Genomic DNA, 144,179 nt, shown 5'->3' on the forward strand with positions numbered 1-144,179 from the left:
TCCTGAGACTTTGCTGAAGTTGCTTATCAGCTTAAGGAGATTTTGGGCTGAGACAATGGGGTTTTCTAGATATACAATCATGTCATCTGCAAACAGGGACAATTTAACTTCCTCTTTTCCTAATTGAATGCCCTTTATTTCCTTCTCCTGCCTAATTGCCCTGGCCAGAACTTCCAACACTATGTTGAATAGGAGTGGTGAGAGAGGGCATCCCTGTCTTGCGCCAGTTTTCAAAGGGAATGCTTCCAGTTTTTGCCCATTCAGTATGATATTGGCTGTGGGTTTGTCATAGATAGCTCTTATTATTTTGAAATACGTCCCATCAATACCTAATTTATTGAGAGTTTTTAGCATGAAGGGTTGTTGAATTTTGTCAAAGGCCTTTTCTGCATCTATTGAGATAATCATGTGGTTTTTGTCTTTGGCTCTGTTTATATGCTGGATTACATTTATTGATTTGCGTATATTGAACCAGCCTTGCATCCCAGGGATGAAGCCCACTTGATCATGGTGGATAAGCTTTTTGATGTGCTGCTGGATTCGTTTTGCCAGTATTTTATTGAGGGTTTTTGCATCAATGTTCATCAAGGATATTGATCTAAAATTCTCTTTTTTGGTTGTGTCTCTGCCCGGCTTTGGTATCAGAATGATGCTGGCCTCATAAAATGAGTTAGGGAGGATTCCCTCTTTTTCTATTGATTGGAATAGTTTCAGAAGGAATGGTACCAGTTCCTCCTTGTACCTCTGGTAGAATTCAGCTGTGACTCCATCTGGTCCTGGACTCTTTTTGGTTGGTAAACTATTGATTATTGCCACAATTTCAGCTCCTGTTATTGGTCTATTCAGAGATTCAACTTCTTCCTGGTTTAGTCTTGGGAGAGTGTATGTGTCCAGGAATTTATCCATTTCTTCTAGATTTTCTAGTTTATTTGCGTAGAGTTGTTTGTAGTATTCTCTGATGGTAGTTTGTATTTCTGTGGGATCAGTGGTGATATCCCCTTTATCATTTTTTATTCTGTCTATTTGATTCTTCTCTCTTTTTTTCTTTATTAGTCTTGCTAGTGGTCTATCAATTTTGTTGATCCTTTCAAAAAACCAGCTCCTGGATTCATTGATTTTTTGAAGGGTTTTTTGTGTCTCTATTTCCTTCAGTTCTGCTCTGATTTTAGTTATTTCTTGCCTTCTGCTAGCTTTTGAATGTGTTTGCTCTTGCTTTTCTAGTTCTTTTAATTGTGATGTTAGGGTGTCAATTTTGGATCTTTCCTGCTTTCTCTTGTGGGCATTTAGTGCTATAAATTTCCCTGTACACACTGCTTTGAATGCGTCCCAGAGATTCTGGTATGTTGTGTCTTTGTTCTCGTTGGTTTCAAAGAACATCTTTATTTCTGCCTTCATTTCGTTATGTACCCAGTAGTCATTCAGGAGCAGGTTGTTGAGTTCCATGTAGTTGAGCGGTTTTGAGTGAGATTCTTAATCCTGAGTTCTAGTTTGATTGCACTGTGGTCTGAGAGATAGTTTGTTATAATTTCTGTTCTTTTGCATTTGCTGAGGAGAGCTTTACTTCCAACTATGTGGTCAATTTTGGAATAGGTGTGGTGTGGTGCTGAAAAAAATGTATATTCTGTTGATTTGGGGTGAAGAGTTCTGTAGATGTCTATTAGGTCCACCTGGTGCAGAGCTGAGTTCAATTCCTGGGTATCCTTGTTGACTTTCTGTCTCGTTGATCTGTCTAATGTTGACAGTGGGGTGTTAAAGTCTCCCATTATTAATGTGTGGGAGTCTAAGTCTCTTTGTAGGTCACTCAGGACTTGCTTTATGAATCTGGGTGCTCCTGAGTTGGGTGCATATATATTTAGGATAGTTAGCTCTTCTTGTTGAATTGATCCCTTTACCATTATGTAATGGCCTTCTTTGTCTCTTTTGATCTTTGTTGGTTTAAAGTCTGTTTTATCAGAGACTAGGATTGCAACCCCTGCCTTTTTTTGTTTTCCATTGGCTTGGTAGATCTTCCTCCATCCTTTTATCTTGAGCCTATGTGTGTCTCTGCACGTGAGATGGGTTTCCTGAATACAGCACACTGATGGGTCTTGACTCTTTATCCAATTTGCCAGTCTGTGTCTTTTAATTGGAGAATTTAGTCCATTTACGTTTAAAGTTAATATTGTTATGTGTGAATTTGATCCTGTCATTATGATGTTAGCTGGTGATTTTGCTCGTTAGTTGCTGCAGTTTCTTCCTAGTCTCGATGGTCTTTACATTTTGGCATGATTTTGCAGCAGCTGGTACCGGTTGTTCCTTTCCATGTTTAGCGCTTCCTTCAGGAGCTCTTTTAGGGCAGGCCTGGTGGTGACAAAATCTCTCAGCATTTGCTTGTCTGTGAAGTATTTTATTTCTCCTTCACTTATGAAGCTTAGTTTGGCTGGATATGAAATTCTGGGTTGAAAATTCTTTTCTTTAAGAATGTTGAATATTGGCCCCCACTCTCTTCTGGCTTGTAGGGTTTCTGCCGAGAGATCCGCTGTTAGTCTGATGGGCTTCCCTTTGAGGGTAACCCGACCTTTCTCTCTGGCTGCCCTTAACATTTTTTCCTTCATTTCAACTTTGGTGAATCTGACAATTATGTGTCTTGCGGTTGCTCTCCTCGAGGAGTATCTTTGTGGCGTTCTCTGTATTTACTGAATCTGAACGTTGGCCTGCCTTGCTAGATTGGGGAAGTTCTCCTGGATAATATCCTGCAGAGTGTTTTCCAACTTGGTTCCATTCTCCCCATCACTTTCAGGTACACCAATCAGACATAGATTTGGTCTTTTCACATAGTCCCATATTTCTTGGAGGCTTTGCTCATTTCTTTTTATTCTTTTTTCTCTAAACTTCCCTTCTCGCTTCATTTCATTCATTTCATCTTCCATCGCTGATACCCTTTCTTCCAGTTGATCGCATGGGCTCCTGAGGCTTCTGCATTCTTCACGTAGTTTTCGAGCCTTGGTTTTCAGCTCCATCAGCTCCTTTAAGCACTTCTCTGTATTGGTTATTCTAGTTATACATTCTTCTAAATTTTTTTCAAAGTTTTCAACTTCTTTGCCTTTGGTTTGAATGTCCTCCCGTAGCTCAGAGTAATTTGATCTTCTGAAGCCTTCTTCTCTCAGCTCGTCAAAGTCATTCTCCATCCAGCTTTGTTCCGTTGCTGGTGAGGAGCTGCGTTCCTTTGGAGGAGGAGAGGCGCTCTGCGCTTTAGAGTTTCCAGTTTTTCTGTTCTGTTTTCTCCCCATCTTTGTGGTTTTATCTACTTTTGGTCTTTGATGATGGTGATGTACAGATGGGTTTTCGGTGTGGATGTCCTTTCTGTTTGTTAGCTTTCCTTCTAACAGACAGGACCCTCAGCTGCAGGTCTGTTGGAATACCCTGCCGTGTGAGGTGTCAGTGTGCCCCTGCTGGGGGGTGCCTCCCAGTTAGGCTGCTCGGGGGTCAGGGGTCAGGGACCCACTTGAGGAGGCAGTCTGCCCGTTCTCAGATCTCCAGCTGCGTGCTGGGAGAACCACTGCTCTCTTCAAAGCTGTCAGACAGGGACACTTAAGTCTGCAGAGGTTACTGCTGTCTTTTTGTTTGTTTGTGCCCTGCCCCCAGAGGTGGAGCCTACAGAGGCAGGCAGGCCTCCTTGAGCTGTGGTGGGCTCCACCCAGTTCGAGCTTCCTGGCTGCTTTGTTTACCTAAGCAAGCCTGGGCAATGGCGGGCGCCCCTCCCCCAGCCTCGCTGCCGCCTTGCAGTTTGATCTCAGACTGCTGTGGTAGCAATCAGCAAGACTCCGTGGGCGTAGGACCCTCCGAGCCAGGTGTGGGATATAATCTCGTGATTCACCGTTTTTTAAGCCGGTCTGAAAAGCGCAATATTCGGGTGGGAGTGACCTGATTTTCCAGGTGCGTCCGTCACCCCTTTCTTTGACTCGGAAAGGGAACTCCCTGACCCTTTGCGCTTCCCAGGTGAGGCAATGCCTCGCCCTGCTTCGGCTCCCGCACGGTGCGCGCACCCACTGGCCTGGGCCCACTGTCTGGCACTCGCTAGTGAGATAAACCCGGTACCTCAGATGGAAATGCAGAAATCACCCGTCTTCTGCGTCGCTCACGCTGGGAGCTGTAGACCGGAGCTGTTCCTATTCGGCCATCTTGGCTCCTCCCACGTCGCCTTTCTCTTTTTCTTTTTCTCCTAAACTATGAAAGAAACCCTGATAAATATAAAACTTTTAATATAAAAGTATTATACAGTTTAAACTTGTTTGTTTTAAATGTTTATACCTTTCCCAGGACACTTGTTGAGGAAGAAAGGGATTGCACATGAGAATTTGTAACATGCCCCATGTGACGGTTAATATTAAGTGTCAACTTGATTGGGTTAAAGGATTCAAAATATTGTTTCTGGATGTGTCTGTGAGGGTGTTGCCAAAGGAGTCAGTGGAATGGGAGAGACAGATCCACCTTCAATGTGGGTAGTCACCATCTAATCAGCTGCCAGCATGGCTAGAATAAAGCAAGCAGAAGAAGTTGGAAGGACCAGACTTTACGCATCTTCTGGTCTTCATTTTTCTCCTGTGCTGGATGCTTCCTGCCCTCGAACATTGGGCTCCAAGTTCTTCAGCTTTTGGACTCTTGGACTTAAACTAGTGGTTTGCCAGGGGCTCTCGGGCCCTTGTCCACCACTGAAGGCTGCACTGTTGGCTTCCCTACTTTTGAGGTTTTGGGAGTACTGGCTTCCTTGCTCCTTAACTTTCAGACAGCCTATCATGGGACTTCACTTTGTGATCGTGTGAGTCAATTCTCCTTAATAAATTCCCTTTCATATATTTGTATATCCTATTAGTTCTGTCCCTCTAGAGAACTTTCACTAATATACCCCATCAGTTAGATTACTTGAATTCCAATTCATTCTTCTCTCATTCCTAGAACATTCTCTTCCTCCAACCAGTGCCAAGGATGAGGGACAGAAAACATTGCTGAAATAGTTTAAAATACATCACAATATGCAATGATTCTCCTGCTCACTGATATAATTGCCATGGCTATTGTCAAGGTACTTACGTATATTTCCCTCCAAGACAAACTTTCCTCCAAGACAAATAATTCTTTCTGAATGCTTTATTCATCCTTCAGAAAAGGAAAACTCACTTTTCAGTGTATACTTTAGAAAATCTGGCACAAGTCACTCCCCCAAAATAACTCTTCTGGTAGAGATCAGTCTTTCCTAATCTTTACCGTAGGGCTGCAACTTTCTAGTTTGAGACATCATACTGTATTTCTTCAGAGAGATTTAGTATGAACCTCAGACAAACAAACATGAGCTCCAGGTAGCTTCTACTTCTTTCATCAGTTTTCCTAATTAATTATTTCTATCAAAACTTGCTGTATACCTATTCTGTTCCAGGCACTGTGCCTCAAATATTAAATATAAAGGTGAACCAAATCTTATGAAACTTAAGCCAATGGGACATAAACAATAATCAAATAAAGACACAAGTGTCAGGGCACTTCTTTTTTAGGAGGTTTTGTAAGTGCTCCTCATTTATGAAAATTTTGTAGCACTTGCAAATTTCTGATCAATCTTCCCAGCATTGGATAGGAGGCAGAGAACACAAAAACCCTAGTGACATCATTGATGTTATCTGGGATGTGGCATGCTTCCTCCCTTCGCTGTTCACACTATAGTGCCATCAATGTATTTAAAGTCCAGCTGAGGCCGGGCGCAGTGGCTCACGCCTGTAATCCTAGAACTTTGAAAGGCCGAGGCAGGCATATCACGAAGTCAGGAGATCGAGACCATCCTGGTTAACATGGTGAAACCCCGTCTCTACTAAAAATACAAAAAATTAGCCAGGCGTCATGGCAGGTGCCTGTAGTCCTAGCTACTTGGGAGGCTGAGGCAGGAGAATGGCGTGAACCCAGGAGGCGGAGCTTGCAGTAAGCCAAGATTGCGCCACTGCACTCCAGCCTGGGCGACAGAGCGAGACCCAGTCTCAAAAAAAAAAAAAAAAAAAAAAAAAAAAAAAAAATCCAGCTGAATCATTCAGGATGTTAATCCTCTGTGAAGTGGATATGGATTGGGTATAGATTTTGGTGTGTCGGCCAACTAGAACAATTCCCATAGTAGCAAATCCCCTCGATTCTTCTCATGACTTAGTGAATTCGGACTGGAAATTCACATAAGGAATCCTCTGCAGATACAGCCATTGTGCAAATGTATTTCTCTCAGAGTACACAAGTAACTATTGAGATCTTCTGGAAATGGCTAGTAAAATCGTATCTTGCCATGCACATGATATTGAGATATCTACTTTCTGAATTCAAAGGCAAAAATTCTTAGTCATTACTCTCAAAAGTGTCAGCACATTCAAGTGATTATGTGTTCTACGAAGTAACCAATACATAGGTTTTTAATATGTTTCACAGCTACTGTATGCAATCATAGACAAGCCACCTCAACAGTTTGTACTTTCATTTTCTCATTCATAAAACAAAGATAACATTTTGTAAAATAACATAATCGATGTAAAACATTGAAAGCACTGCCTGGCACATGATACATACATATGAAATTATGTTGTTTGGTTGATATTAACTATATATTAATTGATACATAACAAAAATGATGTATACCAGTTCTAGGATTTGGCTGCTGTGGATAGGTTTTATGTATGATACATGAATTGAAATTTATTTTTATAGAAACACAACTTTTAAAATCTCAGAAAGGCCTCTATATATGTCAGATATTTAACAAGCCACTTAAAAATATGTTTTTTACAATATTGACTGTATTATCACAATACATGTGGGGAGGATAACACATAAACCATTGCCTTTCACACATTCTCACTCACAGCTACCATTTCCAGGAAATTACTATCTTAAATTTTGAGCTCTATGTACTTCTTTTCATTTCCCTTACCTAGAATTTCCTAATGTAGTGCCTTAAACTTCTCAAAAAATCAGCGCCACCCTAGACTACCTTAGAGGCATTATGAAAAACATCATGGACATGATGAAAAACATTAAGAAAAACAACAGTGACATGTTCTCAGCATCTACACAGCCCCCTCACACAAGTTTCCTTAATATTTGTCACATGGCCACTATTTCCTGTCATATAACAGACATTAGCAATATAAAGATAAATACATCTCTCCCTTGCTGGACTCATCATCCACCAGGAAGATACATATGATAAAGCATCTATGATAAATAGAGGTAAGTCCTATTAGCATCGCAACAAGGGGTACAGAATGAAACATAAGTTCAACTGATTGAGTCAAGTCCCTTCATAATGAAATAACATTGGAGATGTGATCCAAAGGGGACACGTTGAAGGGAGAATATTTCAGGAAGAGAGACCAGCCCAGTAAAAGTAAAACTATGTAGGGTGTAGTTCCAGCTACTAAGAAGGCTGAGTCAATAAGATTATTTGAGACCAGGAATTCAGGACTTTATTGCATTATCTTCTTGCCTGTGCATGGCCACTGCACTCCAACCTGGGCAAAATAGAAAAACCTTGTATTTAAAAAAAACAAAAACCTACAAACAACAACATCAAAGATGTAAAAATGTGTGTTGTAATCGGGGGAACACTGAACAATTCATTTCGGCTCGGTGTAGAGCACCTGGCAGAAGGCACAGGCAATGAGATTGCAGGGAAAGTTCCAGTCAAGTGTTAATAAGGAAAGGGCAATATTTGCACACACACAAAAAAAACAGATCTTAGTAGAATTAATATACCATAGCAGAGCTAGCATGAGGTAAGGATGGACGTATAAAAATTAAAAAGAAAACAGTTCCGAAAATTACACATGGATAAACTAATGGTGGGCATTGACATGAAAAATGAATGGATTAATGAGAGAGAATTGGAGAATGATTTTACTAGATATGGTGACTGATTCCAACTTGGAAGAGAAAAAGAGAGATGAGCATAAGAAAAATTAGAAGTGTCACAGATTGAAATAATTTGGAATGAAAATTTAGTTCTACAAGTCGTACATAATAGGTAAAACCTGCATAGTCACAGCTCAGATAATGCACAATAACACTATTTAACTAATACCTCTGAATTTGTTTTATGTGGCCTATTTTCATTTTGCAGCAGAAAACAGCTCTCAGATATCCTAGTTCATTCTGACTAAAATAATAATATATTTTAGGTCAATAGTCTATTAAATTCTGGTACAATTAGCTCAGACAATGTCAGAACACCTTTCATCTTACTTCTTTATTCAAACATTTTTATCTCCCCTGTATATTAGTTCTGTGTCTATTTTTATGGGGTTTATATGTTTGTATCTCTAAGATATTAGGAAGTATAGGAAGAATGGATCAGCATACAGACGTATAGGTTTTTGGGAAATTTAAACACATAGTACTTCTGTTTGCACAACCAAAAGCTTAAAAATTGAATCTACATGAAAGTTGTCTCCAGAGGAAACCTGAAGTGAAAATTGTCACCAGTCACCAAGCCAGACTGGTGCAGGAGCCACTTACATGGGCTTATTGGGGCCAGTTATGTGAAATTCTTCACATTTCCCTGTTTATTGACTTCATATTCATAGCTTGAAATTAGCCATGGTGGGCATATTTACACTGAGAAAATTTTACCAAATGCTACAAGTAAGATTTCCCTCCCCTCCACCCCTAGAACAGGCTATTAAACATTTACTAGCTTCATCTAACTATTCTTCCTGGCCATTTCTCCATTTTTCTTCCTCCAGGACTCAACAGTGACAAGCATGTTTGTGGTGTTTGTACTCAGAAAACTCCCAGTGTTAAGTGGGTGTAAGTTTTCTCAATTCGTCAGTAATTTCCAAATCCCTGGAATGTTTTCTTATCATTCCAGTGTTCTCTTTCATCAGGAAATGATTAGTGAAAGGGGAGAAGATAAATTTTCCTTCAACATGTCCATCACAGAATGGGTCTCTTCATGAAAGCTTCACGGCAAAAGCCAGAGCAGTAGTTCTGAATCTGCCAAACCATGTTCTTTGATGATGCCCTGCCCTGCACTTGCCCTTAACTGTGCTGTCCATGAGAAAAAAAAAATCCATTCTTCTCTTTTGGCCTTAAATATAATTTATGTTTGATCTGATGACAAGAAATGTCATGGAAATCTAAGATTAAGTTCTGCATACAAAATTTATTGTATTTCTTAGTCTATCATACCTAACAGTATTACAACTTAAAATTTTATAAAAACACAGTAATAAAATCACAAAAATGTTTAGCACTTTGAGTATGTAAAAAAATGTTTTATATTTTATTTTTCAATGGCAGTTAATGAGTAGTGTATGTCAACTATGTGTTAGGTACTATGTTGTATGAGCAGTGACTTTAAGGGCCTCACTGTTCAGTGAGGAAGACAAAATTTAACTACTCGAAGTTTAGAAATAAAAAAAAATTATCAAAAGAAAAAATCATTGAGAAGTTGAATGGATTAAAATAGCTATTTGGAAAATAAAGGAAAGCAGATAGAATATGAATTATGATTCAGGGAAGCATAAGGAAGGGACTTTGTAAATATACGAGAGATAATGTGGACTGGTGATGGTCAAAACAAATGGGAGAATACAGGGAATTGGGGAAAAGGGTTACAAAGAGATAGAGGTCAAAGTTTACAAAGTTTCTTGAAATGCAGTGAATATAGGGCTTGATAGGAAGTATAAAAGCGATATAAATTATTAAGTGGCAGTGGCATCATGAAAGGAGCTGTTAGTAGAAATATTTCTTCCCCACTCCTGATGTTGTCTTCTATGCGGAAGGCCTCTTCTTGTCCCTCACTCTTTTTGTCCCAGGAGTCCCAGAGTTTAACTGATTGGTAAACTGAAAAATAATATTTAAGTTTACCGCCCACATTAATAAGCCTGCCTTTAACTTCCCCCTGGTCCTCCTGGATGAAGCCACTTCCCTGGGGTCTGGGCCAGTTTAGAACTTTCTCTGCTTTAGGTTGATAAGTTTGCCAAATTCTTGGGTTTGGGTATCAGTCATATTTAATTAGATTCCTCAACATTGTCTTTATTGGTATATTGATATTTTGTCATCCAATTTGCTTTATGTTTTTGTCTTATTTTTTAATTTGTTGAGAATTTGAGAAGAGAAGAAGGGTGCCTTTATCAGACCAGTTAACAGACCCTCACATGAGTATGTCAGGAAAAATAGTCTGGTAAATTGGTAAATTTAGCCAAGTATGGAATGGAGGGTAAAGATGCAGCTAAGCAGCTAATTAGAAAGAGATTTCAGTGTTCAGTCATATGTGAAATAGAACAAGTTGTGGCTTTAAAAATATAGATGAAAAGTACATTTCCCAGAAAAGAGAAAGAGAAATTCTAATGTGTAAAAAATAAAGAATATGTAGAATTTAGATAATCAAAGATATAGCTTTGTGCACTTGAAGAGTAGCAGTTCATTAAAGAACAGTTTGGTCTCAAAAGTTTTTTTTTTTCTTTTTTTTTTGTACATATGTCTTCACTTATTTAAAAATATGTTCTTGGTTGAGGCTTATGATTTTTAATCATGCATTAAAATTTATCATGTCCAACTATAATGAGATGTTTTCAAAACAAGTTAATCAACATTTGCATTTCCACCATTAGCTTACTTCTTAATTGTGGTTCTAATCAAAACTGAATAAACTTTACCAAAGAAGAAAATTTACAGTCTTTACATATACTGAAAGATAGAGGAGTCTGCTAATTAAGTTATAACAACTTTTCCCAAGTTTACATTTGTATCACAGAAAGAAATAGAGGGGAGGAAAGCAGGATAGAAAATCTAATAAAACTAGTTTCTCCCCAGTCAAAAAAAACCCAAAAAAAAATGCCTGGGCAAATTTGTAACTTGAGTTCCAGTTCATGAAATATGTTGCAGTAGGCCAGTCATATTTCATTTGGGAGGTCTAGAATTGCAGTTTCAAATAAGGTGTGGAGGTTTGTAAGTCAAGAGAGAAGAATGCCGTACTTCATAGTGGCTCACACTGGTAGTTATTTTATGAAACGAGGTTTATAACGTTAGCAATGAAAAGGTGAATTATCCAAATCACCTAGTTGTTTCCCTCTAGTATTACCTTCAATAAGTGTTTAAATCATTCAGATAGGCTTTACCGTGTCAACAGAATCATTAAGATCAATAAAAACAGTAATAATAAAAATGATATTCAAAATGACATTATTTAATTATAGATTACGTCAGATATTTTTTCTAAGCAGTATTGTTGATTTTAACTATATCTATTTTGAATCTCTTAAACAATAGGTATACATTGTGTGTTTGTGTGTGGGTATGCACAGGCATATGCAGTAAGTGTTTGAAAGTCTTTCTCCTCCAGTAAAACAATGATAAAATTTTTTGAATTTGATGAAGCTGCTATTAGCATAATAACTGGATGAAAATATAGATATAGTTATGTTAAGACATTTATGTATAACTCTCTTTTTCATGCTATTATACTTTTTAATAAATTCAGAAGAAATAGAGGTGTTTAGCTTTCATAAGAAGTACTCTATACCTTTTAAATTTGTAAAAACTGTCTATGGCCATGCCACCCTGAATGTGCCCACACTTATCTAAGTTTATAAAAACTTATATGACTGCAGTGGTTAGCTAATGACATGAGTAAGTAAATGAACTCTGTGAAGATTAGGAAGGGCCAAGATGAAATGGGAGAGATTGAATTACAAATTAACAAACTGAAAGAAAAACTCAAGTTGCAAAAAGATAGTCTCAGAGACAGCAGTAACACCTTCTGGCTATAGTCTATTTTCATCTTTCTCATCCTAGCGTTATCAAGAGAAAAACAGTCTTAGATGCAACATAAAAATTTCAGAGACAGAAGAAATCTTCCTTTGAGGGCAGGTAAGCCAATTAATATTCTGCTTTGTAACAGATTATATATCCCAGTCAAAATAGAAATCAATGACTTGTAATGTTTTATGTTTGTTTATTTTTTGTAAATATAGAAACATAAGTTATCATTATCCAAAAGTCCCATAGATGCAAGAAACCAAATCAAAATATACCAGAATTAAAAGGGTGTAAACAAAAAACTGACACTTCATAATATCGATTAGAGGTACAGACTCTGGAGCCAGACTAAAGATTAAATCATGTCTCTGAACTACTGGGCTGAATAACCTTAAGCAAGTTACTTAACCTCTCAGTTCCTCCATTTCATCATCTAGAAAATAGGAATAATCACAGTACATACTTTATAATGAGGGATATAGTGAGGGATAATGAGGATTAAACGTGTACCAATAATACTATCATTCTTTATGACCATGTTTACACTATGTAAATAAAACCTACCTATAACTTGAATAAAGAAAATTTTCAAGCATATTTAATTATATAATTCCTTATAATGCCTGAAAACCTCATAAAATCTAATTCATATCAATCATTGGGGTGAATTACAAACCATTTTCTATTTGTTAAACAGACATACATAAATATCCTCAATGGTGTTAAGGCTTGAGAAAACTACCATTTGTTTCCATAATACAAAGTAATTTGTAAAAATCAAATAATTCAATTATAGCCTATCTAGGATATTTTCTGAAAATATTACAAAGACTTTTCAAATTGTCAGGCTATTCTTATACATTCACATTTACATCATTTTTATGTGTAGTGCAGTACAATTCATACATTAACCTAATACTGAGATCTGCAATACAGAACTTTGTCAGAACTTGAAATCTGGCTATAGTATTAAATTAATAGAACACTAATGAAACTGAAATGCTGTTGGGATCAGTCCAAAATGATTTTATTTTCCCAATCACTTTGCTTTTTTGTTGCTTGAGATTTTCATTTGGACTCAGGGCACAGAAGATTCTTTCCTTTTTATATTTGCACAAGAGGAATAAAATGCTGCAATGACAAAACAGAAATTAAAATAATTAATTTGTACTAGAACTTGGGACACTTATAGACACTAAGAAAGGAAATAAATCATAAGGGCATCATTTTTATGAATATGTAGAGGGCTGTAGATATGAATGATATTAATATATATATACTCAGGCTTCTCATTTATTGTAGAGAATTGCGTCTTGAGATTTCAGTAGTTAATGATTAGTTAACACAGAGCACCTGGATTTAGTGTACAGATTATGCAACTCAAAAAATACTAGCAAAATTTAGAAATCAGATGGAGAAATGAAAATTCTCAATTATCTTTGTGATTCAAAAGGCAGACAAGGTTTGTTTTTAAAGTACGTTAAAAATAAGATATGTTTCTGTGCCGTATAAGAACAGAAAAAATAATGTTTTCTTTAATTTATACTTTATTGTTCATTGGCATATTTGGCAAATACAAAACTGGTGTTTACAACCGTAGTTATGAGATAAGCATATACACAGCCGACGCAATAAGCTAATTTTCAGATAAAAGGCACTATGAAAGGATTAGCAAAGCACGTGCTCTTATGTCTTTCTTGTTGAAACACATCTATTATATCATGTATCAACATATACTCTAAAGTTAAAACATACATCAGCAAACCTTATATGAAATATTTATGAAAGAACTGTGACTTTGCATGCATTGTATAGTGAATGCAAAGCTCAAGAATAGAACAGATTGATATTATAAACTTCTGTTGATAATATTGGCAGGAACACTCTGAAATACCTGTTACAAATGAAAAAAAAGAAGCCATCTCTTTGATTATTCAGAGAATGCATACTATCTCATGTGAAAGAGTAAATTGATGTAATTTTTGCTAGAATTTAAAAAATAAATTGTAAGAAAATACCTGCTCTTTTCTATTATTCTTTAACTGTGTCTTCAGTAGTACTTTGTGCTATAATTTAGCCAATTTGCCTATGTTTTATTGTTCTTCGTCTTCTGCTTCCAGTGCACTATTTCCCTTTGATTGAGGAGTTGCTATGACAGAAGATAATGGAGCTTATGGCACTCAGTGGGGAGCCTGTCACTGCTGACTCTGGCTGCTGCTTTTGTATTTCTTTGCATGTACTCCTCTGATTTTCTCAGGCACAGTGAGAAATAATTATAAAAGCCATGAGCCATTATAAAATGTTATACCACCAAATGGTTATTTTTAAGAGCCTTTCAATCTTCTAGGTCTCTTTGTTTATCCATAGAAGTGGTAAATTGTATCATTATTTTTCATTCAAGCTGCAGCACAGGGAGGAGAGATTGTTTTCTGCCTTTGGGGAGGCAATCTTATGTTGTGTACAGTTTATATTACTTTTTATTTTACCTCTCATCTCATCAATCAAAAATCTTATGCATCTTGTATCTTCTATGCAAAGTCTTCCTTTTCTGACCTTGCTGAGGTTGTCTGCTGTTAATTCCCATGTCAGGACCAAGACATTTTTTGAGGATGATCTGGTAGACATAACTAGTGTTCACCAATATCCAGTTCTCATTCCCTCTCTGCACAAGGAAGACAATCCTTTTTAGCCCACTTCTATATGAGATTGGTTCAGAAAACCAGTCTGACCAATGAAATATGAGGCACATGATATCCGTCACTTCCAGAATGTGGAAAATGTCATTGATGAATCCCTATACTTTCGCTCCTGGCATAGCAACCAAGGAGACCTGATGTCCTAATGATGCAGCTACAGAATTTGATATTTCCGTAAGTCTTTGTCTCCCAAACATACATACCATTGTTTAGACATATAGGACATGTAGTGGAAGTTAGCACTTGTCTTTTGTTTCCTAAGCCACAGAAATTTTAGCATAATCCTTTCTAATACAAACTAGCAAGATGTATGGTTATGGCAGGATTAAAACATGCTGTCACACCCATCTCTGTATAGCAGATTCCTAGAGAAAACCAAGGAGAGAAGGAACTAAAGAAGTGCAGAGAAAAATGTAACCTAGATAAAGAGGCAGTGGGACAATTTGGAAAGAGAATAAGCTTGGATTCTAACCCTACTAACTTAATACTGTGTGCCATTCAACAAGTTATTTAATATTTTGACTCTCATTTTCTTTAGCTTTAAAATAGAGGATAATATTATCTTGATAAACTTGTAATGAATTTCAATACAATATTAACTTATTAAAAAGCCAAATGATACATGTATGTGTGTATATATAGCTAATTCTATGTATAGATATAATACACATACACGTACGTCTATCCATCTACCTGTGTGTGTATGTGCATGTGGAAATGACTTATCTTTTCTACCATTTATTGTTTTACACTAGGCTCTCTAAGTCTTAACTTTGTCATTTGTAAAATGGATAGTTTGATAAAAATATCTGATATATAGATTTTTGTAACAAGTAAATGGTATATTGAATACAATACAAATTGCAAAGTCTATAAGATAGTGGATACTCAAATATATTAGCTATTATACTTATTATAGTCCCATAAATATGTTAAAATATATAGGCTAATTGGTAAAACAATAATACATAAAAACTTTTATCCTTTCAAAACGGTAAAGAGTTTTGTTTTTTTTTTTCTCACTAGCTTAAGATGTCTTTTAACATAAGTTTGAATACCTTCAGTTTTGCTGTTTATTTTAATGTTCTCTTTAAGGTTAGTCAGCATATTGTTGAGAAAAAAATTTGAGTTCACACTATCCTGTTGAACTCTTCAATACACTTTTATCTCTCAGAAGAAACCCAGTTAGTCTAGGGATTGTTGAAATTTAAACTGGTTGTCTTGCTGCTAGACCAAACTCAACCCTCCAATTTGTGCAAAAAGTAAAGTGAATATGAAGTAAAGTGAATGCCAGGTTAGAAACTACAAATTCAAAAGTAAAATCACGCGATGTATTTTTTGACAATTAAGACCGTACATTATTAATCTTTATCCCTTAGCATATAATATCGCCCACTCATTGTGATAAGTATTGTAAATAACTTTGTAAATGCAATGTATCACTTAAGGTACATTTTCAGGATTTGTAGGTTCTTTTTCAGTGTTCTTCATTTTCCTCCTTTAGATACTTTTTTCATTCCACAAAAGTAACGTTTATTAATTTCTATAAAGTGTTCTTGAGTTATTCTTTACATGACCAATGTTAAATAATGCCAGCAGACAAGTGAACATGATACCAAAATAAACCATATCATTTAGGTCCTGTTTTTTTAAAAAATGCAATAGACTTCCACTATTTAATCCGTTGTCTTTAACCTCATGTTTCATTGACCAATTTCCATCCTGAGGCCCTTACACGAAAATATATCAATGTTCTATAAAACACAAATAAGCATAAGGGAAGCAAAAAGTAAATATAATATTTTATTATATGTTTCCTATGAGCAGAAATGTTTTAGGTAAACTTTTTGGCAAGAAACAACAAATAATTATTTTGGAATTAAAAACCAATGGGAAAAAAATTAAATCTTCTAGATTCTTTGATCTAACTTAGTGGCAAGTAACAACTCTGAGAATCAATCATGTAGCAAAACATATACTGTATAATCAGTGGTTTAAAATTATTGTCATCCAGTATCTGAATTCTCTGAGAAATGTTAGCCAAAATAATTTTGCATCAAAGTGTCAAATCCAAAACAACTTCCCACAAAAAGTCATGTTTATTGACCTTATTTTGATCGTGTTAGCAAAAATTGATTGACTATATCTGTGTCCCTTTTCTCCTAATACAACTCTATATTTGAGAAACTATAGCAAATATTAAATCTGACAAATGCTTACAATAGAAAGACTTTGCCCATACTGTTAAGACGGATAATTTTTTTATAGTTTCAAATAAGAAAGTAGCTTGTTGAGTCACATGATATAATATTCATAGCTTACAAAAATGCAACTGAATTTGTGATAAATTAAGGCACTTTCAGATTTATATTTATTATACCAAAAGTTCACCTTGGAATCCTGGATTGACAATAATATTAATTTGATGAAAAAAGACTGTTTTCTCAAGTGGCTTTTTAAAAATTACTTAACAGATACACAGATAGATAAAGATAACAAATCCTATTTGTTTTTAAATTACTTGGGCTGGTTCAAGCATATTAACCATAAACTCATTACATTCTAAGGGTGAAAATTCAGAAGTATTGTTTGAATCCCAAGCCATTTTCTGGCTTGATTTAACATTATTTTATAAAATTTAATACTTATACCCCTTTGAGTTACGATATTTTCATGTCATAGCTTTTCTATTAAAGTGTGTGTGTGTGTGTGTGTGTGTGTGTGTGTGTATCTGTTGTGTTATTTTTTCTTTTTTTTTTTTTGGTGGGGGGATGTTCTTCATTAGGAGGCAGCATAATGTAGTTAAACAACTTTACTCCAGGATTTCACAGACTTGAATTTAATACTAGCTCAATAACTTAGTATTTACTGATTTTGTTTGACTTGTTTGGACTCTAAATGACTGAATATCTTCACCCACAAAATAGGGTTTGTGAAAGTCATTGATTCAAAGGGTGTTCATAAAAATGAAATCAGATTGTGAATCAAAATATTTAGCTCATTTTCTAGCACTTGCAAACAATAAACTACAGCTAGCACTGTGATCACAGTTCTATTTCTGAACCCACGATGTTAAATGCTTACTATTTTTCAAAGTGTGTACAGTTTTACAACGTATGAGTAGATGACTGTGTCATTTAAATGCTTATCCTACGTGATGTTTTGATTTTCTATTCCACAGTCTTCTATAATCATTCAGATAAATTCTGTACCTGTGTAATTTTGAAATTTTGAGTGACATTATTTTCTGGACCCTAAAAAATCATTTGTATACTTTATATATTTTATCACTACATTGTTTATCTTGATTTGTTTGGTCAATGTATATTTTAAACTATTATAAAGTTTAATAACTTATTTAAGTTAATCTATTGATACAATACCAATATTTATTCTTATATCAAAATATGTTGTTTTTTCCTCAATCTATTAATTTAATGAGTTTCATATAAGCTTAGCTGTTAGGGTTTCCTAGTGTGGTGGTTAATACTGAGTGTCAACTTGATTGGATTGAAAGACACTAAGTAATGATCCTGGATGTGTCTGTGAGGTGTTGCCAAAGGACATCAACATTTGAGTCAGTGGGCTGGGAAAGGCAGACCCACCCTTAATCTGGGTGGGCACAATCTAATCAGCTTCCAGAGAGGCTAGGATATAAGCAGGCAGAAAAATCTGAAAAAAGAGACTAGCCTAGCCTCCCAACCTACATCTTTCTCCCATGCTGGATGCCTCCTGCCCTTGAACACCAGACTCCAAGTTCTTCAGTTTTGGAACTCAGACTGGCTCTCCTTGCTCCTCAGCCCACAGATGGCCTATTGTGGGACCTTGTGATCGTGTGAGTTAATACTTAATAAACATAAATAAATATATATGGTATATATATATATTATATGTGTGTGTGTATATACACACACACATAATGTGTATATATTATACACATGTGTATACGTACACGTTTACACATACATGTATATCCCATTAGTTCTGTCCTTCTAGAGAACCCTAATACATCTACCAACTTACATCTAGGTTCTCACCACTCATCTCTATTTGGAAATTTTTTATAAATCTGCTCTATTGAAACCTTATCAATTTACTGACTCCTTCTACTAATAATATAGTCAGTTGCTTAATTTTTTGAAATTTGTTTTTATTGCATATTTTAAGGTGTACAACATATTCTAACATACATATACATGGTGAAATATTTACTATAGTAAAAGAAATTAACATATTCCTCACCTTCCCTAGATACTCTTTTGTGTGTGTGGTAAAAGCACCAAAAATTTACTCTCAGCAAGTGCTCAGTATAAAATACAATATTATTAACTAAAGTCCTGAAGTTCTTCTTTATTTGACTTTTTTTTTAAGATTGCACATATAAATGAGGCCATGCAATATTTTTACTGAGTCTGGCTTATTCCACTTAGCATAATGTCCTCTAGTTTCATTCATGTTGTCACAAATGGCAGTGTCTTTTTAATTATAGGTCTGAAGAGTATTATATTGTGAATATATGCCACAATTTCTTTATTAATTCATCCATCAGTGGACACTTAGAATGTTTCCACATCTTGGCTATTATAATAATGCTGCAATGAACATGGGAATGAAGATATCTCTATGAGGTATTAATTTCATTTTAACTTTTTCTTTGTTTCCTTTGCATTACTGTATTACCCATGCTTTTGGAAACAAATTGTTTACACTTATTATTGCTTATTTCTCACCTCCATTAAGTTCTTAGAATATTATAATCTAGTTTTCATATCTAATAAATAAGGTTTCCCTTACTAATTATAAGAAAACTTATTTATCTGCTTAAATTGATAGATAAAATTGTGCGTATTTATTGTGTACAACATGATATTTTGAAGATTATATACATTGTGGAATAATTAAAACTAGGTAACAAATGTAGTACTTCACATAGTTATTATTCATGTAATAAGAACCCTTATCTACTATCTTTGCATTTTTCAAGAATACAGTGTATGGTCATTAACTACAGTCATCATGCTGTGCAATAAATCTTTTGACCTTATTTCTCCTATCTAACTGTAATTACATATCCTTTGACCAACATCTTCCCATTCTCTTCCTTTCCCTAACCATCCAAGCCCTGTCATTTGTGAAAACATGAATGAACTTGTAAAACTTTATGTTATATGTAATAAGCCAGGCACAGAAAAACAAATACCACATGATTTCACTCATGTTCAGAATCTAAAAAAGTTGACCCCATAAAAGTAGAGAGTAGAATGCTGGCTACCAGAAGAAAAATTTCTATATTGCTTTACCTAATAGACATTTGAAATTTTAAGACTCTCTAGCTTTGGAAGTCCCCACTCTATTCTTCAATGGCTTCCCTTCCCTAGTGTTATGAAAATACTTACAGCAATTCCTGTTGATGTTTTCTCCTAAATATCATTCAGTACATCATATTTCTTCATCCCACCACTGTAGACTGATTGAATTGTTCAAAAGATAAAAAGATATAACCAAGAAAATGTTTAACAGAGTCTTTAGAAAAAAAAAAGCACCCAATATATGTTAATTTCTATTCTTTAGCTTTCTAAAATTTTCATACTGGCATTCTTGTGACAGTTCCTCAGAGCTCTATTACCCCATCCAATTTATCATTACTTTCTCCATAAGGCTGATCTTCTACAAGAGACATAAACTTATAAGTCATCTCTAATTTCAGTTCTTTATTTTTTACGTGTTCTTCAATGATTAGACACTGACATAAAAATCAGGCATACAATAATTTTTGCTTAATAAGCAGAATTATGCCTCCACTTCAAGATTTTCTTATCTAATTCCTGAACATGTTACTTTACATGAAAAAAGACTTTGCATAAATGATTATACTAGGGACCTTGAAATGAAGAGATTATACCAGATTGTCCACTGGGAACAATCTAATTACATAGGACTTTAAAATGGAAGATGTTTCCTGGTATGGTCAGAAAATGTGACTGTGGAATAATGGCCAGACATGTGCAGCGTTGCTGACTTTGAGGATGAACAATTATTTACTCTTCTTCATTGCAAGCAGTCAGTAGAAGTTTTTTTGTTTAAAAAATGGGAAAAGATTTTCCTCTAGAGCCTCCAGAAGAGATTGTAGCCAGCTGGTGCCTTGATTTTAATCCAGTAAGGCTCGTATTACATTTCAAACCTACAGAACTCTATGATAATATATTTATATCTATGTTGTATATATATTTATATTGTATATATATTGTACATATATATTTATATTGTTTTAAGCTGCTGCATTTCCGGCCATTTTTACATCAGCCACAGAAAGCCAATACAGTTTGCTCTGTGGATTTTGTCCAAGTTATAAGGGAATCACCCATCCCTCTGGTTGGAACTTGGGCTTAAGTGCTCTGAGGTTCTAAATAAACTTGAAAGGCAGTCTAGGCCACAAGGAAGGCAATTCCTAGGCATGTAGTGGTGCTGTGCCGAGCTCAAAGCCAGTGGACTTGGGGAGCATACAATCTAGTGAGACACCAGCCAGGGTGGCCAGGGGAGTGTTTGTACACTCCTCACCTAACCTCAGGCAGCATAGCTCAGAAGTCCAAACAAGACTCTTCCCTTCTGATTGAGAAGAGGATAGGGAAGAGTAAAAATGACTTTGTCTTGCAACTTGAATATCAGCTCAGCCACAGTAGAATAGGGCACCAGACAGGGTCATGAGGCCCCCATTCCAGGCTTTGGCTCCCAGATGACATTCCAGACACACCCAGGGCCAAAAAGGAACCTGCTAGCTAGAAGGGAAGGACCCAGTACTGACGGGAACGCCTGCTTACTAAAGAGCCCTTGGGCCCTGAATAATCAGCAGTAGTAACCAGTTATTACATGGTATGTGCCTTGGGCGAGACTTTGGGATGCGGTGGCTTCAGGTGTGACCCAGCACACCTGTGGAGGCTATGAGGTGAGACTCCTTGAGAAAAGCAGAGAGAAAAGTAAAGGGGACCTTGTCTTGCAGCTTAGGTACCAGCTTGGCCATAGTGCGGAAGAACAACAAGTAGGTACCAGGGCCTTGGATTTTGGATAGGATTTCTAGACTTACTCTGGGCCATAGGGAAGACCACTACCCTGAAGAGTGAGCCTGGAAGCATTCACCACAAGCTGACTGAAGAGCCCTTGGGTCTTCAGTGAACATCAGCAGTACGGGGGCAGTACACCCTATGGGCCTATGGTAGTGGAGCACAGGGGGAGAAACTCCTCCGCCTGGGGAAAGGAAAGGAAAATTAGGATAGACTTTGCTTGTGATTTCAGTGCCAGCTCAGCCACAGTAGAATAGAGCACCAAGTGGATTACTAAGTTTTCTGACTCCAGGAACAACATACCTGGAGCCACCTGGGGCCCGAGGAGACTCGCCACCCTGAAGGGAAGGAATCAAAACTGGCTGGGTTTACTATCTGCTGATTGTACATCCCTAGGGCCTTGGTCTGACCCAGCACAGCTCAGGTGGTGGTGGCCACAGGGGTGCTTGTGGACTCCACCTAGTTCCAGGCAGCTCAGCACAGAGAGAAAGAGAGAAATTCCATTTGTTTGGGAAAAAGTAAGTAATGAAAACAAAAGTCTCTGCCCAATAATCCAGATCATTCTTTGGGATCTGATTCAAGACCACTGAAGTGGTATCTCTATGAGTCTGCTAGAGTGACAGTGTTATTGGGCTTAGGATTTCCCATAATGCACATAAGGCTGGAATGACCAAAAACTTAGATTACAGCACCTGAATCCCTTAGAAAACATGGAAAACTTCCCCAGGAAAGACGGTTAAAAACAAGCTCAGGCTGCAACGATTACAATAAATACATAACTCTTCAATGCCCAGACACCAATGAATATCCAGAAGCATCAAGACCATCCAGAAAAACATGAGCTCACCAAATGATCTAAATAAGGTACCAGTGACCAACTCTGAAGAAACAGAGACATGTGACCTTTAGATAGATAATTCAAAATAGCTGTTTTGAGGAAACTCAAAGAAATTCAAGGTGACGTAGGGAAAGAATTCACATTTCTATGAGATAAATTTACCAAGGAAAATAGAAATTAAAAAGAATCAAGCAGAAATTCTGGAGTTGAAAACCACAAGTGGCATAATGAAGAATGCATCCAAGTCTCTTAATGTCAGAATTGATAAAGCAGAACAAAAAATTAGTGAGCCTGAAAACAGGCTATTCGAAAATACACATTCAGAAGAGACAAAAGAATAAAGAAGAAAAAAGAATAAAGCATGCCTACGAGATCTAGAAAATAGCCTCAAACGGGCAAATCTAAGAGTTGTTGGCCTTAAAGATAAGACAGAGGAAGACTAGAATAAAAGACAGAAGACCCAAAACAATAAAATCAGAGATGAGAAAGGAGACATCACAACCAATGGCACAGAAATTCAAAGGATCATTAGAGGCTACTATGAGAAAATATATGTCAATAAATTGACAAACTTAGAAGAAATAGACAAATTTCTAGACACATACAACCTACCAAGATTAAACTGGAAGGAATCTAAAACTTGAACAGACCGACAAATAATGGGATTGAAGCCATAATAAAATGCCTCCCTGCAAATAAAAGATCAGGGCCTGAGGGCTTTGCTGCTTAATTCTACCACATATAAATAAAAACTAATACCAAACCTACTAAAAGTGTTCTGAAAAATAGAGGAAGAGGGAGTACTTCCAAACTCATTCTACAAGGCCGGTGTTATGCTGATAGCAAAACCAGACAAAGACTTGTCAAAAAAAGAAAGCTACAAGGCAATATCTGATAAATATTTGTGCAAAAATTCCCAACAAAGTATTAGCAAACAGAATTCAACAACACATTAAAAATATTATTCATCACAACCAACTGGAATTTATCCCAGGGATGCAAGGATGGTTCAACATATGCAAATCAATCAATGTAATATATCAATAGAATGAAGGACATAAAACATATGATCATTTCAATTGATGCCGAAAAAGCAATTGATAAAATTCAACATCCCTTCATGATAAAATCCCTCAAAGAAACTGAGGATAGAAACAATATGCCTCAACATAATAAAAGTCATATTTGATAGACCCATAGCTAATATTATAGTGAATGTAGAAAAACTTAAAGCCTTTCCTCTAAGATCTGGAAGACAACAGGATGCCCACTTTTGCCATTCTTACTTAACATAGTACTGGAAGTGTTAGCAAAAGCAATCAGACAAAAGAAAGAAAAGGCATCCAAATTGAAAAGGAAGAAGTCAAATTATCCTTGTTTGCAGATAATATTATATTAAGAAAAAACTAAAGACTCCACCAAAACAACTGTTAGAACAGATAAATAAATTCAGGAAAGTTGCAGGATACAAAATCAACATACAAACATCTGCAGCATTTCTATATGCCAACAGTGAACCGTCTGAAAAAGAAATCAAGAAATAATCCCATTTTATGATAGCCACAAAAAAAATTAAATACCTATAGATGAACTTAACCAAGGAAGTGAAAGATCTTGACAATAAAAGCTATTTAAGATGTTCATGAAAGAAATTAAAGAGGACATACAAAAATAGAAATATAATTCATTTTCATGGTTTGAAAGATTTAATGTTGTTAAAATTTGCATTTTACCCAAAGGAACCTAAAGATTCATTTCAATCCCTATCATAAAATTCTTCAAACAAATAGAAAAAACCTTCCTAACATTTATATGGAACCACAAAAGACCCCTGACAGCTAAATATATTCTGAGCAAGAACAACAACAACTAAAAAAACTAGATAAATCACATTATCTGGCTTCAAATTCTATTACAGAGCTACAGCAAACAAAACAGCATGGTACTAGCATAAAAATAGACATATAGACCACTGGAACAGAATAGAGAATCCAGAGACGAATTCATACATCTATAGGTGTCTACAGGGAACTCATTTTGGACAAAGATGTCAAAAACATACACTGAGGAAAGGAGTCTCTTCAATAAATGTTGCCGGGAAAACTGGATATCCACATGCAGAAGAATGAAACTAGACCACTCTCTCTCACCATATACAAAAATCAAATCAAAATGAACTAAAGTCTTAATTCTAAGACCACAAACTGTTAAAATACTACAAGAAAACATTGAGAAAATTCCCCTAGGACATTGGTCTGGGCAAAAAAATTTCTTGAGTAATACCCGCAAGCACAGGAAACCAAAGCAAAAATGGGCACATGGAGTCACATCAAGTTAAAAAGCCTCTGCACAGCAAAGGAAACAATCAACACAGTGAAAAGACAATCCAAAGAATGGGAGTAAGTATTTACAATTATCTATCCAACAAAGAATTAATAACAAAGATATATAAGGAGCTCAAACAACTCTGTAAGAAAAAAATCTAATCATCTAATTTAAAAATGGGCAAAAGTTCTGATTAGATGTGTTCCAAAAGATGACGCACAAGTGGAAAACATATATAAAAATATGCTCAACACCACTGATCATCAGATAAATGCAAATCAAAACTACAATAAGATATAATCTCACCCCAGTTAAAATGACTTTTATCCAAATGACATACAATAAGAAATGCTAGAAGGATATGGAGAAAAGTCAACCCTCATACACTGTTGGGGGAAATGTATATTTGTGCAACTACTATGAAGAACAGTTTGGAAGTTCCTCAAAAATAGAACTACCTATTATCCAGCAATCCCACTGCTAGGTATATACCCAAAAGAAAGGAAACCAGTATATCAAAGAGATTCCTGCACTTCCACATTTTTTTGCAGCATTATGTACAATATTGAAGATTGGAAGCAACCCAAGTGCACATCAACAGATGAAAAGATAAAGAAGATGTACATATATGCAATGGAATCCTATTCAGTCATAAACAATGAGATCCTGTCATTTGCAACAACATGGATGGAACTGGAGGTAATTATGTTAACTTAAAAATGTCAGGCACAGAAAGATAAACCACATGTTCTCACTTATTTGTGGGAGCTAAAAATTAAGATAATCAAACTCATGAAGATAGAGAGTAAAATGATGATTACTAGAGGCTGTGAAGGGTAGGTAGGAGGTGGGAGGGAAGTGTGGATGGTTAATGGTAACAAAAAGAATGACTAAGATCTAGTATTTGATAGCATAAAAGGGTGACTATAGTCAATAATAATTTATTGTATACTTTTAAATAACTAAAAGTATATTGGATTGTTTGTAATACAAAGGATAAATTCTTGAGGTGATGGATACCCCATTTACCCTGGTACAATTATTACACATTGTATGCATATATCAAAATATCCTTTATATCCCATAAATATATACACCTATTATGTACCCAGAAAAAAAAATATGTTTTTTTTTAAAGGTGAAAAACAGCAGTTGTTCCTGAGGATTTGGAGAAAGGAGAACTTTTATACACTATTAAAAGGAATGTAAATGAGTACAGCCACTATGGAAAACAGTTTATAGAATTTTCCAAAAACTAAAATATAACTACCATGAGATCCAGCAATCCCGCTACTGGGTATTTATCCAAAGAAAAATAAATCAGTATATCAAAGGGATACCACTCCCATATTTATTGAAACTATTCACAATAGCAAAGATATGGAATCAACCAAAGTATCCAAAAATGAATAAAGAAAATGTACATTCCATTGTACATCACTTTCTGTGAATTCTTTCACAACACAGTTAAGCAATTATACATTCATTTATGTCCATATATGTACAAAAACATATGAAATAAATAATATTAATAAAGATATAGAAATAATAAACAAGGCCTAATTGAAATTCTAGGTTAAAAAGTACAATAACTGAATAGAAGGATTCACTAGAAGACCTTAAAAGTATATGGTAACAAGAAAAAAAATAAATCAATAAATTTGAGGCAAGATTGGTAGACATTATGTAATCTGAAGAACACAGAGAAAAAAGAATGAAGAAAAGTGAATAGACCCTCAAAGAAATGTGTAATATCATTAAGGGCAGCAAGATACACATATTGGAGTACAAGAAGAAAGGAAGGGGGGAAAAATAAGGAGAGAGAGCAAAAGACAGAGATGGAGAGTAGAAAAATATTTGAAGAACGAATGGGCTAAACTTTCCAAATATGATTTAAAAAATTAATCTACATGTACAAGAAGTTCAGTTAACATCAAGTAGAAAAAATGCAGATCAACACCCATACACATCCTAGTGAAATGTTGCCAGCTAGATATAGAGAATACATTGAAAGAAATTAAAGCAATCATTTATTTACAAGGTAATCACCATAAGTTAGCAGTTCACTTTTCACCTAAAATGATAAAAGCCATGAAGCAGTGCCTAAAGTTCATCAACAGATTAATGTATAAAGAAAATGTGATATATACCACAATAGTATTATACACAATGGAATACTATTTATTCATAAAACAATAAAATCCTGCCATTCATGGCGACATGAGTGACCCAGGAGGGCATTATGTTAAGTGAAATAAGTCAGGCACAGAAAAATAAATACCACAGATTCTCACTCATATGTGGGAGCTAAAAAACGTTGAACTCATAGAAGTAGAGAATATAATTGTGGTTCTTAGAGGCTAAGAAGGTTAGGGAGAAGGGAGGTTAGAAAGGGTTTGCTTAATGAAAACAAAATTATAGCTAGATAGGAGGAATAAATTCTAGTGTTCCGTAGTACTGTAATATTAATATAATTAACAATAATTTATTGTCTATTTTCAATAGCTAGAAGAGAGGACTTTGAATCTTACCAACACAAATAAATGATAACTATTTAAGGTGATAAATATACTAATCACTCTGATTTGATTATTACACATTGTATTTGTATATATCACAACATCACATGGATGTCATAAATATGTAAAATTATTAGATGTAAACCAAAAATGAAAGAAAAAATATGTAACATAAAAGGAAAAACACAAAATTATCAAATAGTGTTTATGTTATGAATTCACAAATAATAATCAGAGTAGATATGTGGTATTGCTTATGTTGACATATATGGATAAGACATGATCTTAAGCATTCATAGAAAAAAAACAATAATTATAAAACTACACATAAAATAAAATTTCTAATTTTAAATGAGAATAATAAAATAAAATTGCATAATGTGTCAACACTAAATTGTAAATTTTTTTTTAACACAGAGTGGGAGAAAATATTTGCAAATTACCCACCTGATAAGGGATTAATAACCAGAATATATAAAGTAAATATTTTTAAAATCTGGATATTAGTTTTCCAGAAAACAGATATAACAGGACATACCTCTCTCTCTCATTCCCTTTCTCTCTCTCTCCCGTATCTATATAATATATAAAAATATTATATATATATGTATTTTAAATGATTATTGAGCTTTCTTAAAATCTGTCATACATTAGAGAGAAGGAAATTATAGAAATTGGCTCATGCAATTATGGAGACTTAGCAAGATCAAAATCTTTAGGGTAAGCCAGCAGGCTGGATACCCAGGGCAGAGTTTCAATTCAAGTCCAAAAAAGCCTGCTGCCATAATACTGTCTTCTTCTAGGGAGATCAGTCTTTTTCTATTAAGCCCTTCAATTGTTTGGATAAGGCCTACCCACCATATGAAGGGTAATCTACTTTACTCAACTTCTACTGATTTAAATATTAATCTCATCTAAAAAATACTTTCTTAGAAGCATCTAGAATAACATTTGACCAAAACCTGGATACCACAGCCTAGCCACAGTGACACGTAAACAAATCATCAAAATCCAATATACATAATGAGTTGGTCCTTTCAAATTATTATTTGTTCTTTCAAGAATTTTTTTCAATTTCTGCAGTATTTTAAATTTTTATTTCAATATTATTTGGTAGATACTAAAATAGCTACAATTCTTTACCCCTTTCTTTTATCTCTGCACTTTACAAGAGTGTTGTTTTTCCCCTAACTACTGAATCTGGGCTGTCCTTGTGACCTGTTTGGTAATATATTGCTTTAGATGTGAGTTATGCCAGTTCTAAAAATAAGCCTTAAGGGACATTGTCTGCTTCCATTCTCTCACTTGTAACCTCTGCATTTGCCTTATGAACAGGCTGGTTTAACTTTCTGGAGCCTGTGAGACAATGTGGAACTGAACCTATTCAGCTCAGTTTCTACTAGCTCCAGTTCCAGAAATAATATCATACCTTACCAAGAACAGCAGAAATGCTTAGCCCACCTGAAGACAACCGTAGACGCAGGAAGGAACCTAGGAAATACCAGAGGACAACCCAGCAGATCCACATAGATTCATGAGCAACAAACTGTCTATTGTTTTGCCAGTAAATATGGCAGAATGTCTTGTTACACAGCAGAGTAACTGATAAATTTTATTTCTAAACCTTTATTTCTAAACCTTTCCACGTTCAAAATTGGATACATTTTGATATAATTTATACAACAGTTCAAGAACATCCATTCATTTTTCTCTCAAAACCTTGTGAATTGTTTTATTGTTCTCTAACATTTGATTTGCTGATAAAAAAAATCTTAACCTATTCTGAATCTCGTATTGGTAGATTATCAAATTTTACTTTGGAGCTATCTGATTTTAATGTTATCCCTTTATATGTAAATGTTACCAGGAATTGTCTTCTGTATATCTATATGTACATTTCAGCTTTAGTAATACATTTCAATCTTGAATAAGACATATTTCAGCATAGGAATTTTTTCTAATGGATTAATGATTATCCAGCTCGTTCTTTTAATATCCAAGTTCTAGTTCACATAAAAATTTCTAGAAATGTCTTCTATGTAGTATAATTTTCATTTAAACTTATTTATTTTGGGTCTTCTTACTATAAACATTCAAAGAGCAAAATTATAATTAATGTCTTTTTAAGTAATATTCCATCTACAATTTAGTGCCTCTAAATATGAGACAATATGCAATTCTGTGTGTGTATATGTGTGTGTGTGTATGTGTGTGTGTGTCTGTCTGTAGATGTTTTAATTTTACATAAATGGTTCTGAGATTTTTTTTTCTCTACCTCTATACCATGTTCTGGTTTCTTGAACTCAATTTCTCATTAATTATTTTCTTTTACATCTTGATAATTCTAATTAGGATATTTTAAATTGTATTCAATGTTTTGGGTCAACTGAGTTTTAAAGGGAAGCCTTTGCTTTATCTCAGCTTGGAATCTCTTCTTTATATATATGAATTTTTACTATATTCAGAGCTGAAAAAGGAAATTTCTCCAATTTACTAAGTGAACATTATGTGATAAATAAGATTGCTTCATGGTACATCTTTGTGCCATATTCTGCTGCTGTGAGATTAGACGTTGTCCTGGGTTTTAGCTGAAAAATTACCCAGTTCATTCTCAAAGTTTCCCTTCTTGTGTCTCTTTTGAATTATAGCTCTTCTTTCCTCATATTTTCCATATTGTCTTATATTTATCATCATCTACTATACTACACTTCTTTATTTATATACTTTAAGTTCTGGGGTACATGTGGAGAGTGTGCAGGTTTGTTACATAGGTATACATGTGCCATGGTGGTTTGCTGCACCCATCAACCTGTCATCTACATCAGGTATTTCTCCTAATGTTACCCTCCCCTTGTCCCCCACCCCCTGACAGGCCCTGGTGTGTGATGTTCCCCTCCCTATGTTCACGTGTCCTCATTGTTCAACTCCCACTTATGAGTGAGAACATGCAATGTTTGGTTTTCTGTTCTTGTGATAGTTTGCGGAGAATGATGTTTTCTAGCTTCATCCATGTCCCTGCAAGGGACATGAACTCATCCTTTTTTATGGCTGCATAGTATTCCATCATGTATATGCGCCACATTTTCTTTATCCAGTCTATTACTGATGGACATTTGGGTTGGTTCCAAATCTTTGCTATTGTGCTGCAGTAAACATACGTGTGCATGTGTCTTTATAGTAGAATGATTTATAATCCTTTGGGTATATGCCCAGTAATGGGATTGCTGGGTCAAATGTTATTTCTAGTTCTAGATCCTTGAGGAATCACCACACTGTCTTCCACAATGGTTGAACTAATTTACACCCCCACCAACAGTGTAAAAGTGTTCCTGTTTCTCCATATCCTCTCCAGCATCTATTGTTTCCTGACTTTTTAATGATCACCATTCTAACTGGTGTGAGATGGTATCTCATTGTGGTTTTGGTTTGCATTTCTTTAATGATTGGTGATGATGAGCATTTTTTCATATGTTTGTTGGCTGCATAAATGTCTTCTTTTGATAAATGTCTATTCATATCCTTTGCCCACTTTTTGATGGGGTTGTTTTTTTCTTGTAAATTTGTTTAAGTTCTTTGTAGAGTCTTAAGTAGATTCTGGATATTAGCCCTTTGTCAGGTGGATAGGTTGCAAAAATTTCTTCCATTCTGTAGGTTGCCTGTTCACGCTGATGATAGTTTCTTTTGCTGTGCAGAAGCTCTTTAGTTTAATTAGATCCCATTTGTAAATTTCGGCTTTTGTTGCCATTGCTTTTGGTGTTTTAGACATGAAGTCTTTGCCCATGCCTATACAGAGTTTCATTAGTATGCACCAGGTATCATGCTGTATTTTATTTTATTTTTGCTTCTATATCCTATGTAAAGTCTCAAGAGCCCAATGAGGAAGGTACTTTAATACTATATTTATAGTTTGGGAAACTTGGGCTACAGAAATTAGTCATCTTGTTCCAGATGGCATGGCTCTTATTTGGTAGAACTGGTATCCTAACATAGGTCTATCTGATTATAGTTATTTACCACCATATGGCTTATGGCAGGGCAGTAGAATTTGTTTTATCTATCTGTCTATCTCTCTCTCTCTCTCTCCATCCATTTATCTACCTATCTAACCATCTACAATGTGTATATATAAAAAGAACAATGTGTGTGTGTGTGTGTGTGTGTGTGTGTGTGTATTTTTTAATGAGCTATTAGCAAATAATAGGGTTAAATGCATGGGTTCAACTGATCATCTGGGAATCTGAAATTTTCCTGTTTCTCAATGGAAAACAGCTTATCTATAATTTAATGGAGAAATTTGTAAATGAAGATTAGCATAACATTTGCCACTATTTGTTAATGTAAATTTTTGTTCAAATTTAATTAAATTCAAACTTTGAATTTAGATCAGACACCTATATAGGCTGTTTTGAGGAGTTCTGAAAGAAATTTGCTGTGCAGGAAGAATGAATGAATAAATGAATGAATGAATACAAGTAGGATCAAATTAGGCCTGGTAACATTATGTGGAAATGAGGGTGACTCATATAAAGTTACTGGGTTAATTTTAATACAGTTTCACATAACATAGCCTTAAATTTATAGTAAAAAAATTTGTTGACATTGTTGCAACATTAAAGAATGACAGATCATTCTTTGTATAATTTAGTCAGCACAAATATTTTAACTTTAAATAAGTCTCTAAAGGCAAATCTCAACATTTTCCAGTTCGGAGAGAAAAAAAGGACTATTCTGCCAAATTGCATACACAAGGGTATAGAAAAAATTTTAAAATGTTTGATTGTTTTATTCTTTAAACCTTTAGCCACCTTTTTCTGAAAGACAATTACCTTGGCTAATGTAAAATTTAATTTATTTTAATGTCAGATTCTACTTCAGTAAGTACAGTGAATTTCTAAATTAGACACTATTTAAAAATATTTGTTTTTAAAATGTTTATGTATTACATTTCCAACTTTGTAATCATATAAGCATATGTTCCACATAATGACAGTCATCAAGATAATATTGATGTATAATTCATTTTGGAAGTTAGCCACATTCTTGCCTGCTCTGAACAGAGAAACCTGTCATATGAATATATCATTCTATTTAGATTGGGAATTAGAATGTGTAGACTTTTATGACAGATCTTAGAAAACAAAAACAAAAACTAAAACAAACAATAAATAGTGTTGTACCCCTATGTAGATCTATGATTAAAATTAACTTCCATGTCTGGTTTTTATTGTTTATGTTTATTTTGTTTTATTTATTTATATATTTTTAATTTCAACTTCAATATATAAATAAAAGAGATATTTAGTTAGGTTTCCCTGAGCAAATCCAATGCAAGTTCTTTTATTATTATTTTTATTTAATTGTGTTAAGAACACTTAACATGAGATCTACCCTTTTAACAGATTTTTAAGTGTACATTACCTCTTCTTAACTACAAGTCTAATGTCATACATTAGGTCTCTAGAGCTTATACATGTAAAACTGCAACTTTATACTCATTGATTAGCAACTCTAAATCTTTCAAATGATGTCTAAAAATACATCACAATCACATTCTAGAAATTCTTTGAGAGGAAACTGATGTAATCAATGTTTAAAAGATTTTCTTATACAATTGTATGTCACTTTGCAGAAGCCAGTTTAATAATTGCATTTTGGATGTTAGAAAATATGAACATCTGGTGGGAAAAATCCTTAGAACAAATATAAGATAGGATACAATATTCTATCAAAAGAAGGCGATTACCTTGACAATTCTCTTATGGTTTGATTTGATTTATTTCTCTTCTTTATTTTCATTTAATTGCTATAGGTTTTTTGGGAAAGATATATAGCTTTTGGCAGAAGAAAATCAGTGACAATGACTTAGAAGAATCTTAATCTCATGAAAGAAATAAATGCTTGTCAGTCAAGAAGTTGTAACCTTTACCTTGTTTTGACCTTTACATTTTCAAGGTGAGCCTATTATTTGGAAGGGAGTAACACAAAACTCCACAGGATGCTCTATGATCAATACAATCAACAAACCTTCACACTGTATGTTTAAAGGTATTAAGAAGATAAACAAACACATCAGAATTTTACCAATTGGAATAATCCTGTATTGGATGCTTGCCTCATTTGGGGATTTATAATTGATCTCTTCTCTATCCTGAACTTCACAGTATTACTCTCAATGACTCTACAAAAGAAAAGGAGAGCTGTTAGTTAAATGTTAGAAAATTTTTTGGTTTAAAATTGAAGGCAACTTGCATATTTATTAATTATATAAGGTGAAACATGGGAAGGCAAAATTATTTTTTAAATTAAATTTTTACCTATACTTGTCCCTATATTATTCCATTAAAATATTTTTGAGTACCTTCTATGTATATGTGACTGTTCTATTATGTGACGACAGAGTAATAAACAAAATATACATGCTGTCTTCCCTTTTAGAGTATATATGATAGTGCAAAAATGAATGTTGAACACTTTGAGGGGACATTAAGATACGTAATCAAAATTGTGATAATAATCAGAAAGAAGAAGGATATGACTAGAGCATATGACAAAATGCCCTGACCTGACCTATAAGAAAACTTATTTGAGGAAGTTTAATTTTGTTGTCTTAAAAGATTAAAATAAATTAACTAGCTTGGGGGTATGTGACCTGAGTGAGAAGGTGAATTTAGGAGTGGAAGCAAGAGAGAAGAGATGTCCCAGAAAATGTAACACAAAGGTCAATATCACTGAGATGTGAAGGAGCATGTCACGTCAGGAACTGAGAGAAAACATTATCATTAATTATCAGAGAAATGCAAATCAAAATGACAGTGAGATATCATCTCATATCACTCAGATGACTGCTGTTAAAATGTTAAAAAATAACAGTTGCTGGTGAGGTTGTGGAGAAAAGGAAAGCCTTATACACTGTTGGTGGGAATGTAAATTAGTTCAGCCATCATGGACAGCAGTTTGCTGATCTCTCAAATAACTTAGTACAGAGCTACCATTCCACCTAGCAATTCCATGACTAGGTATATACACAAAGAGAGAAATAAATCATTCTACCAACAAGACATATGCATGTGTACGTTCATTGCAGTGTTATTCACAATAGGAAGCCATGGAATCAACGTAGCTACCCGTCAACTGTGGATTGGATAAAAATGTGGTACATGTACACCTTGGAATATTACATATCCATAAAAAGAACAAAATTATGTTATTTGCAGCAACATGGATGCAGCTGGAGGCCATTATCCTCAGCAAATTACTGCAGAAACAGAAAACCAAATACTGCATGTTGTCACTTATCAGTGGGAACCAAACATTGAGCACACATGGACATAAAGATGGGAACAATAGACAGTGGGCAGATTACTAGATGGGAGAGGGAGGAAGAAGGGAATGAGCTGAAAAACTACCTATTGGGTACTATGCTTGCTACCTGGGTGACTGGATCATCTATACTCCAAAACTCAGCATCATGCAATATACCCATGTAACAAAACTGCATATGTACCTCCTGAATGTAAAATAAAAATTGAAAATAAAATACTGGTAGAAAAATTTACAAAGCATGTGTTGGGGTGATCAGACCCAACACCAGACCGTGGGGGCTACGAAGTCTGGCAGAGTCAAAGGAATGAGATAAGACAAGTTAAAGTGTAAAGTGTGTCCAGGGGGGCCAACGCTAGCATGGAGGCTGCAAAGGCCCAGAGCTCTAGAAGCCCACACTATTTTTTGGTGATCAAACAAAGAAGCAGGTGGTAAGGATGTGGGGGTTGAAAGAAAGCGGTGCATCAAGTGCGTGATCTACAGCTGTGACAGTTTAGCATTTTCTTTGAAGCATATGGAACATGTTCTGCTACTTGAGATAATGGGACACATGTTCTTCTGGTTTAAGACACAATCCACAAGCCTGGGAGTGCCAGAAGCAAGGAGCTATCAAGTCTAGACACATTCCAGAGGCCATGAGTGTTTTTATGCCCTGAGCCCTGGATTCCATCCAAGCCACGAGGGGTTTTATGCCCTGGGCTTAGATTGTGGTGCGGCAGGGCAGCCTTCCACCCTTTGGCAGAGAGCTTGGTGTTCCAAAGGCCTTGAGGGGTTTTAGACCCTGGACCCTGGACATGTTCCAAGACTCTTTTACATTATGTCAGGCATGCAAGCCCTGCCTCAGCTTTTTTCCCAACACTCAGCTTTTCCCTAACAGCATATAGGGCAGATAATGAAGCCTGTAAAGCTACCAGGCTTTACTCTTTAATGGCATTTACCCTGAGAAGGCTCAGTCATCAGTACCTGTGTGAAAACTCTCTCTGTCTCACTTGGTTAAAGTTTTCATTTCTACTAGATAAAGTTTGGTTTTGTTTTTGAAAATTGCAAATAAACAAGGGAGTAATATTTTGGAACTTTCCAAAAACACTGTTTATCCACAGAATTTGACAGTAATCCAGTTTGCCTGCATTTAGTTAGCTTTCCTTCCAGCTTTCCTTCTGTCCTTTCAACATGCATCATTTGGTCTTCGAGCATTCCCTTGCTTTCTGGCCAATGACATTATGGGCTTACCTTGTATTTTCACTGCCTTAGATCTACGGCTAACATTTTTTTTTTTAAAGATCCCTGGCTTCTTTTATTGGAAAACTGTATTTAGTAACTAAGATTTTGGTGCTGGATATGGCATCACTTCTAGGTCTTTTCAGTGGAGACAGCTAGGGATTATATTTTGAAATTATGAATCATATTGTTTTATATACTTATATTTGCAACAAAGATTTTCCTAATTTATTGGATTTTGTAATTTATTATATATTTATTTTTGCTCATACTGATTTCCTGTTTCTAATAACATCAACATATTTACTTATTTAAACTTATATATAAGATAGATTTAAAAATATCATCTTCAAAATTATTTCAAAAATAAAACTACTTAGTAAACTTTACAATTTCTTTTTTATTCTTTTTGTATTTAAGATATAGTTTGCTAAATATTTGCAGAAATTAACTTGATTTTCAAGCTTATGATAAGCCTGGATATCTGTTACTGTGGGTTTAGTTACATGACACCAGTACCTCCAAAATATGGTTCAAATTTCACCTCTAGATCATCAAATCACAACATAAGCAACAGATGTGCATTATAATCAGTGACCAGTCATGTCACTTTTTTCAGTCTGCTGCTGATTGTTCACTTCACGTTACTCAGTTAATGCATGCCAATGAAATCATGGAGTGATATTGCCTCTTTATCTTTCAGTGATACACTTATGTGAGATTTTGAAAAGTGAAAAATCAAAGGTGGAATTGACCAGTAGATGTAAAAGTACAACAAATAAACAAAAATGGCAATGTTGAAAGTGAAACTGAAATTCAACAGAAATAAAAGAAATAGCAGACTGGGGGGATATTGACTTTGACACCATGATGCCAGAGGAACTTAGTAATGGCAAACTTATCAATATAAAATGAGGATATTGGTTGTCAACTAGGTAAGTAGGTTGAAGGTTTTAAGTTTTCTCTACTCTTCCTCATTTTCTTCTACCTATTCTAGAAATTTTTGAGCTAAGAAAGTTAAAATCTCCAAATATTATTTTAAATCTATTTGTGCTTTTCAGATTTGTCTTTCTTTTTGTTGTTGTTTCATTTATTTTGAAGGTCTGAATTAAGTACATGTACATTAGCTTTCTTAACATTACTGTTTGGATGATATATCTTTTTTTCCTCATATATCTCTTCTACATCTGTCTTCACAGGAAATATGTATTTCCTTTAGACACTAGTTAGGTATTTTTTCTTACATTTTATCATACAATATCTACCTTTTAATTAGCATGTTTTGGCCATTTATATTTTACATAATTTTTAGTTTAGTTGGGATAATTCTAACATCATATTTGTTTTCTATTTTACTCATTTGGTGTTTCTTTTATCTCTTTGTTTTCTGTTTATTGGTTATTTTTAGAAATTCCACTTAATCTCCATTTTTAAATTAGCTAAAACTCTAATTTGTGAGTATGCAAGTTTGTGTCTTGCTGTTCTGAAGTCTACTATATATATATATAATATTTATTTTATTTTATTTTATTTTTGAGACGGAGTCTCGCTCTGTTGCCCAGGCTGGAGTGCAGTGGCGCGATCTTGGCTCACTGCAAGCTCCACCTCCCGGGTTCACGACATTCTCCTGCCTCAGCCTCCCGAGTAGCTGGGACTACAGGCGCCTGCCACCACGCCTGGCTAATTTTCTGTATTTTTAATAGAAACGAGGTTTCACCATGTTAGCCGGGATGGTCTTGATATCCTGACCTCGTGATCCACCTGCCTCAGCCTCCCAAAGTGCTGGGATTACAGGAGTGAGCCACTGCGCCCAGCACAATAAATATTTTTAACTTACCACATCTACTTTAAAATAATATGAAACCACTTTTTGTATAAAAAACAGAAATTCACATTGTCTTTTATATTTTTGATACTTTTTTGTAACGTATTTTACTTTTACATATGCGTTAGCCCCAAAGACTATATATATATATCTGTTACATACATATGTGTATATATATGTGTATATATATATTTGTGTGTGTGTGTATATATATACATATATATATATATAAAACAGTCCATTGTTTTTTGAAAGCATTAAAAGTGAAGAAACAGTTTTAATCTCTGCCAACATATTTATTAATTATGGTACTCTCCATTACTTTATGAAATCATTGTTTGCTTCTGGTATCATTTATCTTTAATTTGAAGAACTTCCTATGCCATTTATTATTGAAAATATCTGCTGGCAATGATTTTCTCATCTTTGGTTTTTCTTAAATATTTTAATTAAAATTTAGTTTTTCAAAGATATTTGTGATAAGTATATAATCCTTGGTTATTTTCTCATTTCTGTCCTTTAAAGATATTTGTCAACTCTCTTGTGGCTTGTTTTTCACATCTAGTTTGTTTTATTGCATACTAACATTGCATATTATGTTGATAGAGCATGTAGATTTTGTTGTCTGCCTTTCAGGAATTTGAATTTTGTTTTGGCAAAAAATTAAGTTACTTCCAGATAAATTGATTACTTGAGGCTTGCTTTATTTTTTATTATGGTGGGTCTAATATATACCAATGCTAATTTATACTTAATTCTAAGATTGACCTTCCTGGACACGCAAATGATCACTCACTGGTTATCAAGATCTCTCTGGTTAAATGGAATTTGAGCATCTCTAGGCTCTGTGTGTGTTCCAAGAATTCTTCAATCTGTAGTTTCCTGGCAGTTGGTCTTTACTCATTCATATAATTTCACCTAACACATGTATATATTAACATTTAGAAAAGAGTCAAGAGAGCATGTGTGTAGATATCTGAAGAATTCTTTTTTATTGTTGTTTGTTTTTTGTGTAATTCACTTGTTTTCAGTACTCTGCCTCATAAATTTAAGCAGCCTTTTCCTCTGTCTTCCTAACCCAGAACAATCTCCATTGTGTTCCCACCTATTTTTCATGGTCCAACATTTTTCTCCTGACCAAAAACCAGAAGGATTACTAGAATTATCTAATTTGTTTTCCTTCTCTCAGGGACCACAGTTTCACACTGCTTATTGTTTCAATGCCTAAAAACAGTTGTGTATATACACTGTTCAAAGTTCTAGATTTTTAAGTCAGTATGCCAAGTTCTATGCCATAAACTCCTGCATACTCAGAAGCCATATAGTTTGTTTGCTTTTAAGCTTTTTTAGTGGCAGTGTTGCTATAGTAATGACTTATTAAATCCTAACAGAATGCGGAAGTCTATAATCAATTTTATTATTCAGTTTAGTTTTGTTTAAGCTTCCTGTTTTAAAAAATGTCTTTAATACATAACACATGACTATAAATAAAGATACTTAAAAACCACATTATGATTAAAACCACCAAAGCTGTTAGTGATTAATATACCAAGGGGATAAGTAAACTAATCAATAACCACCGATTTACTCTAATTAATTATTTAGATTATATGATTTATTTTTTTCTAAAAATAGAGATAGAAACAGAACCATAACCACATGCATCTACTTAGGCTGTTCTATGTGCAGTTTGAGAAATCTGGACTAAATGGCCTTCAAAGAGTTTATATATTTATATATATTCAATAATTAATATAAAATGCATATAACTATATGTCATAAATATATATAAACAAAATTTGAGACATGTATGCTACTTTCAAGTTGTTATTCTCCTGCCTATAACAACTGTGCCTCAGACTTCTTTTTTATAAAAATAATTTAAGTGGAATTATTTGTTGGTAGAATAATGAAGTGTCAGTACAAGTCTTCAGCTTTGCTTTCAACAAGTTTGCATCTCATAAACTCATCCAAACTAAAAATGTGATAGCTTGCTTCATGAGCAACATTAGATCAATGATGTATAAAGTAAAAATATCAAGAAGATATTGAAAAGAGATATTCAGGAATAAAAACCTGAAGAAAATATTGCACAGGTAGTTCTTTTTAAACTAATTTCTCATACAGCGTGACTATATCTGTCGCTGAAATTGTTCTTGCTTATAGTCACACTCTTAATAAATCTGTCATAAAAATTTACTCAAATAAATGTTACATAACATTGTGATTGCTAAATACAACTATTTAAAAATCTTCTGAATACACTTTTAACATGAAATAAATTTTAGTGGTGAGTGCCAAAGTGAAGCTCTAGAGGAAATGCAAAGTCTGTCTATACTTCTATGAGTAATCACCCTCCAAGGCTTATGTTCAATGTATCCCAACTTACAAAAATGACAAAATAAAGAGGTATAAAGGGAATTTCTTTGACCATTTCATAGATCATTTCTCTATGCTTCTTTTCTCTTCAAAGAATTATGTTTCAATAATTTGCAGCTATGGAAACAAAATATGTCCTTGGTACCTGTTAAGTACAGTGTGCCACAACTGTGCTCTTTGCTAGAAATACACCAATTCATAATGCTGAGATGCTTCCAGTCTGGCAACAAAACAAAACAAAACAAAAACACAGTTTCACAGTTTCATTGTGTTCTTACTATTATTTGGCTGTTTATTGGCACCAATAGTGCTTTCACTTCCACATTCACTCTATGTGTTTCATAGTGTTTTTCCCAAGTCCTATTTAGTGAAAATGCCCATTCTTCCAAAGTATTAATAACAATCTCAGCCATCAATTGGGAGAACGTTGAGTTTTTTCAGCAATATAACATTAAGGTGTAAATGACTCATAGCCTAGATTTAAAGTATTAGTATCTGGAAGAATATTTTTATTTTTAATACAAAAGAATAAATCACTAGAAAAAGAATATTCACAATTCAAACTGATCTGGAGAATTGTGGACAGGCATTATTTCATCCAGGGAATTTTAAACAGAAGAAGAAGATTTGGGGAACAGGCAATATGTCAATTTATTCCTAAAAGAGACTGCTCATCAATTTGATAGCCATCACATTACAAATTAACTCCAAAGCCAATTTTTAATAAGTGATTTAATCTACTTTGGGAATTTGAAATTTGGGGCTTATCTTCATACATACATGTACCCTTAGTGATTGGAGACAATTGGTATTATAAGTACCCTGTGGCACAACCTTCCAAAGAGGAGGATTAGCAAAAATTTATATTCAATGTACAAACATTTAATAGCAAATTGGCACTGAAAAGTCAAACAATGGGTGTTGGTAAACAAGAGGAACTTACTCTCTGAAATTAACTTAGAAAACATACATTAAATATAAGAAATTATCTTCCCACATAGACAATACAGAACAAACATTTTATTAATCAATTTAACCATTGTTTTCTCATTTCCTCACTGTCTCGTTTGTTGTTTTTATGACAGTGATAGATGCTCATGTGGACTTCAAAAAATTATACCATTTTTCTTTCTACCACTGAATTTTCCATGTTGATTGAGTTCAATAATATAATCTTGTGATTTAAAGACAGATTTTTAAAATGTGATTTTCACTGCATATTGTTTCTTCAAAGAACGGTTGTTTATCATGTATCATCATTTTTGTTTCTCCAGTTCTAAAAATAATTTTAACTCACATTTATGTCTGTGATTATAATGCTCATTTCTTGAACTTTTACATTACAGCCTTTCAGTTCTTGCATTTTTTACTCGCTCACTTTACTAGTGTATGTATTTATGTATTAATTTCAAGTAGGTGACCTGAATTATTTGAGTCCCTAAAGTATGTATGTATTTCTCTGACTTTCCTTAAAAAATACATTATGGCTGAGTGTACATTCTTGACCCCTCTGTAATCTTTTCAAAAATAGCGTGAATGGTATTCACCTGTCTTATGGCATTTAGTATTGTTTGAGTAAGTGTATAAGAAATCTAACTTTTGTTCTACAGCTGGCAAACTTTTTTTTTTTTTTGCCAGCTGTAGAACAAAAGTTAGATTTTATTTTCAGGAAAAGTTTATAATGCTTGTTGTCCACAGCATTTTTATTTGGCCTATTTTCTTTCTTCTTTGATTAGGAGGGATTTAGTCCCATCCATATTTTCGCCAAAAACAGGTTGTGTGGTGGTCCTTGATCTTGTCCATCAAGTCCTTTTTCCCAAAGGATAACTGAAGAAGATCACATACATTCCAAATTATTGAGTCTGATAGGTATTCATCTGATGAGCTCCTCTTCAACTGAGGTAGAACCTTTTATTTATCCCACTATTCTCACTATTATAACTGATAAAGTGCAGTAACTTTCATTTTTCATCATGTAAAGCTGCCATGGACCTTGATGTCTATGTTTATTGCCTAGAATGTTTTATAAATGAAGTCAATAAATGACTTCCCCCATCCACATCCACTCACTAGCATTCTCCCAATTCTTATCTCATTTGTTCTATGATGGAGAATGAAAAAATAATGTATTGTGTGGGAAAGTGAGATGAGAGATAACTTAGTGTATTAATATTCTCTGCTGTATAAAGTTATTCCAAAACATAGGGGCTTAAATAATAAAAAGTTTTTATCATCTCACACAATTTATATTGCTCAGAAATTTGGGAGGCAGTTAGTTGGTTAGTTGTTGCTCAGGACTTCTCAAGGTTTTATAGCCAAGGTATTAGCAAGATATGCTGTCATTTTAAGGCTTAATGGGGCTGGAAGATTCAGCTCCAGGATTGTTCAGTCACATGACTGGCAAGTCTGTACTTCCTGTGGGAAAGAGGCCATGGTCCCTTGACATATGGATTGTTCTATAGTTCCATAGACTGCTGGGATATCCAAATCGTAGTCTTGGTGTCCACAGGAGTGAGTGCTCCTAAAGGGAGCAAGATAAAAGTAGTAATAAAATGTCTTGAATGTTTTCAACTTGGAAGTCACACACTATAATGTTTACAATGTACTACTATAAGTTACATAGGTGAGGCCTATATTCAGTGAGGAGGAAACTGACCATACATGAATGTGACTATCAGGCTAAAGGAATCATTTGAGGCTTTAAATATATATATACAGATTTAGGAGGTGCAAGTGTAGTTTTGTTACATGGACACATTGTGTGGTGGTGAAGTCTGGGCTTTTAATATAACCATCACCTAAATAGTGAATATTGTACCCAATAGGTAATTATTCAACCCTCACCCCCACTTCCACCCTTCCACCTTTTGGAGTCTTCAATGTCTGTTATGCCCTTCTGTATGTTCATGTGTACCCATTGTTAAGCTCCCACTTCTAAGCAGGGATTTGACTTTCTGTTTCTGAGTTATTTCACTTAGAGAAATGGCCTCCAGCTCTATCCATGTTGCTGCAAATGACGTGATTTCTCTTTTAGGGCTACATAGTATTCCATGGTGCATTTGTGTTCATGTTTCATATTTTTTCTAAGTCCAATCATCTGTTGATGAACACAGGTTGATTCCATGACTTTGCTATTGTGAATAGTACTGTGATAAATATTTGAGTGCAGGCATTTTTTTCATAAGATTTCTTTCCCTTTGGGTAGATATTCAGTAATGGGACTGTTGGATCAAACACTAGTTGTCTTTTCAGTTATTCGAGAAATCTCTATATTGTTTTCCAAAGAGGTTGTGTTAAGTTCCATCCCACCAACAGTGTATGAGCGTTCCTTTTTCTCAGCATTTTTGCCAACATTGAGTTTTTAACAATGAACATTCTGAGTGGTGTGAGATGGCGTCTTATTGTGGTTTAAATTTTCATGTCTGTGATGATTAGTAATGTGGAGAATTTTTTTTTCATGTTCATTGGCCATTTATTTGTATTCTATTGACAAATGTTTGTTCATGTCCTTTATTCACTTTTTAATAAGGTTATTCGTGTTTTTCTTTAGTTGTTTGAGTTCCTTGTAGATTCTGAATATTAGCCCTTGCTGGATGCACACAGTGAAAGAAAATGTTATCCTAATATTATCTGTGTAGTTTGCTGATTATTTCTTTTGCTGTGCAGAAACTTTTTAGTTTAATTAGGTCCTATCTGCATATTTTTTGTTTTCTTGAATTTGCTATCGAGGACTTAGTCATAAATTTTTTGCCTAGGCCAATGTCCAGAAAAGTTTGTTTCATTTTTTTCCTCTGGGATTTTTGTAGTTTTAGGTCTTACATTTAATTCTTCCATCCATCTTGAGTGAATTTTTATATATGGTAAGAGATATTGATCCAGTTGAAGGCTGGCACCACACCTAGGTTCCCCACAAAAAGCCAAAACAGTAGAAATTTTACTCGCTAGTTTTACCTTTGGAGTGGGCCTTGCATTGCTAAGACTCAGAGTAAAGAGTGGCTAAAGATTAAATTACCTTTTGATTGACATTCTTAGCCTTTTACTTTTAGCCTTGTATCTGTGGCAGTGCTTATGACTTCGCTGTTCGTGGGCTTATTGAGTATTTGGGCCTGGTTTCTTAAATGGATTGTGTTTAGTAAATATTTGGTTTTGACTGTGATATTGCAAATTCTAGATGTCAATGTTATGAGTTTTCAAATTGATGTCTTTATATGTAATCCCAGAGAAATCGACCCAGTGATTATTTGTCATATGCTTTTCTTTATTTTCCTAATAAAAGTAAGCTTAATTTTGCTAACTTGTGTTATTCAATTATATGTAGAAAAATTAATTAATATTAAGAATGTTAATGTTATTCAGACTCATGAAAGTGTTTCCAAACCTGACACACAAGGGAAAACTGATCACTATGTATATTTACTTACAATATTATTTTTGTTTTAATTGTTTTATATGTATTTTCCATTAATTGTTTTTTAAAAATGTGCATTATAAAAGAACCTCTTCATAAAAAAATGTAAATTCCAGTTGAATGGGCAAAATATATGTAATAAAAGAAAGACTATGGTAGTTGTCAAAGTATGGGAAGTTTGAGATGATACAATTATTAGATAAAACATTTTTAAACTATAGAGAGAGAAAATGTTTTTTGTAATTTGTTAGTAAGTTGACTTTTTTAAATATTATATTATATTTAAAAAGAGTAGATTTAAAAGGTGTACCACAGGTCATTTTCATGCGTATTTTAAGTGAAGTGGAGGGACTATACTTATATTTTTACTTACTGCCTTTGATGATATAATGTTTGATAACAGAAATTTTTAGCACTCTGTAAATTATTGAACTATTTCATTTCCAGGATTGAAATGCTGTTTTTCTTCCCTGGTACAATGTTAAAGCTTTAAACTCTCGTCAATGATGTGATGTTTCATCTGCAATGATCTACACTAGAAAAATAAAAATGTAGTTACTGACAAAAAAGCAGGTAAGAAAAATGATTTTTTACTGATTTATGGATATCCTACTTTCATATATAATCTTGCTTGAATCCATGTAATTTTCTGGAAGAATATCGAAAAAATACTAATTTTGTTCAAATATTTGACTATAAACCCACTTTCTATTTTTTATCCCCTAAAGAAACATTAACTGAACTAGTACATATCTTTAGTAAATGATATGACCAGCATTAAGAAAAATCAAGAGGAAAATGTATATAATTAAAATTACTAACAAAAGTACTAGCAGCTATTAGTTTGGTGCAAAAGTAAATGGTTTTTGCTATTACTTCTAATGGCAAAAAGCACAATTACTTTAGGACCAACTGCATACATTGTTATTTTGATTCGAGTGTGATCCACTTTATATGATTCATTTGCTACAATTCAACTCCAGAAAATATGCACATTTGATATTTTTTAAAGTCTAACTATATTCCTCAGAAAGCTTTGAATCTATGTATATATTCATTTATATATTCATTCAAACATATTTGTACTTTCTTCTCATTCTGTTTTTCTACCCTAATGAAATTAACTTATATTTTTAAACAGAAAATAATTATTTCATAATATAAGATCACATAGTTGTTTTAAATAAGAAGTATTGTATTGTCAATCCAACTTGTAAACTCAATCATTTTGGAAATATGGTGGTACCTCCAAATGGACAATTATTTAAAGACACTTCAATAGTTTTTAATAGATTTCAGTCATTAATCTTTCTCTAAATATGAAACTATACTGTTACTTGAGAAAGAATGCCAACCAAGCTGGTGGCTGAATAATTCATAGATTATAAAACTGTGTCTCTTTGTTTTAATATATAGTGTTAAGTCTTAAGATATTCATTTTTAAAAGGTATTTACAAATCAAGTTACTCAAATACATATCTTAGATTTCTATGTATAGCAGATATCTTGCTATGTGTTAATGATAATCATCAATATAATGCCAAGTTTTCATAAAATATATAAAGTTTTCAAGAATATTGGTGCATTTATAAAATCATCAAAAGTTTAAATTTTGAAACCTACTCTTCTGGCTTAAGGACTCCAGGTTTTAGATGCTAATTTCCATTGGTTCTGTACTATTTGTACAGATTTTGGGCATCATAAAGAATATATGGAAAGAGAAAGAAGTATTGGCTCATATGCAACTTATACAATGTTAATAATATAATCTTTCGTATCACACTTGTTCTCTAAGAAATTTTGATATATAAGGATTAAGGTATAAAAGCATAAGGCGACTACTGGTAATACATAATGCTGAAGAAATGCTTAAAAAATATGATCGAACACATGCATTTTGTTATCACCTTCCCAGTGCCGGTAGGTTGCATTTCAGCAGGGATGGTGGGGAAAAAAAGTCATATAAAAAATTACCAATTAGTTTTTCAGGAAATTCTAGTGGCAGGTTGGCAAGGAATTTTTTTATTTGTTAGAGAGAAAGCTTGAGTTGACCCTGGGTAAATGGATATTGCCAAAGGAAATCAAACTTAAGTTGTTGAAAGTGCACGTCAAAAAAGGCTGCCTGCAGGGACAAGGGCAGCCTTGGAGAAAAAGGCTGAAGATGTATTACCTTGGATATGATTGATAAGAGGCTCGCCAGTGGGAGCCCAGTTTGAATTGAACATAACAATGATTCTTATAGCTGAAAATTCCCAAAAAGTCTTGGCATTTTTTTTGACATGTCACCAACTATCAAAGAACTAGATCACAGACTGAGTCCAAAGGCAGTGGTAAGGAAAAAAACAAAACGAAAAAGACAAAGAAAAAAATTTATCCCTGTGCCTAAAAGTGCCAACTCTTTCAGAGAATTTGTACAATAAATAGTAATCACACAACCAAAGAAGTAAGTAAGTATTCTACTTTTAAGACTGAATAATAGATACCCTATTTTTTTTAACAAGGAGCTCTTCCTGATAGCTTTTTAATCAGACTGTCAATTTCTCCAGGAAGTTTTTCTACTATTTAGTACCATAGGCTCTGATAATGAGCCATACCAACTTGTTAACAATAAAGAAAACACATTGGAAATGAGTGTGTTTAGATTATATCACCAATTTTCATGTTTTAATTTCTTTTGTTAAAAGAAAAACTTCAGCCAAATTAAAGTTAAAGGAGTTTAATTGAGCAATAAACGATTTATGAATCGGACATCCCCCAGAATCACAGCAGATTCAGAGACTCTAGGGGTGCGACATGGTCAGAACAAATTTATAGACAAAAAAAGTAAAGTGATGTACAGAAATTGGAAGTGAGGTACAGGAATGGCTGGATTGGTTACAGGTTGGCATTTGCCTTATTGGAACACAGTTTAAACACTCAGCAGGGTATGACTGGTTGAAATGTGGCTGCTGGGATTGGACAAGACTCAGCTATTGTTACAGGTGCTACTCCTAAGTTAGTTAGGTTTTCAATTTTGTCTACCTATTAAGTTAGGTTGCATTCACCCACAAGGACTCAAATATAGAAGTATGAGATCCTTCTCAGGCCATATGTAGTTCACTTTAGCAATTCCCCTCTTTTTTTAGCAATTCCCCTCTTTTGGTCATTTTCTCAATTTTGAGAGATTGAACAAAACTCTTGTCATTGATGTCACTATCAACACCATAAGTGTACTTATTTGGTCTTTAAGCCCACTGGAAAATAGTAGAACAGTGAGTTTTGTAAAGGTAGGAGCAAGGACTTGAATAGAGGATACCTCCTTATGTTAGAACATCCTGTTTACAGGAGAAAAACAAAACCTGATCTGCTCTAGGCACAGTTAGTTAGCATGACCAACTTCATTTTAGTTTGGTTTGGTCTGTTGGGGTCTAGTGCATGAGCTTAGTCTAAAACAATGGCTTCCCATAATTTTGTTTTTAAAATTCCCCCTTTTTGGTCAGGCTCTCACTTAGGTGAAAGTGTGACCACAACTTAGGGCCTTAGCATCATTTTCGGTTACCATCATTTTGAGTTTCCTGTCTCAGCACCTCATTCATAGGTTACAGTGTCCTCATGGTTGTGTGCTTCTTTCAACTCTTGTCGTTCCAGTTAAAGACAGACCATTTGCCATTCTAGAGGTGGCTGAATGCAAACATTTAGAACCTTTGAGAAAATACAGTGTACCAGGGAAACTATTATTACTGTCGGGAGGATAATACCAAGAGTTTGGAGTATGCTTCTTATTCAGACTCCCCATAAATCAAACCATCTAAAATCAAAAAGAGTAAAGAATGAGTTTGAGTTAGATAGGGAGTCTACTTGCTTAACTAGGTGATCTTTTTGTTAATATCCTACATCTGAATCTCTATAATCTTCATTTAATGTAGTTCTTCATAGGCCACAATTCAATTATTTAGCATAACTTTCACAAGATAATTTAAAGTCTGTTGTGTGACCACAGCCTTTACAGTAGAATCTGCTATAGAACCTATCATGAGGGATACATTTCTGGTCATTACCTCTTTTACTCCAAATCATGGAAAAATGATGCCCTTCTAGAAGAATGAAGGCCTCCTAGCAATCACTATTCTCTTTAATCATTGATGTGGGTAAGAATAGTAAATCAATGTTCTGTTTCTGACTGAATATGAAGAAAAGTATGTACCATTAAAGTTTCTCACCTGCATGTTTCTCACCTGCATTGGACCTTCATCTTTTATCTGTGTATAAGGCTGGCTACAAAATCCTTCACAGATAAAAGCATACCACATAAGTGCACTAAACAGACTCCTTTCTTATTTCTATTACTCATAGAGGCATAAACAAGAAAAAAAGTTCAAAGATAAGAGTCTCATGATAGTAGAGAAGTCTTGATCCGTGATCTTGGGAAAAGCTGTTCACATCAAGCATGCAATCTTCTTCTGGGGAGAGACTTTCCTGTTTAGCTGGACCTTAAGGGTTCCAATGGGTGTACAGTTCCATGAGTGTGGAGGGACCCTTCTCAGTTGTGAGATTATGAACCCAAAGTTCAAGTTCCAAAGTTTCATTGCAGTGGGGATGGCAAAGCAATCTTTCCCTGATGTTTTCAGATGATCCAGTCTTCAGGTTCTAGATTGTGAAGGGGTTGGCTGTCCTCAGTGAACCATAAAAAACTCATTTTGCTTTACCTGGTGAAAATACACTGAAGCATAAGAATTTACTGTTATAACATCAGCCGTCTTACATGGGAGAGCTTTTATAGAATCAGAAAACATGCATAGAAAATGACCATTGAATGAAACCCCCTTATAAAATGTTGTTTAAATGGCTCATCAGGTAACTAAATGTACTTGAAGCTTTAATTATTTTCTTAGGAATATGGGCTTGAGAAACCAAACAATGGTTATAAACTATTTTAGCAATTTATAAGTTACCACACCAATATATTTAATTTAGATTATTTTATCTTTTCCATGATGAGTCACAGAATGCAGGACTTTTAATAATAAAACTTTTAAGGGCTCAGGAAAGACAAGGCAGCTGTCCCGATTTTCCATGAGTCAATGCTTATCATTGGACCTAGGTCCCCTTGAATAACAGTTATTTTTACAATTTAGGTGCAAATAACTGATGGGTTATCATAGGTAATATGACTTAGACCTTGGAGTTCATTCAAATTGTATATCTAAAAATTTCAGTATTGTCTGATGTAGCATGCAAGTTTGGCAAAGTATTTACTTGGTATTTAAATAATTGTCATTCTACTTGTGTTAGTAGTTTTATAAACCAGTCAGTCTTTTTATTAAAGTTTCAGGAATTCTTACCCTAAAGTTTCAGGAATTGTTACCCAGTCCAATTCTTGGGGAATTGGAGAATTCATGGGAAATTCTTACACATGATATGATTTTATATTTATTGGATACCTGTATTCAAGAGTGCTTTTCAGGGTCCTTTCCATCCTTTAATGAACCTCCTAAAAGATACCATATGCTAGGATTTTATGTGCTTATGAAGTTTTCAGGAATTGCATCAGCATTAAGCAATTAACTGTGGAAATGCCTTTAAATGGTTAAAGACACAATAGACAAGGAAATTTGATTATATCTGTGGTCTACAAAAACTTAACCATAATTATGATAACAAATACTCAGACATATTAGAATTTTAGAAATCCCATACAATTTTGGAATATATTGATGACATATGCTAAAATATAAACTGAAGAAGGTTAAACATTCTCTTATTTTGACACTGCTTCCCATGCAACCTAGCATATCAAATAGCCCTGTTTGTTTACCTCTCTTTTGGGTGCTTCAGGGGACCTCTGTAGCACCCTAAAGTTAGAGGTCAGAAAAGATAATTTTGATGCTGAAACTTGACTTTGGGAAGCCTATAAGATATGCTAAATGTCTAAAACATTTGATATTATGAAATAGAATTCCAGGTCACCATAAATCATTTATTTAGCCAAAATAATGACTCAAAAAATTTTTTAAAGGCAAAAACCTTTCCTCATTGAAAGAGGGAAGACTTAGCTTTCCAAATAATCTGTCTCTTCTCTTTCCCTTCTTTTTTCAGTAATTTATTCAAAAGGCAAAGAAAAATTTATCATTATGCTTTAATATTACATGGAAATCTTGTTCGAGAGAGAGCCAAATGTCACCCTTGCATTAGTCTACTATTAATGTCTACTTCAATTTTTAATAAAACCTTATAGACAAATCTATCCAATCTTAATCAGTTTTACCATAAGGTGAGATTCTCATAAACATATTATAACCTTTTATAATTTGTGTGAAAGAGCAGATTGGTGCTCTAAGAAAAACCTGCTGTGTTTTTATTCCAATGTTCAATTTAAAGAAAAACTTAATAACACCCCCTTTAACTTTAGCTAATGTTCACACAGAATTTCTTTTTACAAGATTATTTTTTCATAAGCCTTCTACAACTTTTTCAAATATTTAGCTTTATTTTATCAAATTTAAAACAATTCTTTAGGCTTGTAATCTAGGCAAAAGCATCCACATTTTCATGCCTTCTTATAATTTTTTACCAAAAACACATTTCACTTTCCTTACACACCTTGCATGTAAAACTGTTTTTTTTTTTTTTTTTAGTAATCTGAATTACATGCTACAATGTTAACTCTTAGAGACTTTTACTTCTGGTGAAAAACTTGGGAAGTAGGAAATTTTAATTATGTACTAGGTGTGAAGCCTAGGACACAGACAGAAGTGCAGGTAAGGTCTGACTTTTTCCAGCCTTTCCAGAGTAGTTAAGAGGAGTGTCTAACTTCACCACTTGTCACATGCCTTACCTATCTGTAAAGCAGGCAAGTTGTACAACATTTTTTGCATAAATTCTCTTTCACAAATTCTTTCATGACTTACGCAGACCATCTACGACATGCTTGGACTTTCTGACTTGCCTTAACTATCCCTCTTTTTAAAAAACTAGTCATTTTACTTCAGGACAAGAATTTACCACACAAGAAAGATCTTTTCTTATATAAAATCTCTTTTGTTTATACCCTTATTTGCATGGCTAGGGGAGATGGCTAATTCCATATTTCCCAGGACTTATCTAGAGTCTAGTGCTCCAAAATATGTAAATTGAACGATTTTCAAAAGTCAAAGAAGCAGTTTATAACCTTAAGGTGTTTAGCAAATCTAATATGTGACCTGCATAATCTAGACCAAATGTTTACATTTTTGAAGATATTTTTATTTAACAAATCATCTTTAAAACTGTCTTTAGTTCCCAAAGATTACTAAAGTCACATAAACTAAAAGGCATTAGTTTTTACTTGTTTTTCAAAATACTTGATCTAACTACTTATTTTTCTTTAAGCCAATTAATTAGAGCTCCTTTATATAAACATCACACACACACAACACATATATACACAGAAGAAGATCCAGTAATTGTAGAATTTTTCATTTGCCAGTTTTTAAGATTTTTCATTGAATTATTAACTTTAAGGTGGAGTCCTTTTAAATCTCTTATTACCTCACTTTAGCCATGCCAAACTGCCAATATATCTGGCTTTTGAACTTTATCAAAAGTAACCTCCCAGGTTCTTAGCCAAAGGAAAATTCAAGACAGTTCATGAAGACAAAGAGAATTAACAAATGGTAAAAGTCATGCAGATATCAAGCCAGAAAAGATTCATTTCCTAAGCCAGGAATTGAACCCTGGCTGCCATTGTGATGGTGGAGACAAAGAGAAAGTACTACCACATGGTTAAAAGGTCAAGCTCCCTAGAACATAACTGAACAGTTTGCTGGGCCATCTTGATCAGTGGGCTTATACGTGTCCTAAGCTCTCATTCTATGCTAAGGTACCCCTCTTTATGACAGAAAGATACAGAAGATGAATTCATAGTACAAAGTAAACCATATTCACTACAGCTTAGGATTAGCCTCAGAATTCTTTTTTACATTGATTAAAACTTCATAGAGGAGATAAAGAGTGATTTTTACCATTCATTAAACCAGTTGGCAGAGAGAGAGAGTGAGGTCAGCAGTCTAACTGGTAAGAAATTCTTACTTTTTTGCAGGCATGTCATGACCTGCATTCCCCTTTCCCGAGCAGCCCTAGTGACCCTGCTTGCTACACTTTAGTTCCAGGAGCCAAGCTGCATCACAAAGAAAAATCATGAAACCACAGGCAAAATCTTCTCAATTTTGCAAAATGCTTCCCAAGGGGTTGTATGGGGTAACCAAATTAGCATTTTCCATTCTGGTCAGTGCAAAATATGAGTGACAAATATAGACATTAATTAGCCACTCTGCTTAGCACCCAATATCAAACTAGGAAGGCTCAAACTTGCCCCTAGATGGGCCCCATCATATCTAAATCATTTTAGAAGCTTCTGCATATTAATAGGCATCCCTAGGGGAGACTAATTTGCAAGCTGTCATTTTTAAATACACTTGTGTGTTGTTCATTTGGCACATTCCACTGTAAGTTTTCTTTAGTAAGATTTCACCATTTCTGTAAGACTTTGCTGCTTCCTGGGCCTAATGTATAAGCTGGAAGAAACCCAGTTTTTCAGAAATTAATTATCCATTTTTACCTAATTTATTGGCTTTGCTTTCAGGTTCCCTTGACTAATTCACCCAGTGATTTTCTTCCTACTAAAGCATGTGAGAAAAATGAAACAAAGGGGTAGAATGCAAAAATCCCTATGAATTTTCAAAAGCCAAATCTTACACCCCTGCAATATTACCACTTACTACCAGTTTCTTTCTGACCCAGTCAGATGTAAGAGGACTCTAACTGGATCCAAGCCAGTTAATTACAAGATCAAATTTGATCCTAGACTCAGTCCAGCTTCTGTCATGACTTCCAAACCCAATTTGGAACAGAAATTTGCTCAAATAAACTTGGAGAGCTCAAAACACAAATCCATGGAGCTCTGAAATTCAAGAGGACTTACCACAATTCCCAACTGCTCTGAGAGTTCAAAGGACACAGTGGGTCCAGCAGGTCTCTTGCTTGTTCACTCTGCTCATGGGAGTTGTTAGCAGCTGTACTTCAGACCCCATTTCTAACACATCTGTTTTTTAAAAAAAAGCTTTCAGGCAAATTAAATTTAAAGGAGTTTAATTGAACAATTTGTGAACCAGGCAGCCCCCAGAATCACAACAGTTTGAGAGAGACTCCGGGGGTGTCTTGTGGTAAGAACAAATTTATAGACAAAAAAAGTAAAGTGACATAAAAATCAGAAGTGAGTTACAGGAATAGCTGAATTGGTTATTATAAGAATGGGGGGCAGAAAAATTCTAGGCAGAAAAATTCAGGTACCCAACAAAAATCCCATCCTCAAGCTGAAAAACCTAAAACTGTAGCTCAAAGTGAGAACTTTTATCCTTATTGTCTTTTCCTAAACTACCCATGGCCTACTCCACCCTACATCCTATGCCTATAAAGACCCCAGACTCAGCTGTCAGAGAGGAGAAGCAGCTGGATGCTGGGGACTAAGGCTGGACATTGGCGAGAAACAGCTTGACTTCCGAGGGACAGCTTGATGGTGTAACTTCAGAGAATAATCTAAAGGGGAAGATTCTTCAGGGGAAGATTACCTGCCTACCCCATACCTTTTTCAGCTCCCCTACCTGCAGAGAGCTACTTTTTTCAGCAATAAAATCCCACACATTTACTATCCTTCAATTTGTTCATTTGACCTCATTTTTTCTGGACATCAGACAAGAGCTCAGGAGCCACAAGTGTGGATACAAAAGGCTCTCACACTGGCCCACTGCACTCATGGGCAGAACGCAGCTGCCTCAAGCATAAAAGTAGAGGGTCCACTGAGCTGTTAACACTTAAGCAATCTAGGGACAGCAAAGCTAAAGAGCACTGTTTTATGCCTTCTGGGGCTTCAGGGGTCACAGGCACCCGCACTAGATTCTCCCACAGAGCCAACATGGAGTTTGCTCCTGCCAGCACCTAAAAGTAAAAGTACTTGCTGTGGCTCCTGCACTCACTCACCTGTGTGCTTCCTCCCGTGAAGAGTGAAACACAGCGGGTCCAAGTGAATGGAGTTTGTTTCTGTGGGTGCCACAGATGCCAGCTGATTCCAGCACTTGAGCACTCCAGTTCTTGCCTCATTTGCTCTCGCACTTCCTCCTGCAAAGAGTTGAGAGTGGCAGGCTGAGTAGAGGAGGTGAGACCCCTGTCGTGAGTCCCATGAAAGGGTAAGGGAAATCCTCCTTCAGGTACAGGTTGGTGTTTGCCTTATTTGAATACAGGTTGAATATTCAGCAGTGTACAAGTGGTTGACATGTGGCTGCTGGGATTGGCCAAGACTCAGCTGTTGTTACAGGTACATACTCCTAAGTTAGGCTTTCAATCTTGTCTCCCTATTAAGTTAGGTTGCAGTTCATCCACAAGGATTCAAATATAGAAGTATGAAATCCTTGTCAGGTCATATTTAGTTTTTATTAACCCCTTAAATGTACCTCAGAACCACCATTAAAGGAGAGCTAGGCTTGGTGGATGGAGTTCTGAGCTATAGCCTAGTTTGATTACAAACAGCTTCTTTGATGGCTAATTATATGTTTAATGTTTTAGTATTTTTAAAAATAAAAGTTTTCAAGGCTAAATGCATTATAAAATTACTTGAAATAAATTAAAACTGGGAACAAAATAGGTTTACTCACATGGAATCATATAAATATTAAACAGAAGGTCAAGGATCAGTGATTACATGTAAAAAACAAACAGTTTACAATGTATCTAAAAATAAGCATGTATTAATAACTGACAAGTTAACTGTTTTGTCCAAATTATTGTATTAAAATAGTTTATTCTTCATTTCTAAGAGATGTGATTTGTAATTTAACATAGAAGTGCCACTAAGAATCAGAGATTACAAGTGTCAAAACCAATTCACCACAATTAGAAAAAAAATGATTTGACACAATTTCCTTATGTTGCTGAGACTCAATTTTTGTATTTTGTTTAATACATTTTTTGATGTTTTAATTGCATTTGAATTGGCTCATTTTAGTGAATGACTTTTTATTCATTCAGTCTAGTTTTCTCTGTTCCTCTTCAATTTCTTGTCTCAATTATATTCTGTGAAATGAAAGTCAACTAGATTTTGTATGCTGTGAAGCAGAGCCAATAGTGCCAAATATAATTTTAACCTTATTGTCTATTCTTAATGTATAATTCAAATAATTAACATTTTATGTTGTTGTGAAAATCTGCTACGAGGATAAATTAGTTTGTTGGTAGAAATTTCTTTATTTTTCTGATTCTTCCCTCCCTAAAGTGTTCACCTAATATAATTAAATTTTTTTTCTCATTGGAACAAAAACAAAAACTTAATATTATGAATTACATACTTATCAGTTATCAATACAATAAATTATATTAATCATGCAATTTACATTTCCAAAGTTTGCTTTGTAACAGACATATTGTAAAGGAATGCATTCTGTTTGATTTAAATATTACTTTTCTTGCAAAAAATTTAAATAAATATTTTAGTCATTTTAAGATATTGGCTAAAGAAAACAAGCCTTATAAAAGTTCACATGTTAAAAATTCTTCTAGAATACAGAGTGAAATGACTTCTCTGCTTTTAGTATATTTCAAATTTGTGATGAGAAAAGACTCAAGAGGAAAATAAGCTGGGTTTAGTACAGCTCAACATCATCTCCAATATTTATGTACAATAGATGTTTCTTTGGGAAAACAGTTATTTGGGGTCCATTATTATTTGCTTTTTTGTAGATTGTATTTCAATTTAAAGAGCAGGTTATATTTGGAAGGAAGTAGTTATTTCATTTTTCTATTATCATTAGAAACATCACCTTTGGTGAAAAAAATTAAAAAGAGATTGTGGCAAATGGTCATAAATTTGGTCAGGGAAAAAGGTTATCTTAAGGTCAAGGAGTCAATCTTCTGTGGCTTCCCAGAGACGGCCAAAACTCTTCAAGTGATGCCAAGATGATAACTCCAGACAAGTTGAACCCACACAAGTATAGGGTAAGAAAGTGGTGATAAGACTTCAGTAAAAATTTCATAGTAAATCTTGCCTCAAAATCTAGACATGTACTGCTTTGTGGAATTAGGTGTATGAATACAAAAAGGCAAGTTAAAGTTTTTAAAATTTTGCTATTTATGTAAAAAAATTTTAAAGAATGCTATCATTGTATTGATGGCTTATTTTAGCATTAAAATACAGAGAGTTGTGGATATAAAATGTTGAGTACAAATACATACTACATTTTAATTTTCATGTTAAGAATTTATGCAGAAACTTTGAAGAAATATATAAAGTTTATTTTTTCTGATATTTGATGTCAGAGTTATTATATAAAGAAAAATTATATTAAAATCGAGTTTTTAATTTCATTGTCATTTGCTTTGATTTTTAATAGTTTAATACACATTCAAAGGTTTCCCCTGAGAAATGTGTGTCACAGATGTGCAACTTACTGTTCATATTAGTTATTCTCATATCAATTAATTTGCATGCCAGCTGTTCCTTTATTAAAATTTTCTTAAAAGTTATGAAAGATAGATAGCAAAATGCTCAAGGCAGTAAGGAACTGAGCCTTCTTATTGTGCATAACACAGGTAGAGCTGAGATATTAAAAATATTTAACTTAAATTTTAAAACATTTTTAAAAATATATTTTGATTTTGAAAAATAAGACATGTTTGGATAAAACCAAAGTTGTAATCTCCATCAGGTTTTTAAAAAATATTGGGTATATACAAAATTATTAACCTGCTCTCTGTTGAAATGTGTGATCCTGTTAAAACTGCACACACATTTTGTGTCTGTGCATTCGAAGGGGACAGGGGAAGAAAGGGAATGAGTCAGTTAGGTACTATTTAAGCTTTCAAAGGATTGAATCTTTGGTACAAATAGGGTTAAGAGAACTGTGTTATTTCATATCTAATCCATTCATTGAGAAAATCTGTATTTTAAATATAAATATCCATTTTAAAATTCAAGTCAAGAAACTGTTGTGATGTACTTATTAATCAACTAAACAAATGAAGTAATTTTACAAATCACATCCTTATTCCACAAAGTTGGAGTTTGATTAAAAACAGCAAAATTTCACTTTGAAAGGAAACAAAAGAGGAGAGAGTAGTGCTGAAGCTAACCCTATGCAACTAAAGGGAAAACTAGGGTGACAAAACTGATAATTATTTTATAGTCATTACTGTTAAAAAAAAAAAACAAAAAAGCCATGCTATATCCCAGACTGCAAACAAGCTATTGACATAGCTCTCCTGCAGTATAGAGAAATCCGCTTGAATTCATTTTTCTGTTGACAATTGCAAACAATATAATAGTTTGTGTAATTGGCTAATTGCAGGTTCAGTGAGCCTTGCTTGTTGTAAAATGATGGGCAGGTGGCTAATGGTTGTTAAAATTATTTCCACACACAATAAAATGTAGGGGTTTAAAATTGAGGTTGTAAAGAGAAAAGTCATTCTTGTTAAATTCTGCCTTTAGTTATTTAACACAGATATAACAAGTTTGTACAAAAGTATCAAAACCATTATATCTTGTAAAATGTCCTATTTTGCAAGAGATTTTTCACAATTATTTTCTCACAAAAGTTGTGGGAAAAAGTAGTGGGAAGTATCTTTATAAGGTAGGGAAGCATTTTTAGATTTCCCAACATGAGACATTTTTAATTAATGTGTTAATTCAGATAAAAATACCAAATAATTGGCAACTACAAATTGGCTTTATTTTTGACAGAGTAACTTCAAACAGACATGGCGGCACTTGGGATTCTTTATAAGACCAGATTGAGAGTTCTAATGCGTCAGGTTAAAAACTATATAACTATATGCCAAAGAGCAAAAGTTCTGAGCAAAGCAACATGACAAAAATGTTTTCTGAACAATATTACTTTACTGAAAATAACACTAAGATTCTTAATTTCTTCAGAATATTTTGGGGCAGAAAACATGAAGTAATTAATGATCTGCATGGTTTTGTTAAATAAAAATTTTCGTAAGCCTATTAAAATATCATGTATTAAAATATTGACATTATCTGTATAGTACAATTGATTGTAGGTGGACTTCTTTTTTCATCAATTTGTATTTGAAAATTTAGGATCACACATGACAATATTAACTTCAAATGTAAATGGACTAAATGCTCCAATTAAAAGACACAGACTGGCAAATTGGATAAAGAGTCAAGACCCATCAGTGTGCTGTATTCAGGAAACTCATCTCACGTGCAGAGACACACATAGGCTCAAAGTAAAAGGATGGAGGAACATCTACCAAGCAAATGGAAAACAAAAAAAGGCAGGGGTTGCAATCCTAGTCTCTGATAAAACAGACTTTAAACCAACAAAGATCAAAAGAGACAAAGAAGGCAATTACATAATGGTAAAGGGATCAATTCAACAAGAAGAGCTAACTGTCCTAAATATATATGCACCCAATACAGGAGCACCCAGATTCATAAAGCAAGTCCTGAGTGACCCACAAAGAGACTTAGACTCCCACGCAATAATAATGGAAGACTTTAACACCCCACTGTCAACATTAGACAGATCAATGAGACAGAAAGTTAACAAGGTTACCCAGGAATTGAACTCAGCTTTGCACCAAGCGGACCTAATGGACATCTACAGACTCTCCACCCCAAATCAACAGAATACACATTTTTTTCAACACCACACTACACCTATTCCAAAATTGACCACATAGTTGGAAGTAAAGCTCTCCTCAACAAATGTAAAAGACCAGAAATTATAACAAACTATCTCTCAGACCACAGTGCAATCAAACTAGAACTCAGGATTAAGAAACTCACTCAAAACGGCTCAACTACATGGAAACTGAACAACCTGCTCCTGAATGACTACTGGGTACATAATGAAATGAAGGCAGAAATAAAGATGTTCTTTGAAACCAATGAGAACAAAGACACAGCATACTAGAATCTCTGGGACACATTCAAAGCAGTGCGTAGAGGGAAATTTATAGCACTAAATGCCCACAAGAGAAACCAGGAAAGATCCAAAATCGACACCCTAACATCACAATTAAAAGAACTAGAAAAGCAAGAAAAAACACATTCAAAAGCTAGCAGAAGGCAAGAAATAACTAAGATCAGAGCAGAACTGAAGGAAATAGAGACACAAAGAACCCTTCAAAAAACTAATGTATCCAGGAGCTGGTTTTTTGAAAGGATCAACAAAATTGATAGACTGTTAGCAAGACTAATAAAGAAAAAAAGAAGAATCAAATAGACACAATAAAAAATGATAAAGGGGATATCACCACTGATCCCACAGAAATACAAATTACCATTAGAGAATACTACAAACACCTGTATGCAAATAAACTAGAAAATCTAGAAGAAATGGATAAATTCCTCAACACATACACTGTCCCAAGAATAAACCAGGAAGAAGTTGAATCTCTGAATAGACCAATAACAGGATCTGAAATTGTGGCAATAATCAACAGCTTACCAACCAAAAAGAGTCCAGGACCAGATGGATTCACAGCCGAATTCTACCAGAGATACAAGGAGGAACTGGTACCATTCCTTCTGAAACTATTCCAATCAATAGAAAAAGAGGGAATCCTCCCTAACTCATTCTATGAGGCCAGCACCATCCTGATACCAAAGCCTGGCAGAGACACAACAAAAAAGAATTTTAGACCAATATCCTTGATGAACATTGATGCAAAAATCCTCAATAAAATACTGGCAAACCAAATCCAGCAGCACATCAAAAAGCTTATCCACCATGATCAAGTGGGCTTCATCCCTGGGATGCAAGGCTGGTTCAATATATGCAAATCAATAAATGTAATCCAGCATATAAACAGAGCCAAAGACAAAAACCACATGATTATCTCAATAGATGCAGAAAAGGCCTTTGACAAAATTCAACAACCCTTCATGCTAAAAACTCTCAATAAATTAGGTATTGATTTATTGATCAATTGATCAATTGATCAATTGATCAATTGATGGGACGTATCTCAAAATAATAAAAGCTATCTATGACAAACCAACAGCCAATATCATGCTGAATGGGGAAAAACTGGAAGCATTCCCTTTGAAAACTGGCACAAGACAGGGATGCCCTCTCTCACCACTCCTATTCAACATAGTGTTGGAAGTTCTGGCCAGGGCAATTAGGCAGGAGAAGGAAATAAAGGGTATTCAATTAGGAAAAGAGGAAGTCAAATTGTCCCTGTTTGCAGATGACATGATTGTATATCTAGAAAACCCCATTGTCTCAGCCCAAAACCTCCTTAAGCTGATAAGCAACTTCAGCAAAGTCTCAGGATACAAAATCAATGTACAAAAATCACAAGCATTCTTATACACCAATAACAGACAAACAGAGAGCCAAATCATGAGTGAACTCCCATTCACAATTGCTTCCAAGAGAATAAAATACTTAGGAATCCAACTTACAAGGGATGTGAAGGACCTCTTCAAGGAGAACTACAAACCACTGCTCAAGGAAATAAAAGAGGATACAAACAAATGGAAGAACATTCCATGCTCATGGGTAGGAAGAATCAATATCGTGAAAATGGCCATACTGCCCAAGGTAATTTACAGATTCAATGCCATCTCCATCAAGCTACCAATGACTTTCTTCACAGAATTGGAAAAAACTACTTTAAAGTTCATATGGAACCAAAAAAGAGCCTGCATTGCCAAGTCAATCCTAAGCCAAAAGAACAAAGCTGGAGGCATCACACTACCTGACTTCAAACTATACTACAAGTCTACAGTAACCAAAACAGCATGGTACTTGTACCAAAACAGAGATAGAGATCAATGGAACAGAACAGAGCCCTCAGAAATAATGCCGCATATCTACAACTATCTGATCTTTGACAAACCTGCAAAAAACAAGCAATTAGGAAAGGATTCCCTATTTAATAAATGGTGCTGGGAAAACTGGCTAGATATATGTAGAAAGCTGAAACTGGATCCCTTCCTTACACCTTATACAAAAATTAATTCAAGATGGATTAAAGACTTAAACGTTAGTCCTAAAACCATAAAAACCCTAGAAGAAAACCTAGGCATTACCATTCAGGACATAGGCATGGGCAAGGACTTCATGTCTAAAACACCAAAAGCAATGGCAACAAAAGCCAAAATTGACAAATGGGATGTAATTAAACTAAAGAGCTTCTGCACAGCAAAAGAAACTACCATCAGAGTGAACAGGCAACCTACAAAATGGGAGAAAATTTTCGCAACCTACTCATCTGACAAAGGGCTAATATCCAGAATCTACAATGAACTCAAACAAATTTACAAGAAAAAAACAAACAACCCCATCAAAAAGTGGGCAAAGGATATGAACAGACACTTCTCAAAAGAAGACATTTATGCAGCCAAAAGACACACGAAAAAATGCTCATCATCACTGGCCATCAGAGAAATGCAAATCAAAACCACAAGGAGATACCATCTCACACCAGTTAGAATGGCAATCATTAAAAAGTCAGGAAACAACAGGTGCTGGAGAGGATATGGAGAAATAGGAACACTTTTACACTGTTGGTGGGACTGTAAACTAGTTCAACCATTGTGGAAGTCAGTGTGGCGATTCCTCAGGGATCTAGAATTAGAAATACCATTTGACCCAGCCATCCCATTACTAGGTATATACCCAAGGACTATAAATCATGCTGCTATAAAGACACATGCACACGTATGTTTATTGCGGCACTATTCAAAATAGCAAAGACTTGGAACCAACCCAAATGTCCAACAATGATAGACTGGATTAAGAAAATGTGGCACGTATACACCATGGAATACTATGCAGCCATAAAAAATGATGAGTTCATGTCCTTTGTAGGGACATGGATGAAATTGGAAATCATCATTCTCAGTAAACTATCGCAAGGACAAAAAACCAAACACCGCATGTTCTCACTCATAGATGGGAATTGAACAATGAGAACACATGGACACAGGAAAGGGAACACCACACTCTGGGGACTGTTGTGGGGTGGGGGGAGGGGGAAGGGATAGCATTAGGAGATATACCTAATGCTAAATGATGAGTTAATGGGTGCAGCACACCAGCGTGGCACATGTATACATATGTAACTAACCTGCACATTGTGCACATGTACCCTAAATCTTGAAGTATAATAATTTTTTTAAAAATGATATATCAAAAAAAGAAAATTTAGGATATAGCATTACAGTTGATTTGCCATCTTATTGGTGGTAATATATTTAAGTTTATGACATTTCCGTAAATAAGGCATTAGTCATTTTTCTTCCACATTCAGGAATGATAGTGAAGAATAATGTGTGTTATAAGAAAATTCCCAAACCATGTTTTGAATGGAGTTTCCTTATTACTATCTTAATTCAATTTATCAGTGTATATATACTTACATATATATGTGTATGTGTATGCCTATATATGTGTACATATGTAAACATGTATAAAAATGTGTATATATACACATATATATTATTTTATATCCATATATAATTAAATGTACATACAATTTTAAAACATAAAATGTTTGTAGAACTTTAAAGTATCTAATTCTCATTGTCAGGAATTTAAAGGGAATGTATCGAATAAGGTAAATGTTTGGTGGTCTATTTGGACAACAATTTGTTCAGGCTTTAGCTTTGCAATTTTGGAAACTTGTTTTTACCAACCATAAAGGGTTCCTTTGAACAGTCTCAAACCATATAAATCAAAAAAGATCGTTCTATGAATTAAGATGTCTAATTATTTTTATTTCATAATATCAAATGTAACCTTAAAGTAGGTTGAATACTCTGGTATAAATAATCTTCTGTAAAAGAGAAAGAAAAAGTCCACCAGAATCATTGATCTAATATGAAGGTCAGTGTGTCTGTGAGGGTGTTTCCAGAAGAGATTAGCATTTGAATTGGCAGAATGAATAAAGATCTCTCTCACCAATGTGGGTGAACATCATCTAATTCCTTGAAGGTCTGAATAGAAGAAAAAAGTGGAGGAAGGGTGAATTTGCTCTCGCTTGACCTGGGATATCCATTTTTTCCTAACCTCAGACATTGACGCTCCTTGTTCCCAGGGCCTTTGGACTTAGAATGAGACTTGGACCATTGGCTCTGTTGGTTCTCAGGCCTTTCGATTTGGGTTGGAATTACAGACGTTCCTGGGCTTTGCCTCTAACTTGCAGAGGACACACTATGGGGCTTCTTAGGATCTACAATTGCATTATAGATCGATTAGATAGATAGATAATTACATATAATTGTAGAAAGATAAAGAGACAATGTGTGATTCAGCACTCTTTTTTTTAATCTCCTTAAAGATCATGAGTGCTCCAATGTCAGCAAATTTGAACAAACACTTCTTTTTCTTTCTCCCTCTCTCTTCATGTGTGTGCTCATGTGTACAAATGCACATATATGTGTGTGCATAGATATATACATACATACAAGTAAATCATACACAAACACATAACAAGGTCTTTATATAATGATAATCATGAAATGCTAATAAATATTTCTAAATAAAGAGGTATTTTAAAAAAATTAATCATTTGGGCTTTTTTCTTCCCTGATGTTTTTCAACAAGAGAATGATATACTTATTTTTAATGAAAACAAGAAAGTTATGATTTTTCAAAATTAAAGAACAAAGCCTGTAACAGATGGACTACCTGGTGGAGAGTAGCAGCACTGTGTCGTATATTAAAACACTAAGGATGAAGATAGAATGAGAAGAAGTAGCAGTGATCTCAGAAGCCTAGAGGGGCAATGCTCTATCTATCTATCTATCTATCATGTATCTATCATCTATCTCAGAACACAAACCTAAATAAATCAAACATTGACAGAACTGAAGGGAACAATAGCAATACAATAGAAGCAGGAGATTTCAATCCTCCACTTTTAATATTAAGCAGATCAACATAACAGAAACATCAACAAACAATGGACTTGAACAGTAGACCAAATGAACTTAACATATACAGAACATTCTACCCAACATCAGCTGGCTATACATTCTTCTCAAGCAGTGACAGAAAATTCTCCAGGTTAGATCACATTAGGTCCCAAGACGAGTATTAACAAATTTAAGATGATTGAATTCATCCTAACTATCTTTTCAACCACAATGTAATGAAACTGGAAACTAGTTGTGGAAGGAAACAGGGGCATTCACAAATATGTGAACTTTAAATAACATACTTTTGTCAACCAATAGGTGAAAGGAGAAATTAAAAGGGAAATTAGAAAACAGGGAAAAAAGGGAAATTAGAAACATTTTACTTTTACATCTTGAGAGGAATATATAAGACACCAATACTTATGGGATGTGGCAAAAGCAGTGGTAAGCAGTACTAAGAGTGAAGCTTATTGCAATAAAAATTATAATTAAAAAGGGAAAGATCTCAAATAAACAACCTAACTGTACACATCGAGAAACTAGAAAAAGAATAACAAACTAATCCCAAAGTTAGTAGAAAGAAGCATGTAATAAAAATTACAGTGAAAACTAATGAAATAGAGATTAGGAAAACAATAGAAAAAAACTCAATGAAATAAGCTTTGGTTGTTCGAAAAGGTAAACAAAGTTGACAAACAATAGACTATTTTTTTCTTTTTTCTTTTCTTTTTTTTTTTGAGACAGAGTCTTGCTCTGTCACCCAGGCGGGAGTGCAGTGGTGCAATCTCAGCTCACTGCAACCTCCACCTCCCGGGTTCAAGTGATTCTCTTGTCTCAGCCTCCGGAGTAGCTGGGATTACAGGCATATACCACCATGCCTGGCTAGTTTTTATATTTTTAGTAGAGATGGGGTTTCATCATGTTGGCCAAACTGGTCTAGAACTCCAGACCTCAGGTGATCCACCCACCTCGCCTCCCAAATTGCTGGGATTACAGGTGTGAGCCACCATGCCCAGCCTAGACTAATTATTTAAAAAAGTACATCCAAAGAAATAATTCAGAAATGAAAGCAGTGGCAATTAAGAAATGAAAGCAGTGACACTATTGTAACTGATAACATAGAAATAAAAAGGATCATAATAGATTTCTATGAATAATTATTCACCAATAAACTGAATAACTGAGAAGAAATGAATAAATACTGACAAGCTGCTAACACAGTAACATGAAGAACTAGAAAGTCTGAACAGACCCATAACTAGAGAAAAGACTGATACAATAACAAAAACCCTCTCAAGGAAAAGCCCAGAACCAGATAACTTTACTGGTAAATTTACCACAAATTTGAAAAAGGTTTGTCAATCCTTCTCAAAGTAATATAATGTTAAAAAGAATGGTATCCTTTTGAACTCTTTTTATAAAGTCAGTATTATCATGATACCAAAATGAGATAAAGATACTGAAATAAAGAAAAGATACCTATAGGCCAACATCTCTGATAAATATATGCAAAAATCTTCAACAAAATAGTAGTAAATAAAAAAAAAATCATACACCATGACCATGTGATGTATCCCTGGAATACAAGAATATTTCAACATATGCAAATCAATTTATGTAATACCCCACATTCACAGATTCAAGAAAAAAAATCCTATTAAATTCTCAACAGCTGCATTTTAATTTCAACACTCTTTCATGATAAAACTCATGACTTAGTAGGTATAGAATGAGTGTTCTTCAACATGATAAAATTCATTGATGAGAAGTTCACAACTATCATCATAGTCAATACCAAAACTGAAAGTTTCTCCTCTAAGATCAGAAACAAGAGGATACCCGTGATCTCCACAATATTATTATTATTATTATTATTAATTATTTTATTTGAGACAAGGTCTCACCCTGTAACTCAGGCTGGTGTGTCACCCAGGCACAATCAGAGCTCACTGCAGCCTTGACCTCCCAGGCTCAGGCAATCTTTCCAAGTCAGCCTCCCAAGTAGCTGGGACTATAGGCCATGCAACAATGCCCAGCTAATTTTTAAAATTGTAAAGATAGGGTCTCATTAGGTTGCCCAGGCTGGTCTCAAACTCCTGGGCTCAAGCAATCCTCCTGCATCAGCCTCCCAAAGTGCTGGGATTACAGGCATGAGCCACCACACCTAGCCACTATCTCTATTTCTATTCATTGTTGTACTAAAAGAAACAACAGAAGTTGAATATGACAAATAGAAGTAAATTTATCTCTGTTTGCAGATGAAATAATCTTCTAAGTTGGAAACCCTTAAGATTAACAAAAAACTAATAGAACTAATAAATTTAGCAAAGTGGCAGAATAAAAAAATTAACATGCAAAATTAGTAGCATGTATCCACATGAATATTTAAAAAATTAAGAAAAAAATCTCATTTAAAATAGCATGAAAAGAATAAAATAGTGTAAAAAGTTCATTTTTCTCAGCATTTTCACTAGCATTTGATATACATTTTTTTCTTTTCGATAATAGCCATTCTAACCAAGGTAAGATGATATCTCATTGTCATTTTGATTTGCACTTCCCTGATGATTAGAGATGCTGAGCATTTTTTTCATGTAATTGTTGTCCACTTGTATGTCTTTTGAAAACTGTCTATTCAGACCCTTTGCCCATATTTTAATTGAATTATTTTTTATTTTGCTGTGAAGTCAAGTTCCTCATATTTTGTGGACGTTGGTCCTTTGTTGGATGAATCATTTGCAAATATGTTCTCATATTTAATCAGTTATCTCTTCATTCTGTTGATTGTTTCCTTTGCTGTGGAGAAGATTTTTGGCTTAACAAAAATCCCATTTGTCTATTTGTGCATTTGTTGCCTGTCCTTCAGAATCTTATTCATAGGTAAAATCTTTGCCCAGATCAATGTCCTGAAGCATTTCCCCTTTTTTTTCCAGTAGTTAGTAGTTTTATAGTTTCAGCTTTTATATTTAAGTCTTTAATCCATTTTGAGTTTATTTGCATACTGTTGGTGGGAATGCAAACAGTGCAGCCTTTATGAAAAAGAATATGGTGATTTATCTAAAAATTACAAACAGAACTACCACACCACATCCAAAAAACTGAAACCAGGATCTCAAAAGATATCAGCATTCCTATGTTCACTGTAGCACTATTTACAATAGCCAACATGTGGAAACAACTGCAATGTCCAATGACTGATGAATGGATTTAAAAATGTGATGAATACATATATCGGGACAGTGGCTGGGTATAGGAAAAGAAAAATGGGAAATTGCTAATCAACAGGCATAAAGTTTCAATTATGCAAGTTTAAGAAGCTCTAGAGATCTGCTGTACATTGTACCTACTTTAAAAAATACTCTATTGTACACCTAATTTGCAAAAAGTGTAGATCTCACACTGTGTTCTCATCACAATAAAATAAAATTTAAAAAAATCCCAAAAAATACAAAATACTTTCACTTGTAAGTATGAAAAAGAATGGCACAAAGACTAGAGCAGAGTGCATCATACACAAATAACAGGAGACATCAAAGAGATAATGGGGCAGACTCTAACAATATGTAGTAATGAAAATACTAGAAGCACTTATCTAAAATAATGTGCAAAGTATTTTTTTTTAATTTCAGGCTAGCTGCATTACCTCCTAATTAGAATAGTGGCCAATCATGGGAAACATTGCAGGAATACTAATGTGCAATATATGAAAGCTCCTGGCAGGGTTAGTTTACTAGTAAGGGAGAAAAGAGCTAGAGTTGGAGTGAGAGTTACAGCAAGAATGAGTGAAAAAGACCAAAATATTCAAATATCCTAAGAAAACTGCTAAAGTTGAAAACAAAAATGTTACTAGCATGTCCATGGGGGAATCAGCTGCTTAAAAAGGAATGAGAACCCGAGTGACATCATATTCCTCATTTGTAAAATCATATTTCTTACCTATAAAACTGAATGTCAGAAGGAAGTAGAAACACTTAAAACAGCTATGAAATAAGAGATCTGAGACCAAGAATTTTATTTGTCATCAAGATATCAATTTAGATAAAGACAAACAGGTATTTTTTAATGCAGTGTTTTAGAAAATATGTACAATTTTTGAGAAAATACCTCAAGGAAGCACCTCAATTTAATAAAAATTAAATCAAAGCAATGTTCTCAAGAGGATAGAAGAGGAAACTGATTAGATTTCTCTAATAGATTATATTTTAAATGAAAAGTCAAGATTTGCTTTTTTAAGCAGGCAAAAATTCAATTAACATAAAACTGATTAAATTATTCATCAAATAGAATATAGAAGCTGAAATCATTTATGATGTACCAGGGGTAAGTACTTTTAAAAATTTCAGGCTAGATAAACTCTAATTTATTAAAAACAGTGATTTAATATAGGAGATATTATAGAAGTTATACTAATTTCAACTTGATAAAATTGGAATTCTCCCAGAAAGATAAATCAACATTATATGAAGAGTACAGATGTAACTGCAGCAAAAGTTTTAAGGCTTTTTTATACATATAAATAATCACTGTTATTAGACTTACAGAAATGAAACAGCATAATTTAAACTGCTTTTATCAATAAATCTACTGTATTTAACTAATAAAAAATTTCAAACATTTGTCTATTACTTTCAAATACTGTATTTATCTTAGTTCATTTAAAATAAAATGGTATAATATAAAAATATTTTGTTGTATTCTTCAGACCTCACCAGGCTCTAAAATATTGTGTGCATTATTTTTTTCTGGCTCTGATAATCCTAACCTCTCTCAACTGTTTGCCAATTTTCTGTTTATGAAGTTGGCTTCTTTTAGTTTTAACATGTTGAGACAGTACACACAAAATTAGTTTGCAACACCTGGCCTAGAATATTTAGCTCATGAGAAATCCTGTCCCCAAATTATAATAATTTAAAGTCTTATCTCATAGCCGTGGTATAAAAACAAAGTCGCCTAAGAGTGTTTTCATGAAAGTAGGTAAGAAAAGGTTTATTGATTACCCAAATATATGCAGTTCTCCAGTGAGCAGTGCCATTTCTGTTTGTAAGTCTTAGTCAGCAAAAAGATATGAAATGTACATTGTTGCCGAGAGCCCTTGACTTCTAGATCTGCTTTATACAGACTAGTTTTTAAAGTAGTAACTAAAATAACATCACTGTTCTAAAGAAATCAGCTGGCATAATTATATAATAAAGGTTGAGTACTTAACACAATTATGGTATTACTTTCTACTTTTAAAGTTTAAATATTAACATCTGAAACACAAGTTGTTTTTATTTAATTCCATCTTTTTCCCAATGGTAGTTATATAGTTACTTGTCAAAAAAGAAGATATATTGACCTTTTTATAACATATTTATTCTGAAACTCATATTTTGTTCAAGAATTTGAGGTATACTAATTATACTGTAAGCAAAAAGGAATGTGTTAATAGAATCTAAAACACGGAAAACAATAAATACCTACATTTCTGGAAGGAATGCTGTGACATCTCAGCAAAAGAGATTCATGGGATTTCTTGTTCTCTAACAAAATTTAGTACTATCCATTCCCAACCCCACACAATTCCTGAAACTTAGCTCAATTTTTCATGTGAAATGGTATGATTTGCTCAGTCTAAATACAGATTGATTCCTCTAAGATCAAGCATTTACCTAATTCATTTTGCTATAACCCATGAGGCAAGATCAAGTTGTTCATAGCTACCTACTAGTAAGATCACATCGTCATATGAAATACCTGTGTAATATTTGTTTGACATATCCTGTACATTGAAATTAAAATAAAAAGAATTTATTTTAATGGAAAATCTATTATATTTGAAATGCTTACATTAGAGATTATTTTGGTTAATTTTGTATCTTCTTTTTTTTAAATTATACTTTAAGTTTTAGGGTACATGTGCACAACGTGCAGGTTAGTTACATATCTATACATGTGCCATGTTGGTGTGCTGCACCCATTAACTCGTCATTTAACATTAGGTATATCTCCTAATGCTATACCTCCCCCCTCCCCCCACCCCACAACAGGCCCCAGTGTGTGATGTTCCCCTTCCTGTATCCATACGTTCTCATTGTTCAATTCCCACCTATGAGTGAGAACATGTGGTGTTTGCTTTTTTGTCCTTGCGATAGTTTGCTGAGAATTATGGTTTCCAGCTTCATCCATGTCCCTACAAAGAACATGAACTCATCATTTTTTATGGCTGCATAGTATTCCATGGTGTATATGTGCCACATTTTCTTAATCCAGTCTATCATTGTTGGACATTTGGGTTGGTTCCAAGTCTTTGCTATTGTGAATAGTGCCGCAATAAACATACGTGTGCATGTGTCTTTATAGCAGCATGATTTATAATCCTTTGGGTATATACCCAGTAATGGGATGGCTGGGTCAAATATTGTATATTCTAATGATCAAGACAGGCAAAAATGAGTAAAACTGTGTTGTCTTATAATATTGCAGTATTACCTTAAAATACAATGTTTCATCGTGCTTCAAGAATTTACATAATAATGAAACATAAATGAGCTGACATTTTTATGCTGATTGAATCTCTTTTCTATCCAACTTTATCTTTCTATAAATCAAATGTCTTGGATAGTAAGTATACAGGGTATTAAATCATTCTAATTCCATGTATAAATTAATGACACCCAAATTTTTAACTCTAGCACTTTCTTTCCCTATAATATCTAATTGCCTACTCAATATAACTAGCTAAATTTTAATAAGGATGTAATTTAATATGCCCAAAATCAAAGTCTTATTTCACCAACAAAACAATCTTCTCATAGTTTTCTCTACTTAATTAAATATCACACTCCCCACACAATGTCTTAGCAAGTCATGCAGGATCTCTTCCCTTAAAATGTGTCAAATATAAGATTAACCACCTTCACTGCTAGTATTCTATTCCAAGAAACAATAATATTTTACTTGGACTTTTCAATTCTAACTGATCTCCATGCTTCCATTGTTGTACATCCCTAGTTGCTTCAAGATGCAACAATCAGAATGATCCTTTTAAATACAGATTGGATCGTGTCACTCCTCTCTCTACTCAGTAGCCAATAGGGTTTTCATTTTTTTTGGATTTAACTTTGAACTTCTAACCATGTCTTACAGGATTTCTGTGATCTGTGCCCTGATACTACTTTTTTTCCTTCCCCTCCCTCTGACAGTGTGTGTTGTTCCCATCTATGTGTCCATGTGTTCTCATCATTTAGCTTCCACTTATAAATGAGAACATGAAGTATTGATTTTCTGTTCCTACCCTAGTTTGCTAAGGATGATGGCCTCCAGTGTCATCCATGCCCCTACAAAGGACATAATATTGTTTCTTCTTTTTTTTTTTTTAATACTTTAAGTTCTGGGAAATGTGCAGAACATGTAGGTTTTTTACATAGGTATACACGAACCATGGTAGTTTGCTGCACCCATCAACCCGTCATCTATATTAGGTATTTCTCCTAATGCTATCCCACCCCGACCTCACCCCAACAGGCCCCAGTGTGTGATGTTCCCCTCCTTGTGTCCATGTGTTCTCATTTTTCAACTCCCACTTTTGAGTGAGAACACACGGTGTTTGGTTATCTGCTGCCTTGTTAGTTTGCTGAGAATGATGGTTTCCAGCTTCAGCCATGTCCTTGGCAAAGGACATGAACTCATCCTGTCTTAGGCTGCATAGTATTCCGTGGTGTATATGTGCCACATTTTCTTTATCCAGTCTATCATTGATGGGCATTTGGGTTGGTTCCAAGTCTTTGCTATTGTGAACAGTGCTGCAATAAACATACGTGTGCATGTGTCTTTATAGTAGAATGATTTATAATCCTTTGGGTATATATACCCAGTAAGAGGATTGCTGGGTCAAATGGAATTATTGGTACTAGACCCTTGAGGAATCACCACACTGTCTTCCACAATGGTTGAACTAATTTACAGTCCCACCAACAGTGTAAAAGCATTCCTATTTCTCCACATCCTCTCCAGCATCTGCTGTTTTCAGACTTTAATGATCACCATTCTAGCTGGTGTGAGATGATATTTCATTGTGGTTTTGATTTGCATTTCTCTAATGACCAGTGAAGATGAGCTTTTTTTCATATGTTGGTTGGCTGCATAAAAGTCTTCTTTTGAGAAGTGCCTGTTCGTATCCTTCACCCACTTTTTGATGGCATTGTTTTCTTCTTGTAAATTTGTTTCAGCACCTTGCACATTCTGGATATTAGCCCTTTGTCAGATGCATAGATTGCAAAACTTTTCTCTCATTCTGTAGGTTGCCTGTTCACTCTGATGATAGTTTCTTTTGCTGTGTAGAAGCTCTGTAGCTTCATCAGATTCCATTTGTCAATTTTGGTTTTTGTTGTCCTTGTTTTTGGTGTTTTAGTCATGAAGTTTCTGCCCATGCCTATCGCCTGAGTGGTATTGCCTAGGCTTTCTTCTAGGGTTTTTATGGTTTAGGTCTTATGTTTAAGTCTTTCATCCATCTTGAGTTAATTTTGTATAAGGTGTAAGGAGGGTGTCCAGTTTCAATTTTCTGCATATGGCTAACCAGTTTTTCCAACACCATTTATTAAATAGGGAACTCTTTCCCCAATGCTTGTTTTTGTCAGGTTTGTCAAAGATTAGATGGGTGTAGATGTGTGGCATTATTTCTGAGGCCTCTGGTCTGTTCCACTGGTCTATGTATTTGTTTTGGTACTAGTACCATGCTGTTCTGGTTACTGTAGCCTTGTTGTATAGTTTGAAGTCAGGTAGTGTGATGCCTCCAGCTTCGTTCTTTATGCTTATGATTGACTTGCTATATGGGCTCTTTTTTGGTTCCATATAAAATGTAAAGCAGTTTTTTATAATTCTGAAGGAAGCACTAAATATGGAAAGGAAAAACTGGTACCAGCCACCGCAAAAACATACCAAATTGTAAAATCCATCAACAGTATGAAGAAACTGCATCAACTAATGGTCAAAATAACCAGCTAGCATCATAATGACAGGATCACATTCACACATAGCAATATTAACCTTAAATGTAAAAGAGCTAAATGCCCCAATTACAAGACACAGACTGGCAAATTGGATACAAGACCTATCAGTGTGCTGTATTCAGGAGACACATCTCATGTGCAAAGACACACATAGGCTCAAAATAAAGGGATGGAGGATTATTGACCAAGCAAATGGAAATCAATAAAAAGCAGGGGTTGCAATCATAGTCTCTGATAAAACAGACTTTAAATCAACAAAGATCAAAAAAGACAAAAAGGGCATTACATAATTATATATTTTACATAATGGTAAAAGGACCAACGCAACAAGAAGAGCTAACTATCCTAAATATATATGCACCCAATATAGGAGCACCCAGATTCATAAAGCAAGTTCTTAGAGACCTAGAAAAAGACTTACACTCCCACACAATAATAGTGGGAGACATTAACAACCCACAGTCAATATTAGGCAGATCAATGAGACAGAAAATTAACAATGATATTCAGGACTTGAACTCAGCTCTGGACCAAGTGCACCTAATAGACGTCTACAGAACTCTCCACCCCAAATCAACACAGTGTACATTCTTTTCAGCACCACATTGCACTTATTCTAAAATTGACCACACAATTGGAAGTAAAACACTCCTCAGCAAAGGCAAAAGAACAGAAATAATAACAGTCTCTCAGACCATAGTGCAATCAAATTAGGACTCAGGATTAAGAAACTCATTCAAAACCACACAACTACATGGAAACTGAACAACCTGCTCCTGAATGACTACTGGGTAAATAATGATATGAAGGCAGAAATAAAGATGTTCTTTGAAACCAATGAAAGCAAAGACACAACATACCAGAATCTTTGGGACAGAGGTAAAGCAATGTTTAGGGGGACATTTATAGCACTAAATGCCCGCAGGAGAAAGGGGGAAAGATCTAAAATCGACATCCTAACATCGCAGTTAGAAGAACTAGAGAGGCAAGAGCAAACAAATTCAAAAGGTAGCATAAGAGAAGAAATAACTAAGATCAGACCAGAGCTAAAGGAGACAGAGACATGAAAAACGCTTCAAAAATCAATGAACCCAGGAGCTAATTATTTGAAAAGATTAACAAAATAAATAGACCATTAGCCAGATTAATAAGGAAGGAAAGAGAGAGAATCAAATAGACACAATAAAATATAATAAAGGGGCTATCACCACTGATCCTACAGAAATACAAACTACCATCAGAGAATAATATAAACACCTCTATGCAAATAAACTGGAAAATCTAGAAGAAATGGATAAATTCCTGGACACATACACCCTCCCAAGTCTAAACCAGGAAGAAAATACATATTCAATCACAATCAAATGGATGTTTCAAAAGTGGAGCAATTTGAGTGTCAGATATTAACATAGATTATTGTTGTTTTTCACCAGGTTTACTTCAAGATTAACGTAAGTTTATAGAGTTGCGCTAAAGGGAAGCATTTTTGAAAAAGTAAAATAAAATAGAATAAAAGCATCACCACTGTATAAAGTTCCTTGGTTTTGCTTTATTCCTAATCATATTATTGAGAGTTGTCTTTCATCTATGAATTTATATAGTTGTTACTCTGTAGTTCAATTATTTGCTCCATAATACCTATAGTCCCCCATCTGTAAAATGGTGCTAATAATCTTATCTAATATTTTGTTGAGTTGATGTGAGCGTTAAATGGAAAAACGCTTGTAAAATACTCAGCATAATGTCCTGCACATAAGAAGCACAGGATAAATTTTAGCTTTCACTTTTCCAACTTGTTATCTGTACTCTTAATCACAGTACGAAACACAAGGAAGTCTTTCTAATTTTATGAAGGCCTTGATAGGCTAATTTTATTTTTAGAAAATATCTCATTTCCTCTTCTATGCATATCTATGAAGAAACTTCTAAAATCATTCATATATGCATGATTTGAATGCTAAGGTACAGCATATAAAAAAGCTGGGTTAATTTAGCATCTCATTCTCATATAGCTATTGAAGAGAAACAATCTTTAGAGTATAGAATAATGGATTATGGATAGATGAATAAATCTGAGTATTTAGAGAGAGGAATAAATCTGAATCTCCTTGACATACTGTCTTCACTGTTTGCCGAATGAAAGATGGCTCTCTTATTTACTTAGAAGCCCTAATTTTAAAACTTTCAGAACACCTGTATTTTCCTGGAGAAACTAGCTCCTGAGCAACATATGATGAGGATACTTTCACCAATTAGAAAACCCAAACAGTGTATTTTTCATTTCAATTTGTTCACAGATACAGCTGGGATAAAAAGCTTTTTACTTACAAGAAATGCTTTATTTTGCCCACGAGTTATTTGCTATTCACTGGGATGATATACAGTATACATTATAACGTATAATTTGGCTTCTCAGGCTTATTTTCTTTTCGTTATAATTTTATCTGTATTCTAGAGAACTGAGTTTTCAATTAAGTACTTTTCCATTTTACTTATTTGTGCCTATTTTGTATTTTGTATTTGTGCCTATTTTGTCCACTTATTTGTTCATATGTTTTTCCTCTTAACAAACAGAGCATTCATGCCTTTGAGTTTCCAGAGACTTTATTTCAAATAATAAAATTTCAGACATGGCATAGCTTTTAACGACAATTGAGTTTAATATTTTTATATTATAGATAAAAAACTGAAGTCCAGTGAGGTTAAATATTTATTGAGGCCAAAAAGCAATTAGTTATTCAGTTTGTTCACTTTTTTCTGGACTATAACATAAGCATACAGGTGTACCAGTTTTGTTTGAATATATGTTTTCTAGGCTTTGCTCTCTTCTTCATCATCATCACTATTGCCCCACATCAGGCCTAATCTTCTCTCTTTTTTTTTTTTTTTTTTTGAGATGGTGTCTCACTCTGTTGCCCAGGCTGGAGTGCAGTGGCACAATCTTGGCTCACTGCAGCCTCCACCTCCCAGGTTCAAGCAATTCTCCTGCCTCAGCCTCCTGGGTAGCTGGGACTGCAGGCATGCGCCACCACGCCTGGCTAATTTTTATATTTTTAGTAGAAATGGGGTTTCGCCATGTTGGCCAGGCTGGTCTCGAGCTCCTCACCTCAAATGATCCACCTGCCTCGGCCTCCCAAAGGGCTGGGATTACAGGCATGAGCCACTGCGCCTAGCCTAGGCCTAATCTTCTCAGGTGAAGCCTAGAGCAATTTTATCTTAACAAATCTTCCTACCCCCACTTGTAGTGCCTCATGACTATAAAATACATTGATGCTGTAACACCTCTCTTCTTATAATATTAGATTAAGCAGGAGTGTTTACGAAGCAGAGCCGAAACCAAAAACAATATATGTTACTTCATATGTTTACACATTTTAAAATCCCCTAAGGAATACTCTATAATAAACAAAAGCCAAAGATGAATGATATAATTAAAAAATGCATTGTATTTAGTATATGACTGATGTCGTTAATTTACAAAGAATTCAATGAAAGAAAAAAATCAGGGGTAGTAAGAAAAAATAAGAAAAATATGTGGACTAGGTATTAAAAACATGGAGATATGAATTAACAATCCTTTGTCATTTTCTTGTCCTACAATGTTTATCTGGTTGTGTTCAGTTCATCTTTATAAAACCCTATGAGTTGTGTGTTATTCTACCCAATTTACATTTGATGACAATTAATCTCAGAGTTTAAGTAATTTGTCCAAAGTCATCATGTCCTGGATAGTTCATGTATACGTATATGGTTGTCTTGGCCAGGACATTACCATATGAACATAGTTCTATATGACCTTTTCTAACATAGGACATCATTATGTTACAAGTGGTCAGTAAGGCTGAGATATTGTGGAGATATCAGTGATACTTTTTATGACACCAATCCTCAATGTTCATTGTCCAAAAGGTTTTGTTGGTGAGCAGGGTGGAATTGGGTGGAGGCAGCTTACATCTGGAACTTACACCTGTCTTTTTCTACCCTCTTGTTTCCATAGAGTATGACACAAAATTTTGTTCCTTTTCATACCCAGAAGCCACAGAAAGTCTGATGATGTCAATGTATAGATGATAGCTGTGAAAGATAATAGAGAGATGAAAGAGAGAATAGATGATAGGTAGATGGAAAGATATAGAGACAGATTTTTTAAAATAAAACGTCTTATACATTTGATGGGGTAATTCTCTTAGCTGAGGTATTATTGAATAGTTTAATGATATCTTCTTATTCCCATGGATCAAAATACATCTTACAATCTTGAAAAGCCAGTCCCTGTGCTTTGGGAATTTCTAGCAGTCAGAAATTTAATGATCAATCGAAATTTGGGCCTTAATGAATCATGATCTATTACGTATTTTTCTCACAGTGATTCAGGATGCTGTTTCCAGATGACAATCATCAAAAAAAAAGTAAATAAATAAATACATTAAAATTTGTGAAGATGATTTAGTAGTCAAGAACTTTTTAAACTTTTTAAATTATATTTAGTTTTGATACTGCCATACATTTTAATAGCTGACACTAAATTAACTGCTAATTTAAAAAAAATTTAATTATTTTATATTGACTCTCATAGACATTATTAATCTATGTATACACATAATTTTGAATAGTTCATCATTAAATGTAATTTCCTTTCTCATGGTCACAAAAAGGTATTGTAATTGACTATTTTTGTTTGGAATCTGGCAACAAATATCAGTTCTAACATCTTATTTCACAGGCTTTACTGTCCATCATTTATGTGCTGAATCCAATTGTAAAATTAGCTTAGATTATATAAAAAGAAAACAACTTGAGTGAGGAAAAGTAAGAATAAAAGTATGAAGACAAAAACTTAAAAAAAAAAGTTTACGAGTTATTTTTGTCACCAAAGTAAACAATAAAAATTTACCTAAATTTGATAGATGTAATTCTCTCAGTGACATTTCTTATTCAATCACGTATTATAATATTTTGTTCTTTTATTTTCAAAAAATCATTTCTCATTATCAGTATTTTTTAAAGGAGGTGGAAGATCATTTGATATATGTCTGATATGATTTGCATAAAAATGACATCAGAAATAATTGAAGACTTTTTCTTTAAAATTTATATAAATCATCTTATGAAAATTGTTTTTAATTAACACTAATTTCAATATGGTTTCTAAAGCTAAAAACTTTGGACCTTTTTTAAAAATTATGTATTTTTAAGGTTTACAATAATATAAGTTTTGAAAAGTAATCTAATATTAACATGTCATACCTACCAGAGATCAGCAACTTATCCTAAAATTCCTGCTAACAATCCAAAAGGAATACACAAATCACTGTGTCACACAATTTTTCATAAATTCAAATTATTTTCTCCGCATAAGATATTTTAAAATGTAAACACACGATGAAGTAGCAGTTTCATTTAATCTTATTTAATTTCAATACTAGATGGAGCAGCCACCAACAGTATTACCAATGTCTCAGGCATGCAGAGGAAATTTTTCTCTTTGTGTTCTGGTTGACTGCTTCCCACCTCTTTGCACACCTGTAGTATTATAAACTCGTAAATGCAAAATTACATCGCATCCCCTCTTCTGTAACTTCTCCCCAATCAAAGCAGATACAATAGAATGAAAGTAACCATCTCCCATGGTAACATCCCTCCAACAGTTTATCAGCTCACTATGGTGTCATACTATCCAATAATTTCAATGCAAAAATATCTTTACAAATGGGTCCTGAAGATTCTTTACACCATGAAAATCATTAGCAAGGATAATTAACTGAGACTGTGGTGATGAATAGAGCTGCATTACTGATCAGTGTAATAAAGAACAGAAGCCACTAATTACAGATAGAGCCTCGAAGCTACTGAAAAACGTAATTTAACATTGCTGCCTGGATTCCACAAAGCCAGATATAAGTTTGCAATTAAAACAATAAGGTCTTCCAACAGATAATGCTTTTGGGACCAATCCAGGTGTAAGCAAATGTGCCCATCTGCATGGAGTGCCTTGGATCTAGTAGGGATTGTGCCTTAGGAAAAACATTTAAAAAATTAAAACTCCCTAAACATTTTGTTAGGTATTGTTATTACAATCCTGGCCTTCTATCACGTTGTCAGGTAATTTCTTTGAATTTTTAAAAGATTAAAAAGAATTTAGAAGAACATGTAGTATAAAAATAGCATAAATATAACAAAGCTGTAGGTCCAAAGAGTCACTTAGAATTGTGGGTTTCTTAGATACAAGAAAGACATTATTTCAACTGCAGAGAGAGTAGTAAGCTGCGGAGCAGTGTTTTCAAAAATATTTGACTTTAAGAATTATATGAGGTCCTTGTTACAATCCAGATTCCTGGGGAGTACCTGGGCAACTATAATATAATCTCAAAGGGGAGGACCTGGGATATTGATTTCAGTGACAGCTCTAGATGATTATCAGCAGACAAGTTTGAGTGCAGTGGAAACAAATGGGATTTGGGGTTTTAATATTGGTTCTTTGAATGTTGGATCTGCCATTTTATAGCCATATATCCTATTGGGAGCTATTCTTTCTGAGTCTGTTTCTTTATTTTTAGAATATGAAAATATATCAAATTCATCAGGTATAATACTTAAGTTTCAAGTGCGTATACATTTCCTATTAATGTGTTTGTACATAGTAGACAAGCAGCCAAATATCAGTTCCCTCCCACTTTCTTCTTTGCTGTATTTGACAGAGTATTTTACCTTTATGGTTTTTTTTTTAATTCAGTGAATATACAGTCTCACTAACAGTGATTCATGCAGTGAGAGTCACATTGAAGAAAATGAAGCTATGAGAATATTACCTGCTTTGCAACTTAAAGCACCTCAAAGTATGTATGAATATCTCATGCACTTAATCCCACTGTAAAGAAGAGGGAGTAAGAAGACAGACTTTCATTGCTATGTCAGCCCACCGTGTTTTACAGCACCAGATGCGCAAATTGCCTAGACAGCCTGCCTTCTTCTATTACAGTATTGGAATGTGGTAGCTGGTATATTCTCCAGTTGTAAGTCAAGAGAATTTTAGCATAAAGTAGGGGTTTCATATATTTATATAAAATGCTATTTGGTAAAATTCTACAGGAGCTAGAAATTTCCCAGAATATGTCAGATAAGACGTATTATTGGGAAATTTTAATCCTTTAGGAGTTTTCCTACATAATTTGAAATATTCTGTATTTAGAAATAGTTTCTCAATATTACTACATTCATAAAACATAAGAGCATGTCTTGGATTCTAATACTATAATTTAGTGTCTGACTCACAGAGACGATAAAAAATCCTTATCACAAGTTATTGTATATGATTATCTTCTAGTAGCATTAAGATGATAACTGATATAATAGCCTCCCAAAAATTCAACTGTAACATCCATGCTGTAAAGAAGTTTCCTTTTTAGAAAAAAAAAATGGTAATCTTATTTTCAAAAAGTCTAGTTTTCAATCTTGACTTTTAATCATATATCTTATTCACCTAAATATTTATTCGTGGCACACATATGCTTCTGAGCTAGGCCAATTGGGGAATATTAAAATTACACACAGAAAAGATCATACAGCTCATCAATTCTATAAGTATTACATATACATTTTAATTAAATGGCTCAAAGTTTGACTATGAAATATATAACAATATAAATTTAGAGGAGGACTCAACTATATACAGCATGGCTGACCAGTCATGTACTATAATGCTTTACAACTAATTTAATGGCATAACCAATTAAAGGTTAACAATGCCAACAGAATATTTCAGAGCCTTGGATTTGCATTTATGTAATTTCTTGATGTACATACTCAAGGGTCACATTAAGCCCTCTCCAAAATGAAATCAAACAAAAGATAAATAATATATTGTTATTCCTTAGTTTTTTATTCAGCATTTCACAATATTAACATCAAATTATTTTATCTTTTGGCAATAAAGATTTCATTCATGTATGAAGCTGCTTTTCAGTGTTCAGCATACCAGTTTGTCTCTTATTAAACTGGCTAGTTTAAAATCTATTAGACCTCTTCCATTCTGAAGAGGAATGCACAATTTTCAGCCATAGATTTATTCATAAATATTACAGACTGTCTTGGAAGATAGAAGACAGAGAAAAATGTAGTAGTCAAGGCATAGCCTTAACATTTGAAGTAAAAAAAAAAAAAAAAAAAAGAACTAGAATTGCAAACAGAATATCGTCTTCCTATTTGCTGAGTTATTCTTTACCCACAAACATTACTACTTTATCTCTCTCCTAGACTTAATGATTAATACAGATCCAAGTTTTAAAAATGAAAAAATAGAAATAAAAATAAAAGGGTGGAGGTTATGAATAATAGCAGGAAACTTAGGTATCTGAGGTAAAATAATTGAATTGGACATAAAGCAAAACTTTGAGCTTTCCAGAAGTCTTAAAAGTCGTAAGAATAAATAAGAGCATTGCATGCTCTTGGCTTTAGGTCTTTTCTAAAAGTGCCACTTTACAGCTACCTATCTTACTATTATCTCACAGATAATTTATATGTCTGTTGAAGGAAGGCACATTACAGAGATATGTCAATATATCGTTGCCCTTCCAAAGCTAAGTCTTTTTTTTAAAGCCAAATATGAAAACCTAGTGGCTAGTACATAGTAAATATTCAATAAATGTCAGCCACTCCTCAATGCCTCAATTTTCTTTACTTGTTCTTATTTTATATCTGAAACTAATCAAACTATTATTTGGAGATTCCTCTAAGTGTTGAAATAACATTTGATAGAAATACATCCCAGAAGTGGTTCTGTGTTAACACCAATAGTATACTGCTTATGCCCCTAGACATCAAGATAAAACACCTCTGAGAGACCCGCTGATTACCATATCCAATTAGTTTGAATACTGTAATTAATTTTTTGGCAGTTTATTATTTGAAATCTCAAGTTAAACTATACAATAAAAAATTTAGAAGTACTTGTAGGAACAGTGAATAGCATTGCTTGAGAAGAATGTGAAACTACTGAGATTAAGACACTCATTAAAGAGTAAGAAGATTAAGAAGTAGACAAAACTAAACAAGAGTCTAGAGTCAGGAATTAAATAGTTCCCCATCACTACCACACACCTCCAATGTGTAATAGAAAAATATATTTAATCCAATTAGTATTATATTAAGCAGTCACTAATTATAAAGAAAGCGTTTTGAATTTTGGTTACATACAAAAGCCAAAACATCCTTTTATATACCTACGTAATGTTTTTATTTATTTTACGTTTAAAATGACTACAATATTAAAAAAAAAAAACACTTGAGCAATGGAAGAAGGTAAATTATGGGAAAGTAAATAGAAAGTAAGGGTAAGGGTTAAGACTAGCTCATAGAAATGCCTACCATAAAGTCCTGAGTAGGTGCAGAGATGTACCAAAATGTTTTCTCTCAACTTCCTAATGGTCAAAGCAATCAGGATGAAATTTAGAAACACAGTGTCTAAAATATTAGGGAAGTGAGGAGGGATGGGAGCCAGTTGTTTAAAAGATATATAGCTTTTGCTGATAGTGAGGCTTGAGAGGAATTTCTCCTTGGGGATACTGTAAAGAGGAAGCTATTCCATACATTGACTGATGTTCTCAGTAACATCTACACAAAAGGAAAGCTAGCGAGTTCTTATGATGTTTTTGGATGTCCAGAAGGTAAACTGGTGGTAAATGCTCAATTGCAATTTAGTAAAAACAAATCTGTCAGGGCCAAAACATTGCCATTCAAGTATACAGCTCCCTGGTGGTTTCAAATCTAGATTTATTCCTTTGGGTTTAAGAGGAAATGGTGTTTTCCTGTGTACAGAGGGCACTCATTGTGATGGGCAGAATGTCTTTATTTTATTCCTTTTAAAGTTACAGTATTAAAAAATAAGAAAAGGTAATTCCTCAAATTAAACTCCAGTCGAAGCAATGCCATACTTCTGTAAAGAATGTCAAACAGCATGATGGTTTAATGATCAGTTCTCTGGAAAGGGAATCACCATGGGAAATTTCTGTTTTGATATTTTTCTTCCTGAGGCCAGAGCTGTAGTAACATTTTTATCTGGCCTTATTCTCTATCAAGGTTCACTTTGAAAACTTCAAAGGCCATGTTTGGAAAATGAAAATAGCTCTCATTTTTATTCATTTTCATTTCAGACCAGCATGTAAAAATGGCAATTCTTTTAATCCCAGGGAAAAATGCTTTTAGACAAACCATGTAGGTGTTCTTTTTTTCCAGGAATAAATTAAAACTAATGTATGAGGAACTATTATAGATAATGCATTGACACAGTAGGCCACTAAAAACAGAAAAGGTAGAAATCATAATAGCTCTATACCAATTTAAACTTTATGCATCTAAGATATGACACATTTAATGGAAGCCTTGAGGGCAAAAATGAAATTAAATAATATACACAAAGATGAAGGATCTAATTTTTCCTTTTAATAAGTTATTTTACATGTTATTAGAGACCATAAAATAGTAATAGATTGATGTAGGGTACTGATATTTTATATAAAATACATTCCTGTTTCATGACCACATGTTAGTCTTGATCTTTTTCTTGTACCATGAAGGAACTACTGCTCTAAGGAAAAAAGGAGAGCTACATGAGGACCACACAACTCCTGGAAGAGGTTTCCCTGGCAACACAACTTTTCCATTCATCTGGTTGCAGTGTTTTCATCCAGTAGCCTGTCACCTCACTCAAAAGCAGGGCAATGGAGAGAAAGAAACTTATCAAGTTTTTTCTTTTAACTAGAGAGTAGCCTACTTATTGGGTCCTGCAATTAATTTCAGGTAACCAAGCATATGTCCCAGTATACCTTGCTTTATGATTACTTATATGGCTGTAAAATTTTCTTGAGAAAGATAATTTCTTAGAGTACATTTTTAATATAAAATTATCAGATTTGCCTTTCATTCCTACCTGAACCACCTTGCATATTTTTAGTCAGCTGGTATGTAATTTTTTACAAGTTTATATATTCTTTATATAAAGAACAAAATCTCCAAGATGGTATTCATACTGTACTGTGGCACAACTTACTAGATAGCACATAAATCTATAGAAAACTTTTATATTTGAAGCAAACATCCATAAATATAAATTAATATTCCTTGGTTTCCATAGATATTAACTTAGTCTTTAAAATTTATTAAAAATTTTTCCTGAATGCTTTTTAACTCTGTATGCAGTTTTAATTAATATATAATCCAAGATTAATGTAATTTCTGTAACTCCTAAGACAGCCTCATAATCATATTTAAGCTCTAGATTTTACAGTTAGCCTAAACAGTATACAGTATAAAGATGGCATGCATTTTATAAATATAAAATAATACACTATTTAAAATAGAAGGAGAACCAGGCAGAGGTTCACAATGCCTTATTCAGAATTCTAAATTCCTGTATCTTTGAGAACCAAAATGTCATTCATTTAATGGTTAAATCTGATTTGAGTTGACTAGGATGCTATATATAGTCTTTATAATCACATTATTTTGAATATCCATATATTTCACTGTCAAAATATGTGGCCACTCACATGTTTCAAGGGATATATAATATACACAGCATTACTTCCCTGAAATACCAAAACCTCTGACTTTTGTTCCCAAGTTTCAGTAGACATAAATAGACACGTCACTATGGACAGAGAAAATCTGCATATTGAAATAGAGTAATTGCTTTTAACACACTGAATAAAATAATAATTCATGAATCCAACCTGATATACACAACAAAGAAATAGGTAAGGAAAAAGAGAGAGCTCTTCCTTATGATAGGAAGATAGCTATGTTTATATCCATATAGATATGGAAATATATAAGTGGAATTAGAAAATACTCAATGGTTGCTAATAACAACTGTTGGTAAACATTTGATGAGCATAAAACTTTTCTAGCAGTTTCAAATTACATTTCTTTTTTCTTATAAATCCAAAAGTTAAAATTCATAACTTTATAATGGAGAAACCTAGTAGACCCCAACTTAAGAACATGACATTTAGCATCACTAATACTGAGAAAAATCAGTTTTATACTCCTTTTGATTTCATTTACTGAGAACAAAAGAAAAAAAATCACTTCCAGAGCATTCTCACTAAAAATGTATAAAGTAAATCTAATCATGAAAAAATACCATATAAATCCAGATTGAGGGACAGTCTACAAAATAACTGACCTTCACTTCTCAAAAATAATTTCAAAATAAGGAAAGACAAAGAAAAATTGAGGAACTGTCTCAGTTTACAGGAGATACATGACAAATAAATGTCATTCCAGTTCATATAATTTTGATGCAGATAAAATAAGCATTCACCTCCTTAAAGAGAAAGCAGTAAGAGACATTATTTAGTCAGGGAAGTTACAAAGTGTTCCTTCTGTGGCTAATAATCATTGGAAACAGTGGAGGAAAAAAGAAGAGAGAATGTGAACATAATAAAAGAAAATTAAAGCGAGTAAAAGAAAAAAATACAGGCAAGTCTGGTAAAAGAATTAAAAGTCATCTAAAAATATTTAGTCCTAGATACCCAAGAAACAACTAAGTTATTGTATTACAGTATAGAACATAATTGGTTTTAGCCAATATAAAAATATTTGAAATAATTACTTAACATTTTGAAAGATTTAAATGACTCAGCAATCAAAATGTTTAAAGTGTACAAACATAAAGTACCTTTGAAGTACTTAAGTAAAACGTGCATGTTTTATGAGAAGCAGCCCCTTCAATAGCTTGCAATGTGTATGTGTCTCAAACATATTTTCCCGATAAGAGATTTTTGTCATGAGGAATTTTTCGATGGGACTGTCATGCTGGTTTTAGTTTAAATAAAAATCAAAGGAGAGTGAAAGAATGTTAGGAAATTTCCTCTGCAATAAAATTGTTTGTTATCTTTTAACTAAGAATTAAGCAAACCAGGAAAACAAAGCATTTCTCCGATAAATACAAACTAATTAAGGGTAACCTATCAAGTAAAAGTTAGAGCTGCCTAACGTAATTACTTTTTAAACTTTTCACTTTGAAATAACTATGGATTCATCCTGCATACTCTTTGCCTAATTTTCTCCAATGATTACATTTTATATAACTATAGTACAGTATCAAAGCCAGGGACTTAACATTTGTACACTGCATGTGTGTATGCTTGTAAGTCCTTACAGCAATTACTTAAAGTTCAGTGATATTAATATTAATATTTCATATTCTTAAGATTTACTAAAGATAGCTCCAAATCTGTTCAAAGTGATTAATATTCACTAAGTATAGGCAATACATTTTTAACAAAATTGCCACATTTTATTGTTTACTTAATTTTAAATATCTATACCTTAAATGTATATACACTAAATATATTTAGATGTTAGAGATGCAGTTGTGACAAGAGACAATAATCCTTGCTTACTAATATTAGCGTGTGTGTGTGTGTGTGTGTGTGTACGAAAATAAAAATAAAGTATACAAAATGGGTCAGATACTATTAAATCCTATGGGGGGAAAAATAAAGTGAGGAAGGAGGAAGTGAAATGGTTAAGTAATGGTGCAATGTTATATAAGTGAGCAAGGAAGGATTAGCAGATAACTGTGTAAAGACCTAAAAGAACTGAGAGAACTAACTGTGGTTTTTGTTGTTTGTTTGTTTGTTTTTAAGTACTCCTGGCAGATTTATAAAGGAAGCTGCTGGAAGGAATTCATTCCCTTTTTGCTGTTCTGCCTTCCACCTTCCACTGTGTGAGGACACTGCAAGAAAGCCCTCATCAGACACCAACTGCCAGCACCTAGATCTTGGAATTCTCAGCCTCCAGAACTGTGAGAAATATGTTTCTATTTTTCTATAAAATAATAATAAAAAAAACTTCCATGCAGGAAAAAAAAATCAAGTTCAAAGGTCCTGTGGTGAGGGCATGCCAGCTTTGTTTGAGAAGCAGTAATCATGCCTGTGTGACTGTAATGAAAGAATAAAAGAGAAATGAGCACAGAAGAATATAATGTAGTCCTTTTCATTTTAAGCAAGAAATTTGGCTTCAATTCTAAATGTGATAAGAAAAAATAGAAGGTTCCAAACTGAGAAGTGACATAATATGAAATGTTTTAACAGAATCACCTTTGTTACCATATTGCAAATAAAATGAAAGTGCATCAAGGGCAGAAGTAGGAAGGCAAGTTATGAGGTCATTTTGATAATCCAGAGGAGCTGGGATGATGACTTAAAGCAGTATAGTAGCAAGGGTTGGGTGAGAACGTGGAATCCTGGGTGTATATTAAAGTTTCAGCAAAAAGGATTTATAGATGAAACAGATATGGGTTATGAGAAAGAGTCAAGTTAAAGATTATATCAAAATTTTTTTATCTGAACAACTGGTAGTATTGTGGTAAATCCTTACCCCATCAATTTACGTGACCAATAACTGAGTGGGAACATTAAGAAAGGGTTGGTTTGAGGGAGAATCGGGATCTCAGTTTGGAAATATTAAGTTGAATATGCCTATTTAATAATCAAATGAAAAACAGTATTTTTGTGATTTTCAGTATTTATTTGGCAAGAGATTAAATAATCTATAGCATTGTTACTACTTTCTCTTTTTCATAAAAGTTATTTTGGTATAAAATCAACCTGACTGGGAACTATCCAAATATATAAGCCTTTAGCTCTGACCTATTACTTATTTTTTTTTGCCATTAATAATATGAACATCCACCAAACAATAACTTGAGACTATAACTCTTCTCTATTAAATCGTCATATTAAATTAGGCATTTAAATAGATTATTTTCATTTATTGCTGAATACTTTCCATTACATTCAAACTTATTGAGACATCCTTAAATTTTGTAATTTATTTAACGGATTAATTCCTTAGCTTCTAAACTGGTTTTCTGTACGGCAACCCTATTTTCTTCTTAATAACTCATCATCTACATCCCCCAATGTCTTATTTTTCCAAAACAAAAGTGCACTAATGCCCTTCTAGGGCAAAAATTTCTTTAATGGCTTTCTATTGTTATAGATAAAGTTCAAACTTATTATGACGGCCTATAATTTTGGGGAAAAAACTCACCTAAAAACAGTTTTTAAAAGATTAGAATTCAAATGCTTGAAATTTCAGTTATTTTATGAGCTTTCTATTCAAACATGTCAGGGAGCTAAGACATTACATGCTACACTACTACTACTACTACAAATAATAATAAAAATTATAGTTACTCATCTCAGTTTTGGCAGAGGATACCATTTCTATAAAGAACGTAATTTGATTGTAGCTATTAAAATAGTTACTAGACAAGAACTAGGATGATGGTAACATTGACTTTTTATCTGAATCCTGGCTATATGTTTTCTGTTTGAAAAAAAAGTCATTAAGTATAAAATTATAATTTTTATAATTTTAGAATACATATTATAATAACACATTTTTTTTAAACTGAGAATTTAAGATTTAAAAAGTACAGTAGGGGAAAGAGAAGGAAAATATGTTTTCTATGTGCTTGTTTTAATAAATAATGCCACCGAGGATGTAAGTTTTCAATGTCTACTTATTAAATCAGCATTACTTTCATTATTTTAACAACTTTCATGGGGTTCTTATATTGAGACTCAAATTAAATATGTAATATTAATCCTAATATAGCTATTTTTTCCTAACAAGAGCATAAAACTTCCAAAATTTCATTCTGCATATTTATAACTGAATTTATGCCTGACATATTTCTTTTTCAAACCATGTCCATCATTATATGAACGGGTACTGAATTTATCCATATTTACTTACGTCTTTCTTCAGCCCCTCTGTCAACCCACTTATCTTTTTGATAGCTCAGTGAGCTGGCACTAGTTTTGTACCTCAGGATGTTTACTCTGGCTGATTTAGCCACTGATCTTCTAATGTCTGGTGCTTGGCAATAAAGTCCCAGTTGGAGTTTTCAACCAACAGCAGTTTGCATTCAGTTACTTAATCTCTGTTTTGCAATCTTAGTACCTTCCTTTCTGATTGAATGAAGACAGTTGCTCCTAGGGATACCTGAACCTGAAATGAACTGAAAATATTTTATAGCTTTTCAATTTGCCAGGCAATAGAAGAAAAATTCATACCAATCCCATTGCTACAAACAGCTGTTACTATAAGGTGATATTGCTATGCAATCCTAAAATAGAACAAGGCAAATACCATCCCTGTGAGGGTTCTACTATATTTTGTGGATCTCCAGCTGGAAACTTAATTGTAATTTAAACTGAGCATACAGAAACAGCTTTCCTGCTTCTATTCAGCATACTTTCACTGAATTGGATAGTTTAATCAATAAGTTACAACACTCTTTAGTGTGAAGCTGCATAAAATTCTAGGAGAGAAAATTTGATCTTTGATTTCTATTATCTTTATCTTCCTGCATTATATTCTTCCACGACTTTAGCTAACACCTCTCCCCATCACAATAAAGTCTTTAAACACTTAGAATCTATTTTTCTGTTTCTTGTGTCCATATCCTATAACCAAAGACCACCAGGAACACCCCTGAATTTATTCTTGTTTACAGCAATAAATACTTCACACAATGGGGAAATGTGTAGTTATCTCAGTAAGAGAGCATTAAAAGAACCTATTGTATCATTTGGGATTTGGTTATTTGGGGAAGAAATTAAGGAAGCAAGACTGCCCTGGATTGTCTGTTACCAGGAAGTGGGAGCAATTTTATGATTAGGTATGTCACCAAATCTTATCTATATGGATGACATACTAGAGTGAGGCTAATGTAATTGAGGATAAGGTAACTGCTAAAGAAACAACAGTCACTTGTATCTGGTATGTTGTGACCTGGACAACGTTCCTGTTTTGTTTATGCTCAGATAAAATTAAGGATTGTTGTTGTTTTTGTCATTGTCCATCATGATCATTGAATGGTCGTAATTTATTTTAGGGTTCTGTGAAATAGTTTATGTTCAACAGGAGACTTAAAGACTTAGCTGAGAGTCCCAGTCCAGGTCCTGAATGTCAGGGCCTCCATTTTTACTTTCTCACTCGTATCTATTAACAAATATTAATAAAATGTTGCACAGTAAAGTATAAATGTAAAAAGGAAATAGTATGAAATTAAGATAATTCCTCATAGGGATATTGCTTGATTATTTATTATGGAAAGACCTGCAAAACAACAGCATCAGTGTTTAATAGTAGAATCATTTTTTCACATCAAATTCTGGGGAGGATGGTATTAATCAAGGCAATCGGCAATGTCAGGTAGAGGTTTTAATATACCTCTAAAAATTTGGCAACTATAAGGTCAGTCTTTTTTGCCCTCTTTCTATTTGCACTTGTAATTTTCTATGTGTTTTGTTTCTAAGTTAGAGCATTTCTAAATTAAAGAAACTGAAGACACATTTAAAATATTCTAAGATCAATATATAATTTTCAATGCCATTACTACGCTATATTAAAAATTATCTTTATTTTATGCTGAATATATAATACTTCTATACAAGAAGCCTCTTTACCTTACTTGATTGAGACAATTATTTGATTAGTCAATTGAAAAATTAGGTTAAATCGGGAAACCATACAGCAGCAAAAAATGTAGCCATATATTAAAAGTTGTTTTTTAATTTAAAACATATACAGAAGTAAACTAGTTCAACCATTGTGGAAGTCAGTGTGGCGATTCCTCAAGGATCTAGAACTAGAAATACCATTTGACCCAGCCATCCCATTACTGGGTATATACCCAAAGGATTATAAATCATGCTGCTATAAAGACACAAGCACACATATGTTTATTGCTGCACTATTCACAATAGCAAAGACTTGGAACCAACCCAAATGTCCAACAATGATAGACTGGATTAAGAAAATGTGGCACATATACACCATGGAATACTGTGCAGCCACAAAAAATGATGAGTTCATGTCCTTTGTAGGGACATGGATGAAGCTGGAAACCATCATTCTCAGCAAACTATCGCAAGGACAAAAAACCAAACACCGCATGTTCTCACTCATAGGTCGGAATTGAACAATGAGAACACATGGACACAGGAAGGGGAACATCACACACCGGGGACTGTTGTGGGGTGGGGAGCGGGGGGAGAGATAGCATTAGGAGCTATACCTAATGCTAAATGATGAGTTAATGGGTGCAGCACACCAACATGGCACATGTATACACATGTAACAAACCTGCACGTTGTGCACATGTACCCTAAAACTTAAAGTATAATAATAATAATAATAATAATAATAATAAAAGAAAGTACATGAATGCATGAAAAGAAAAAAAAGTAAAAACAAAACATATACAGACACTGTATGATGTAAAGACAACGTCTTTACTTTGAGACTTTGTTGGCTGATTTGTATTCCACCTTTTTTACATAAAACTCATCTTAAGTCTTTAATTACAATATCTAACCTTGTTTCCATTAGGTGAAGTGAGAAGTCCAGAAGGTGTAGACTAGAAGACAGAGATGGCTACCAGCCATGGTAGTCCAGCCGGTACATTTTCAAAATGAAATGGAAAACTTTAGATTGCTTATGTAATTACATATTAACAGAGCTTCTATATATTCAATATATGAAGACACAGTCTATTTAGTTAGGCTGTTATATATTATCTATAAGGATTATAATTATTTTTAAGTATTTTAAAAATCTTATGCCATAAATCTTAATGTGTATTCATTAGATATGATATTTTATTCATTTACTTCCTCTTCTTGTTTAGGATACTACTTTAAAGTAGTTTGGGAAATTATGAATAAAAACAAATTCTTAACAGTAGATCTATTTAATTTGCTAAATTGTGCATATAATTAGTTTAAAATATATATATATATACACCCACAGAAGTAAAATACTATACTTATGCACCATAGAAGGGCTTTTCAGTCAGTGATGGACTGCATATATGACAATGGTCCCATAAGATTATTACACTGTATTTTTACTGCACCTTTTCTATGGTTAGATATGTTTATATACATCAATACTTACCATTGTGTTACAGCTGCCTACAGGCTTGTAGCCTAGGAACAATAGACTATATCTTACAGCTTAGGTGTATTGTAGGCTGTACCATCTAGGTTTGTGTAAGTACACTCTATAATGTTTGCACAACAACAAAATTGCCTAACAAAGCATTTCTCAGATTGCATATACCTATTGTTAAGCGACACAAGACTATATATTCACAGCTTTTCCTAAATACTAATGATATGACAATGATCTTCCTTGTCAGCTATGCTGTCAGTCAAAACAGATGTGATTGTTCTCTACTGGCATTTGACAGAAACAACTGAGATTAGAAGATAGAGAGATGGGTTCCGGACTCCAAGTCAATCTGTGCAGCTTTCAATTCCAACCAATCAGTGACACCTGCATGTTGTAATCATTCTCCTTGGTTACAAGTGCTGGCAGAAACTAGAGACCTGTTTTTCAAGCTAGAGCCAAATATAAATGTGAAAATTCTCTTTATAGAAAAAGAAATCTGCCTTTAAGGAAAAAATAAAGAGGAAAGGATAGAGCTGTGTTTTGTTCATATTTTTAATTATTTTGCAAGAAGGTCTATTACTGTTAAACACACCAATGAAGGATAAACGTGGTAGGTGTGTTATCTTCCCTGGTCGGTAATAAGAATTCAAACTGCAGCCCCGTATGCAGCATGAGGTTTAAACTGCTGTATCGGTACCTACCACACCAGTCTCCTTTTTAGTTACTTGTTAGAGCTGTGTGAACCTTTCATCTTATGAAACTTGCCAACTTTAGGAATATTTTATGAGTTACTAGCTTTGCAAGTTTGCAGAATACATTCAAACATCACTTTTACAGGCAGCAGGACTACAAATGTTTCTCTATAGATCAAAAAAAAAGATATAAAAAGGAAACGATGAGAAGAAAACTAGCAGCATTTCCTCATTGTTTCTTAGTAAACCCCCTGGTTTTCTGTAACTTGAAATGAAGTCTGGCACTGAATTTGGGGTCAGTAGAAGATCCTCCTGAGTTTATCATTCTCAATCAAGCTTTTCTCAAGAATAGTAAAGACAATATAAAAAATATGCATCCTCAATTTTTTTTCAGGTATTAAACAGCCACCCTTGGGTGAAAATAATATATTAACTAAAAATTTAGTATTTTTATTTCTCCTTTTCCACCTAATTATCCCTATTTAATATTTTAATAAGTTATTAATAAGTAATATTCATTCAATATAGTAAATGATGTAATATGCCAAAGTGTTATATTTATAAAGTTTCAGGGAGCATGATTAAAGTATACTTTTCTTTTCCAAATGTCCACAGTAGTAAAAATGCCTGTGGAACCCCAGAAGGCAATGAGGACAGCCAAAAGTTAGATGTGATTAATAAGAAAAGGGTGGTATTAGATCTTGAATTGAAGTCTTCTGAAAATTTGACCTGTAGAACTAGCTCAGTGAAAAAAACTAAAAACGATTTTGAAAGCACACCTAAACAAGGAAAAGAAAATATCTATAGAACATGAAGAAGGACACTTCAGGGTCTCCGTATAGTTGGTATTTTTACTTCTACTTTATATGTGTTCTTCCTTCACATACTATTCAAGGTCGGTTTATGGGGTCTCAATAGAAATTTGCCCCTGAATTCTTCCAGAGGAAGGCATGACCCCAGCCAAACAGCACATTAAAAGGTGCATGTCTAGAGCCTATTTGGAATAAATCTCAGAAATTGTGGAGATATATATAAAAGATCTTTTTCAGCTAAGCACCAAGCACTGACCATGAAAGATCATGGTAAATCTGACTGCACCAGAGTAGTAAATCAAGTGGCCAGCAGAAGCGACACCGTCCAATACTTCCCAACCGCACATGCCAGAAAAAGTTAACTCTTTTAATTGGTCTTTGCTGGAGCACCCTTGATTTTATCAGCATGTTGTTCCTAAAATTGAAGTGTTGATTGCTGTTCCTAGAAGACAGAAGGAGAAACACATTTTTGTTGCTCATCTTTCAGATGTAACAACTGGTTAAACCGAGAAAATATTCACTGCACTGTATCTCATGTACTACTAAATGAGACCTTGACTTAAACTAGAAATGTAAATATGCATAAATACAAAGGAGTATATCTAATTTAAGTCAAACTACTTAACTTATATTAACATAACCATTAATAATATTATGTATTAAAAAATGATAAATCTGGGAAAAGCTCAGCCAAACAGAATGCCAGAACAATAAATATAAACCCTGACTGTCCTGGGAAACCCAAGACATACAAATGATCTATGAAGAATTATAACACGGATAGTTTATTGGTGGGGATGAGTAACGTACATATAACAATCTGTGACCTTTGGCTAATATGTAACAAAAACATGACTTTATTATTTTATCAGTAAACATCCTTCTACAGACTCTCATGCAACAAGCACTATGATACATTTTAAGAATATGAAAACAATCTGGATAAAATTCCTTATCCTAAAATTACCTTTATGATGGAAGAAGACATGTTTGCAGATGGTTACAACACAAATATTACAAATAAGGTATAAACAAAATATAACAGGAGCTCAGGATATTGAGTACTTTGCTCTGCTTGTGGATGTAGGAGTGGAGGAAATCAGAAAAGTTTAAAAAAATAAAACAAGCTGCAAACCAATTAAATAAGAGATATTTGACAAGTAGCTAAAAAAAGGAGGAACTTATTAGAGAGTAAGAGAATAAAAAACATGGAAGCATAAGGCCTGTCTTAGCTGTTTTGTGCTGCTATAACAGAATACCTGAGACTAGGTAATTTATAAAGAACAGATACTCATTTTCTCATAGTTCTGGAGGCTGGACAGTTTAACATCAAATGCTGGCATCAAGCGAGAGGGCATTCCTGCTAAGTTATCTTACAGTAGAGGACGAGAGAGGGCAAAAGAGAGCAAGGGCTGAATTCACTCCTTTATAAAGTGAACCCACTCCTGTCATAACAACATTAATTCATTATGAGGATGGAGCTCTCATGCTTAATCACCTCTTAAAAGTCCCATCTCTTAACTCTGTTACAATGGGAATTAAATTTTGACATAAATTTTGGAGGTGACATGCAAACTGTATTATTTTGTCCTGCTTCTCCAAAACTCATGTCCTTCTAAAATACAATATATTTTAATTCCATCACAATAGCCTCCAAAGTCTTATTTCATTCTAGCATCAACTCAAACGTTCAAAGTCCAGAGTATCATCTAAATCAGATACGGATGAAGTTAAAGCACAGTACATCCTGAGGCAACTCTCCCTTCAGCTATGGGCCTGTAAAATTAAACAAGCTAATAACTTCAAAGACACAGGATAGATATTCTCATTCCAACAACAGCAACAGGCAAAAAAAAAAAAAAAAAGCAACAGATCATAAGAAAAAAACAGCAAATATTAAAATTCCTGAATAATCTTCCTAGACTTAATGTTCTACCTTCCAGGTGCTGGGGCAGGGGTGGGGGTTCCCAAGTCTTCAAGAAGCCCCATTCTCTGGCTTGGTTGGGCCCCCAAGCCTTCAGGCAGCCCCATCCCTTTGCAGAGCCTAGCTGTCCTGGGTAGGAGTTCTCCGAAGCTGGAATTGCACACTGGTAGCTCCACAGTTGTGAGAACTCGGAGGCAGGCCTGCTTCCATAGCTCCACTAGGCATTACCCTAGTATAGTCTCTGTAGCACCTCCACCCCTCCAGTAAGTCTCTGCTGGGCCCCAATGCTATCCACAACATCCTTTAAATCTAGGTAGAGAAAGCCATGCCTCCATAGCTCTTGCATTCTGTAAGTCTGCAGAATTATCACCATGTGGATGTCTCTAAGATTTATAAATTATACTTGCTAGAGTGGCAGCCTGAGCAGCACTTGGGCTGGTTCAAGCCAAGGTTGGAGTGGCAGAGGAGTACTGTGCCAGAAGGCAGGGAGCAGAGAAGTGGTGTAGCAGTGAAGGCTGAGATTCCACAAGCACCTGTCAGAAACCTTACCCTAAAGGCCTTAGCTTACCTTGAAGATCTCTGAAATGCCTTTCAGGTCATTCTCCATTGCCTTGATGAATTCAATATGTCTTCATATTATTCATACTATACTCTAGCAACTGGTCACTTGGCTACACCCTTAGTCTTTTCTCCCAAACATACTTTTTCATTCTTTACATGGTCAGGCTAAGAAATTTCTAAATCTTTCCTTTCTGCTTCCCTTTTAATTATAAATTTTATCTTTAACATTTCTTTTGCATTTTACTTTAAGTCCTAAAAGAAGTCATGCTGCACCCTGAATACGTTGTTGCTTAGATTTTTCTTTTGCCAGACATAGTAGTTCATGGCTTTTAAATTCTGTCTTTCATAAAACCCTAAGACATGAACACAATTTAGCCAAATTCTTTGCCACTTCATAAAAAAAAAAAGTGGATTTTACTCCAGTTTCCAATAGGCGATTTCTCTTTTCCATCTGAGACCTCATCAGAATGACCCTTCCTGTCCATATATCTACCAACATTCTAATCATGACCACTTAAGTAATATCTAAGAAGTTTGAGACTCTCTACAGCTTTCTTCTTCTGAGCCATCACCAGAATCTCCTCATCATTTTGTTTCTGGCAATCTAGTCTTTTGCTGGCCTGCTACTCCAAATTCTTCCAACCTTTACCTATCATTCAATTCCAAAGTTGCTTTCACATTTTCAGGTATTTGTTACAGCAGCAGCCTTACTTCTCAGTACAAATTTCCTGTCTCAGTCAGTTTTGTGTTGCTATAACAGAATACCTGAGACTGGGACATTTTTAATGAACAGAAATATATTGGCTAATGGTTCCAGGGGATGAGAAATCCAAGATCAAGTGGCTGGTATCTGCTGAGGGCCTTCTTGTTGCATCATTTGTGGCAGAAGGTGAGAGGGTGAGAGAGAGAGAGATAGAAAGAGTGAGGACCAAACTGGCCCTTTTAAAACTAATTCACTACCACAAAAAGAAACCCACCCCCATAATAATGGCATTCATCTGTTTATGACAGTGGAGCACTTATGGCCTAACAACCTCTTAATGGTCCCAACTCTTAATTTTGTTAAAAGTGCAACAAAATTTCAACATAATATTTGGAGGGGACATTCAGACCATAGCAAGGCCTAAGAACATGGTGTACAGCTGGTCCTCAAATTACCGTGTTTCAACTTATAGTTTTTAACTTGACAATGGGTTTATTGGGATGTATCCCTCATTGTAAGCCCCTGAGCTTCTTATGACTAAAAATGGGGGCACAGTTTCTACTAAATGCATACTGCTTTTGCATAACCCTAAAGCCAGTCAATTATAAGTCAAACCACTGTAAGTCTAGGACTGTCTGCTGTGTTGCCAGCATTAAATGCATTTTTGACTTACGGTATTTTCAACTTATGATGGGATGGAACCGTATTACAAGTTGAGAAGCACTTGTATTTGATACTCCACAAATTATTTAGTTCCCAGAAACTATCAGAAAAACTTGTTCATAGATTACATTTTAGAGAGCATTTTAATGAGGTCATTTGGTTTAACTAAAATAATAATATGGCTTATTTTCAAATACCACTTGACAGTTTAAGAAATAATTTATGTATGCCACTTTATACATTACTATAATATTCCTATAAAAGTGGCATAAAATGGCTTAATAACTTTAGATTAACTTTCTTATAAAACTATTAGAACCTTTTAAGCATTATTTTCACCAGGGTGAAATAACTAACATTCATGTTGAGATAATTCAGCAAATACATTTATTAGATCTTTTTCAAAATCTGTTATTTGGTAGTCTTTCAGCAAATGTATTGGTGCTTTAAGATTTTTGATATATCAAATAATTTTAAAAGGTTAGTTTTTAGTATGTGAATTTAAGATTCATTATTTTCAACATAAAACTTTTTATTTAAATTATGCAAGGTGTTATATTTTATTAAAATGAGAAAAATGCTATAATAGGAATAAAATTCTGTAAGGAATTAAAGTGTATTTTATTTCCTTTTTGTACTCTACAGCAATTTCTAATTTTAGTGTTTATTTTTAAAATATGGAAGCAACCTCACTATGAAAATTTTATAAGTTGAACCCAACGATAAACAACTTGCATTGATTCCCACCTGTATACTCAGAGAGCCAAGAGAGTACTTTTATTTAATTAAACCAAATTCAATTTCAAAATAAATTTAGAAGTACTTACCTTCAAAATAATGGAATTTTGTACTTCTCTCTAAACCCTTTGCTTGTCAAGTTCTTCTCATTAGTTAGATAAGCATTTACATTATGTCATTAAAACATTTCTTCTTTACTTAATAAAAATTGCTCAATTCTAAGATGGATATTTTTACCTAAGTACAATATATTCTGTTTTCCTATGATGTCCTACTTTTAAATATCTTAGTTTATCATGCACTTTGTTTTGACTGTAATGCCTGGTATTGATGTTGGATATTTTATATATCTGAATCATTAAGTACATAATGAATTATATCACATTTTCCCCACCCTCTCAAATTAAGTAGAAAGAGAAATATTAACAATATTTATGACCTATATAAATTTGGAATATAATGTGGAAATTTGATAACATCCTACTTATGTGGGTCCATTAATTTACTTGGCATATATAATGAAGTATCAACAACCGAGTGCTTAAAACAACAGAAAATGATTGTTTCAGGCTGGAAGCTAGAAGTCTGAGATCTAGGTAGCCAGCAGGGTTGAGGCCAAGTTCTGTGTGGCAGAATCTGCTCCACACTTGTTCCCTAGCTTCTAGTGGTTTTCTGGCACTCTTTCCTGTTCCTGGACGTATATGAAAATATACCATTTTGATTGCTGCCTTTACTTTCACATAGTAGGGTGTGTATGTGTGTCTGTCTCTATGCTGAAATTTACCATTTTTATAAGGATACAATTACATTAGATTAGGATCCACTATAATGAACTCATTTTAACTTGATCATCTGCAAAGACCTTATTTCCAAATAAGAAAAGCCACATTCACAGGGGGTTTGGGACCTTATATTTCTATTATTCAATCTATAAGAGTGGCTAAGTTTTTAAATGTTTTTCTTTAAGTAGACTAAATACTTAACTGTGTGTGACAACACCTGGGTTTATAGAATCCATCCTTCATCATTCCTTTTTTTTTTTTTTTTTTTCTTGAGACGGAGTGTTGCTCTGTTGCCCAGGCTGGAGTGCAGTGGCGCGATCTCAGCTCACTGCAAGCTCCGCCTCCCGGGTTCACACCATTCTCTTGCCTCAGCCTCCCAAGTAGCTGGGACTACAGGTGCCCGCCACCAAGCCTAGCTAATTTTTTGTATTTTTAGTAGAGATGGGGTTTCCCCATGTTAGCCAGGATGGTCTTGATCTCCTGGCCCCGTGATCCGCCCGCCTCGGCCTCCCAAACTGCTGGAATTTCAGGCATGAGCCATCATTCTTGAAGAACTCATGTTCTAAGCCTTTGGAAATATATCTGAGTATTCAGGCCCTGCTCTATCTAATGTACATCAGGAATGAAGGTGAGGTGTTCAAGGAAGAAAAGATTGAAATGATAATTTATAAAAGAACTTTCAAGAAAAGCAGAAATATTTACAAAAATTGAAATGAAATAAAAATGTAAAAGTTCTCTAGAGAAAGTGGTAGAAATGGAAACATCATAAGGAATATCCAATTTATAATTGAAGAATTTTAAAAAGTCCAATTATGTCATTGATTTGCAATGCCCATCAATGACAGGTTAGACAAAGAGAATGTGATACCTATACACTGTGGAACACCATGCAGCCATTAAAAAATAAGGTAATGTCTTTTGCAGGAATATAGATGGAGCTGGAGGCTATTATCTTTAACAAACTAACACAGGAAGAAAAAAAAACAAATACCACATGTTCTCATTTGTAAGTGGGAGCTAAATGATAAGAATTTATGAAAACGAAGGAAACAACAGACACTGGGGTCTACTTGAGGGTGAAGGGTGGGAGGAGGGGGAGGAGCAGAAAATATAACTATTGGGTGGTGGGTTTAATACCTGGGTGATGAAATAATATGTACAACAAATTCTCGTGGCATGTGTTTACTTATGTAAAAAAAAAAAAACCCTCATATGTACTCCCGAACCTAAAATAAAAGTTAAAACAAAACAAAACAGTCCAGGAGATCTTAATTCCTGGTTGTGTCTTCTGAGGGTTCATAGAAGCAATGACATTCAAATAGCAATCACATACCTAGAGCCAGATCAGGGTTTCTAAATATGATCTCTCTAGGACTTAGGAGTCTTTGAGAAATGCCTGATTTCAGGCTGGGCAGGAAAATTACAAGTAGAACCTAGAAAATGTTGTTTCTGAATGTAAAAACATATTAAATACTAAAAGGAAATGAGACACAATAAGGACATAGAAACCAACATGAAGGAGCTCAATAGCAAATATGGTGCAATTCACCCTCAAATTAAATATGGGTAATAAAGTACTATAACCTCTTGAATTAATTAATTTATTATACCATTTTGAATAAATTATATTTTGAATATATTTCACATAATATATACATTATGTATTCAAATATATTTTTGTGTGCCTGTGAGTGTGTGCGTGTGTGTTTGTATGTGTGTGTATGTGTAAAGCGCTTTCTTATAGTAGAGGGCCAAATAATAAATATAGAAAAAACCATTTGGCAACTATCAGTATCAAAATTAATGCAAGCAAAACTGATAGTGCATACTAAAAGTAGTGAGTGAAATTTTGAAGATTCAACAGTATTACATTATCTCAATGTAACTTCTCACGAGACATCGGAAAACCCAGACAGAAGCAATTTTAAAAAGTGATCATGTTGGCCGGGCGCAGTGGCTCAGGTCTGTAATCCCAGCACTTTGGGAGTCCGAGGCGGGCGGATCAGGAGGTCAGGAGATTGAGACCATCCCATTCTGGCCAATATGGTGAAACCTCATCTCTACTAAAAATACAAAAATTAGCTGGGCATGGTGGCGGGCGCCTGTAGTCCCAGCTACTCGGGAGGCTGAGGCAGGAGAATGACTTGAACCCGTGAGACAGAGCTTGCAGTGAGCCAACATCGCGCCACTGCACTCCAGCCTGGGCGACAGAGCAAGACTCTGTCAAAAAAAAAAACACACAAAAAAAAACCACGTTAACATAAACAGTATAAACAGTAATGAGATATCTTGATATATGATGCTAACTGACATGAGGCATTGAAAATAACACATCACTTCTGTGGTGTTCCTGATAAAATATTCACAATCTGAATCTGAAAACATCAGATAACTCAAATTGAGGTGCATTTTATGCACAGTCCTTGACCTTTTCTCTCAAAGCAATAGGTAATATCCCAAAGTAAAGAGGCCAAAGAGAAATAAAAACTGAAGGCAATGCATGACCCAAAATTTTCTTTTTTCTATAAATTGCGTTATTGGGACAATTGCCAAAACTTGAAAAATGCCTTTAGATTAGATAATAATACCACAGGTTAAGTGTGTTATACTCAATAGAGTATTACAGAGAAAGAAGGCATAATATCAGAAATTCAAATGAGAGAAAGAGAGAGAAGAGAGAGATAGCAAGAGGGACAGGAGATGGGAGAGAATGAAAGAGGGTGGAGGGAAGAATGTAAGTAAGGAATATATAGAAATTTGGGGTACTATTTCTGCAAATTTCTGGATGTCTGAGATGTCCAAATTAAAAAATAAAAGAAGTTACTCATTTAACCGATTACATGCTGGAGAATGAAAAGTGAAGAGAGAACAAAGTATAACTCTTAAATTTGAAGAAATGGGAAATAAGTGGTGAAAAATTGAGAGACACACGGGGGATAAAGAAGAATTTCGGTACCAGCTTAGATGCAGAGCTTGTACAGGGATGAAAACACTAAGAAAAAGCAGCAGCAACAGAGTCAGTTGGGAAGTAATGCATTTATGAAATTTTATCAGTAGCAAACACTAAATGTGAGGAAGTGTGTGCAAAAAAGAAGATGAACATCCTGACAAGTATATGTAATGCAAAAATGCAGGCTGAGGAAAAAGAGATTTTTCTCAGTGAATTGAAGTATTGTATTATGCACATAAGGACATTAGCTGGTGACCTTTGCAGCATTGTTTTTATTATAAACATATTAGAATGCAGCAACTGGCAAGGGCTAGAGAAAATGGGATTACAGAAGTATATATGTTCCCAGAGGATCAACATATATCCTGGGCTTACACTGGGATCCTGTGGGTATTACTGATTGTTGCTTTGTTGTCTTAATAATAGAAGCTTTTGAATTTATGCTCTCTGGTTGCTGTCATGTAACTGAGCCTTATTAAATTTCTTCTGGCCCCAAGCTTTCTAGATTTTCAAGTTGCTCCTAATTTTGGAAATTGAACTTTGTTTCCATCTCTATGACATTCTAGGGTAAAGAAACACTTTGCAGGACTCATTCATCAGATTTAGGTCATCACTTTGACTATTTAGGCTTCAGTATCAAAACCTAAATTACTAACTACAAATTGAACGGGCTTACTGTATGGCCACATGTGAAAAAATATTAGCTTTGACTTAATTTTATTCCCCCCATTTCTATTATATTTTAAAGAATTCTAGCTACCTTCTCACAATATTTAGACAGCAAGGCTTCACAGAATATTTAAATTGGATAAAGACTTCAATAAAAGACTCATCTATCTATTGACATCGTTAATTTTTTTTTGCATTCTCTTTGTGTATACCCCAAATTTTTCAGGCATAACTTCTTACATTTGCTGACTTCAATGTATAACATTATCTTATTATCCTAAAGGATCTATCAAAATAAAATGTGAACATTTGGTCCTATGGTAGAAAATAATAAAGTTATTACTATTTCAATAATTTTTGGTGGTTCACTTAGGTTTAAATAGGTCAATTATAATTATTTTACACATGACATGTGTGTATATGTGTAAAATACTCTAAAACAGTCAACATGTAAACCATGCAGAACCTACATACTTTACATGTTGACTGATTTAGAGCTGACTTGTTAATGTAGATAACTAAATCCAAATTTACAAATATTTTGTTCAGGTTTAATTATATTTACAATACTCAGAACAATCAAAAGATTTAAAATATTTTATATAACACTTCATTTATATTTGTAACTGTTTTACAATTTATCAATGATATTCTAATATTTTAACTAAATATTGGAAGTCTAAATAGACTGAATCTTAGAATGGTTGTTTTCAAGAGACAATTTTTTAAATGATTACAAGATATCATGTTTTAATGAATCAATGGACAGTTATTGAACAAGTACAAACTTCTCTGGATCGCTATTTTTCATCAAACTTCAATGCAGAATGAGAGAAGTGTAAGAATGATGGAATATGTGGAGTATTGGCCAGCAAGAAAGCCTCACAAATAATCTTTATAACTTACCAAGAATTAAAAACTAGAAGGGTGGTAACTGAGAATAATTATGTAAATATTCATTCGGTAAATCCTGTATCTTTTAGCATTTCACATCCTTCAAATCACTGGGAAGAAAATTGCTATTCTTTGTTTCATGCCAATTTGGAAGGATTTTCAATTAATAAGCTTCAAAAGCTCAGTGATTATGCATCATGTGAAAGCAGCAAGTAAGGTTAAAACATTTCAACTTATTTTTATACATGAATCTTATTTTTTACAGATGTCTTTATGTATTTTATTATATATTTAAGATATACAATATTATGTTTTGGCATTTATATACAGTTAAATGGATAGTATAATAAAGCAAATTACATGTAGTATCTCACATAGTTACCTTATTTTTGTGGTGAGAGCAGCTATAATCTACTCTCTTAGCAAATTTCCAGGACACAATACAGTATTATCAACTATACTCATCAGGTTGTATATTAGATCTCTAAATTTATTCACCCTACATAACTGTAACTTTATACCCTTTGGCAACATCTCCCGACTCTTCCCTGTCCTCTCCCCCTAGCAATCCCCAGTAACCACCATTCTACCATCTGTTTCTATGAATCCAAATTTTATATTTTTGATTCCCCATATAAGTGAGATTATATAGTATTTTCCTTTCTGTGTCTGGCTTACTTCACTCCTATAATATCTTCCTGGTTCATCCATATTGTCAGAAATGTCAGCAGCTCCTTTTTTAAGGCTGAATAATATTCCACTATATATAGACACACACACACATGTATATATATGCCACAATTTCTTTATCCATTCATTCATTAACAGATAACTTAGTTTCCATATCTTCCAATTATTCCATATTGAATAATGCCTCAATGAACATGAAAGGGCAGGTATCTCTAGGAGATGCTAATCCTATTTCTTTTGCTGTATGCCCAGGAGGAGGATTGCCCTATGGTAGTTCTCTTTTTAATTTTTTTAATTTTAAATTTTTTATAGGTTATTGGGGTACAGGTGGTATTTGGTTACATGAGTAAGTTCTTTAGTGGTGATTTGTGAGATTTGGGTGCACCCATCACCCAAGCAGTATACGTGGCACCATATTTGTAGTCTTTTATTCCTCTCCCCCCGCCCACCCTTACCCCCAAGTCCCCAAAGTCTATTGTATCATTCTTATGACTTTGCATCCATGTAGCTTAGCTCCCACATATCAGTTAGAACATGCATTGTTTGGTTTTCCATTCCTGAGTTACTTCACCTGGAATAATAGTCTCCAATCTCATCCAGTTCGCTGTAAATGCCATTAGTTCATTCCTTTTTATGGCTGAGTAGTATTCCACCATATATGTACGTGATTATATATATGTGATATATATATATGTGAGATATATGTATGTGAGATATATATATATCACAGTTTCTTTACCCCCACTCATTGATTGATGGATTGATGGGCAATTGGATTGGTTCCATGATTTTGCAATTGTGAATTGTGCTGCTATAAACATGTGTGTGCAAGTATCTTTTTTGCACAAAGACTTATTTTCCTCTGGGTAGATACCCAGTAGTGGGACTGCTAGATCAAATGGTAGTTCTACTTTTAGTTCTTTAAGGAATCTCCACACTGTTTTCCATAGTGACTGTACTAGTTTACTTTCCCACCAGCAGTGTAGAAGTGTTCCCTGATCAATGCCTTCATGTCAACATCTACTGTTTTTTTGATTTTTGAATGTGGCCATTCTTGCAGGAGTAAAGTGGTATCACATTGTAGTTTTGATTTGCTTTTCCCTAATCATTAGTTACGTTGATTTTTTTGTTTGTTGGCCATTTTTATGTCTTCTTTTGAGAATTGTCGATTCATGTCCTTAGCCCATTTTTTGATGGGATTGGTTTTTCTTACTGATTTAAGTCTATTGTAGATAATTTTTCATTTTTTGAACAACCTCCATATCGTTTTCCATAATGGCTACACCTATTTATATCATTACCAATTTTGTATGAGAGAGTTTCCTTTCCTCCACACCCTTGCCAACACTTGTTATCTACTGTCTTTTTACTAAAAGGCTTCCTAAGAGATGTGAAATGATACCTATTGTGGTTTTGATTTGCATATTCCCTAGTGATTAGTGATGTTGACCACCTTTACATTTACCCATTGGCCATGTTTATGGCTTCTTTGAAGAAATATCTATTCAGGTCTTTTGTCCGTTTTTTTGTTTTGTTTTGTTTTGTTTTTAATGCGGTTATTTGTTTCTGGGCTAACATTTCAGGATTTGTAATGAACATAAAAATTAATCACATTTTGATGCCAATAATGGCCTACCTGAAAAAGAATTTTAAAAAATCCTATTTACATGGCATCAAAAAATTACGTACTCAGATATAAGTTTAACCAAGGAGGTGAAGTATTTGACTATAAAACATTGATTAAAGAATTTGAATAAAATACAAATAAATGGAAAGATAACCTGTGTACATAGATTGTAAGAATTAACATTGTTCAAAAGTCCATAGTACCCAAAGTAATATACAGATTCAACACAATCCTTATCAAAATACTAATGGCATTTTTCATAAAAATAGAAAAAAAATTCTACAATTACACAAAACCATAGGACATCTTGAGCAGCCAAAGCAATCCTGAGAAAAAAATGTTGGAGGCATTACACTTCCTGATTTCAAATTATATCACAAAGCTACAGTATGGAAATGGCATAAAAACACACACAGAGACCATAGGAACAGAATAAAAAACCCAGAAATAAACCCAAGCATATACAGTAAACGAATTTTCGACAAGTACACCAAGAGGACACAATAGAGAAGCAACAGCCTGTTAAATAAATGGTGTTGAGAAAACTGGATATCCATGTGCAAAAGAAGAAAATTGGACCCGTCTCTACCGTACACAAAAATAAACTCAAAATGGATTAAAGACCTAAAAGTAAGACCCAAAACTGTGAAAAAAAAACTGCTAGAAGAAAACCTAGGGATAAACCTCCTTGATGTTGGCCTTGGATATAATTTTTTGAATATCACACAAAAAGCTCAGGCAACAAAAGCAAAAATAAACAAGTGGGACTACATCAAATTAAAAAACATTCTGCACAGCAAAGGAGAAATTCACAAAATGAAAAGATAGCCTGTAGACTGGGAGAAAATATTTTAGAACCATATATCTGACAGGGAGCTAATATCCAAAAATAGAATCTTGCAAACTTAATAACAAAAAAATCAATTTTTAAAAATAAAAATTTATGTAATAGTCCTTTCCCAAATAAATGCATTATTGAACTCTACCTATTTATACATAATACGCAATTTCAATATATCAAAAATTTCAAAAAGAAACAGAAATATTTTGAATATTCAGGTAGAAAGGTAAGTGAATAGGTATATTAATGAATGAATGGAGGAATGGATGGATATTAGATTAATAGAAACATACATAAATAAAATCCAAAGAGCAGCCACAGTCAAATGGTTAAACTCAAAGGTTATGAAATCCAATCATCTACATTTAAATACTAGTGATATCATTTACTAGCTGTGTGAACTAGAAAGATTTACTTGACTTTTCTGTCTTGTTTTCTTCTTCTTTAGAATGGGGATGCTTAATTTGACTAGATCCATTGATATAATGTTGTGAATGTTAACAAACTAATACAGGTAAATGCTCCTATAGGTAGACTTATAATTGCTTGCCAGAGCTGCCTTAACAAGATGTTGTATATTGTGTAGCTTAAACAACAGGAAGTTATTTTCTCACAGTTCTGGAGGCTGTAAGTCCAAGACTAAGTTATCAGAAGGTTTGGTTTCTCCTGAGAACTCTCTTCTTGACTTACAGACCACACTCTTCTTATTTTTTTTTTTTAATTATACTTTATGTTCTGGGATACACGTGCAGAACATGCAGGTTTGTTACATAGATATACACGTGCCATGGTGGTTTGCTGCACACATCAAGCCATTACCTATATTAGGTATTTCTCCTAATGCTATCCCTCCCCTTGCCCCCCACCCCGACAGGCCACAGTGAGTGATGTTCCCTTTCTTGTGTCCATGTGTTCTCTTTGTTCAGCTCCTACTTATGACTGAGAACATGTGGTGTTTGGTTTTCTGTTCCCATATTAGTTTGCTTTGAATGATGGTTTCCCACTTCATCCACGTCCCTTCAAAGGACATGAACTCCTCCTTTTTTATGGCTGCATAGTATTCCATAATGTATATGTACCACATTTTCTTTATCTAGTCTATCATTGATGGGCATTTGGGTTGGTTCCAAGTCTTTGCTATTGTGAATAGTGCTGCAGTAAACATATATGTGCATGCGTCTTTATAGTAGAATGATTTATAATCCTTTGGTATACACCCAGGAATGGGATTGCTGGGTCAAATGGTATTTCTGGTTCTAGATCCATGAGGAATTGCCACACTGACTTCCACAATGGTTGAACTTATTTACACTCCCACCAACAGTGTAAAAGCGTTCCTATTTCTCCACATCCTCTCCAGCATCTGTTGTTTCCTGACATTTTTTTTTTGAGATGGAGTCTCACTCTGTCCCCCAGGCTAGAGTGGAGTAGACTGGCACAATCTCAGCTCACTGCAACCTCCACCTCCAGGTTCAAGCAATTCTCCTGCCTCAACCTCCTGAGTAACTGGGATTACAGGCACACACCACCATGTCTAGCTAATTTTTGTATATTTTAGTAGAGATGGGGTTTCACCATGTTGGTCAGGCTGGTCCTCAAACTCCTGACCTCATGATTCACCCGCCTCGGCCTCCTGAAGTGCTGCGATTATAGATGTGAGCCACCGCATCCAGCCCTGACTTTTAATGATAGCCATTCTAACTGATGTAAGATGGTATCTCATTGTGGTTTTGATTTGCATTTATCTAATGACCAGTGATGATAAGCATTTTTTATGTATGTTTATGTCTTCTTTTGAGAAGAGTCTGTTTATATCCTTCACCCACTTTTTGGTAGGTTTGTTTGTTCTTTTCTTGTAAATTTAAATTCCTTGTAGATTCTGGATATTAGCCCTTTGTCAGATGGATAGATGGCAAAAATTTTCTCCCTTTCTGTAGGTTGCCTGTTCACTCTGATCATAGTTTTTTTTACTGTGCAGAAGCCCTGTAGTTTAATCAGATTCCATTTGTCAATTTTGGCTTTTCTTGCCATTGCTTTTGGTGTTTTAGTCATGAAGTCTTTGCCCATGCCTATGTCCTGAATGGTATTGACTAGGTTTTCTTCTGGGGTTTTTATAGTTTTAGGTCTTATGTTTAAGTTTTTCATCCATCTAGAGTTAATTTTTGTATAAGGAAGGGGTCCAGTTTCAGTTTTCTGCATATGGCTAGCCAGTTTTCCCAACACCATTTATTAAGTAGGGACTCCTTTCCCCATTGCTTGTTTTTGTCAGGTTTGTCAAAAATCAGATGGTTGTAGATGTGTAGTGTTATTTCTGAGTCCTCTGTTCTCTTCCATTGGCCTATATATTTGTTTTGGTACCAGTACCTTGCTGTTTTGGTTACTGTAGCCTTGTAGTATAGTTTGAAGTCAGGTAGCGTGACGCCTCCAGCTTTGTTCTTAGTGCTTAGGATTGTCTTGGTTATACGGGCTCTTTTTTGGTTCCATATGAAATTTAAAATAGTTTTTTTTTTTTTCTGATTCTGAAGGAAGCACTAAATATGGAAAGAAAAACTGGTACCAGCCACAAAAACATACCAAATTTTAAAGACCATCAACAGTATGAAGAAACTGAATCAACTAATGTAAAATAACCAACTAGCATCATAATGACAGGATCACATTCACACATAACAATAATAACCTGAAATATAAACGGGCTAAATGCCCCAATTAAAAGACACAGACTGGCAAATTGGATAAAGAGGCAACTCCCACCAGTGTGCTGTGTTCAGAAGACCCAACTCCTGTGCAAAGACACACATCAACTCAAAATAAAGGGATGGAGAAATACTGGCCAAGCAAATGGAAAGAAAAAAAAAAAAAGCAGGGGTTGCAATCATAGTCTCAAAACAGAATTTAAACCAGCAAAGATCAAAAAAGACAAAGACGGGCATTACATGATGGTAAAGGGATCAATGCAACAAGATGAGCCTACTATCATAAATATGTATGCGCCCAATACAGGAGCAGCCAGATTTATAAAGCAAGTTCTTAGAGACCTACAAATAGACTTAGACTCCCACACAATAATAGTGGGAGACTTTAACACCCCACTGTCAATATTAGATCAATGAGACAGAAAATTAACAAGGATATTCAGGGCTTGAACTCAGTTCTGGACCAAGCAGACCTAATAGACATCTACAGAACTCTCTACCCCAAATCAACAGAATATATATTCTTCTCAGCACCACATCACACTTATGCTATAATTGACCACATAATTGGAAGTAAAACACTCCTCAGAACATGCAAAAGAATGGAAATTACAACAAGCAGTCTCTCAGGCCATAGTGCAATCAAATTAGATCTCAGGATTAAGAAGATCACTCAAAACTGCACAACTACATGGAAACTGAACAATCTGCTTCTGAATGACTACTGGGTAAATAACGAAATTAGGGCACAAATAAATAAATTCTTTGAAACCAATGAGAACAAAGACACAACGTACCAGAATCTATGGGAAACAGCTAAGGCAGTGTTTAGAGGGAAATTTACAGCACTAAATTTCCACAGGAGAAAGGAGGAAAGATCTAAAATTGACACCCTAACATCACAATGAAAAGAATTAGAGAAGCAAGAGCAAACAAATTCAAAAGCTAGCAGAAGACAAAAAATAACTAAGATCAGAGCAGAACTGAAGGAGATGGAAATACGAAAAACCGTTCAAAAAATCAATGAATCCAGGAGCTGGTTTTTTGAAAAGATTTACAAAATAGACCGCTAGCCAGACTAATAAAGAATAAAAGCGAGAAAAATCAAATAGACACAATTAAAAATGATAAAGGGATATCACCCTCTTCTTTTCATGTCCTCACATGGCCTTGTCTGTGTGCGTTCACATCCCTGGCACCTCTTCCCCTTTATAAGGACACTGACCATATTGGATTGTGGTCTAACCCTTCTGACCTCATTTAACCTTAATCACTTATTCAAAGACCCTATCACCAAATGCAGTCAAAATGAGGGTTAGGGGTTCAAAATAAAAATTTGAGGAGGGGGAGACACAATTCAGTCTATAACGAGTATTAAATGTTATTAATGTTTGATATAGAACATTTTGTTCCAATGATTAAGCAAAGTATAAAGGCCAAATTGGAAAACTGATTTTATGTTCAAGTCAATAAAAGTTATATTTATTGTACATCTCTAGAGGTCTGAGAATATAAGCATTGTGGATCTATTCGTGTTTCCTCTGCCCAGAACCTAACTACAGCATGGAGATGGCTACTTCAAGCTATAATCAAAGCTTTGGTAGGTGGCCCTTATTACCATCTAAACTAATGCTGTTTTCCAAGATCTCATAATGCCTGAATTATAAGCAATCAAATCAAATAAATGTTAAATCAGCCACTTTTTATATGGCTCCAAAATATAACATTATGCCTAAAGTTATCTGCAAAGGCTAAATAAATGACTGAACATTTGTTGCTCAGCCTACACTGTGCTGTCAAGGGTGACACTGGATACGACTATGTTATCTAATTGCAGTTGATCTCTTGAGGGAAATAAAGTTTATACATTAATATATTTTAAAGAAGGCCATATTTTACTTAACAGATTTTTTAGAGATATTTTGAAAGGAATTACATTAACAAAACCTTTAGTATGGCAGTGAATATAAAAATCTAGTATTTTATTAAAATTATCAGGAAATATTAAGAATTTCTGTTCTGCCAAGTAATATCAAGGATTCATCAAATGTAATTATCCAAGGATACTGTAGAAAAGAATTTAGCTGTGCTAAGATGAATGTATATGTACATATACATACACACACTATAACCTTATGACAAAAAGAACAGTTAATTGTAAGATTCTCTATTTTTCCCATTTAAATAATGAAGTCCATGAGTAAGTTTCCTGTATATCAGGTTTGACATGCTATAACCTGCTCAACTTTACCCTTAAGTAATTCTAAGGCAACCTTTTTTATGACTCACATATGTAAAAAGCTCATTTACCTTCTTTGTTCTCCATGATTTTTATTGTGTTTCCCATTTAGTCTTATCGGTTTTGAACACTTGGTTCATTTCCATCTCTATCTTTTTCTATTCCAATTATTTTATACAAAACAGACATCAGTTTTTGTCTGCTTAGTTTGACCCTTGACATGGTTAAATATCATGTTTGAAAATTTCCCTGATGAAACACAGGGAAAATATAAAGCATTGGATATTTTGGCGGGTTGAATGTTTCAAAGAACAGCCACTGCTCTATTGTGAAAAGCAGAGAAGCTAATGAGAGGCCAAATGCTGATAACCGATAGTATGCAAAAGGAAATTCTTGTCGATGCAATGTTAATCTTCTAAATCCGTGTTTTGTCTTTAGTTCAATTTTTCATAGTATGTTCATGCTAAGATGCTTTTATCTTGACAAAGGTCTCCCTCTTGTCTCCCTTTCATTCTCTGAAGAGTCACCTCAGGTTTCAAGAGAGGTTACTTATTGATGCTCCAGCATTTGCCAACACATTTAGTTAAAAGAGAATTTGGTTTGCTATATTTCCTGTGTGTCTGGGGGATCTTTCTGGAGTATTATGCACATTACATTCCAGACAAAATCTTGTCAGAATGCCATAGACAATTTACTGATTAGTATACTAAAGCTATTATTTTCCAGAGCATGTTCTATTTACAGAAAGACTGTTAAGAAAAACTCCCAGTAGGTATTTATTTGAAATACATTTCTCTGACTTAATGTGTCTGCCTTCTTTAGAATATTTTATAGGAAAACAAAACATCTGTGATTAACACCTGTATCTCTTAAATGATGTTTCTAACACGTTATTTGAATTACATATATTCAGAAAATATTCTCAAATATTTTCTAGTGTAAACACAACTTAAATATAGCAATCTGATTATTATTCAGCTGAATTCAGTAATATTATTGTATTTTAAAAATATCTTAATAATAAACAAGTACCTAAACTTTGAGTGGTATTTTAATGTAGACATTTTTGAAAATTCTATTTAAACAGGCAATACTTCTGACCTGTTGTTTTCGTTTACACTGAGGAAGCCTATTAGTACAACACTCTTGGCCTCTGTCTGCACCTTTTCTTAAATCCATTTTAGGAAAGGTTCTGTGGCTTATTTGGTTTGTAAATTTGGGAAGAGAAGGACAAGCACACTTGGTCTGGCTCTGTCCATATGCTTCTTAAATTCCGCCTATTCACAGAAAATGCACGTTTGGCTCTCTTCTCCCAGGAATAAATAGGTCTGTACTTTGGTAGACGGGCATCTGCCCTAGCGGGGCATGCTATTCTAGGCAGCTCTGTTAGCAGACTAACTTGGCTTTCTCACCAGGATCTACTCTCACCTTAGCCCTTTTATTTTATTATTTTTTCAATAATAAAAGGGCAATGTTAGCTTCATGTGGCTTGGTGCTTACTTTTCAATTGGTTAAGTACGAAGATTAATAATTTGGAATGCATTTGGTGGATATGCTAAGCATAGATTACAATTATACATCTATATTTTAATATACATTTACCAAATTTCAAAGGAAAAATACAAATATAGATGAATTATATAATACCTTTAATAGATTTTTGGTGTTTTTTTGGTTGATTTTGTTTGTTTTTGAGACAGCGTCTTGATCCATTGCTGAGGCTGGAGTGTGGTAGTGTAATCAAGGTTCACTGTATTCTTGACCTCTCAGGCTCAAGTGATGCTCCCACATCAGACTCCGGAGTAGCTGGGACTACAGGTGTGCATCACCACACCCAGATAATTTTTTATATTTTTTATATATATGGGGTGTCATTGTGTTGCCCAGGCTGCTTTCAAACTCCAGGATTCAGGTGATCTACCTTCCTCGGCCTCTCAAAGTGCTGGGATTACATGTATGAACCACCTTACCTGGCCCATTATTAGGTCTTATAGAGATTATGTTGACGTGTGTACTTTTACTAACAGGTGATATTCATTTCCTTAGGCCATTAAATGCTTTTAAAAAATCAGTGTGCTTGGTGATAGAAAGGAGTAATGAAACCTCCGATTAAAGTTGTGGATTTCTCAATTTCTCCTTCCAGTATTATCAGTTTTTGTTCATGTATTGTGAATCTCTTTAATTCGGTGTATAAACATTTAGAATTGTTACGTAATCATTAAAATTGACCCTTTTATCAGTATGGAATTTCCCTTTTAATCTCAGATAATATGTTTTGGCTTTTTGTCTGATAAGAATTGTACCAGTGAGAACAAGACACAACATACCAGAATCTCTGGGACACATTCAAAGCGTGTGTAGAGGGAAATTTATAGCACTAAATGCCCACAAGAGAAACCAGGAAAGATCCAAAATTGACACCCTAACATCACAATTAAAAGAACTAGAAAAGCAAGAGCAAACACATTCAAAAGCTAGCAGAAGGCAAGAAATAACTAAAATCAGAACAAAACTGAAGGAAATAGAGACACAAAAAACCCTTCAAAAAATTAATGAATCCAGGAGCTGGTTTTTTGAAATTGATAGACCACTAGCAAGATTAATAAAGAAGAAAAGAGAGAAGAATCAAATAGACACAATACAAAGTGATAAAGGGGATATCACCACCGATCCCACAGAAATACAAACTACCATCAGAGAATACTACAAACACCTCTACGCAAATAAACTAGAAAATCTAGAAGAAATGGATAAATTCCTCGACACATACACCCTCCCAAGACTAAACAAGGAAGAAGTTGAATCTCTGAATAGACCAATAACAGGCTCTGAAATTGTGGCAATAATCAATAGCTTACCAACGAAAAAGAGTCCAGGACCAGATGGATTCACAGCCGAATTCTACCAGAGGTACTAGGAGGAACTGGTACCATTCCTTCTGAAACTATTCCAATCAATAGAAAAAGAGGGAATCCTCCCTAACTCATTTTATGAGGCCAGCATCATCCTGATACCGAAGCCGGGCAGAGACACAACCAAAAAAGACAATTTTAGACAAATATCCTTGATGAACATTGATGCAAAAATCCTCAATAAAATATTGGCAAACCGAATCCAGCAGCACATCAAAAAGCTTATCCACCATGATCAAGTGGGCTTCATCCCTGGGATGCAAGGCTGGTTCAATATATGCAAATCAATAAATGTAATCCAGCATATAAACAGAACCAAAGACAAAAACCACATGATTATCTCAATAGATGCAGAAAAGGCCTTTGACAAAATTCAACAACGCTTCATGCTAAAAACTCTCAGTAAATTAGGTATTGATGGGACGTATCTCAAAATAATAAGAGCTATCTATGACAGATCCACAGCCAATATCATACTGAATGGGCAAAAACTGGAAGCATTCCCTTTGAAAACTGGCACAACACAGGGATGCCCTCTCTCACCACTCCTATTCAACATAGTGTTGGAAGTTCTGGCCAGGGCAATTAGGCAGGAGAAGGAAATAAAGGGTATTCAATTAGGAAAAGAGGAAGTCAAATTGTCCCTGTTTGCAGATGACATGATTGTATATCTAGAAAACCCCATTGTCTCAGCCCAAAATCTCCTTAAGCTGATAAGCAACTTCAGCAAAGTCTCAGGATACAAAGTCAATGTACAAAAATCATAAGCATTCTTATACGCCAATAACAGACAAACAGAGAGCCAAATCATGAGTGAACTCCCATTCACAATTGCTTCAAAGAGAATAAAATACCTAGGAATCCAACTTACAAGGGATGTGAAGGACCTCTTCAAGGAGAACTACAAACGACTGCTCAGTGAAATAAAAGAGGATACAAACAAATGGAAGAACATTCCATGCTCATGGGTAGGAAGAATCAATATCGTGAAAATGGCCATACTGCCCAAGGTAATTTATAGATTCAATGCCATCCCCATCAAGCTACCAATGACTTTCTTCACAGAATTAGAAAAAACTACTTTAAATTTCATATGGAACCAAAAAAGAGCCCGCATCACCAAGTCAATCCTAAGCCAAAAGAACAAAGCTGGAGGCATCACGCTACCTGACTTCAAACTATACTACAAGGCTACAGTAACCAAAACAGCATGGTACTGGTACCAAAACAGAGATATAGATCAATGAAACAGAACAGATCCCTCAGAAATAACGCCGCATATCTACAACTATCTGATCTTTGACAAACCTTACAAAAACAAGAAATGGCAAAATGATTCCCTATTTAATAAATGGTGCTGGGAAAACTGGCTAGCCATATGTAGAAAGCTGAAACTGGATCCCTTCCTTACACCTTATACAAAAATTAATTCAAGATGGATTAAAGACTTAAATATTAGACCTAAAACCATAAAAACCCTAGAAGAAAACCTAGGCATTGCCATTCAGGACATAGGCATGGGCAAGGACTTCATGTCTAAAACACCAAAAGCAATGGCAACACAAGCCAAAATTGAGAAATGGGATCTAATTAAACTAAAACCTTCTGCACAGCAAAAGAAACTACCATCAGAGTGAACAGGCAACCTACAGAATGGGAGAAAATTTTCGCAACCTACTCATCTGACAAAGGGCTAATATCCAGAATCTGCAATGAACTCCAACAAATTTACAAGAAAAAAACAAACAACCCCATCAAAAAGTGGGCGGACATGAACAGACACTTCTCAAAAGAAGACATTTATGCAGCCAAAAAACACATGAGAAAATGCTCACCATCACTGGCCATCAGAGAAATGCAAATCAAAACCACAATGAGATACCATCTCACAGCAGTTAGAATGGCAGTCATTAAAAAGTCAAGAAACAACAGGTGCTAGAGAGGATGTGGAGAAATAGGAACACTTTTACACTGTTGGTGGGACTGTAAACTAGTTCAACCATTGTGGAAGTCAGTGTGGCGATTCCTCAGGGATCTAGAACTAGAAATACCATTTGACCCAGCCATCCCATTACTGGGTAGATACCCAAAGGACTATATATCATGCTGCTATAAAGACACATGTACACGTATGTTTATTGCGGCTCTATTCACAATAGCAAAGACTTGGAACCAACCCAAATGTCCAAAAATGATAGACTGGATTAAGAAAATGTGGCACATGTATACCATGGAATACTATGCAGCCATAAAAAATGATGAGTTCATGTGCTTTGTAGGGACATGGATGAAATTGGAAATCAGTATTCTCAGTAAACTATCGCAAGAACAAAAAACCAAACACCGCATGTTCTCACTCATAGGTTGGAACTGAACAATGAGAACACATGGACACAGGAAGGGGAACATCACACTCTGGGGACTGTTGTGGGGTGGGGGGAGGGGGGAGGGATAGCTTTAGGAGATATAGCTAATGCTAAATGATGAGTTAATGGGTGTAGCACACCAGCATGGCACATGTATCATATGTAACTAACCTGCACAATGTGCACATGTACCCTAAAACTTGAAGTATAATAATAATAAAATAAAATAAATAAAAATAAAAAAATCCAAAAAAAAAAAAAAAAAAGAATTGTTCCCTAAGCTCTAGTGGGATTCTTTTTTCTTTAGACTTGGGCAGTTTTCTTATACACTTGTACTGATGAATACACAGATAAAGACTCAAATCTGGAGATTTCTGGATCTCTCTATGAAGATCTCTTCTCCCAGTACTCTACAAATTCTAGCCAATTTATCCTTTATAAACTCTAAAATCCCTCTTGTTAACTTTATGAGTTTTCCAGGCTCCACTTGGGTATTCCCACCTTTACTCTCCCAAGGAAGTAAGTTGGAGCAATTGTATGGCTTACTTGATTTCTTTCGTTTTATTCAGTGATAATTGTCACATGTTGCCTGATGTCTAATTGTGAAAATCATTGCTTGGATAATGGGGAAAATAAGCGCTTTCTACTAACTCAGAATTTGTGAGAAATAAAGCAGACTAAGAACAATAATTAACAATACTTAATTTAGGAATAAAATGTATGTCTTTGGATAACAAAGTATACATGTTATACTTTTGGCAAATAATCTGGGAAATTTGTTCTGCATTAGGCAACATTTCCTGGGTTTGTTGTGTTTATAAATGTCAGCTGAATTACAAACGAAAACAATTATCAATGTCGGTTAAGGTAACACTAGATGCTCTAACAGATAAAAATTCCATCTCAAGGCTGGGCGCAGTGGCTCACACCTGTAATCCCAGCAACTTGGGAGGCCGAGGCAGGTGGATCATGAGGTCAAGATATAGAGAACATCCTGGCCAACATGGTGAAACCCCATCTCTACTAAAAATACAAAAATTAGCTGGGCGTGGTGGCGCACGCCTGTACTCCCAGCTACTCAGGATGCTGAGGCAGGGAAATCACTTGTACCCGGGAGGCGGAGGTTGCAGTGAGCCGAGATCTCACCACTGCACTCCAGCCTGGTGACACAGCTAGACTCTGTCTCAAAAAAAAAAAAAAAAAATATATATATATATATATATATATATATATAATAAAAATGAATGCATTTCTTACCCACACCACAATTCAGTGCAGCTCTATATAAGGTGATATAGGAATTCAGTCTTCTCCTGTCTTGGAGCTATAATTTGAAGCTTTCAAGAAGGAGTGAAAGAAGAAAGAAATGGTGGACAATGGACAGTGAGTGGCTCCTTAACCACAATAGTATAAAAGAGATGACACATCTACTCACAGTCTATTGTTAAAAACATAGTTATATACAAAACACCCATAATAAAAAAGAATATGTAGGTTGCTTTCAGAATGGTGGTTATAAGTTACCAGACTATTTAAGTAAAGTCTTTGTGTATAAACATAGGTCTTCAGTTCTCCATGGTAAATACCTGGCATGTTAAATATCTAGGTCATATGGAAGTTACATGTTTAAATTAATAAGAAACTGCGAATGGTTTCTCAAAATGGTTTTATCATTTTAAACTCAGCATTATTTTTGAGTTTGATCTTCTCATCAACATTTGATATTGCCAATCTTTCCTACATAAGCCACTCTAGAGGGCATTTAACGGCACCCAATTATACTTTAGTTTCCATTTATTTAAATAACTAAAATTATTGAGCAATTTAACTTTTTTAGCTTTTAGTATATTATCTTTTGTGGAACGTCTGTTGCATTATTTCTCTATTTTTAAATAAGATTTTTATCTAAGGTGTAATATTTCTTGAAAGATACACGCGTATCAAGCATTCTCTTTCAGCTGATAATTTATATTTTTATTAAGTGAGCTTTTAGAAAACTAAAAATATACATTTTTCATGAGATTCAATTTAACAATTGCTTTTTCCTTTTACCTAAAGTGCATGGCATGTTTGTCTCTGTTTCTGATATTTAAGAAAACTTTCTTTTTGCAAGACCAGGATGATTTATCAAATATTTTATTGTATATATGATATAAAAATCAAATTTTTATATTTAGGTTTATCATCAATTATTTTACATCACTAGCAAAGTATAATTTACAAACAATAAAATTATCCAATTTTGCATCGTTGTGGCTAGTGTAAACTGTTTATGGAACATTGGAAAAAGTGATATAGAACATGTTAATCTTTCTACAAAATGAAGGACATTAAGTCAGTTACCTCTCTTTGTTCTATCTATTGGAAAACACTGATCTGCTTTCCATATTACATGTTAGTATGACTGTGTTCATATTAATGGAATTGTGAAGGATGCATATTGTTTCACCTGGCAGGTTTGTTGAATTTATCAGTTGGTCATTCTGTTTAATTGCTGAGCAGTATTCCACTGTGTGTGTGTGTGTGTGTGTGTGTGTGTGTGTGTGTGTGTGTGTGTGTGTCTTTTGGGAGGAAGGGGTATCTGTATTTCTAGAGATGAATAATTATTTTTAGGTTTTGATTCTTATAAAGTTTCTATGAATATTCACATACAAGTCTCTGTGTGTGACTATTTGGTTTCATTATTTTGGAGTAAATACCTAATGCATGATTTTCTGGGTCATATGATGAAAGCGCACACATTATAAAATATTACAAAACTGTTTTTCAAAATGTTTGTAAAATATGCCAATTCCACCATCAATGTACAAGATTTCCATTTTGCTTTGCAACGTCATCAACATGTGGCTTTCTCAGTCTCTTTGATTTTAATCATTGTAGTGGAGGTCTGATAATATTGGTTTGCAGTTTGGTTTTTACATGTGGCATGATATAGTGGTTGAAGTTCATTTTTCAAAATATAGATTTGAGTCATTACTATACAATTTCTTGAAAAGATTATGCTATCTCCCATTGAAGTATCTTGGCATCTTCTTTGAAAATGGATAAACTATAAGTCTGTAAGTACAATTGTAAGCTTTGTATCTTTATCATTGGTCTATATATTTTTATTATGATCACATTGTCCTGTTTACCTTTTATAAAGAAGGTCTACAGATAATGTAGCAAAGCAATTTTCTCAGCTAAAGTAAGTTCTTAACTTATTCACATACACATACTTAAGTTACTTAACTTACACACATACACACATGTGCTTACACATGCACGCACACATGCACATGTTTCAAACACACATATGCACATATTGACACACACATATATACATGCACACACACCTGCACATACACATATACATGTATGCACATAAAAATAAATTTAAAAGTTTACTTTTAAATTTAAATCAACTTGTGAATATCTAAACATAGTATTCCTGGGATTTCTGTTTTGATTGGAGTTGCCTCGAATCCAGTGATCATTTTTGGAAGAAATGACATCTTAATAATATTGAGACTTATTATCAAAAAATGTGATATATATCTCCATTTATTTAATTACTTTCAACAATGTTTTATGTTTTTCATTGTAGATATCTCACAGTTAAAAATCTTTTTTATTTTATGTTTTGGCTATCATAAATGCTATTTTTTAATATTTCATTTTCCACTTGCTTTTTTCCACTTATACAATTTATTTTTATATGCCGATCTGTAACCTGCTGTATTCACTTATTTGTTCCAGTATTTTATTTGTTTTTGTAGATTTATAAACTATGTTTATGAAAGAGTTTGTTTTATTGTCTCATTGCAATGGCTATCATGTCATTTAACACATTCAATAGAGGTAGTAGAACTGACATTTTTGCTTTCTTCCTGCTGGTAAAGATAAAGTGTTCAGCTATTCACCATTATATGGGATATTTGATGCTTTTTTGCAGATATGCTTTCTGTGTTGAAGAGGGTTCTGCAACCTATTCCTAGTCTGCTGAAAGCATTTATCACTAATTGATGCTGCATTCTGTCAAATGCTTTTTCTGCATCTATTGAGATGATTTCCTAATTTTCTATCTTTGTTCTATTTGTATGGTGAGTTTCCTTGATTCTCAAATGGTAAATCAACTGCATTCACTGGATGAATCCTACTTATTCATGGTCTATTATCTTAAAAAAATTACTGTTTTTTTTTTAATGTTTGCTTCTAGGTTCACAATTTTTTTTTTTCAATATCGTTGTCAGTTTTCTGAGTCATGGTATTCTGGCTTCACACAATAAGTTCTCACTATTCTATTTTTTTATACGTTATGAAGGATTTTGTTAATTTTTCTATTAAAGAATTCAACAGTGAGCTATCTGGACCTAAAATTTCTTTGTGGGAAAGTAAATTTATAAATTCATTAACTATAATTTATAAATATACTTTATTTAATAAATATAAACTATTAAAATTTCCTCAATTAATTTATCAATTTAATCTAAGTTGTGGAATTTATTGATATATGATCGTCACAGTCCCTTATTGTCCTTTGATAACATGTAGGAACTGCAGTAATATTTTTTTGCTGAAATCGGTTATTTTTGTTTTTTAAAGAAGATTAATAAACTTAAATGATCTTCCAAAACAGTAGCTTTTGTTTTGAGTATTTTCTTTATTCTCCACCTGTTTCTTAATCAATATTTTAAGCACTTTGAACTGTCTCATAACATAATAAAATTGTTACATGTTTTCAATCAGCTGAAGTACTAAGAAAAGGGAAAATGTTAAAGTATGTTTTGTCATCACTATTACCAGTAAATTTTATATATGTGAAAATCAATTCTGAAAGATGACTTTTGTGAAACAGCTTTCTCCACACACACACACACACACACACACGCACACACACAATCACGAAAGGCCATATAGAGGGTATTTTATTTCACTATAAGATGCCAAATATTTTACAGTCCTAACTTACTAAATCTTATTCATTATCTAAAATAACACATTGCAATTCATAACATAAATAATTATATGCATGAACTACTCAGTAGGAAACTTATTTCTGTTTTGATCATGAAATTATTATATTTTGGTAAGAATTATCTTTTGGTATTAAAAACAAACTTGGTCTTCTTTGAAATGTGATGTCAGAATGGCTATAGTTGTGTAAAAATATCCTTATTTATGATCTCATCAATCAGAACCAATTATTTTTTTCTCTGTGTTATCTTTCTAGATCACTACAATCTCCTTTCAATCTTATATCTCATGGACAGCTTGGATTAATAATTGTCTGATTGTCTTTAATAAATTATTGCCCTTTTAGTTGAACCATCTTCCTAATACTTCATTATTTAACCAAAACTAATTTTGAATAAATATGTTTAATCTTTCTCCCATTACATTTCCTTGCACTTCAAATGTGAATGTAACTGTAATTTCATCAATCTGAGTTATATTGTAAGGACATCTTACAATTTTTGTAAATATATTTTTGAGAGACTGCCCAATGCATAGCTATCCAATATATTAGAGACACCAACTCTTACTTTTTGTGTTTCTAAAGTCTGTGCTATGTTTAATCTAATAGTTGTTCTTAATTTGTTTAAATCCTTTTCTGCAAATCAATCTGTGTCATTAATGATGATGATATCTGCTAATGCACTCTTCTTAGTAGTTTCATTGATAAGGCCATCAACTTTTTACTTTGCTGAATGTCTAATTACTTAAGGATCACTGGAAACCAGTTGACTGCATCTTTATGAACGCTGTGACACTTCCTTTATGGTAATCTACCCTGCAGTTCCAGTTGACTCAGTCCTACCTCTGTCTCTCGGTTTAGCCAGACAACTATGTTCCGCTGGGGTTCCCATTCCCTGTGACATGGTATAGAATGTGCCTCTAAGAAGCAAAGGTGAACCTACTTTGTTTCCCTTTGCTCAGAAATTGTAATGCTGTGCTGCCTTTAATCAATGTTTAAAAATGGTATTTTAAAATACATTTTTTCAAGATCAAGTAACTAAATATACAATGACTCCTTTGTTTGATAATTAATTTGATTGAGAAACTCAAAGCAAATGAAAGGGACTAAATGTCTGAATCCAGCTTGACATTTATTTCAGTATTATTTACACAGGCTGAAGTTCTCTCCTATTTTAAATCTTTACGATCAGGAGGTCAAAAGTGCTTGGACGTCAATAGGTAATAAAAAAACCTTTCCAAAGTGCTTCATAAATATTTTTGGGGGCGTATAAAGGGTTTTTTTTATGTTGCAACAACCTATTTGCAATATAGTTTTCAAATAAATTTAAATAGATTATAAATAGATTATTTGCAGTAACATCTTTTGCTACAGATCCAAAAGTTTTCATATCTGGAAAAATAAATTAGCAATGCTATTGCAAACTTTTCATTTAAAGCAAATGATTTTCTCATTGTTGACAATATAGAAAAATAACAAAAGTTAACAGAAGGGCCCAAAGGAAAGGGAATGCATAAGAAATGCATTTCATGATAAATCACACATGGATAACAGCAACTTACTTTTTAACAACATAGAAAAGTCACCACTGAAAGGTGTATATTTTCCTTTCATGAGAATAGACCTTACTTTGCACAGTCCTATATATTTTATTTGATTTATTTTTCCTACCGTTTTCTTCCACTGCATTCTTGATTCTATCTTCAAGAACAATTCTTTACTGAAATAATAACAACAATTTACAGTATTTTAACATTTTTTGAAAGCGGGCACATGGAGTTAGCCACTCATAACTAAATGCACATACTGTAGGCAAAAAAATCCATTAAGAAAATTTGGAACCAGTATTTCTATTGAAATTCACAGCATGACACAAAGCAGAGCTAAAAAAAAAAAAAAACTTGTTACCACCATTATAGGATTGAACATAATGGGAAGTTAGGGTATTGCCCTGACAATAGCAACCACAGAAATTGATTCAGTTTGTATTTTTGCCCAGAACAAATCACTATAATGTTACATTAAAACACATTTTGTGATGTGTTTTAAGAATTTAGAGAATTTTATTTTCAGAGTAATATAAAATCATGGACTATGAGGGAAGTTGATTACTCCTAACAAAATATGCATATTAAGATGAAATCACAGACAGCTTTCTGAACTTCAAAAGAAGACATAAATAAGTAAGGTAAATCATTTGGAACGATTGCAGCAATGGGATAAAATATGTTAATGACAAATTTCTAGAAAAATTGTCTAATTCTAACTAAATGTGTCTATACAGTAAGAGAGCCACTGAAGATTAATTTCAAAATTCAGGATTTCAAAACATTTGTCATAATCATTAATGTTATTGATATATATTACTGGTTCACAAACCTTAAATTAGGGTTACTTATATTCAAACTCTCTTAAATATTTAGACCCATAATTTATAATTAAGTTCAGCTATAGCTACTATTTAAATAGATGAATAATAGTTTAAGAACTGCTATTTATTGTGTACATATAATATGCCATTCAGTTATGTACTACTAAAGTTGCTTGCTGGGCATGGTAGTGGTGATATACATTGTTTGTTGATTTCTGTGCTGTGAATACTCTCCTATTATGGCTACTTTAAAGTTATCAGTAAAATGTCACTGAAGAGGAGCTGGAAAAAATGCCTATGTTTGGCTTTTGAAAGCCACTGTGAGCTGGTTCCTGCACAAAAGAAATATCTGTCAGGAAGATATTCTGCAACACTTTGAGGTAATGATGATCATTCTTTCTTACACATATTGAAAATTGTGGTGTTAAGTATCAGTGCATTTACCAATTGCATGCCTCTGGAATAGAAAAGAAAGAATTGAAACTCCAGTTCTTTCTCCCCACAGACCTAAAGTCTGCATATATACACACTCATACATATACACATATAATCTTAAGGTTGTAATGGAGAAAGTCTCTAAAAAGAATATTCTAGCAGTTGTTATATATTTATATTCTTTTCCTTTTCACTCGTTTAATTATATGGACTCATTGAAACCAAGCAAGAAACAAATATAATTCATTGATTCTTACTGATGTTTACACCAGGTTTTTTAATTGTGCTACATAAGTTTTTAAACAGGAGTTCTCAGACAGGATTTTAAATTGAAGTTTTTAAATTATTCAAGATATGTGATGCAATGGTACATGGCTTTCTCTGTATTGCTCCATTTCTCAAATATTTGATTTTAGTGGACAATTATTAAGCCTCCCCTGTTATATAAATATGACTATTGCTTTTTATGAAACCAATTGAGCAAGTATAATTTGCTTCCAAACCTCATTCATATTTAAATAGGAATAAATTTATATATATTAGGCTGTATTTTACTGTCATTGCAGAAAGTCATTTATAACCCACCTGTAAGACAACTTTGGTAAGTGCTGCTTCTATAAACAATTCACTAACACATAAGTTGCAAATTAAAACTTACTAAAGCATTTTGGAGTCCAAATTAAGACTCTGAAATCTGTAGAGCAGTGGAGAACAAGGGCTGATTGACCAAATCTAAATTTTCTTTTGATAATCTCTTTGATATACTTTTAAAAAATTATGACTTTTAGGCCGGGTGCAGTGGCTCATGCCTGTAATCCAGGCACTTTGGGAGGCCGAAGCAGGAGGATCACTTGAGTTTAGGAGTTTGAGACCAGCCTGACCGACATGGCAAAACCTGGTTTCTACTAAAAATTAAAAAATTAGTTGGGTGTGGTGGCACGTGACCGTATTCCCAACTACTCCAGAGCCTAAGGCAGGAGAATCACTTGAACCCAGGAGGTGAAGGTTGCAATGAGCCAAGATTGCACCACCACACTCCAGCCTTGCCAGACCAAGACTCTGTCTAAAAATAAATAAATAAAATTTTTAAAAAGTGTTTTTTGTTTTATCTAGAAGAAAGATTTTCAGATTTCACAATGCTATCTTTTATTTTGGCTGTAAAATTCTGATAGAAGAAAAGCAATAAAATATTTCAAATCTTTGTACCCCATAATCAAGCTATTTAATGAAGTTGCTTTGGTAACTGATTCACTGGAGAGATTTAGAACTTATAATATTCCTGATAATTTCATCTTTGGAAATGCTATGCCCAGTTTATTTAAGAGAATGCCCTTCTAAAAAAAGTGGTCTTTAGCTGAGAGAGACTAGCTTCTCCTAATTCCGGGTCTATGCTTCTTCATGAAAGAAGGAAAATATTGTTAGCCAATTCAGATCCCATGTATGCCAAACTCATTCACAATAATGTTTACTCAAACCTGCTGCTAATATTATTTTCCTGACAAAATACTGTTATTTCTTATCCCTTGAAAAGGAGTTATAATAATTCTGCAGCTTCTTATTGGCTTAGAATAATGTTTCCCCAAGTGTGCTCCATGAAGTTGTTGACCTGTAACATTTAATAAGAATTACATAAAGTAAAACGATGATCAGATACACTCCAGAAACTTACAGTTGTATAGTTGTTTTCACGCTGCTAATAAAGACATACCCAAGGCTGGGTGTTTTATAAAGGAAAGAGGTTTAATTGACACACATGACTGAGGAGGCCTCGATAAACTTACAAACATGGCAGAAGGCACCTCTTCACAGGGTGCCAGGAGAGACAATGAGAGTCGAGCAAAGGAAGAAGCCCTTATAAAACCATCAGATCTCATGAGAACTTACTCATTATCACAAGAACAGCAGCATGGAGGTAACTGTCCCCATGATTACATTACCTCTCGCCAGGTCCCTCCCATGATACACGGGGAGTATGGGAACTACAATTCACGATGAGATTTGGATGGGAACACAGACAAACCATACAACTAAGGAAACTTAGAAGATTAGAATCAACCCTGCTATGTTCCATTGGAATTGTGGAAGTATTGGTAGGAAAAAAAAAACAGCTAATAAAAATGCACCCACTCCCATCAGAAACAACTACAAAGCAAACACAATACTCCAAAATGAACAATATGAACTAGACATCCTATACAATCATTTTCAAATATGATAAATTTGAATTTAAATGTCTTTTATCTAATATTTTCTCTTATATTTTTTTCTTTCCTTTTTCCGATATTTTGTTCTCATGGTCTTCATTCTATCTCTTACACAGTAACACACACAGACACGTACACACACATACACACATGCACATTTATATCTATCTTTGGATTCTGTGAAAAACAAAATAAAACAATTCAGGAGAGTAGTATGTAAACTATAATCTAAGAACACACACTAGAAATCAAAGAATTCTTGAATCTGTATATTTAAAAAGGTGGAACATCTGTGAATATTGCCCTAGACACATTAACTCCAAGATGGATTCTATTAAAATTGCCAGAAAATAAAGATGAAAGAAATCGTGTTTAGGACTTTCAGGCAAAAGTCCCAAGTTTACTTAGAAAAAAAAAAAAATCTGTTTTTTTTCAGACCTCTTTATTCAAGAAGGAATTCAATAAACTAATGTGTGAGCCAAGGACTTTATATTTATCATCACTGTCCTTCAAGAAATAAGTCTATAGAAAGCCTTCAAGCTTGCAAAAATACAAAGAGCACTGCACTCAGAATCCTCCTGAGAAATTTACTAGAAAATGAGCTTCATCCAACTAATTGATGACTCTGGGAATGTTAACAAAATGTACAAAAATTTAATTTTTAATAAAATATAATTATTTTATATATGCATTCATAAGTATATATTTCTTTTTACATAAATATATATTTATATTTCAAATATATTTACATATTTATTTATATATTTAATTATATATCAAAGATTAAAAATGGAGACAAAGGTGGTAATCAATTTGTAATTGATACACATATTGACAAGGTATAAATGACGTAACTAAATATGTGAAAGGAGAAGAGAGGGGAAAGTGAAAAGGAGAAGAAGCTCATAGGCTTCTAAATAAGTATAAGGGGTCCAAGGATATTTTTTATAGTTGAAAAACGTGACATTAAAAATTTAAGGCAGGGAAAAAGAATAAAAGCATTGTAAATGTTATTAGTATACATACAGTCAGCAAAACAAAAATATAAATTTTCTAAATTCTAGAACGATAAGAACACTACACAAAGAGAACAAACCACATGAAGGAAAACAATGACTATAACAGAAGGATCAAAATTATCATAACAAAAAATGTCATGATAGAATTAAAATCAAGCAAATGTTATGTAAATAAATATGTATGAGATTGCCACCTATTAAAATAAAACACCGCAAATTGGCTCACAAAGCAAAATTCATTTCAACAATGTATCCAACATGCATACCTGAAGCAAAGTAACTCTGAAATACTGAAATTAAAGGGATGAAAAATATATGCCATCAAAGATACATAATACAAGTAAGAATGCTTTTCTATTCTTATTCTATGGAACACAGAATTCAGCCTGGTGCGGTGGCTCATGCCTCTAATCCCAGCACTTTGGGAGGCACAGGCGGGTGGGTCATTTGATGTTAGGAGTTTGAGACTACCCTGGCCAACATAGTGAAACCCCGTCTCTACTAAAAATACAAAACTTAGCCAGGTGTGATGGCACGTGCCTGTAATCCCAACTACTGGGGAGGCTGAGGCAGGAGAATCGCTTGAGCCTGGGAGGCAGAGGTTACAGTGAGCTGAGATGGTGCCACTGTACTCTAGTCTGGGTGACAGAGTGAGACCCAGTCTCAAAAAAAAATTTTTAAAAGGCAGAATTCAGGACCAAAATATTAATGATGGCAATAAAGAACTTTAAATACATAAAACCAGTCACAGAAAACATGTAACAGGACTATGTATACAATATAGCAAAAATTAATTTAACTTTATAAACCAAAATTATTAGATTGGTGCAAAAGTAATTGTGATTTTGGCTGTTACTCTTAATGGCCAAAACCTGTATATATGAGAAGCAAAGAGAAGTAGAATGATATCTACTTATAGAGAAGACATTACCATGACGCTATCAGTAAAATACTGGCAAACCGAATCCAGCAGCACATCAAAAAGCTTATCCACCATGATCAAGTGGGCTTCATCCCTGGGATGCAAGGCTGGTTCAACATACACAAATCAATAAATGTAATCCAGCATATAAACAGAACCAATGACAAAAACCACGTGATTATCTCAATAGATGCAGAAAAGGCCTTTGACAAAATTCAACAACCCTTCATGATAAAAAATCTCAATAAATTAGATATTGATGGGACGTATCTCAAAATAATAAGATCTCTGTATGACAAACCCACAGCCAATACCATACTGAATGGGCAAAAACTGGAAGCATTCCCTTTGAAAACTGGCACAAGACAGGGATGCCCTCTCTCACCACTCCTATTCAACATAGTGTTGGAAGTTCTGGCCAGGGCAATTAGGCAGGAGAAGGAAGTAAAGGGTTTTCAATTAGGAAAAGAGGAAGTCAAATTGTCCCTGTTTGCAGATGACATGACTGTATCTCTAGAAAACCCCATCGTCTAAGCCCAAAATCTCCTTAAGCTGATAAGCAACTTCAGCAAAGTCTCAGGATACAAAATCAATGTACAAAAATCACAAGCATTCTTACACACCAATAACAGACAGAGAGCCAAATCATGAGTGAATTCCCATTCACAATTGCTTCAAAGAAAATAAAATACCTAGGAATCTAACTTACAAGGGATGTGAAGGACCTCTTCAAGGAGAACTACAAACCACTGCTCAATGAAATAAAAGAGGATACAAACAAATGGAAGAACATTCCATGCTCATGGGTAGGAAGAATCAATATCGTGAAAATGGCCATACTGCCCAAGGTAATTTATAGATTCAATGCCATCCCCATCAAGCTACCAATGACTTTCTTCACAGAATTGGAAAAAAACTACTTTAAAGTTCATATGGAACCAAAAAAGAGCCCGCATTGCCAAGTCAATCCTAAGTCAAAAGAACAAAGCTGGAGGCATCACGCTACCTGACTTCAAACTATACTATAAGTCTACAGTAACCAAAACAGCATGGTACTGGTACCAAAACAGAAATATTGACCAATGGAACAGAACAGAGCCCTCAGAAATAATGCTGCATATCTACAACCATCTGATCTTTGACAAACCTGACAAAAACATAATACATGGTGCTGGGAAAACTGGCTAGCCATATGTAGAAAGCTGAAACTGGATCCCTTCCTTACACCTTACACAAAAATTAATTCAAGGTGGATTAAAGACTTAAATGTTAGACCTAAAACCATAAAAACCCTAGAAGAAAACCTAGGCAATACCATTCAGGACATAGGCATGAGCAAGAACTTCATGTCTAAAACACCAAAAGCAATGGCAACAAAAGCCAAAATTGACAAATGGGATCTAATTAAACTAAAACCTTCTGCACAGCAAAAGAAACTACTATCAGAGTGAACAGGCAACCTACAGAATGGGAGAGAATTTTTGCAATCTACTCATCAGACAAAGGGCTAATATCCAGAATCTACAATGAACTCAAACAAATTTACAAGAAAAAAAAAACAAACCCATCAACAAGTGGGCAAAGGATATGAACAGACACTTCTCAAAAGAAGACATTTATGCAGCCAAAGACACATGAAAAAATGCTCATCATCACTGGCCATCAGAGAAATGCAAATCAAAACCACAATGAGATACCATCTCACACCAGTTAGAATGGCGATCATTAAAAAGTCAGGAAACAACAGGTGCTGGAGAGGATGTGGAGAAAGAGGAACATTTTTACACTGTTGGTGGGACTGTAAACTAGTTCAACCATTGTGGAAGTCAGTGTGGCCATTCCTCAGGGATCTAGATCTACAATTACCGTTTGATGCAGCCATATATGACCCATATACTAGGTATATACCCAAAGGATTATAAATTATGCTGCTATAAAGACACATGCACACGTATGCTTATTGCAGCACTATTCACAATAGCAAAGACTTGGAACCAACCCAAATGTCCAACAATGATAGACTGGATTAAGAAAATGTGGCACATATACACCATGGAATACTATGCAGCCATAAAAAATGATGGGTTCATGTCCTTTGTAGGGACATGGATGAAGCTGGAAACCATCATTCTCAGCAAACTATCGCAAGGACAAAAAAACAAACAGCGCATGTTCTCACTCATAGGTGGGAATTGAACAATGAGAACACATGGACACAGGAAGGGGAACATCACACACTGGGGCCTGTTGTGGGGTGGGGGGAGTGGCAACGGATAGCATTAGGAGATATACCTAACGCTAAATGATGAGTTAATGGGTGCAGCACACCAACATGGCACATGTATACATATGTAACAAACCTGCACATTGTGCACATGTACCCTAAACCTTAAAGTATAATTAAAAAAATAAAATAGAATAAAAAAAAGTAAAGTCACCCAGACCAGGCCCTCAATCTCTTTTGTAATTTTTAATATTTATATGTTTTCACCAGAGGTACCTTGGTTACTCTAACAACCTGCTCCTGAATGACTACTGGGTACATAACGAAATGAAGGCAGAAATAAAGATGTTCTTTGAAAACAATGAGAACAAAGACACAACATACCAGAATCTCTGGGACACATTCAAAGTAGTGTGTAGAGGCAAATTTATAGCACTAAATGCCCACAAGAGAAAGCAGGAAAGATCTCAATTTGATACCCTGACATCACAGTTAAAAGAACTAGAGAAGCAAGAGCAAACACATTCAAAAGCTAGCAGAAGGCAATAAATAACTGAGATCAGAGCAGAACTGAAGGAGATAGAGACACAAGAAACCCTTCAAAAAATCAATGAAACCAGGAGCTGATTTTTTTGAAAAGATCAACAAAATTGATAGACCGCTAGCAAGACTAATAAAGAACAAAAGTGAGAAGAATCAAATAGATGCAATAAAAAATGACAAAGGAGATATCACCACTGATCCCACAGAAATACAAACTACCATCAGAGAATACTATAAACACCTCTATGCAAATAAACCAGAAAATCTAGAAGAAATGGATAAATTGCTCGACACATACACTCTCCCAAGACTAAACCAGGAAGAAGTTGAATCTCTGAATAGACCAATAACAGGCTCTGAAATTGAGGAAGTTTGATTTTCCATATGCATTTTAAAATTTGAATGAGAAGTTATATGAAAAAATTAAATTAAATTTTTTATTGTAATCGATTTAACGTAGAGATTAATGGGGGACATTTATAATATGAATCTTCTCATTAATATATACTGGATTTTGGGGCTCTAGCTATTTATTTTGGATTTAACAGTTTTCTACAAAATTATTTTTAAATACTGCATATTTTTATGGTATATAAATGTATGTTTAAAATATTCCCTCTGTTTTTATATAATGATACATTGGTTTTTTGATATTGGTATTACGGTAAAATGTCTGGATTACTTATAAGAAAATTGAATATTTGTCTTTTTAGAGGATTATCTTATAAGTAGCTTACAACTGAATTGTTAGTTTGAAAATGTGTGTCTTTCATTGGAGAGATTTAGATTTTAATATTCACCATGATTATTGGAATATTTGGGGATATGTTTATACATTTAATTTTGTGTTATTAGTCTCGATTTTCTAGGCTTATTGATTGAGCACATGATTTTCTCACTTGATTATTTTTCTGTGCTATAATTGAAAAAGTTTTTTTCATTTTTCATTCCAGATTTAACATATATACCAAAATAAATTTCTTGAAATCACATATCTTTATAACTGTTTTAAATATTATAATTTCAGTTGACCCTGAACAACACTTCACTGGTCCGCTTATACATGTATTTACTTCTATCTCTCCCACCTTGAAAAAATAAGATGAACCCCTTCTCTTCCTTCTCCACCTTCTCAGACTATGCAAAGGTGGTAAGGAGGAAAACCTTTATGATGAACAATTTCTAATTAATAAATAGTAAATATCTACTACTTTTCCATATGATTTTAATAACATTTTATTTTCTCTAGCTTAATTTGTTGTAAGAATACAGTATGTAATTCATATGACATACAAAATGTCTGTTAATTGACTGTTTGTGTCATCAGTAATGCTCTTGTCAACAGTAGGTTATTATTAGTTAAGTTTTTTCAGAATCAAAAGTTATACCTGGATTTTTGACATTGTAGTAGTTGGGCTTCCCTAACCCGTGAGTTGTTCAAAGGTCAAGTGTACCTTAGTATGCTCTAAATCCAGCTATCTTTTCTCATCTCAATGAGTATGCTGAATTTGTTAAGCTATATGCTACTATCTTACTTAATTTACTAAATCTATGTTATTTTAATTGCCTTATAGAATTTGTTTTAGATTCAAACCAATTTATATTATTTTCTTTGTTCATTTCTTCTCACATTTTGTAATTTCTTCTTTATGTTTCTCTTTCCTTAAGTATAAAATATAACGTTTTTAGCAAAAATAATTTTTAAATAGTCTCAGTTTTTTGTTTCTGAAAATATTTTAATTCTATCTAACACTTGAAATCTATTTTATTGGGCCTACTTTTCCAGAGTTTTAGATAATTCTTTTGACATTCTGATTGTATTATTTCACAGTCTTAGAGCTTTCATGGTAGCTATTGAGAGGGTAAAAATCTATTTGATGTTTCTTTTATGTAATCAGTTTTATTCTTTCTGGTGCTTTATAATGTATCTAGGCACATATTTTAAAAACACTGTCAAGATTAATTTGGCTGTGCAAAATTTGTAATTCACATTTCATATAAGTTCTGGAAATATCTTTTCTCATCCTGTCTGTATCTCAATTTTTTATAAAATCTCCCACTGAAAATCCGATTAGCAGATAAACCTTTTGTCTTTATCATCATTTTTTAAATTTTCTTCAACGAACTTTATTGCAGTGCAAGCTGAGATATGTATTATTTGTTTGCCCTACAAAGAAAAACAGAATTGATAGGCATCTACCAATCTCTAACACAATTTTCTATCTTGGTCTAGGTAAAACTGAAATTGTGGGTCACTATTGATGATCAGGTATCCCTATGGCAACTAATGACTTTCAGTCCCTCTTTACGTCTATAAACTTGTGCTTTCTAAGGATTTTTATCTTCTGAGAATTTCATTTACTTTATTGTCTTCTGAGGTATATAAAGATACTAAAATGTATTTTTTCATTTTCCTGATTCAAAGTATAGTTCAGTTTTTCAATTTTTAAACTTAGTGCAGGCTAAGTTTTTAAATACATATAATCATCCTAATTCCTTAAAGAGAATTCCTGAGAAGGTTCTTATACATTATTGAATCTTATGAAGATGAGATGGCTGTGTGACCACAAAGATTATTTTATGGCTACAATGGATTATATATATAAATCATAAAGTGACCATGAATTTTGCTAAAATATTTCCATTATTATTTTGGCTTTAAGTCATATTTTCTTTTACAAATGAAAAAAATTTATTTTTATCTTTTATCTTCATCAAACTTGTTATTGAAAAGCTTTAATCTTACTTTGGTATATGATTTTTCTAAGACACACTTTAGTCTTTCAAATTGTCTATGATATTTACATTACTAATGTATTAGTCTGTTCTCACCCTGCTAATAAAGACATACCTGAGACTGGGTAATTTATAAAAAATAAGGTTGAATTGACTCATAGTTTAGCATTGCTGGGAGGCCTCAGGAAACTTACAATCACAGTGGAAGCTGAAGCAAACATGCCCTTCATCACATGGCAGCAGGAAAGAGAAGAATGAGGACCAAGCAAAGGTAGAAGCCCTCAGATCCTGTGAGGACTTACCATCACGAGGATAGCATGGGGGAAACCATCCTTATGATTCAATTACCTCTCACTGGGTCCCTTCCACCACATACAGGGATTATGGGAACTACACTTCAAGATGAGCTTTGGGTGGAGACACAGTCAAACCATAAAAACTAGTAAGTCTGGAGATAACATTAATTCAACTATCATGAAAAATAACTGTATATTGAATAAAACAGACAAAGTTATTTTTGAAATCAACACAACTTGATTATTGTCCATTAGAAGTGTAGACGAATGCACAGAAACAAGTATAAAAATGAAAAATTACTATATGTGACAATATGTTTATAATTCAATAAAATATTTAAATATTATTGACACACACTATTTGTTTATTTACTTATTTATTTATCTGAGACATGGTCTCATTGTCACCTAGGCTAGAGTACAGTGGCACAATCTCCGATCACTGCAACTTCTGCCTCCTGGGCTCAAGTGATCCTTCCACTTCAGCCTCCAGTGTAGCTGGGACCACAGGCACACACCACCATGCTTGGCTAATTTCTGTTTTGTATTTTTTGTATAGAGGGTTTTTGACATGTTGCCCAGGCTGGTCTTGAGTTCCTTTGCTCAAGCAATCCACCTGCCTTAGCCTCCCAAAGTGCAACACACACTTTACAATAAGACAAACACATATTTTGGTAGAGAATGAAGAAAGAATAGCTAATAATTGCAGAGTAAAATATTGGCTAGCAAGGCAAGAAAAAAGCAGAAGAGCTTGAAAATGGATTAATTATATTGATTTTCCTTAGGCTCATAGAAGATTTTAAATAAGATTAATAAAGTAAAACTCACAAGACAGTTTCCTGAGTGTCTTTTGGTCCTCAGCCTTTTGTAGTCACAAGTTTTCCTTTTTAAGCAAAATTGCTCAAAGTTCAGCATGCTCCTATGATTCTTAAGACTTTTTCCCCCAATCGTTTTTCTATAGGCTGCATGCCATCCCTATTCCTTCACTTCCCCAAAGTATTACCAACAAAAGGCTACTATATACGGGAAAATACAGGGGGTTATACAATATAGAACATGGGCAGTATATTCTAAAGAGCACTCTTCTTTTTTTCCACTATAGCTGCTAGAATCCAAAATCCTAAAACATTATTATTTTGTGTATAAAGAAGTTTAGTCTCCATGCCTATCTACAATCTCCTTAAACTGTCCTGGTTAACAAAAGGCCATCTTATAGATATATGCCTTTTGGTAGAAAAAAAAACACAGTTGTTTTACCTTTGTTTGCTTGTTTATTTTGAGGAAGGCTTCCTCTTACGCATAGTCTCTCATGTATAAGTATAGTATATAAATATTCATTCTTTTCTAGTCCTTTGTACGATTACAGGAATTATGTGGTGTGTGAGTGTGAATGTGTGTATATTATAATTTTTCCCCTTCCAAGTATGTGAAGCTAATTCAACATGTGGAAATTCCTCAGTATATAATTTTTACCTATTATTTGTATACAACATAATATAATTGTCAGAAGAATCCAGTGCTTTTACTGTATTTTTTTAAATAGTCAATAATCTACACTAATGTGTAATCAACAAAGCCTTTGTTAACATCCTAAGTATTTGCAGATCTTGTGTCATGACCAATAGTCAGTTTTTGTAATAAGAAAGACTAGTATTTAGTCCAGTGTGGATAATTTAACAGATTACTGACTTATTATGGAGTTCATAACATAGACTTCTATAATTGCATATAATACCAAATCATCAGATTTAAATGTGCACAAAATATAAACAAAAATATCTTATCAAATTATTTTATAAGTATAGACAATGCCTTTTTTATAAAAATTACATGTTTGCATTATTCATAATTATTTAACTATGTATACTGTGCATTCAACAAGATTTCATGCTTATGAGAATGTATAATTTCATTTTACGTTAATTAATGAAGAGATTTCAGGGCAGTGGACCAAGAGTTGGATGATATATACAGTTAAATCAGACATGCATCTTATTTTTTCAAGATAACTATAATTTAATAGAGTAGATAAACTATACATGCACCTTAATAACTACCATCCAATATCAAAGGTAGATGAAAAACTGTTTGTAGGGTAAGGACACACCAGAGCACAAGTCCAAAGCATAACAAATAGGCTATCTAAGTCCCGACATATTTATGGATGACAAAAGGGTTATAACAGCATTTTCCTATTGAGACAAAAAATACCTTATACAATTCTATATATGTATATACAGAGAAAACATTTTACTATTTCATAAGAAAACATTTGAGTTATAAATTAGTTAACAATTATTCTGACATGTTTGGAAATCACTAGGAAAAATAATTGCTGAAAATATACTCCTTCCTATAACGGTGGTATAAAATATGTATTTTAATCATCAACAGATTTAAGAAACTGTTCCAGACAAGAATTTGAAATACAAATCTCTCACACCGCTGGCAGTTATGGCGCCTTATCTCCCTAAAGCAGTGCCATCATAGGTAAATGAAGAAAACGGGCTTTTTTATGTTTTAGATTAACCACAAGAGGGAACTCATAGAGACCTGTTAATGTAAGTAAAACATATTAACAATGATAAAAAATGTTATTCTGCAGAGTTCAAACAAAGTTCAGTATCTGTTATTATGTTTTAGTCCTATGATGCTTGAAAGTAAGTTTTGAAGAAAACCAATTACTTTCCTTACAATTCCTGAACTCATTTCATAACTATTAAAGATTTTTGTGTGTCTTATTATAATATTTGGTTACATAATTAATTATACTTTTTAATAAGGCAAGGAATGGAGGTCCAGTAACAGACAAAGTTTTGAACTGACTATGAACTTTTTACACTACAGTGTCACTCTGGAATCTTGGACATCCTTTAACTCATCTGTACATGATTCTCTTTTCACTAATCTCAGAGGAATGACAAGAAATATATTAATTTGTTAATGTTCACAATACTTTTCAAAAAATGCTTCAATGTCTGTAAATAATGTATGATAAATCCAGAAAGAAATAGTATAATTGTATTATAATATAGGCACTTTAAGTTTTACAGCAAATTTGGCCCTGGAAAGAGATTAAAAGGGATCATTTCCCCTCCAAATGTAGTTAGAATAATAAGCAAGATTGAATCTGAAGGTGTCTTATATTTTGACATTTCTTTCCTCTAGGACAATCATTATTTCAAATGAAAGGGGAGATTTAAGGTTGCAAATGAAATGAAGGTTGCTAATCAACTAATCATAAATCATAGCGAGATTATTCCGGATTATCTAGGGAAGCCCAATATAATCACAGGTTTCCTTAAACTGTAAGTGGGAGGCAAAAGAAGAGAAACAAGAATATTTGACCATGGTCACAGAAATTAGATATTTTCTGGCTCTGAAGATGGAGAAAGAGGCTCATAACCCAGTGAATGCAGAATGCAGGTAGACTATAGAAAATGGACAAGACAAAAAAAACCTTCAAAAAGGAATACAGCTTTTCTAAGACCTTGAATTTGTTCCTGGAGAACCACATCAGACTTCTGACCTACAGAACTGTGAAATATTAAATTTATGTTGTCCTAAGCCACTAAGTTTGTGGCAATTTGCTATAACAGCTAGAGGAAACTACTACAGATTTTGGTACCTGGAAGTGGAATGGAATTATAATAAATACCTAAAAAATATGGATGTGGCATTAGAATTTGGCAGTGGAAAGAAGCTGGAAGAAGTCTGAGGAGCATGATAGTAAAAGCCTAAACTGCTTTGAGCAAATTTTTAGTAGTAACATGGATATTAAAAACTCTGCTAGGGAAGATATAGAAGAAAATGAGTGTCATGGCAGAGCAAACATATATTGCTTTAGATAATGCTTAAATAATAATTGACTGTAGAAATATGGACATTAAGGGAACTGCTGGTGAAGTTTCAGAAGGAAATGCAAAATATGTTTGTAGAAATTTGAGTAGAAGGGATCATTGTTATGTACTGATAGAAAGCTTAGTAGAATTACTTACCACAGTTATATGAAAAGCAGGACTTGCCTATGAGGAAAAATGACTTTTAACTGAAAAGATGTCAAGAAAAGTGTGAAAGGTACAGCCTGGTTTCTTCTTACTGCTCATAATAAAATGATGGAGGAAGTAGATAAACAGAAGTACTGTTAAACGAAAAGGAAGCAAAACTTGATGATTTGGTAAATTCTCAGCCTTCCCAGATGACAAAAGACAAAAATTGGATTTACTCTTAGGAAATAAATACTCAGGATGTGATGGTACAACCTATTGTCCAATCAATAGTTTAGATGGTCAGTTAGAACACAAGTCAAATGAAAGGAGCAATCAAACCTTTATTCACATACTGTTAGGTTGAAAATAAGAGCAATATATAGGCACTAGCTTGCTAATATTCCATTTTTCCCACAAAATAGTACTTATAGTGAGGTAAGTGGATACAGAACAGACAAGGAGAATCACCTCATTATCAAAGAGCCCTGAAAAAAAAAGAGTTCTTGGCCTATTTTTGAAGTGCTGGGCTTGGATGTGGGAAGAGAAGGCAAAGATAGGAGAGAAAAAGTACTGAGTCAAAGTTGAGAAAAGTGCCTCAGTCAAAGCCTCCAATAATGAAATATCAACAGTGTTCAGGAATTTCCTCAGCCAAGGCTCCTACCGATAAGGAGGCTTCTGAATAGAGGCACTGGGGTTCGAATGCAGAGATGCACATGAGCATGGTTGACTTGAGGAAAAGGGGCTCACAGTTGAGTACATGACTTTGACTCTCTCCAGAAAACTGGAATGTATTGATTGTTCACAAAGTCTTGTGTGAGAGGACAGCCTACTCTCATGAGGCCTGCCAGACAAAGCCCTGTAACTGCCTGTACTGGGACCCAAAATATCTTATGTAGGATATTGGGCTGTAATCAGCCCCACAGGATGAAAGGATCCCATTTAGGACTCATCACAGCACAGACATTCCCTGACTGTGAGATTCAGGCCAGGCAACTGCCCCTAGTTTAGAAGTTGTGAGGAAGAGATGAACACAGCTGGCCTGACTGCTATCTTTTGATAGGCCTGATTCCAAGATTGGCCTTTGGTTGCCATTTGGAAATTTGGATTTCAGGAAGGCTCTCACCACTCCAAATGATAAAGAGTGGCTAACTGTCCCTAAACTGTACAAACAATGTGGTTTCTTCTCAACACTTGCTTTCCTTCTGGGAATCTGGAATTTTGGTACATGCTAGGCACAGAATGCTTAAGTGACTTGTTCTCAATAAAATCCCTGAGCACTGGGTCTTAATTCCTCAGAAAGATCAAAAGTTCAAAATATGTAGTCACAGAAAAGGCAATTTGAAGAGATTAAGTGTGTGATTCATTGATCCTCTAAATCATCTCAGCTGAAGCCACAAGTAGCCATGGGGTTATCCAAGAAAGATCCGTCTCGTCTAATGGAGTAAATTCCCCTGACACTCAGGAGAGCCACAGAATTCTTGAGAATTGTATGCCAGCAGAAATGCTGTCATTATGAACCTGAATGGACTGAAAGAATATAAAATGAAGAAATGTTGTTACACTCCCAAAAGTGTAAAGGCAGGAAAGTCTGGTAATACTATTCAGCTGCAAACATGGGATACCTTTCAGGAAAAAGAAAAAAATGGCCCACAGAGTGGAGTCATGGATCCCCAAGGTCAGAGCAGCACCACATCATCCCCAGGCCTTGAAACCAAAAGGGGTTTGCCCAGCTAGATTTCTATAATTCTTGAAACTAGTGATTCCTTTTTCCTTCCATTTTCTCAGGTTCTGATAGGGAACTTCTATCCTATTCCTTTCTCACCATTGTATTTTAGGAGCACATAGCTTGTTTTCTAGTTTTTCAGATTTACAAGTAAAAAAGAATTTTGCTCTAGGATGAATTCTATCCAAAACCTCACCCAAACCCAATTTAGATGATTTACATAATGAAATTCAGGACATTCTAACTGATGAGAATAAAGACTAGTGTTTGGACTTTGAGTTTATACTCTAGTGAGTAAAGACTTTTTGGAGACCTTAGTGAAGATGAATATATTTTACATGTGACATGGACATGAATCTTTGGAGTCTAGAGGGCATATTGTGATAGGGACAGTAATGTTTCTACTCACTCCCCAAAAAAGATGTTCACACCCTAATCCTTGGAACATGTACATATGATAAATTTTATGGTGAAGATGGAATTAAGGTTGCAAATAAGCTGATCTTAATTAAGGAGATTTTTCTACATTAGGAGGGCTCAATATAATCGCAGAGTATTTAAAAATGGAAAAGGGAGGCAGAAGAGGAGAGTCAGAGAACATGTAAATATGTAAATATGATAAATTTTATGGTGAATATGGAATTAAGGTTGCAAATAAGCTGATCTTAATTAAGGAGATTTTTCTACATTAGGAGGGCTCAACATAATCGCAGAGGATTTAAAAAATGGAAAAGGGAGGCAGAAGAGGAGAGTCAGAGAAAGCCGTGACTGTATGGGAATAATCAGAAAGATGCAAAGTTGCTGGCTTTGAAGATGGAGGAAGGCGACCACGAATACAGGTAGGCTCTAGAAGACAGAAAAATCAAGAAAATGGATTCTTCCCTAGAACCTTCAGGAAAGAATGCAGCTCTGAGTACGTGTTGATTTTAGTTCAGTGAGATCTATGTGCAACTTCTAACCCACAGAACTGTAAAATCATGAATTTCTGTTGTTTTAAGTCAGTTTGTGGTAATTTATAACTATAATAAAAGAAACAGAAAAGTAATACATCTAGGATTCTAAAAGACCAGATTTATTATTCTTAATCAAATTGTGTTTACAGTTTAGTCAAAAATACTACTATCCCATTGAATTAACCCAACTTAATGTGTGACTTTTATTTCTTATGCATTAATTATCCATTTAAAAAAAATCCCTCCCCACAAGGTCGACCTACCTCTATTATGAAAATCTTTTGAATAAAAGCCTAAGTCTAATTGAAATCACCATTTGCATCTTTAGAATACCAAATCATTTAAGATATCCATGTAGATATCATTTTGCTCTATACTGTATCTATAAAATTGCACAGAAGGAAATAAATGATATAGACTCTTTGAATAACAGGATTGAATAAGCCTGTAAAGGCCAGGATATCTAACAACATCTTTCATGGTTTTATCCTTTCCTTAGCATCCCTTTCAATTTGTTCCTAGTCTCTTTTGTAACATTCTACATTCTGAAGCATCTTATTCTATCCCTGGATTCTTCAAATCAATGAAATTTTTTTATTGTTGTTGCCTGTAGCTGCCAGTGTTAAAAGTATGATTAACTCATCATTTTCAGTGCAAAAACCCTTAGCTGAGAAGCAATGCCTTATTTTCAATAGAGAATAGATGAATTTTAGAACATTTTTGTTCTCTTGGCCTTCTACTCAAGCCTTTTGTAAATGATTCTGCCACACTGAGACTTGGCACTTCCTGCTTCTGTCCATCTGTTATAATGGAATTTTGCCGGTTTTTTAAATGTGATAAGACAACTACACTTGAACATAAGTGCCAGCAAAACATAGACACAATTTTTAAGTCTGCATAGCATTTCTAACACTACCCTTTGGGCAATATGCCATGAAGTCTGTGGCAGATTTGGTCTTCAATGGGGGGAAAATCTGTTTCAAACTCCATGTTCTGCAGAATTACATGTTTTGTTCATGTCAGATTTTATTTTGATCCTACGCCATGTTCAGCAAAGGGGAAAAAATGAATCACTATTGGCATTGTTAGAGATCCATCTTCCATATAAAGATACAGAAATCAAATCAAATGTTACATGTGAAAGTAGAATGAACCACTTAGATGTGAGGCATTATCATTTTATAACTAACACATATTATTGTGCTTCATACAATAAAATGAATAAATAAGTTATTATAAAATGTTTCCCTGTGTTTTCATTTTGAATAACTGTTTTTGAATTATTTGGCATAGGAAGTAATATTCTAAAGAATAGAATATGTTCTTTAACATTCAAAGATTAACTTGAGTATTTGGCAATTCTGCATTTACAAAGCAAAGTGACTACTATGTGCATAAGAAGTTTAGCATGCACAGAGCAGGGAGCAGTTGCTACAGAATAAGCTAGAACATGCTTAATATTTGTTTTTCCTCATTTCCTAAACTGTTAGAAAAACACTGAATGCTGAATGAATATTTAGGCTAATGATAAAATAAAAATAGGTTAAAAATTATACATGAAGAACAAAGCATGTATTTATAATATTTATATGATAAACACATTTTATATAGTACACATACATCTTTCTCATATTTTTATTTTCTTAGGTAGGCTAATGTATACTGAAAGTGAAATAGGCAATTTTCAGTTGAATATAGTTTTCAGCAACAATCAACGTGATGCTTTAATCCTAAACCAAAATAACAGGGACTAAGTCGGTGAGATAAAAGAATATTTTTATAATCTAAAGTGATTGGCTTTATTCACCATATATTTGTAAAATAATCCATCTTAACTTCTAAGACTTTTCAACTTGTACATTAAATTTCCTTTATGACCTTTCTAAAGAGTCAAGAAGAAAAGGGAAACAGGCATTTTATTTAGTTTCAACATCATTCATTCATCTTGGTATTGGTAATACATTCCCCTAGCTCATAATCTAAAAGGACACAAAGGAAATTATTTTTCTCACTTTTGGCAAATTCACTCAGTTCTCCCCAGAGGTAACTAGCATTATCGGTTTCTCATGTATCTTTCCCAGGGATAATTTTAATTGTATACTTGTTTTATATATATATATGTGTGTGTGTGTTATATATATATATACACACACACACACACACACACATATATATGTATGTGAGTGTGTGTGTATAATGGGCTTGTGTGTATATATATTATATATCTTATCACTTTGCAAACAAATAAGAGCATAAAATGTACAATATTCTTGTATTGTCCATCTAACAGTATATCAGTTCATGAGAAGCTTCCATATTCATTATAGTAGCTATCAGATATTTATTTATGTATAAATGCAAGTCTATTTTGTTTATAATTAGTTAAATAGTATTTGATAAATATGTGGTTTTCAATATATTATCTCATACAATTTTTAATAATTCTATGAAAGAATAACCATTTCATTTTACACATAAGTATTTCAAAAATCAGAGTTAAGTAATACTTGGTTATGGGACTGGGATTATCTAGGCCCAAATCCCAAGATATGACATATATCCTAATCCATTTCTGTCTAAGCTCAATTTCATGCCATTATCTGTTTCAACATGATAAAACTGTGCCTTGACTTTTCAAATTTTCATCAGTGTTTCAATAATTATTTATATTTTAAATAATTATTTAATAAAAGTAGAGGTTGAACAAAACAGTAAAACTGAACTGGTTGAGCTATGGCAAAAATTCAAAGTAAATAGTTTTTTGGTTTTTTTTTTTTTTATCTTGTCAGTTAAATGAGCCATGCTAGAGAAAATATAGAGAAACTACT

General features: G+C 34.1%; 2 long non-coding RNA genes across 2 annotated transcripts; one reads left to right on the forward strand and one right to left on the reverse strand.

The window, feature by feature from the left end:
• The first annotated feature begins 11,752 nt into the window (after positions 1 to 11,752).
• LOC103782744 (uncharacterized) lies at positions 11,753 to 87,690 on the forward strand. Its single transcript, XR_004670257.2, has 7 exons — positions 11,753 to 11,874; positions 33,009 to 33,151; positions 36,441 to 36,672; positions 41,678 to 41,842; positions 44,797 to 44,922; positions 83,817 to 84,039; positions 86,895 to 87,690. It is a non-coding gene; the product is annotated as an uncharacterized LOC103782744 (long non-coding RNA).
• On the reverse strand, positions 48,798 to 54,477 carry LOC134728707 (uncharacterized). Its single transcript, XR_010109404.1, has 3 exons — positions 54,343 to 54,477; positions 53,288 to 53,407; positions 48,798 to 49,048 (listed from the first exon to the last, which is right to left on the reverse strand). It is a non-coding gene; the product is annotated as an uncharacterized LOC134728707 (long non-coding RNA).
• Positions 87,691 to 144,179: the final 56,489 nt, after the last annotated feature.

Source organism: Pan paniscus, chromosome 13, assembly GCF_029289425.2.
Source record: "Pan paniscus chromosome 13, NHGRI_mPanPan1-v2.0_pri, whole genome shotgun sequence".
Taxonomy (NCBI): domain Eukaryota; kingdom Metazoa; phylum Chordata; class Mammalia; order Primates; family Hominidae; genus Pan; species Pan paniscus.